Genomic DNA, 122466 nt, shown 5'->3' with positions numbered 1-122466 from the left:
CCAGCCTTTAGTGCTGGGGAGAGAGCTGTGCTGAAGCACCTCATTTTGGGTTTGGGAGTTCAGAAGCAGTCTGGTGCCTACGCCTTGGCTGAGAACTTGTACTGCCTTCACTTAAGGTTGTTTTGGGAAATGCCATCCCAGATTTCCAGGCCCAGAGCCCTCTGGATAAAGTTCCTCTCCTGCTCAGGGAGACCCAGCAGGTACTGTACCTCAAAGGCCATGCCTCCACGTCTCGCTGCAGAGACCAGAAAGCAGGGGCAAAGATGGGTGAACTTCAAAGTATTGTTCCTAGCCTGGAACCCTGCTGCAGCACCATCAGGCACTTCAGTAACCTCAAATCACGTACACAAACTTGTTTCCTAGACCTCCAGAGAGGAAGACACCTCTTTGGGGTGGAGGTGGGTGGGAAGTGCTCAGAGAAGAGGAACCCTCAGCCTGCGCTCATCTGCTGTGAGAAAGTCGACGAATGAGGAGAGACATCATCGGGAAACGTATCTTGAGCACGTAGATGACAACTGAAATAAAAAATGTGACAAGCTTTTCCAGTTGAACTTTGAAAGGCATGCGTGGCCCTGTGAAGAGAGAGGAGAGTGTCATATGGAAGGGTTTCCCTTTCCCTCAATAAAACAGGAAGACAGCCAGGTGGAAGGCAGCCCACAAAGGAGGAGGTGACAAATGACGACTGAAGGAAGGATGCACTGGATTAAAAGCACAAGTGTTGGTACCAGGTGTGTGCGTGGGGAGAGGTGTCACTGTGACTTTTCCAGGAAGATTCCTTGAATGACCCAGAAACCCCTCTGAGCACATCTTGAAAACCATCTTCACTCAGGCCATGAGAAACAAGGCTTTAGGCATACAAAACACATCGAGCATTTCACAGCTGGGGGAAAGTTATGAGCAATTGAATCATCCCTGCCCAAGAAATCCTGGGCTGGCAGGAGACTTATTTATTTGTTGATTTATTTATACTAGAATTCTTCTCTGCCTATTCCTTGTTTAGTTTTGTTTCTTAGCTTAGATCATCTGACACATTCATGAAGAAAGAGTATTTCCCCCCTCGCCCCAGACTCTCGCAGAAGAACAGCAGAACTTGGCGTTCACCGATGAATGTTGTATGTTCTGCGCTCCCTGGGGTTTCTTTACAATGGTGTCTTAAACTGGCAAAATAATCAGAAACACAGCAAGGAAGGGAGTACAGCGAAGGGAATTACAGTTTCTTTATGCAGGAGATGTGGGTGGCACTAAGTTTCTGGTTCCCAAGCAATCACGGCGAGGTAAAAACATGTGCAAAGGAGTGCCTCACTCAGCAGATAGTCCCCATGGGATCTCGGGAAGCCTTCATGAAGGGGACTTTTTGAAGGGTATCTGAGAGGAGTTGGTCCATGTTCCCTCACATGGGGAACAAGCAGCTGTGCATCCTGCTATGGGAGGGGGCTAAAGTACAGGAGGGAGCAAAGGGGGCGAGATGCCTCCTATCAGAGAGGAAGGCACGAGAAATCGAAGAATAGGCAGCAAATAGAGAAATGGAGGCTGCGTTTAGTGAGGCTCAGGCCAGGATCTTTCTGGATGAACACACCTAGCACTACAAGGCCACCCTGCCAGCCATCTCAGCATGAAGAAATACTGAATGGGCCGTGAAAACGGTGTCTTCTCTGGGCCCTAGGAAAGTCCTTACAGAGAAAGGGTCTGGCTTCCTGGCACTGGAGAGCATGAAGGAAACCCAGCGTTTACAAAACACTTTTCGTTCACCATTTTTCACAGCTTCGTGTCCATCCTCTGCAGGAGGTAACAGGCCTTGTACTCCAGTGGGCTTTGCCGACCCATCCCTGCCACTAGGCAGGTGGGCTCAATGCTTCCACCCAGCATTAAACCAAGATTATGTCCCCTTCTTTGTGGTTTCAATGAATGAGCAAGGGCGAGGGAATAAAGGAGCTGGTTCACGATCCTCCATTTTCTCCTCTGAGATGGGCAGGGTTCCTGCCCGTATGAATAGGAGGGGATGTGGTGATTAATTCCCTGGCCTTTAATCTCACACAGGTCCTACATACAGTTTTGGCACTGAAGGTGGGTGTTTGTAGCAAAGGTCCATTCCCATTGCAAAGGATACCACACACACATGGTTTTAGAGAGTTGTTCTCTCTGCATCCCTATAAGAAAGCAAAATTATTCCTGGTTTTCCCACTGGGGACCTGGATTCCAGTTATATGCGCTACACCATCAGTTCAAGTGGCTGGTCAGATCCTGCTGTCACGACCAGCCCATTCCATCTCCATTCTTGCCCCAGCCAGGCCCTGTGGAAGACAGTTTCTGAGAATCAAGAAATTCTGCCAGTCGCTAAGTTGTGCAGGAGCGGGACCTTGCACGGACAGCGTGGATCTACACAGCTGATATTCCAGGCTAGCAGATATTTGGACCTGTTCAGGACAAACACTCTTTTCCCTGTAGGGCAGCCTACGGACAGCAAGGACTGCTGCTGGCCGGGGCGTATCAGCCAAGGGTAGGTGAGTAACAGACACCACAAGTTAAGATGGCTGTTTGTTAGCAGAGCTGGGTGGGAGAGTCCAGGAGTGGAGCAGGGGTCAGAGTTGCAGGCTTCAGGGAGAGTGAATGTAGTGGATGCAATAAGGAGGGAAGCTGCAGATCAAGCCCAAAGTGTTTTAAGAAGGGAAGGCATCCCAGCGCCTGGTTTTTACTAGCATATTCGTATCTCGTATTCATGTTCTCTGAGATTCATCCAATTCACCAACCAATGAATATTACTAACATTTCCTGTTGCAGAAAATACTATTGATAAAGGAAAGAGAATGTCAAGAAAGTAATTTTTAATGGTTATTTATTTATATTGAATGGTACTAGAGCGTTATTAAATATTATGTGAATAGTACGATATTGCACTATTGTCTTGTCTCGCAGCATAAGTGCTTACTTTTTTTCCAGCAAAACACAGCAGACTCTGTAATCAAGAATGTATCAGTTTTAGTTGTTCTCATTTCAAGGGTACTCCCTTCAGTCTTCATCTAACTCAAATGCCACAAGAGGGAATTCAAGCAAAAACATTTCAGGTCCCTGAGACTGGTGCCTGCATTATGGAGATGAAGGGAAGAGACAGGAGACAGAAGGATATAGCCTGAACTCCATATTCTTATGGCATCTCTAGCAGCAAGCTGTCATTTTGGTGACGTGGTGACAGTCCCTACTGAGATTGCCCTCTAAAGGTGCTGACCGCAACTCAGAAGTGGGTGGGTAGTGGTCAAAATATAGGGCAGGCGGGCAGTTCTCCATCACAAGGGAGAGGGGGAAGGTGCCACAAACTGTGTGAGTGCAAAGGCAAGCTGCATTGCACGCTCATGCCTAAACAAGGCTGCTGCTGGCAGTAAGCAGGCTGCCTGATTTCTGGGTGACGCTATGGGGTCTGTTCTGCACGGTGCCATGGTATCCACTCCAGATCTGTTGGGCGAGCCAGCTCCTGCACACTGTCCTCCTCTCTGGGAAAAGCCAGGACAAGCTCTCCTGGCAGCGGCATGGTAAGACACAAAGGATCTCTTGCAGGAATATGGGTACACATCACATCCCAGGTCTCAGTAAAAATTGATCCAGGGTCATCTATGTATCCATTTTGCCTGTCTGCCCTGCGAAAAATCTCTCCCAAGTGGTTCTGGAGGCCATGAAACCTCTCAAGAGACATTTTTCAACTTCCTTCCTCCTGGAGGAGGGCCAGTTGCTCAGGTCAGGAAGCAATGGGAAGCAGGCGAGGGCGGTAGCTTGTGGCCCTCTGCAATACAGCCCCACTGTGTCTCCTGAGGCAAGGAGCAGCACCACCAGGGTAAGAAGCGCAGGCTAAGGCATTACAGGGCTTAGTCTTCCTAAGCAACTGCACGCTGTTTCAGTCCCAGCTTATGCCAGTCCCCGTGAGCTACAACCCACTGGGAAAAAATGCATAAACTCTCATTGGGGCACTAGATGTCAATCCAGTAGGATGAAGCAGGGAAACAACTCTATTCTCTTGGTTCTTCCTTCTCTCTCCAGACTGGAGGAGAATGGATGGGCATATTTGACAGGAGCCCACTGTTGGCTAATCCACAAGCCTGGGAGAAGCTAGTAGACCCAGGTCCTGTTTCTCATGCTCTCGCTGATTTACTCTGTGCTTTGGGCAAGGTACGTCACATCAGCTATCTGTAACTTTGGGGTTTTTTAAAAACAACAAGGGACCCACCTCCCAGAAACATGGAAGCACTTTTAAGGCTCTTTTGAGGAAGCATTGCTAAAAATTTAGCGTACTAGAGTACAAGCCAAATACATGCCTATGTAATAAAAAATCACATTCAGGGTGTTGCTTAAAGTGCAATGTGCAGTGTGCAAGTAAACAGCCTGTGAAAGGCTGAGAAAGAACTGCCGTGGCCAAAGGTACCTGAAATGTCAACCCTAGAAAACACGGTCATCCCCAAAAAAGAGGGACAGCTCTGCTTGGCAGTGGTGGCTGAAAGCCTCTACAATGCCCATACACGGATTAATGTTACCTTCCTCTTCCCTTGACGGAAACCCTGGGGACCAGGAGGGCAGTGGATAAGACACATGGACCAACACTGGCTGAGCACCCTGCTTGATATCACTGTTACACCAGCACATTGTTCCTCCCCTCTTTGGGCCCTGCATTTTCAAGGTCAAGCTTCCCCGCCACTCTGCTGCATTTTCAACAGGGATCTGGTGCAGGCCCCAGGAGACAAGACAGGGAGGAGAAGGGGAAAGAGAAAGAGCAAGCGAGAATGAATCTTATTAAACGGTGCAAGGTACTTCTCTCAGTCTCTCATCACGTTCAGGGCTGGCTGGAGGTGAAATTACACTTGGAGGGAGGGGAAGCCCCCCTTCCCCTGGGACAATCCAGAGGCTCTCGCACAAACTTAATTTCAAGCTCTGTTGAAGATGGTGTTTGTCTTTTTTTTTCTTTTTTGTATGTATTCAATCTAATTTCTCAGGCAGACGTGTGAAAATGAGAAAGGCAGACCCTTGACTGAAGACAGCCCGGTGCCTGCTTCTTACACAGCCAGTCTCACATTGTTTTCCTCCATCACTGCCCTCAATAAATCTGTGCACAGGGGTTGCTAAAATGCCCACCACCTCCCTTCCACGCTTCAGTGGAGGCAGTTAATTTTTTTTTTTTTGCATTTAAGCAATCCAATTCATTTTTTATTCAAAACACACCCCACTTTCCACGGCTCTGTTTAAAACAGGAGCACTGTGACCTTGAAAGGGCTCAGACCTGCTGGCACCATGAAGTTCTCATATGTACTCTGCTCTCCAGTCCATACTTCCTTGCTCTCTTGTGAGAAAAAGGCTTGTGGTGGTTTCTGGCCCACCTGTTTTGGTGACAATGGCTGAAGGGCAAGGAGAGGAACTGTATTTGGTTTCAGAAGGCTCCTGAGGGAGAATTTCCTGGAGATTCAGCTCAGAAACACGTGCTGTTCAGCTCCTCTGCAGACAGTTGATCTGCCTAGTCATATGTTCATTTTCCAGTCTTGAGACCGTATATACACACAAGTAAAAATACAGTTTCAGGTAGGCTGTTGCCTTTCCAGCTGACCTGCTGCTTGTGCCCAGGAACAGACACAAGGTGACGATTTTTACAATTAAACCCTGACTGCGGAAGTTAGCAGAGCCTCCAGGGCAGGGCAGTTCCAGGGGGTCTGGCTTCTCCCTGCCTCTGAGGCAGATGGAGGCAGACTGGCCTTGCCCAAGTTGTTCCTACATCTCAATTTCTTACTGTGACCCAAGGGAGGATCACAAGCAAAGCATAAAGCATAAAGCATAAAGCATAAAGCATAAAGCATAAAGCATAAAGCATAAAGCAGCACCAGGCTCTAAAACAATTGCTGTCTGCAAACCCAGGTCATATCACGAAAACCTTGGTTCCTCTGTTTCACAGAATCACAGAATCAGAGAATGGTCAGGGTTGGAAGGGACCTATGGAGATCATCTAGTCCAACTACCCTGCCAGAGAAGGTTCACCTACAGCAGATTGCACAGGATGGTGTCCAGGCGGGTTTTTAATGTCTCGAGAGTGGGAGACTCCACCACCTCTCTGGGCAGCCTGTTCCAGTGCTCTGCCACCCTCAATGTAAAGTAGTTCCTCCTCATATTTAGATGGAACTTCCTATGCTCAAGTTTGTGCCCATTACCTCTTGTGCTATCGCTGGGCACCACTGCAAAAAAGACTGTTCCCATCTACCTGGCACCTTCCCTTTAAGTATTCATAAGCAAGGATAAGATCCCCCCTCACCCTTCTTTTCTCTAAAGACCCAAGTTCCTCAGCCTTTCCTCATAAGAAAGATGCTCCAATCCCCTAATCATCTTTGTAACCCTGGTTCGTGGTTTCATGGTTGATGCAGAAATTAATTTTTTCCTGTCCATGGCATTGTATTCACTGGAGCTTTCAGCAGAACAGTGAGCATTGCTTTGTTTTATGGAGGGGAAGACAGAGTGGGTTTGCCATGGTCATGGAGGGAATGGCACAGGAAGAGTCTAAACAGTAGAGACTCACAGCAGTGTGCAAGAAAAATAATCTTTGCAGCAGCGTTGCATGGGTTTCAATAGAGCAAGACTTTGCTCTGGCAAAAGAAATGTTAAATGCAATTTTATTTTTAAAAGCAATTAATTTAAAAGTAAATGTTAACTGACAATATTTACACCCAGGCCTAAAGCGATCCACTTAAACTGAATTACAGGTTGTTCCGCACAGCAGAATGACTGTGGTCAAGTTTCCTATAGATGTGTCCCCTACATCTTAGGGCAGCACTGAAGCAAGGGAATGCCCGGCTCCCCGTGGAAACCCTACCGCCCTCTCCCCCCATCTTTTTCCCATGCCACCCCATGTGGATGGCAACCGGCAGCCCGTGCTTCCCCTGGTTCGGGGCCAGGTGTGCCGTGCCGGCGGCCGGGCCGGCACACGGGGGCTGAGGGACAGGCCAGTGGCTGCGCCTTGGAGCGGGACAGGAGGCTGAGCTGAGGGTGCTGGCCCCCTCTCGCTCGCACAAATTTCCTTTTCCTCAGTGCGAACCCTCCTCAGTGCCGACTCTTCTTTGACGCCGTGTAGGAAGTTAATGCCCGTAAGACTTCTTTTCCTCTGCCAAATGTAAGCAAAAGTGGGCAACGCAGGAGGAATCCGTTGCGACGGCGGGCCGGCAGACTGGACAGCACGAACTTGTAAACCCCATCGCATTAGGAAATCCGCCGCTAACCAGCCGGGTGTAAAAGCCAAAATTTTCACGGGCGGTCGAGGATCCCTCGCTGCGGAGGCTGCGCTGCTGTGGTCCCGTCAGGCATCGGCAGAGCGCGGTGTATTCATTCCAGTTTACCTCTCTCTGCCCAGTTCAGTAACCAATTCAGAGCCAGGACAGCAGCTGAGGGCTGACAGAGGAGCCGCCCCTACCCCTCTCCCCTCTGCCCCACAGCGCCCTTAACCGGGACGGCCAACGCGGCTGCTGCCCCTGACAAGCGGCGGGCGCTGAGGGAGGACGAGGACTACATCTCCCAGCATGCCGCGCGGCGGCAAACTACCCGCGGCTCTCGGCCCTGCCCCGCTTTGCATGCTGGGAGGTGTAGTCTCGCCCGTAGCACGGGGGTAGGAGTTGGGGGGGCGGCTGCGTGACGGTTGAGCGGAAACGGCCGCGCCGTCGCGCGCCTGTGGGGTGAGGGAGCGCTGCCGGGAGCCTCCGAGGGAGGGTTACAGGCGAACCCGCTCCCCGTTCCGCCGGCCGTGTGCCGCTCTGCTCCCGGGCCGTCCTCTCCCGAAGCCGCCCCGCCGCGCTTCCCGCCGTTGGCTCCGCCTCAGGCAGCCGGTCCCGCGGGGGCAGGCGTGAGGGTGTGTGAGGGCGGCCGCCGCCGCGCTGCCGGCTGCCGGGCGCGGGTGTGCCGGTGCCCCCTTCCCCGCCACGTTGGCTCGTCTGCTCCGGGTGGGTTTGAGCAGCTTTTTCTCTCCTTCAGTCCGGCTGATAGCGGGAAGGGGCGGATTGGCTCAGAGTGTCTCCGCGAAGCCGTGCTAGAAGAGCAGGCTGCCGCCTCAGAAAGTTTGAAGAGGAGGAGGAGGAGGAGGAGGAGGTGGTCGTGGTTGTCTCCCCTGCACAGCGATGTAGCCCTGAAGGTAGCACAACGGCTCGTGGAAGGCAGTTAGAACTCCTCACCCGTCTGATGCCAGAGCTCGGGCTAAAAGCTATGTCTCTCTCTCGTGTCGAAAACCCGTGTTTCCTACTGTTTCTGTTTGTCTTCCAAGCGGTGTTTATCCTGATACTCTACCGAGGTGGACCTTCAAATGTGTTTCGTGGGTTTTTAGACTCGCGTCCGATTCTGGATTACTCAAAAACTCATGATGTGTACACAAACCTCAGCTTGTTTACCCAAGCTCCTAATGAAGAAGCTGTGCCGTACTGCTCCGTGGAGTCACCAATATTTGGTAAGTATAAACCAGTAGTGTTTTAAATAGCTGCTTTGATACATGATAATGCTGAATGCTTTGAAAAATACACAACTTATATTTACAAACTCTTCCACTTTAAAAGTTGTGTAGTGATGTAATACTTGAACTAGCACAACTTTCTTGTGTCAATTAATTCACCTTTATTGGTTATACAAGGACAAGTATTTTACTGATCTAAAAACTTCCGAAATTAATGATTTGGCCAAATAGAGGTTGTAGAACAAGAGTAAAAACAGTGCATGGTGTTAATACCAAGTTAGTGATGCTTTTTTTTTTCTTGGCAGTCCTGTATAAAATGTGTCAACAGTTGTATTTTGGTAACTGCATAATTTTGACCTTCTGTGTTTCCAACTTAATTGTTTTATTTGAAAAAGCACAGCAGAAACATGCCTGCTCGTTGGTTGTCGCCACTACTGATGAGACTCCGCTGTCCTGAAAAGAGTCAAATGAGAAAGTTTTGGTCTCAAAAAAAAAAAAAAAAAAAAGAAAACCAAACAAAACTAGATGCAATTCTGTGCAGCTTGCCTGCAAACCATCAGATAAGCAAGAGTAGTGACATATATGGAGGAGGCAGACGGAGTAAAATTACAATAATCAACGCTCTTAGAGCTGTGAAATCTTAAGACGTCGTCTTCTGCCCATCCCTGAGAGTACTGAGAATAGAAGGGCTTGGCCTGCATGTGATACTTCAAAGCTAAAGTGAAAATTGAATGTTAGTTATAGACAGAAACAAACAGTAAAGTTGAATGGGACAAAAAAAAAAAAAACCCACGATGCAAAAACACATCTTCTGGGTAGTCTGTTGTCTGTGTCCACACCCCCAGCTGAGAAATGCATGCTACTCTGCAAGGTACTTGCCCTTTGTTTTCTATGTCACAGGCACATATGAATAGATACAGAAATACTTTCTAAATGTCTTGATTGGTTGGTATCATCTTCTCTCATGGGACTGTTCTCTATTGGAAGCATTATATCAGAGAGAACGATGCCTTTTAATATTAATTTCATAAACTCCATTAAATGAGATTTCAAATCAGTGCTTGAGGACTCCAGTCTTCAGTTCAGAGCTGGTAATAAGTCACTGTGTCCACTCCAAAGTGTGTTAAAGTAACTGGAGGAATGCCAAATGGCTTAAATGGTTTCTGCATCAGGGCTTTTATGAAGTGCAGCACTTTTTCCACTTAGAGTAGATAATTTCGATAACTGAATGTAAGATCAGCTTGCAGCTCATCTGTCTTTTTCTTACCTCCTGAATCTACAGCATCTTGGTTCTTCCAGGGCTGTGGAGTAAGAATTAAAGTTACTAAACATCTCTCCCTTGGAGGAACTAGGCTCTTGATGACTAATGTTATTTATTTAATGCTTAGTGGTGTCCATTGAACCTTTTGTGATGACAACTTGAAAAGCATTGTACTAGATATTCAGTGTCTTCATTAATATTGTGAATAAATTACTCGAGTTCCCTTAATGGTTGAAGTTTCTACACAAATAACCAGTTGCCTGTTTCTTCCTCCTTTGTTTTTGGAAAAAGCAAAGTGTTTATATGCTAGAGTTGTGCAAGTAGCATTTAAATTCAAAATCTGACTTTCTCACATTGCACGCAAGATGTGTTGTTTGTTTTGGGTCATCTTTTTTCTCTTACCAGGAAGAAGCTTGATGCTAGAAGACTCAGGTTTTTGGTTGGCTTGTTGGTGGTTTTGTTTTTGGTTTTTTTTGTTTGTTTTTTTTTTTTAAGAGGTACTTATTTCATGCATGGTATGTGCTGAACAAGTTGGTTTGGCCCTTGAGGACTTTAATAGTTGAAAGTTCTGTGTGGAACTGCTGTTTTAAATATGCTTGTGCTATGGAAATTTTTTTTCCAAGCCCTTCCTATAGTATTTACTCCCTTTCACTCCCATCTGTCATAACCTTTTCATGAGTGTGACCATCTGTTGTGGTAATGAGTAGCTCCTGCTGTGTTTCCTAATGGATGCTCTCCTACTAGAGTTTCTTCTCTTGGATTTAAAGAGAAGTAGAAAGGTGGTAATGCTGAGATTTATTTTCAGCTGCAGTTCAGGCAGCCTTGTATTCAATCATTAGAAACAGGTGCTTAAATTAAGGCTGTTGGTCTGCTTTTTTTTTTTTTTCTTTGATTCAAACAGTAGTAGAATTATACAAATATGACCCTATTGATGTAGTGAGTGGTACTGCACTTTCTCAGCGAGGTATTCATCCATGCTACTCTTCTTGTTTGTTTAGCTTGTGTAAGTTCTGCTTATTTTGGTTGAACTCAGTAATTATAGCTGCTAACTCCAAATATGGAGTTTAGAAGTCATATAGTTTCTTTCTTAAGATGGGATAGATCTGGTCAAAATCAATAGATCCCCCTGATAGTCAAATGTGTTGCCTAGAAAGTAAAGCAAGCAGGGAGTATGCTGTCACTGGCACCAGCTAACAATACAGAGAACTGTGAGTTTGAACTCTACACACTGAAGTTTCATGTTAATTAAAACACTCTCTGTGTGATGATACAGGCATCACATAGATACAGTTTAGGAACCAGGCTACGGAGAAATTGCTTGGACACTTCAGGGTCTTGATTTTGTACCTTGTCTGAATTGGGATCCTGTGCTTTCTAGCATGTCCAAGATAGGTTTTTTCCTCCTTTCCCAAAGCTGCACTTTAGCAGTTTTATTTTTCCCTATTTGGTCCAGTCTGCAACTGCACTGTTCATATCTGTGATTTAATTGGATTACAGTGCATTAGCCTTTTCTTAGTTGGGCAGGAAGGAGACCCAAGATCCAGAATTTAGCTTGTAGCCAAGGACTATAGGGCAGCCAGAGGTTGTGGGGATATAAGTCACAGATTAACTTTTTTTCTGTGTTTCCTTGGCATATGGTCAATTCAGTATCTCAGCTGAGTTGTATGAAGTACGAAGCTAGGCAGCTTGGGAGAACATGACATCTTGAAAAACCTGAAAAATGCAGGTATTACCCTCATGAATCACATGCTTGGGTACTGAAGGAGACAACAGGAGTGAAACTATTGCACATGGCATTACTCAAACCCTTATGTTCAAATCTAGATTTGATTTTTTTTTTTAATTTAAGGATTATTGCTGCAGAATCTTACTCTGCAATATAAAGAAAGAGCCCTGATTGTATTATAGAAAACAAACGCCTGCCTTTGTGGGAGAACAAAAGGGATTAATTCCCTTTCTTATATTTTTCTTGGGGCGATGATCTGTAGTTGAAACCCAATGTGAATATGACATTTCTTTAGCAAGCTCAATTGTTATCAAATCAGTGGTTAATGGTGCTTTAGTTAAAAGATCTGATAATCAGGAAGTTCATAAATCTAAAAAGCAGCATAAATTACAGGTTAAAAATAATGTTGAACTGAAATGTGGTGGTCTTAAAGGCAAAACAGGAAACAATCTGCATAGAAGTAGGTAATAACATAATAAAATCTTAACAATGAACATAACCTAGATTCATGGGCTCACAGCATGATTCTCTGATGAACTGGTCATCTGTTTCAGGTACAAAAGTACCGCAGTGTACTCCCGTTTCCTACTGAGGGTAATGCAGTGAAAATCAAATCCCCCCTGCATTTTAGATACTTAGGGAAGGACTGAAAAGTGATACTTAAAAGTCAGCTATTGCATGATCTTGCTAATAACCAAAATTCAGGTTTTCCTTTTAAAAACAAACAAAAACCAACCAACCAACAAAACCCACGAAATGGGATTCACAGTGGCTGGACCTTTTTGACAGTGTGAGGAATGGGATCAGTGGCTGTTCAGACCAACCTTCAGGAAATGCCGTTATGTGCGTTCCTTGAGGAGGAAAAGGAAACACTTGTCATGTATAGGTTTGCCCATCAGAAATGTGAGGTATACCAGCTCCCACATACCAGCAAAATGTTTCCCACTTCTGAATGACAAGCTTGAATCTTATGCCAAATTTAGTCCCTAAGCCTTGTTAGTGCTCAAATAAAACCCAAAAACCAATCCAGTGGAGGGATGTTGCTTCCTTCTGTGTCAGTTAAACAGGATGTGGGTGAACACAGGCTCTTTTTTTTTTTTTTTTTTTGTTAGAATTGTAGCAGACTTGAATTTAGGATGGGCTGGAAGAAGTACCTTCTGGACTCACTTGCATAAATACTTAATTAGACTTAAGACACACCTGTACCTTTCCCTGCTCAAATGAAAGCTACTAAACATCAAGCCTAAATATTTGCTCTTTCTGTCTCAGGCTTCATTATCAGAAGTTTTTTGAGAGAATAATTTACTTTAGTGGTTTAAGAGGGAGTCTGACTTATAAGATTCTGAAAACTTACTTCAAGACTGTACTGGTTTGAGGTAAAACAGAACCAATTTTCTGTTCAGTAATTTTACTTTGCAGCTAAGCCTCTTATAACTACTGAAATTAACAGCATATTGTGCAAAAATTGTTTGCTCTCAGAGTGAGAAGACCTATGTTTATCGTTGATGCCAAGGTATGGTATACAGAGACGCTCTTTCTTATTGCTATAACATGCAAAGGCCAGATAACTTCTGTTATACGCCCGTTGGAGGGTCAGAAGCGGAAAAGCATAGAGGTGTCCCACCTGTGGGGAGGAGCGGACAGGACAGGTGACCCAAAACTGACCAACAGGGTATTCCATCCCATCTACCTCATGCTCAGTATAAAAGCTGAGGGATCAAAGAGTCAGCCCTCTTTCTTCAGTGGCCAGCATCCAAGAAGGACTCTGTTCGTCTGCCTTTTATCCTGATCCGTGCATTCCGGAATCCAGATCCATAATCCAGTTCCCATCCGTCCCTGAGTCCAGTCTGGGACTTTCCCTGTGCCTGCCAGTGACATGATCATCATCCTGGAATCATGATCTAATTTTGTATATGTTTCATTATTTCCTTTTTATTATTTTATTTCTTTAAAGTAGTTTAGGGCCTTCTAAATTCATAAGTTGCTTTCTCTCTCTCCCCCCTCTCCTTGGAGGGAGAGGTAGGGGGGAGCATCTGTTGTTTTGCCTCAGAGGCCAGTCCAGCCCAAACCACAACAAAGACAGCCATAGGATTAACTATGAGCTTGGAAAAGAAAATTGTACTTAAATTATTCAAAAAAACAAAAACAACAACAAAAAAACCCAACCAAAACCCTAACAACTTGCCTCACGGAGTTCTGGTGCAAACAAATATTGTGTCTTTGGGTAGACTGGCCTGCAGAGAATTGTTAGTCCTAGTTAAAACTGTCATTTGAAATTGTCATCTTTTGATTGTGATTTAGGTGAAGGTTTCTTCCTAGTTCACTTAATAGATTTTAATCTTGTTCTGCATGTGTACTTTATTTTCTTAGAAATTGTCAGTGGTTGGAAACCATTAAGACACACTTATTTGTGTATAAAAATTACTCTTCTGCTAGTTCTGGAACCTTTTCTTGCTACCCAGGACAGGCATTTAAATAATTGTAGAATTGTGGGCACATCTGTGTGGTGTTGTTAACTGTTCTGTGGTAGGCCTGGTGTTTCAAGCAGTAAACATGTAGCTAATCTGATAGGTTTGAACAAAGGTTGAGAAATATCACTGATCTTACTTTTTTTTTTTCTTTTTTTTCTGTCTGTCCTTACAGTTGGTCCGTTAACCATCACCTTCAGGATGCTCCCTAGTGAAAGAATGATCATCAAAAAAAATCCTTTTGTTCGGTCTGGTGGCCACTACAGGCCACCTCACTGCTTGGCACGCTACAAATCAGCCATCCTTGTAGCATACAGGAACCAGGAGAAGTACCTTCACCATCTTCTCTACTACATTCATCCTTTCTTGCAGCGCCAGCAGCTCAGTTACAGTATCTACTTGATTCAACAGGTAAATATAAATCAGATGTGCCTGGTGCCCCTCTACTCTGCCCTGGTGAGACCGCATCTGGAATATTGTGTCCAGTTCTGGGCCCCTCAGTTCAAGAAGGACAGAGAGCTGCTGGAGAGAGTCCAGCGTAGGGCAACTAAGATGATTAAGGGAGTGGAGCATCTCCCTTATGAGGAAAGACTGAGGGAGCCTGGGTCTCTTTAGTTTGGAGAAGAGAAGACTGAGGGGTGATCTTATTAGCGTTTATAAATATATAAAGGGGGAATGTCATGAGGATGGAGCCAGGCTCTTCTCAGTAGCAACCGATGATAGGACAAGGGGTAATGGATTCAAGCTGGAACACAAGAGGTTCCACTTAAATTTGAGAAGAAACTTCTTCTCAGTGAGGGTGACAGAGCACTGGAACAGGCTACCCAGGGAGGTTGTGGAGTCTCCTTCTCTGGAGACGTTCAAAACTCGCCTGGACGCCTTCCTGTGCAACGTCATCTAGGTGTTCCTGCTCCGACAGGGGGATTGGACTAGATGATCTTTTGAGGTCCCTTCCAATCCCTAGCATACTGTGATACTGTGGTGGCATAGCTGAACTTCCCAGTTAAGGATTAGGTTCTGAACAAGAAATGTGAATCTTCTCATGTGGAAGTACCATTTTATGCATCAGTTTAGAGCAGGTCAGTTACGTGCTGTCCCATGTCCATGGCTGCTAATGATTGAAATGTCATACCACTTGTCAAGATCGTCATTCTACTACTGATCTGTTAAGCTTTTTTTTTTTTCTTCTAGAGGGATAAAGTAGTCATTAAGTGGTAACTCATCTTTTCAGCTGTTCAAGAGTTGAATGTAGTTTGTCTGTAGCTTGTCAGTGTGGCTACTGAGCAAAACTGTTGAGACTAAATGCTGAAGTGAAGTTGCATATTTTTAGTCTGTATCAAATAAAAACATCAGGCTTGACCCTGCTGTGGGGCAACCTATACAGGTCAAACAGCCATTTTTAACTGACCTTGACTGGTATTGCAAAAGATCAGTGGTGGGAGAGCAAGTTTTGGATTCATTAATTAAAACTGATAGTTGATTGGGAGGCAGAAGCAGCTTTTATGTTTGACCAAGATTTGTTTTCTCATTTCTAAGCTTTAATAAGCAGTAGTCAGGGCAAAAGTGTTGATGAGCAGATGTACACATGAGGATTGAGTTACTGGTCTCTTAAAAGTCAGCCTTCTTCATGTTTCAACGGTATATAGCCCCTGACGCAGCAAAGCTTCCAATTGCTGAGAATATTGCAAAGAGAATGGGTGAAATTTTCAGAGGCTGGGGCATGAAATTTGCAGCCAGATTGATTCATTCCAGTGTCATTCAACTGAATACGGCTTTTTTACTAACATAAATTTTAATTGAGTTATCCTCTTTGTTGTTTTGGTGAAGAAACGTAGGTTTTCTTTTCCAGGTGGGAAACGGTACATTTAACCGAGCAAAGCTGCTTAATGTTGGTGTCCGGGAAGCCCTGAAGGATGAAGACTGGGACTGCCTTCTCCTGCATGACGTGGACCTAGTACCTGAGAATGATTATAATCTCTATGTTTGTGATGAATACTATCCCAAGCATATGGCTAGTGCCATGGATAAGTTTCAGTACACGTAAGTGCCTCCATGGGCTTTGGATGTACTTATCCTAATTGGTTTACTTTCTGCATAGAAAGCATGAATGGGGACAGTGAAAGATACAACCTTTAAGAGGTTTTCTGTTTGTTAGTTTTGCACTAGTGACTTTCCCAGAAAAGGGTTTTCTTGACCCAAGCACACAATCTTGAAGAGTTCCTTGCCTGCAGTTCCCTGTTCCACTGTTAGCTCAGCTTAGCAAATGTCTGGCAGACTTCTGTTTGATTTTCCTTCCAGAATAAAAGTATAGGATGGGAATTACTGGATCGTGTGGAAGATTTGTGATAGCATACAGGTATTTTGAACTAACCCGAGATGTGAATTTCAAAACCAGCTTTACTTGGTCTGCTTGGGGGTGGGGAGGGAATGGAACATGATGGGAATTACACTGGTTTTGCTTTTTTGGGTTTCGGCATTGCCATGATAGTGTCTATAAGGTATGCGATTAATATGTGTGTGACTTGGATCATGTTGTTAGTTTGTGGAGGACTGGAATTATCCTTCAATATTGATGGTGTGTTGTTTTTTTCTTTCTCTTTTAGTCTGCCATATAAGTCTTTTTTTGGGGGTGTATCTGCTCTGACTCCAGAACATTACATGAAGATGAATGGGTTTCCAAATACATACTGGGGCAGCAGTGGTGAAAATGACGACATTGCCACAAGGTAGTAATGCACAGGACAGGTTTAAAATAGAACCAAGCTGGCTAGTGAAACATGTAGCGTTACCCTACAAAAGAAACTAAGATGTTGTTCCTTAACGTGCTTGCAGTATCGTTATAGTCCAAAATGCTGTTGGCATTGGGAATGGTTAATGTCAGAAAATGCTCAGAATCTATGAATGTAATCATTGTGTGATGGGAGGACAAAGCTTTCCTCAGACTTTGGAGGGCGGAATGTTACTTTACATCCTCGTGCCTTCAGTTGCTCTGGAGTGCATCCAAGGGGTTATAACCACCAGTAGTTGACAAGTGACTCCACTGACATGACCTGGCCCAAAGGGAAGGAAGGAATCTGCAAGCTTGACAAATAAGAAAACCAAAAAAGTACTTATTAATTCTCAGACAGTCGGGAATTTAAGTTATGTTGGGCATCTAGGTTGCTCCAAGTATTATCTAATCACCAATACTTGGAATTAAGGAACACAAGGAATTCCAAATTGCGTCTTCAGTGCTGGGTGATGGAGGAGCCTGTGTACTGCTGTGAGTCAGTGACAGCAAGGTCTGATGTTTTTTCTTGTACTTTAGTTGCCATGGCAGCCGCATGCTATAGAAGTGAATACAATGACTTTAGTTCCAGGTACTCTGCCTAATGCGAATTCTTCAAGTACAAAATCATGGCTGTAGCTTTTTTATTCAGCTTTGTCATTGCACTGTGCACCTTCATCATCCTGCACTGAGGCAAGCTCATGGGGAGTTTATAAAACTAAACTGACAATCAAGGCCTTGTATGGTTTTTTTTTTTGGTCTTGCACAGTGTGACAAGATACACAGTTTCGGTGGAATGTTCTGTTCAAGGACTGTAGGAGTTTTTACAAAGCAGTATTCTTCTGGGAATTGAAAGTCAGATTCTCTAATATAGAAATCCTCCTCTTTCTTTCAGAGAAAGCTAACTAGAAGGGTGTATGATTGTTTAGAGAGTCAGCATTTACTAAAGGAATGGAATGCCAGGAAAATAGATCTTTAAATCAAACACTACAATACTGGGTCTATTCAGCTGTTCTTAGTACAGCTTAGGCATCTAATGTGGTTTTCAGTACCAGTGGTAGAGTCATGCCAGTTATGCATGAGTGCACTTCCTTACAGAAGTCTCTTAAGACAAGTAGGTTACGTAGATCTCTTCAAGAAAGGGCTATTTTGGGAAGTAAATTATATGTTGTTTCTCTGAAAACTTATACTAATGATTAGCAATGTTCTGGCCTATAGGTACATGGAGGCCATGAACAGTGCCTGTTAATGATTTAGTCACATACTGAAGCCTCCACCTGCAGAAGTCATGAATGAACTGGCTGGTTTTGAATGGCCAGCTTGATGCGCCATTTGGATTTTAGGAGGTGCTCAAGCACTTCTTACTGTGTAGCAACAAAATTAACTAGTGTTTGAAATTGGACATTGAGATACCAAAAAAAATATAAGTCCTGTGTAAAGGGGATACTGCTTATTAAAGCAGAGTTAGTGAAAAACATGCTGGCTGCTACTTATAGTTGGCAGACTGCAGTACTCCATAATAGTCCTAATCAACACCAGGATCTAGCTTTTATTAGAGGAAAACACTACTCTAACCACTTATGTGTTAACATTATCAATTACAGGGAAGTCTATTGGGTTTTTCTTAACAATAAATGGATGTATTAACTTTTTCATATTATGGTTTTAGTTTAATCTTGCAATGCAAAAACTGTAACAGCAAAGCTAGTTTAGTGTTCTTGCTTTTTTCTTCTTTTCAATTGAATGTGCAATAAGCTTATGTTCAGAAAACAAGAAACCTTGTCTAAAACTCAGTCTGAAATAATGGTATGTCATACTGTCAATGAAGTGTTGTAATCATTTGATGGCTCTAGACTAACAAATATTTTCAGTTCTGTAACCTCTTTCAGCTTTATAATACTCCTGCTTCAGTGCAGCTTGCTGCTCTACCAAGTCTCAACGGAAGGCAATCAAATGTTGCAAACATGCCAGTTAGATAACCTCAATTGAGCTAACACCACTTCTTACATTCATAGGAATTTTCTCTGTGTAAGAGCTCCCCTATGATAATGGAGGTTTGCTAGCCCTATACAGGTGGTTTTTTATTGGTAAACTAACATAGATGCCATCAGCAATGCATTGCTTGAAAGTCACACAAAATGCTGGTTTTAGGAGCTCTGTTCTGGAATTCTAAGCCTTTTGTTCACTTTTTTTTTTCTTATCAAACTGTTCTGCAGCTGAGCAGCTCACATTTGTTTGTCTGGTGCACTGATCTTTTATGAAGCCAGTCCTCTAATCAGGCCATCTGAATGAATGGCACTTCTCAAAGAACAGAGGGAAGCTCAATCCGGATCCGAAACTCAGGACTGGCATCCTTTCAGAAACTGCAAGTTTGGGTGTTTGGTGTTTTGTTTAGGTGATGGACCTCTAGGCAGTAAAAGCTCTGCTCTTACAAGGAAGTGAAAATAATGCTCAACTGTCAGATTCATGGGAATTACTCTTGAATGCTCTGTATGCTGTTGTTCATTCCCTGCTTGCTATAATCCACTTTGTACCCTGTTGAAGCGCACTGCAGCTGGGAGCTTTTCCAGCCCGAGCCTGGTTAGAACCTGCTAGAGAAGATGATGTGGCACTGTGGTGTTAAACTTGCTCCCTTCAGCTTCTGCATTTTGCTTTGATGATCGCATTAACAATGAAAATCATCTCTGACTTTGAACTTCCCTATAGCTAAGCCTAGAAATGGTATTTTTATGCCTAAGCAAAGATTTTGTTTGTTGTTTTAAAGGATTCAGTTAGCAGGAATGAAAATAGTCCGGACATCACCTCACCTTGGACGCTACAAAGTGATGGACTACAATGAAGAGACAGAGACACAAGAGCCTTGGAGAAGGTAACTGTTCTAGAGTGGGGGCAGTTAGGAGGCTACTCTTTGCCTTGCGGCAGGTTAACTGTTACCATCATCTTCCTCAGAACAGGCAGTAAGTACACCTAGTGCCACTGCTTGTTTTTCTGCTTTAAAGTGGCTATTTAAAGAAGGCTTCCAGTTAGTTTTAACTGACTCATTTTGCTCCCGTTGCTGCATTTGAAGGGTTTCTCCTAGTTTCCTACTTTTTTTTCCTATTGTTAAAGACGTGCTAGTGAGGAAGCTAACACATATCAGACTTTAAGCATCAAAATTATTCAGGGAATAAAACTTTAAAAATATACTGCCTGTCTTGTAACCAGGGAGAGTTCAGTTTGAAGATGCACTTTGTTACAACTTCCCTATAATAAAAACTTGCTGTTCAGTCTGTGTGGATTTACAGTGTGCCATTAAAATAGTGGAAAGCAGCATTCATTGGGCAGAGAAGAACCTAATGAGGTTCAACAAAAGCAAATGCAAGGTCCTGCACCTGGGGAGGAAGAATGCTAGGCACCAGTATAGGTTAGGGGTGGACCTGCTGGGAAGTAGCTCGGAGGAGAAGGATCTGGGGGTTGTGGTAGACAGTAAATTATCCATGGCCCAGCAATGTGCCCTTGTTGCCAAAAAGGCCAATGGAATCCTGGGCTGCATAGGGAAGAGTGTGGCCAGTAGGTCAAGGGAGGTCATTCTCCCCCTCTACTCTGCACTGGTGAGGCCACAACTGGAATACTGTGTCCAGTTTTGGGCTCCCCAGTTCAAGAAGGACAGGGAACTGCTGGAACGAGTCCAGCGAAGAGCAACTAAGATGATTAAGGGATTGGAGTGTCTCCCTTATGAGGAAAGGCTGAGAGAGCTGAGACTCTTTAGCCTGGAGAAGAGAAGGCACCTTATTATCGCATACAAGTATCTAAAGGGTGGGTTGAAGGACAATCGAGCCAGGTTCTTTTCAATGGTTCCCAGTGACAGGATGAGGGGCAATGGGCACAAGTTAGAACACAGGAAGTTCCGTTCAAATACACAGAAACACTTCTTTACGGTGAGGGTGACAGAGCACTGGCACAGGCTGCCCAGGGAGGTTGTGGAGTCCCCTTCTCTGGAGATTTTCAAGACCCGCCTGGATGCAGTCCTGAGTAATGTGCTCTGGGCAATCCTGCTTTAGCAGGGGAGTTGGACTAGATGATCTCTAGAGGTCCCTTCCAACTCTGAAAATTCCGTGATTCTGTGATTCTAGTTTGAAGGTGTGAGGAAGGTGCTAGGGGAGACCTTAGCAAAGACCCAGTTTTATACAAAAGAGCTGGAGGAGGGTGTTGGGTGAAGTGTGGTGGAGGCTTCTCATACTGACAGTGCAGACTTCCCTCTATCCTCTCAAAACTCAGGTTTCCATAACAACCCTGTCTTAAAACCTGTCTACAGCTGCCTTTGTACACCACTGCTGCAAGCCTGTGTTGCACTCCCAGCTCTCTCTAAGCTGCTGCCAGTTTCTTGGTTCTTCGCAGACTGTAGTTGCCACCTCACTGATCTCCCTGTCTGATGAGGTTCTAGTCCAAATTGTCCTCCTTGTTTAGAATACTCAGTGCAGACTTACTCTAATCTGTTTCATTTCATAAAATGCCTTCTCTCTCTAGTCTATATTATGTGAAAAGAATTTTCTTGGAGCTTTTCTGCTAGCAGCTTCCATCTGCTAAGCCCTTGCCCCCTCTGGAAGGCTGTTTCTTCTGCAGCTTCAGCTGCGAACATCACCTTTGTTCTTCTAACTGCACATATTCTTCCTTCTTCAGGCCTGCTTCCCGACACAACACCAGGAAAACATGGAAGGATGATGGAATGAATTCATTAGAGTTCAAGCTCCTATCCAGGACAAAGCATCCTCTTTATACCAACATCACTGTGGACATTGGGTATGTTCCCCCCTTTTCTTAAAAGAATGAAAAGAAAAGCAGAGTTTAGGCTCAGCATGGCAGCATGCGTATGGGGGTTCAGCCTCTACCTCCTGTTATGGTGTGGAGTCTGCACCACCTGAGACTAACCCCTTTTGTCTTTTGTGCATTTCACTTTTCTTTGTATGAGATTTAGAAGAAAAGGCTTCAGGAATAGCGTATGATAGCTAATAAACAGGCTGCAGCTTACTGAAAAAATTGTCAAAGCACTGTAAAACCTAGTGACTGAGCCAGACCCCCTTCCCAGTCCTCAGGCCTTGGGGATCAAGGTTTCCTTGACAGTAAGCTGACGCAGGTTTTCTGGAACCTTTGTTCCATAGCTGGATAGCTCTGTCCTGCTTCATACTTAAGTGTTAATTGGGATGCAAGCCATTCTGTCAGATGGGCCTCTGAAGTGCTGTATTTTGAGAAAGTGTTGAAGCCAGTTGCAGTTCTGTAAATATCTCCTGTGAATTTTAGTAAAATAAATTGTTATGTGTTTGGGTTAAGATTTTCTAGAATACTTAATGAGTGTAATAAAAGAGAAAGTTGCCTTGAAACCAGACAAAACTAGCGCTTAAGTCCTTGTTTTTTTCTGGCCTGATCCATCAGTGTTTGAATGTTTTTATTGTAGCTGTAAGTAATTCAGGATGAATGGGACCTGAGGCTGTCACCTAGTCTAACCTCCTGCTCAGTGTAGGGAAATTAACCTAGTATTTCAGCTGTTGCGCAAACATTAATTATCTTTCAAGGTTGATCTCTCTTCAACATAAAATACTTCTGAGAAATTAAATACTAAGAGAAACATGTCAACAGTGGAGCTGTGATCCTGGCAGGAATGCACTTGTACATGCCTGACTGTGAGACTGACACAGTCTGCCCAAGACCTTCCCCTTTCTCTATAAAATCAGCCAGTAGCACTACCTGCCAGGTGCAATTATTTTGCAAGCACGACACAAAGGGTAATTTTGCTTGTTACTTATAGATACTAAAATTCCCTGTTCACTGAAAAGCTGCATCTATCCCACCAACACCTAAAAATGTATTTAAAGCTTCACCCTCCTCTACAGTTGGAATAATGTGTCAACCATTCTTCAATATTTAGTAATATTTTTTCCTAAAAGAAACTCTCCCAACCCTGGCTTCACATGTACCTGGAATGGGATGCATATCCAACAAGCAGGTGCCAAGGACAGTTAGGTATAATGCAGTAAGGAAAGGAAAGTGCTCTAATCAAGATTTCAGCAGAAATACTGCAGCATACTGGAACGGTTAGTTAACCACAGCCTTTCACCAGTCTTCTAAAACAAGAATCACAAATGGGCCTGGGTAGGTATACAGATAAGCACCCTGCTAATGCTTTGGGCCACACTGTTAAAAACTGGACACCAATTTCTTTCCGTCTGACATAGTTGGCCACTGCATTTCCTTCCAGCTATCTCCAGAATAACATACAACCTGCAGAACTGAGACTTTCATTTTGCCACAGGCTCCTTCAGCAGTCCCATGGCAGGATGAGCTGAGCTCATGAATGACAAGAGAAGACTTTGAATTCAATTGAGTGTATTTATTGACAGATTTTTAACATCTCCTCACCTATTACCATTATTGCCCTTCCCTCACACATAAGCAGTTTTTCATCAGGGTGGAGAAAAAATTAGCTTTTCTCAGCAAGTTGGTGGAAAATTCTTGTGCTTTTAATGAGAAAAGACTTTTGAAGTCATGGGAGTGTGGGCAGTATTAGGCTGCCTTTCCCCTACAACAAATAAGTTTAGGAATAGCTGCAAGAACAAAATTTTTTTCAGGAGATTTAGTTTAAGTCCTTCAACTGGACCAGCCCAAACAAGGACACTCTTGCAAACGCCCCAGCAGAAAGTGCATAGAAGAACACGAGGACCTGTCCCTCAGGTCAGTCCCTATCTCCAGTCCTCACAAAAGTAAATTCTCAACCAATCAATTAGGTGCTGTGAAGAAAAACTTTCTTCTGTGCTACTGAAGTACTCTTTCAAGCAGCGTGCTGGGAGTCATCTGCTGTAACAGCAACCACAAACACAATCTGTTGCCATTTCCTGTAACCTGTGGGGTGCTCACCCTTATGAGATCTTCGGCTGCATGCTGAAATCTACTGTGATGTTGATGTATAAAGGGTTATGTTCCACTGAAAGCAGTTTATATGAACAAGAGTTCAGCCCATCTGTTTTCCATGTTTTAGATACCTGACGTAGAAGCTTCATCCTGAGGACAAAGAGGAGAAAATCTTCATTGACATGCCTAGGAAAGGAGTTTTGAGTTCTCTCCCACTACTAGTAAATGTAGAGGCAGAGCTACAGCCGTTCTGTATCTACTGGGAATGTAAAGTCATACTTTTCCTGTCCTCAGCATGGACAGTCAGACATGGGGGGAAAAAAGTCCTTTGGTTTAATCTCTGAAATCATATGCTCAAATTATATCCATGTAACTATAACTTTGGAAGTTTTTAAGGAACATCACTCAGTTGATTCTAGGCAGATGTCGTGTACAGAACAGCAGCTGCCAGCTGTGAACAGTGGTGTCACAGGGGTGTCCCCCAGAACTTCTGGGTACCACAAAATGCCTATTTGGCCTAAAGCAAAGAACTTGGCCCCCAGGTGCCTGGCTTCTAGCCCCATACCAAGATGATGCAAGGTAGAAAACTGTTCTTGACTCACCGCTCCCTATTCTCCTCATTACCGTGGTCTCGTTTGTGGAAGATCATCGTGTACCTGGCTATATCAGCAGACGGCCTCACCACTCTCATCTTCTGCATCTCAACCCTGGAAGAAACAATAGTGCCATGAGCAAGATGCCACCTATAAACAGGCTCTTAAATAAAAGAAAAAACAACATTTGCAAATTTTATCTCTTGTAGATGCCATTGAAGCAACCACAGAGAAACTCATCTTACAAGTATCTAAAGGGTGGGTTGAAGGAGGATCGAGCCAGGTTCTTTTCAACGGTTCCCAGTGACAGGATGAGGGGCAATGGGCACAAGTTAGAACACAGGAAGTTCCGTTCAAATACACAGAAACACTTCTTTACAGTGAGGGTGACAGAGCACTGGAACAGGCTGCCCAGGGAGGTTGTGGAGTCCCCTTCCCTGGAGATTTTCAAGACCCGCCTGGATGCAGTCCTGAGTAATGTGCTCTGGGCAATCCTGCTTTAGCAGGGGAGTTGGACTAGATGATCTCTAGAGGTCCCTTCCAACTCTGAAACTCCGTGATTCCATGATCTCTTCCACAACCCATTTTCCAGAGAAATGGGGCTCAGAGTTGTGCTTCTGGAGAACAGGTCCAGTAGAGTGACAGGTACCTCCTTCTTTTTAACAGAGGCAGGTAGTTACTACAGTAGAGATCATATATGGCTGTAAGCACACATTACACAACAGAGTACATTTAAATTAGTATTGTCTGGTCTAGTTTGTACTGCCCTCTATTAAACCTAGGAGGTCTGTAGCAAGATTCCACACATTTTGCAAGAAGTTCATCTCAAGTCCTGCAATAAAGCCCCTATACTTGATAGTTCTCCACTTAAAAAAAAAAAAAAAAAGCTTGTTTTCTTTTTTAATAGTTGGCAGACAGCTGCAAATTTTTTATTTGACATGAAAAAAAATTTACTTCTGAGAACAGTGCCAGAAACACTGAGCCCCATGCATGGAGTTAAGCATCTGATGAGACACTTGGTTGGAGCTTTTGGCCTTAAGCACATCTGTGGAACACAACAATTTTGCTCTGTCAGCAGAAAGGGTTAACATCATTACAGTGGAGTTAAGGAATAGCTCAGGTCTTTGTTAGTCACATCAGCAGCTGAAAGAAACCAAGATTTGAAGAAACCAAGCCCCTGCAGCCTTCCAATGACTAGCAGAAAATTATCAAACAAGTGATCTGAAAATCTCTTTGTGATGCCCTTAGGAAGGGGCCCAACAGAGAGCATCACATTTAGCACAGAGAAAAAACAGTAGGACCTAGAGGCTCCAGCCCCAAGTCCTTGAAGATACTGAAGGAGATACTGCCATCTGCTGTCTTCGCAGAGGAAGGATGCAGGAATCTCCATACAACAACCCACTGAGAAAGCAAGCTTCCCATTACCTACCCGCTGCAAACTGTAACCAGCCCAGTCCAAGATCCACCCAAGAGGAAAGGCATGAGCCAAGCCCAGTTGCAGTGTGCACTCTGGGTCATACGATTTGGTTTCCACACCAAGACCGCAACAGCTGCACAGTTAGGAGCTGCCATGCACAAGCAAGCATCACTTTTGGTTCCAGCCACTTGCAAACATTGTGGAGACCCTCAGTAAATCCTGCTGATCTGCTGCCCACAGGCACATTTGAAAGAACGCCACTGTCACCTTTGTTTGCTCATTAACTGTGACACTTCTCAGCAAGCTGGGTAGTAAGATGGTACCAAGCCATCCCCTATAAAAGCCAGCTCCCAAGAGGTCAGAGAGAAGTTTGTGTGTCTAGCTAGGGGTAGAGAGGAGAGGGGGGGGAAAAAAAAATAATGTTGTGATTAAGAAGGGACAGAAATCCATGTCACCAGTAGAGCTTTTAGAGTTCTTGAGATACAGCTGACTGATCTGCTGAACTGACACAGAAAAACTTTTATTTGGAAGGTCCTAAATTTAACAAACTTGATTTCACTAATGTAATTATTATCACCAGGGGTATGAGTTTTATGTCCCCCAAATGTTGGTTTGCATATTTAAGCAATTGAAAAGGATAAACACTTGAGAATGACAGAGCACACCCAAGTTACAAATTGACAGGCTTGGCCAGCAGAGCTTGTGGGGTTTTTTTGTTGTTGGGTTTTTTTTCTTCCTTCACTAACAGCAATGCAGGATTAGAGGTTTCCTCCTAGGCAAAAGGCAAAAAGGATTAATAAAGAGTTTTGTTGATTTCTTTGCCCCGCTAAACCTCTCAAACTAACAAGTTTCTCCTACTTTGACAGGCACATCTGGAAAAAGTAGTTTTAACAAGAGCAAAGGGCATATGCATATACATGCAGTCTTTCTAAAATTCAAGTTACTTACTATCTTAACTATCATCAACACCAACCACATACAAACTAAGCCCTGCTTGGAGTAAATCGTGGTAGTCAATGCAAAAAGCCTGATCCCACCAAAACCAAAACACTACCATGCTCTTGCAAAGTACTGGAACTCAAAATATTTGTGTCTTTTTGTCAAATCACACTCCAGTCTTCAATCTTATTATTTTGGTTATAACCAATTTCCAATCAAGAATACAAATACTGTATGGCCCAGACAAAAAAAAAAACAAACAAAAAAAACCAAAACACGAAAACAAAACACCAAAACCAACCCAACGCCCCCCCCCCCTCCAAACAAACAAACAAACCAACCAACCACAACAAACCCCACATCCAACCAACAGTGCTGTCAGGAAGAAGACCAGGTCTCAGGCATGCCTAACCTTTTTAAAAAGAAAACCATTCACAGAACTGCATCTTACATTCCAAATCCCCACTGCAATACTCTTTTGAATTGAAGGCTCCTATAGTGTTCCACCTTTGGAGGCTAGCTGTGAAGTCACACTGATTTTTAATTTTTTTTTTAAATCAGTGTATGTCCCTCTCACACCCATTTCCTTCTAGCCTTTTATTTATTTATTACCTGATTCGAAGGTCATCATCTTCTCCACCCCAACCCCAATAGTTGTTAGAGAATCCATTCACTTTGGAAAACTGATCCTTTGTTAGAGCAGTTACACCTCCAAAATATCCTTTGTACCGTAACCTAGAAGTACATGAGAGGAGAGAATGAAGAATTCAAAGTCAAATTCTACGAGCAATGAAAATATCACCCTGAAACTCTGGATCTAGACCTGTCTTTTACAGAGTTAAGGGTGCACAAAGCCATGAAGAAGGTCTTGTTCTCTTACTCTTTTCACAAAAAGTTGGTGATTTGCTTTAGGCCACAACTCTCCAACTGAGAGAACGTAGCATTCTTCGATAGTTTCTCTTTACACAACTCCCCTTGCCAGCTGAAAATCACTTCACCTCAAGGACTCTGATGAGTAGAAAAGGAACAAAGCTACACACTAATATAGTGGAAGCTTTGCAATAATGACAGAAAGCCATCAACTATCTTGCAGCTGAATCTGAAAAATTTGAAATTAAATCAGATCACAGCAAAGGGGCATGTGCTACAGGATATTGCAGTACCAATTCCAAGGTACAGTTCACATTACTTAGTAACCTAATGTAATGGAGTTCAGCTCTGAAGGAGATTAATTTTTAACTTCTACCTTCCTTCTCCTGGAAACGGCATCTACTTTTTAAGTATTTACATACCATGTTTATTTTCCTCTACCATTTTGCTAATTGCATTTTATGATACTGTCCTCTTTCTTGGGCCTTAAGGTAAGCATTACAACACAGCCCCTACTACACTGCCACTGCCAACTTCAGAGGTGATGTGCACATGGCTGCTGACTGCATTTTGATTTATAGATGTATGTGAATCTAAACAGATGAACAAATTGCCAGGGCTAGACAGTATCCATTATGGCGATTTACATGCCAGACAAGCAAAGGTGCTTGGGACTTCAGTGTTGTCCTTGAGCCCAGCAGTTCTGCTAGTTTTCAGTCTATCTCACTCACTGTCCATTTACTAATCCATACTTCATCACTTTGTCAATGGGGATGTTATGGGAGACAGTGTTGAAAGCCTTCTTAAGTCAAGATAACCATTATCCACTAACTCCTCCCTCATCCACCAAGCTAGTCGAATCAGAGAAGGCTATCAATCAGGTTGGTCAGGCATGATTTGTGAAGAGATTTGCTTCATCACCTTCCCAGGGATTAAAAGGTGATGTTGACTAGCCTGTAGTTCCTCAAATCCTCCTTCTTGCTTGTCCTGAAGATAGAAGTGACATTTGTTTTCTTCCAGTCCTCAGGAACCACCCCCCCTAATCGTCACAACCTTTCCAGGATAACAGAATGACCTCACAATGACAGCAACCAGTTCCCTTAGCACTCATGGATACATCCCATCAGGTCACATGGTTTTACAGTGCATGTCCAGTTTGTTTGAGTATTCCTTAACTTGATCCTCCTCCATCAAGAGTAAGTCTTTGTATGTACAGACTTTTCCACTGGTATCAGAAGCCTGGGAATCCTGAAGCCAATTCTTGCCAGTAAGGACCAAGGTAGAGAAGGCATTGAGTATCCTGGCCTTTTTCTTGTCTTTTGTCACCAAGTCCCCTGCCACACAGCAGGTACACATTTTCTCTACTCTTCCCAGTAGCTGATGTACCTGTAGAAGCCCTTCACATTGCCTTTCATGTTGCTTGCAAGATTCAACTCCAGAGAGGCTTTGGTTTTCCTAGCACCATCCCTGCATGCTTAGACAGCATCTTGTGTGTCCTTGCAAGTCACCTGACTCTGCTTCCACCTCTTTCATGCTTCCTTTTTCTATTTCAAGTTTTCTCAGGAGCTCCTTGTTCATCCATGCAGGCCTCCATCCAACTTTGCTTGACTTCCTGCACATGGGAATGAACCATTCTTGAGCATGAAGGAGGCAATCCCTGAAGATCTATCAGCTCTCCTGAAGCCATCTTGTCTCCAGGGTGGAATCCCAAGTGATTCTTCCAAGCAGATTCCTGAACAGGAAGTCCAGGGTTGTGATCCTGCTATTTGCCTCACTCCCTCCTTGTTTCTGACCTTCACATCCCTGACCAGTTCTTCCTTGTTTTAAAGTATGAAGTTCAGCAGAACACCACCCTTCATCAGCTGTAATCACCTGTGTCATCACAGTTATCAATTCATTTCGGAAATCTCCTGGATTGTGTCCTGTTTTGTTGCCCTTACAGCGTGATTAAAGTCTTGCATGAGGACCAGGGCCTGTATACATGAGGCTTCTTCCAGTTTTCTGAAATAAACCTTCAACTGGCATTTGCTGGGATTGTGATATACTTCCCCAAAACATGATGTTATCTATATAACTGTAAAAAAAAAGGATTGTTCTAGGCAGATGCAGGCTCTCACATGCTCTACCTGTGTTTTTTTCTACCTCTGGAATTTTTACTCTTCCTTGCTCCCCCTCTTAATCTCCTCTCCTAGAGAAGACCAACCACAAGGTAGCAGAAGCCCTATCAAGTTTTAATTATGCATCACCACCTTGAGACTTCTGCTGTGGGTGCTCTAGAGAAATGCAGTGAACAAGTAGAATGCACAGCAAGGAGGTCCCATAAACAGCAACAGCAGGGAAGAGCCCTCCCCAGCCATGCTTTCAGGCTGGGCTGCCAGGCCCACATCTCCCTGTTCCAGCAGCCTGGTAGGGTTTGGGAACAGACTGCCCACCCACACATATATGCACCCCAGTGCTTGCTTGTTCCCATTTTCACTGAATAACTGGAAAGTGAGTATTATTCTGTATAAGGATTTGCACATCCCACCTCTTTCTCATATATTTAACAAAGGAAACCCAAAAGTGAAGCAGAGCTTTACTTCAAAGTACTCTGAGATCAAAAAAAAGCCTACTTCTAATTAATATTTAGAGTAAGATGACATAAGAGGTGATTCTTGAAAGAAACCACATTCAATGAAACCACTCTAGCCATTAAATTCACCAAGCTCAGGACCCTTTTGTTCTCTGAGGTAGCTTGAACCTGACTTTTCACTTTGGATTATTTATATCACACTATCACTTAGTGGACCCATCTAAAAATCAGAACAATCCTGTATTAAACACTGTACAGCCAAATACCTAAAGGACAACCCTATCCCTTGGCAAATTCTCACACTTGAGCTCTCAGTATCAGAAGTTACCTCTTCAGCAGCAAAAGCTAAGTGGGAAGTTTTATTAGCGCAATATCACAGGACCAGGAGATGCAAATGTATTTCTAGCTTTGACAGAAGGGCTCTGCACCACCTCTGCCACATTGCTTTCCCCTCAAAACACCCTCTACCCAGAATGATGACAATGATCATTTGTACAGGTCACGACGGAGATGACTTCAGAGATGTCTGTACTATTACCTTTTGTCAGAAGGCGCTCCAGAGAGGTGGAGTGTTACCACCAGAAATCTGGTGTCAGAAGGAAGGGTAGATACCAGTGTACAGCTCCCTCAGAAGAGGAACATTATCAGTAACGTGACATTTCCCAGTTGGTGTTCTTTCCATATTCCTGGTTTCCTACCTGTATCCAGTATTGTTCCTGCCAACTACAAGGTGCTTTGGTTGTCTGTCACACATGTAAATGTTAAAGTCATTTTCTGGCACCAGATCCACATCATGGAAAATGAAACAGTCCCAGTTTGCTTCTTTTAGGGCTTCTAGGTATCCTACATTCAGCAGTTTAGCTCGATTAAATTTGGTGCTGCCAGCCTGTGGAAGAGAATGGAAAAAAAAAACTCTGAAGAAGGTGTCAAACCTTTGAACCAGAACTGCTCTTGGGCAGTTGTTCTAATTGCATAGTTCACAACTGCATTCGTGCGTCACAGCCTTTACAGCAGTAACTACACAAAGAGCTACCCCATAACATTAGATACAACGTGAGAGTGGCCAATGATGCAAAGTGTTTCTTCAGTCTCTCCTTCTCATCAACAAACACAACCAGGGCCAGGAGAGCCTACAGTTACTGGGCACCAGAAGTACGCATGCTGCATGATTCAATTTTATTGCTATTGCTGCTCCTGTCCTGGAGTTCCCACCAGGCTACATAACAAAAGAGGTATCAGTAAACAGTTTAGAAACTGGCACTCCATACAACTGTCAGTAAAGCTTATGGAAGTTTAAAAAAAAAAAATAAATGAATAAACAAACATCTCAAACCAAATCAACAACAACAACAAAAAAGACCCCAAAACATTACACCTATACTAATTGGTGTCAAAGCATCTGCCACAGATGATTTATGCTTGTCCACTCAGTTTAGAGGATAGTAACGCTTAAAGAGTTCACTGTATTTCCTTAGGTCACACAGTAGGTGGCAGAGTGGGAAATAAAAAGCAGGTCCCTTCATTTTTAACTGCTGTCTATAACCTAATTATAATGCTGCACAGGGACTCCCCACAGCACAGAGCTTGACTTGACTTTTACTAGTCTTCGTTGTTTGCTTTTGCTTTAAGTTAGTGCATCTTTGCTTTTCAAAAGACAATTTTTCACCTTTGAGGTAAACTTGTATATACACACACCTGGCAGTTTTATAAGCTCACCACCACACTGTTCACTCTGGAACAACAGGTGTGCTTATCTTGCCATTTATTTTTTACTGGGCTGTACACACGTGCCAGTCTGTAGAAGGCTTTCTGCTCCTGAGGACAAGGTGAGTTGCCTCAAGCTTCCACCTGGGAGTCAGAGAGCCAGGCCCTGTGTTCCCAGAAACTGACAGGACAGTGATTTTCCAGAGCTAGGAACCTGATGTACCTGATGTAAAGAATAAAAAAGCAATTTTCAAGAGAAAGGGGTCATTTGCTAGAAGCTGCCTGGACTGAAAGAGGCTCCATGGAAGATGACAAAGAAGCTGGCCTCCCCAGACAGAAGGATAACTGTAGGGAAAAAGTAGTTGTATACAAAGCATGTTTTATCATTCTAAAAAGTTACACTCTGCTCTGAAGCAGCAATTTGTTGAAATGGCAACAGCCATCTCCACCTGCACAAAGAAGATTTATGGGACTTATGGCTCCATACCTGCAGTTAGGGAAACACAGCCGAGTGCCTGTTCTGAGAAATTAACAGAGGGATAATTAATGCTTCTATTCTCAGTCAGGGAATGAACTTTCCAAGAAAAATTAAGATACAGTTCACCCAAAAATCTATGATGTCAAATTTCTGAGTGTTTTGCTTTGTTTTTTAGTGTCCTGTATATGAAAATATCCATCAGAGAATCTTCTCTTGATGGTGAAAACATAGGTTATTGCGTGAACAGAACAACTCAGATGACTGGTAAAGAACATTCGGAGAACTTGACTTGTATTGGGTATCAAACCCAGCCTAATTCAGCAGCAGCATCTACCATCTACTGCAGTTCTGTCTCCCCATCAGTACAGTCAGGCACCACAGCCCACTTCCTACACAAAGGTTGCCCAATGACAGCTAAAATTGCTTTCCAAGAAGGGCAGTTTTCAGTGTTAGACCACGTCTGAACAAATAGCAAAGTTTACCCTCATCTTTTTTTGAGGAGAGAATTGTCCTCCTTTGTTTCTATGTAAGAAGAACACTGACAAGACAAATGTATGTTGGGAAAGAAATTATTCACCCTTTAGAGATTACAGACTGGCATGTTTTTCAGCACTGTGCTCAGGTATACACACATTTGTGTAGAGAAACGATTTTCAAGATGTTAAAGTAGCCCATAAAGAAGAGATGTGAAGTATGCCCTTCAACAGCTCACAGAGAAAAAAATATAAAAGCCCCATTTCTTAATCTTCCCCCAAAGTAAAGTCTGTGTATTTTAATAGTTAAATCCTGTTTTTAACTATTTCTTTCCTCAAGAGATACTTAACTAATGACATCACAAATGGAGAGTGAAAATGGATTTGCCATAAAAGAGTTTTGTTAGACCCACTTTCCTGTCTTTGGGTATGCCCATCTACATGGAAAGGCTAACAAAAAGTTTCCAGTCTTCCAAGTAAAAACGCAAATAGAGCAAGTCCAGACTTGACATTGCTGCTCATGTCAGACAGAGCTTTCATACTTCTATATTACTTTTTGCTAACATGACAACAGCCACTCTACACCTCACATATTTCAATAAATAAAAGAACGTATTCCCATTCTCCCAATGATTTATTGCTAACCACTGCTCACTAGCTGGAGTGAGCCATTTTCTGCATTAGTATGTACTGTAATTGTACATAAAAAACCCCTCAGTTTTTCCACTCTACGGGCCACATGATGACTCTAAACAATGAAAGAACAGTCTATTCCAACTGAAAGTATATATTCTGCCATGACTTTTGTTGTTGTTCTGCTATGCCACTGAGCAAAAGTGTAAGCTTTCACCTAGAAAGCACTGCTTCATACTGGTTAATTGACACTAGCCTCTTTAAACGGAAGGGAAGAGAAACTGTATTAATTTATCACCTTTTTCTCCTGCTATCTGGAAAATCCATTTACAGTCAAAGCAGAACACGTAAGTAAATGACAATAAAAGAAAGCAAACAATAAAAGATCAAGAAAAAGACAACATATTACAAAAGAGAAATCTATACTGCTTTTAGCTCATGTGGCCAGAACATAAGAACCTTTGATGAAAGACAACGTGGCACAAGTCTGTATGCTCAAATTGTAGCTACTGACTCAGCAGAGCTAGAAAGAATGCAAATAAAGAAATTAATAAATCTTTCAGGAACCAAATGCTCTGCCATGACTACTTCCCACAGCCCTTGCTGCGCAAGTAAAGCACCTACAAGCAGTGGCTGGCATGTTTAGTTTGAGACGTAAGTACAATCACAGGATACACACATGCTTACTAAGCATGACAGCCAGCAAGCAGATGAGAGCGCTAGATACAAACTGAGGCTGTTGATCCAAACAACTCCAAATGTAAAGGCAGAAAACACGTCAGCCTAGTTACATATGTGTATACTGCAAGAGAAGTGAGTTGCATTAGTAATGCAAAATAAGCTTACCTTGAATGCTAACTCAGAAATAGTAAGTTACTTAAGACTGAGAAATGGACACCAGTTAAAAACACTTTGTTAATACTTCCCAGCTTTGCCAACAGTAGCTGAGATTTTGTAGTGCTACCAGTAATGGCTGCATGCACCATTGCATCCCTCAACAAGTAGAAGTGTTTGAAGCAGGCTTGGAGGACTGATGTTAGACAGCAGAGGCAGCAGCATACCTATCCTCAGACTGCAGGGCACTGTTGTCATCCCCACCCAAGCACATCTCTGCACAATTGCCTCACCTGGTGAATAACGTAGATGCCATAGTCCAGCTGCTGCCTCTGTAGGAAAGGGTGGAGGTGCTCCAGGAGGTACAGCAGATGCTTCTCTCGATTGCGGTGTGGGATGAGGATGGCCACATGCTGCAATGCTGAGCACTCTGTAGGGTGATACCGGCCCTTGGCTACCTGAGGGTTCTCCTTTTGCACTTCTTCTAGTGTGAGAGATGCTTTGAAGGTGAGTTTGCTGGCACCTCCTGTAGGAGAAGCACAAGAAACTTTCCTGACATGTTTTGGGCTAGTCCAGTCACCAAATGAGGCACTCTGTAGCCAGCATAAGAAACCCAGGTTCGAGCCCCAATTGGTTTCCCTGCCTTTCCAAGAGAATAGTGCTACAAGGCCATTATGCAGGCAGTGGAACAAGAGGATATTGAGCATTTAGTTGCTTAAACTGATTATAGAGTAGTGAAAAAATAATCAAGAGAAGTTCCAACTGCAGGAAGATTGTCCAGAAACGGCTGCCAGGGCAAAGCAGAAGAGAGGGAAGTGGAAAGAGACATAGGCCTGGCTGTGAGAAGTCATCTCTACTTAAAGCATGAACAAAAGCATCACAGGCTTAAGGCTATAAATTTGTAAGATAAAACGTACCAAGGCTTTCTGTAGCCAGATGAAATTTTCATCACTTCTCTTGCACTGAGCTATCATTCCAGCCTCTCCGGACTTGGCAAACCCATGAAAGAGTACAATGCAGGCAACTGTGACAGCTACAGCCACAGTGCATTTACTTAAGCAAACAGGTCTTGGGAGTAGGGGTGAGAGTGTGCAGCTAGACAGCAGCTTTTTGGACTACATCGGAGGGGAGGGAAAGAATCCAGTTTCCCAAACGAATCCCTTATCAGGTTCACAAAAAGGAAGAGGAAGAAGAAAATGACATGGTACTGCACAGCAGAAGTCTGGTGCTGATAGCAATACTAAGACGCACACAAAAAAAGTAGACTACTAAAAATGGCCAAACCAAGGAAACAATTGCCTATTTGAACCTTCACCATAAGTCATGCTAACCCCAATGCAGCTGTGAAGTCCTTCAATTGTCAAGACAGAGACAAAAGTACATCTAATAATGAAAAGGCAAAAAATTGAGGAAAGGTGAAAAGACTTGTGGTTGAGATAAAGATAGTTTAACAAGAAAAGCAAAAGCTGCATGCACGAACAATGCAAAAAGAGAAATTAACTCATTACTTCCTATTGGCAGGCAGATGTCCAGCCATGTCCTGGGAAGCAGGGCTCCAGCATGTATAGCAGTTGTTGGGAAGACAAAGACTGTAACCATGAACACCCTCCCTTCTTTCTTTCCCTGAGCTTTTATTGCTGAGCATGATGAATGGTATTGTCATATGGTACGGAATATCCCTTTGGTCTTTTGCGGTCAGCTGTCCTGGCTGTGTCCACTCCCAACCCATTGCCCATCCCCAGCCTACCAGATTTTGGGGGCCAGGGGAGAGACAAAGTCTCAACAGGGTGCAAACTGTTCAGCAATAGCCAAATCACCTGAGCGTCACCAAAGCTGTTTCAGTCACAAATGCAAAGCATAGCACCATATGGACTGCTATCCCAGCCAGACCCAGCACAGGCACTCTGTGCCACAAGTCGCTTCCTCACTCAGAAACGCTTACCGCAACTGGTTGTGTTGTATGTTTCACAGAAAAAGTGTCTAGGAAGAAAAACAAGTCAGCAGTAACAAAGCAGATGTAACTTGTTAGAAGAAAGCACCATCACTTACGCAGGTACGGAGACAGAGCTGGGCAGTGAACCTGAAATGACTTCACCGTGGGAACTTTTGCAATTGATTCAATCTTCTCTTCCTGTTGACTGTCCTCCAGGCTAGTTACCTTTCTGAAATTCTCCACAATGCTCTTAGCTTTAGAAATTTGCTGTCTGGAGTCCACAAGGTAACTAAATGTGGCCCATAGCACCATCAAACACAAAGTTGCAAGCACCAAAACTTTGAACTTGTAGAAGAGGTGGAAGACATACAAGCTCAAGGCCATGGCTCTCCCTGATCCACAAATGGCTTCCTCTGGCCTGATGCCAAGACAGGCCACTGTGCATCCAGTGGGGATGAAACCAGTCCAAGAAGAATGTCACAGTAAGAAAGGAAAGTTGGAGGTAGGGAGGGCTGCCACACTTTCTGCAGTTTTGCAATTCATGGAGCCATGGTGCTGTTTGATCTTCAAATGTCAGAAAATACAACTTAACCTGGACAAAGAAAAAAGGAAGGAGAGAGTTAGTTTCTACCACCCTCCACTGCTGTATCTTCACAGACTTCATGGAAAAAAAACCCAAAAACAACTTATGACAAAACATGAAAGAAACAGCAAGAATGAACTACTGGTCAGAAACTAAGACACTGAACTTTGGCCTTAGCTCAGCCACAAACCAGCTGCATAATTTCAGACAAATCGCTTTCTTGCTTTGTTCTCCACTCCCGGTCTTTTTTTTTTTTTTTTAGATCAGAAAGTGCAACCACTACCCCATATTATGTCTGTGTACAGTGCCTGGCAATATACAGGCTTTACTACTTCTATTCCTACCAAAATTAACAACAGATGCAAGGCAGGAGATTCTGTTGGCTGTGAGTAAAGTCAGCTCCTCCCACCAAAATGAAAACCACATGAATCTCTCCAGAATTAAACTGTTTTTTTCTGAAAAAGAGTATTATTGATGCTACATTGCTCTGCACAACACTGTGAACCCTGCAATACTTAACAGGCATCAGAAATCATTCCTCCATATCTGCTGCCTGCCAGTATCATCTTGTGGGTTTTTGCCCAGTATTCCACTCTTGCATGCTGCTGCAGGAGGCAAATCTTCCTGCTTTTTAAGGGAAAGGTTCAGCTTTCAGTATTAGGTCTGTGAGGATTCAATCCTTTGTTCCGTTTCCTGCCCTCTTCAAAGAGCTCAATTTTCATACAGCCTTTCGCTGCCATCATACTATAGTTACCATGCTAATACTTCTGTCTGTTACTATCATCTCATAGCAGAGAAAGAATGAAATTTTAATAAAAGAGAGCTTTGATATAGAAAACACACAAGATTGCCACCTGTGAGAAGAACAGAAACTGAGGCTAAGTGAAGCAAAAGCAGTGATTAAAGACAATGCACACAAAACAGGCTGGATCAAAGAGAAGAAACACAAAAACATGGGATGTTATATTATGCCAGCTTTCAAAATATATATGAGACCCTAGAGAGAGCGCAGGCAGAAGTAATACCATTAACTCTACATTCACACTAGTTTAGCCTAGGTGTCTTCTGGAAAAGTTTGCTGATTGAACTACTCCATGTACTGCCTGAGCTTCTTGGGGTTCACTGGGAATGACCAGCTGCTGTCCCTCCCGGCAGGCACCACACAGAGTGGCTAACCTGCTCTCCCCATCCACATGCACCGCATAGGGCTGCTCTAAGGAAGCGACAGAAGAGTTTTCAGTGACCTTACCACTAACAGTGAATGATCTCCACACCCACTTCAACCACAAACAGAGAAGAGAGCAAAAGAAGAGAGGCTACAATGGAAAAGAGAATATTGCTTACAAGGAAAAGAGGGGAAAAAAGAAAAAAGGAAAAAAAAAAAGAGAGAAATGAGAGGGAGAAGTTCTCAAGAAAAAAAAAATCACACAAAACCAAAACCAAAACAAAACAAAGCTATGCAGGCATACCATGGATTTTGGGGGGGTTTTGCTGGGGTTCCCCCCCCCCCCCAGTCTTCAAGAAGACAAGGACAGAATCACTAAAACAAACAAGAAGGGAAGCCCGAGTTCCTCTTAGACCTCCCCTCCCAGTCTCCTGGCCCTCAGGACCACATTTTCCAATGAATTCTTTCTGTTCTTCGGTAAATTACACTGGAGACCACCTGGGTCTCTGCCTCATTGTTTTACAAGACACAGAAAAATTAGCTTACTGCTCCCATTTACATCCTTTCCTCTGATTTTCCACATGGGAAATCATCAGAATAGCCTATAAAGTATTGACAGCATGGGTCTCTACTACTTTCCAAAGGAAACCCGAGAATGAACAGAACTAGTTTTTCTTCTCTTGATACCCATTAGCTCTGTTTTCAGAACAGGAAAGAAAACACCAGCCACAGAGCAACACCTAACATCCAGCTGACCTACAAAATAAGGAGTTCTACACAGTTCAGCATGGCTATACCCATCTTAAAAAAAAAAAAATCGATACAATCAGGATATCTAAGCTACGTGCTGATAGCACACAGTACTCTTTCTACTGTCAGCTTGTAATAAACAACTGGAAAGCAACTTTAAGGGGCAGTCAGTAACACATCTCACAGATACAGTGAGCTCAACTACTTGCTTCTGAAGGTAATTCATTTTACAATGCTAAGAGGATTAAACCAGTATCCAGCTTCTGTGCTATTCAACAGAACAAATATAGACTTCAGACCCAAATGCAAACAAATCTCAAGCCTCAGTTATAAAAATCTGCACACGCACTTTGTATGCCTCCTTGGTGTATTTACTTACATACTGTGGTAAAACCATACTGTCATCATTTCTCTCTCCAATCAGCCACATTGACAACAGAAGAGCGAACTAGGAACTTTTTTTTCCTTCTGCATCATCAGAGTTGTTCAATGAATTCTTACTACTGGGAATGCAGGCAGATGAGGGCAAGGGAACTAAGATGTGAAAAAGCATCAGGAAAAGAGGGAAGAGGAAAATCTCAATTAAGGAGAGAGAGAAAAAGGGCAGGGGGGTTCACTTTCCAGCAAACAGGACACTCCAGTTTGCCCAGGAAAATAATCACTGTTTTACAGTTAGGAAAAATTAATCAAAATGTTTGAAGTGGGCTCAAGCAGAAAATGAATTAAACCCAGTTAAAAATCTCCCCATGTTTCTAGAGTCTCAAATCAATCAGTCTCCACAACAGGTGTGGAGGAAAAGCACCCTAACTAAAGAGGAAAATAAAAGTAAGTAGAAGGAAATTAAATGGGGAAACTACATGAATGGAAGGGAAGACAAAAATGCTGAGATTTTCAATCAATATATTTTGTTTCAGCAAAGAATTTTACTTCTCACATTTTGCTGAGTCTTACTAGCAGACATGCCACAATAATATGTTAGCAGCCATGGTGCCCTTAGAGGTGACAGCAGAAATACCATATTGATACACTTTGAGTTAAATAGTTCCAGCTTTTAGCTCAACTAATGAGCAGTAAACAGAGTAACATTTAGTTTTGACTATTGCCAGCTGAAATATCAGTGTGTGCCTTTCAGCCCAGCATTACTTCCTAGTTAGCTGTCATTAACTGTCATACCAGGGAAAGACAGAAGGACAGGACAGCAGGAAAGACATCAGGACAGAAGTGATCCTGAACCACAGCTTTGTTCAAATTCCAGCTCAGTTGGTTAGGACTCCGATTCACAACTGCAACAACTGAGGAAATAATGGTCCAAAAATGCTTTACCCTATTATCCCACTGTGTATCATCACTGAAACAACAGGGATTCAAAGAGAAGAGAAAGTGTCTGCTTCTACCCCCCTCCCTCACCCCCTCCACCCCCACCCCCCACCCCCCGCCAGTTTATACCCTGCAATAGTTGTACACAGGAAATTAGTGATAAGCTATATGAACGATCTGAGAACAGTAAACACTGTGGACCCCATGGGTAATATCAGCCTGTAATTGTTAAACCAAGATCTTATAATTTGCTTATCTAAACTCTACATGCAAGTTTCTATGGAATAATCTAAATTGCTGCCTTTCATAACCTCTGTTACTGTGCCCTGTTCAGCAGGTGAAGCACTTGCCCCGAAGGGGGTAATCTCTCCACAATAAACAAAAGGTATTGCTGCACAAAGAGAGTGCAGGAGGAGGGAAGTTCCTTCTCCACCACCCAACCCAAATGTGTTATAGATTAACCTGGGCTGCCAAGGACAACTTAAAGTTAAGATACTGAATTTAATATGCAGGGACTTACTATCAACAGGTTTTCCTAAAAATCAATTTATTAAATTCATAGCCTCCCACTTTATCAGAAGTAGACTGTACTTTTTAAAAAAAGTTAAGACAGTTGCTTACCTCTGATGTACGGACTGGTACAAATGGGCTGTCCCCCCAAGAAATTCTTTTTTTCCACAAATAAAAAATTAGAAATGAACTGTCTATGGAAAAAAACATAATGAAACATCAGGAAGCAATCAGCGTATTAGTCAGAAGAACAAAATTCTGAAATACTTTTTTTTGTTGTTAATATCAGGAAGAGCATGCAGGTGTAAAATTGCTAAGGTACAAGGATGTTAAATTATGAACACAAACTCTGAACTTACTGTACCAACCTTATTTCTATCCTCCTTCCCTCCTAGTCAGCTGGCTGAAATCTCACACATATCAATTTCTTTTGTCAGCTTTACAAGATTCCTTTATAAGCAGATCTTACTAAAAGTTCACAATACTTGCCTCTGACAAATGTTCAGACCATATTACTGTCAGTGTGAATTATTTCACGTAACTAAAACTACATCTTCACTGAGTTCTATGGCAGCAACAGAATGTTGCTCTTGCTTAAAATACTCTTGAGCACTTCAACACAGCACCATAAATATGCATGCTTGATCACAACAATTAGTCACTCAACTCATCACAACACACATGCAAAAGGGCATAATTCATGTTTCATAAACTTGCAGCTTGGTATTTTGATGTTTTCTATGGAGGATATAGTACATATTTCAAAATGTGGAAAGCATGGAGATATTTCAGGTATTTTAAATGGAAAGAAAATACCCGAATCAATTTACCCATCGATTTACCTTATGTTATTACTTTATAGTTTAAAAGGCATTAGGGTTTTTTTTCCCCCTGAGACACAAGAATGGCAAGTGCACAGAAAGGCACGTGATTCTACTAAGAAATTATAAAGAACTGTACCCTTATGAATGAAGGCGGCTGAGAAACACGGTGAAGAGCTGGCACTTTTATGACTCCCGCCAAAGATGGAGAACTCGTGAACTTATGAGGACAGTAACTGGAAATAAAAGAACAAGCAAGAGGTTAAGCCTTAACAAAAACTTACCTGTCAGAGAAACGAAAACTTAATCATTGAGCCTCTGGAGGATGCTGCTTTACTGTTTCACACTAAGGACTCTTCATTTGAAAAAGCAATCTTTCACCAGCAAGCTTACAATACCTGGGTTGCTAAGTCAGGCACCTAACCCAGAGTCAAAAATATCAGAGTTTGGGCCTCATTATAGAAATGGAAAAAAAAAGAAAAAAAAAAGAAGAAGAAAAAAAGAAAAAGTTAGGCCCAGGGCCTGCTATTAAAAAGCAATACTTGGAGAAGTAGTATAAAAGCCAGAGTTGTAACACATACATAAAATCATTATTAATGGAACAGCCTTAATAAAATACTAAGTAGAATAGTCATGCAGAATCTACTCCAACCTTAATAAAGCCCAACAGTAATTCTGCAATTCACATGAAACAATGGGGCAGATACTTTGCACTTCATAAATTCCAATTAGATAAAATTAAACCCTTACCAATTAAGTACAGGTTGAGGATATGCAAATCACAATCACAGGATGGTTGAGGTTGGAAGAGACCTCTAGAGGTCATCTGGTCCAACCCCCCTGCTCAAGCAGGGCCACCCAGAGCCAGTTGCCCTGGACCACGTCCAGACAGCTTCTAGTTATCTCCAAAGATGGAGACTCCATAGCCTCCCTGGTCAACATGTGCCAGGGCTCAGTGATCCTCATAGTAAAGTAAGTGTTTCCTGATGTTCAGATGAAACCTCCTGCGTTTCAGTTGTGCCTGTTGCTTCTGGTCCTGTCACTGGGGACCACTGAGAAGAGCCTGGCTCCATCCTCTTTGCACTCTCCCTTCAGGTATTTATACACATTGAGAAGTTCCTCCTGGAGCCTTCTCTTCTTCAGGGTGATCAGTCCCAGCTCTCTCAGCCTTTCCTCATAGGAAAGATGGTCCAGTTCCTTCATCATCTTCATGGCCCTTCATTGGGCTCTCTTCAGTAAGTCCATGCCTCTCTTGTACTGGGGAGACCAGAAATGGACATAGGACTGCAGATGTGGCCTAACCAGTGCTGAGTAGAAGGGAAGGATCACTACCCTTGACCTGCTGGCAATACTTTGCCTAACGTAGCCCAGGATAACACGTGCCTTCTTTGCTGCAAGGGCGCATTGCTCACTCAATCAGCTTGGTGCCACCAACCCTAGGTCCTTTTCTACCAAGCTGCTTTCCAGCTGGGTAGTCCCCAGCACGTAATGGTGCATGGGGTTGTTCCTCCCTCTGGATGGCAGCATGACCCTCTGGCCTATCTGTCACTCTTCACAATTTGGTGTAGTCTGCAAACTTGCTGAGGGCACAGTCTGCACCATCATCTAGATCATTAATGATGATGTTAAACAGATCTGGACTCAGTATTGACCCCTGGGGTACACCACTAGTTACTGGCCTCTGACTAGACTTCATGCCACTGATAACCACCCTGTTCAGCCAGTTTTCAATCCACTTCACTTATCCATCCCATAGGTCAAAAACTTCTCTATGAGGATCTTCCAGGAAACAGTATCAAAGGTGTTCCTGAAATCCAGGCAGACAATATCCACTGTTCTCTCCTCATCTACGAGGCCAGCCATTTCATTGTAGAAAGTTATCAGGTTCATTAAGCATGACTTGCTCTTGGTGAATCCACACTGACTACTCATAATTTTCTTGTCCTTCGTACGCCTGGAAATGATTAACTGCTCCATCACTTTCTGAGGTACTGAGGTGGGCTGACCAGCCTATAGTTCCCTGGGTTGTGCCCTTCCTGAAGACATTAGCGACATTTGCTTTCCTCCAGTCTTCAGGCACTTCTCCCAGTCACCATGATCGATCAAAGATTATTGAGAGTGGCCTTGTGATGACATCAGCCAGCTCCCTCAGCACTCATGGGTGCATCCTATCGTGGTCCATGGACCTATGCGTGTCCAGTTTGCTTAAGTATTCCCTGACCTCTTAAGTAATCCTCTTCCATCAAGGGTACATCTTCCTTGCTCCAGACCTTCCTTGTGGTCTCTGGGACCTGGGATTACTGAATCCCACTCTTGCTAGTAAATACTGAGGCAAAGATGACATTCAGTAGCTCAGCCTTTTCCATGTCCTGCGTAACCAAGTCCTCCATCCCATTGAACGACAGATGATTTTCCCTCATCTTCCTTTTGTTACCTATGTACTTATAGAAGCCCTTCTTGTCGTCTTTGATACCCCTAAATCATGGCTGACATACTGGTTGGAGGGTAAAAAAAGACCACCCAGACAGATATTAAAACACGTGCAAACAATAATTCAATACTAAACAAATCTTGCTATAAACAATAATCTGGATAATGCTGGAAATGTGGTTCTTCCTGCTTCTATACTTTGTAACTCAGGGTGACTATCCCTCAAATATAGGTGGGAAAACATCTGTGGTCCAAATAAGCTCTTCTCATAGCTCTCAAACCTGTCTCTAGCTAGATCTGACCTTCATCAAAGGTACCAAGAAACTTTCATAAAGTATAACTCTGCTTGTGAAATAAATTCTTGGTCAAGCATAACCAAACCTAGTTTAGAAAGTTACAGCTGACAACAAAGGCACAGCACTTCAGGCCACGAGGTTACAAACACCACAGCACCCATTCAAAAATCCATGAAAAAAAGTTAAACAGAAAAAAAACATAGTTATACAAATATGCCAGCAGCCAGAATTCCAAAATCAATGAAAAATGACAAAGGTCTATATGTAGACATATCTAGACAGACACTACAAACACACTTCTAAATATATCCATGATCATATTGAGACACATAAATACTGCATGATCTGCATTCCTCAGCATCGTATCTGTACTGATAACTGTCCCTGTGCTCTGATGCCTGTCTGCCAACTCATTTTTTGTAGCCTGCTATTTTTTTTGAAACATATACCAAACCCTACTTGCTTGCTGCAGGGTTCTTAGCACTGATCAGAAATGCAGTGCTGTACGACTCACCCCATGAACAGGGAGGTATCAGTTCTGATCCTTGAGCCTGTTGGCATGAGCATAAAGCCCTAACTTGCTCTCCATCCAGGCAGGCCAAAATAGTAAGCAAGGTTCCAGCATGGACAAGACTTCTTCCTAAGCAAACTAGAAAGATCAGAGCCATCCGTTTTCATTCAGGGTTTTCGCCAACAGAAATACACAGGCATTGGAGTCCAACAGGCTGTGCAAGCACAGAGCAAGTGACCAATATACATGCAAGCTGGTTCCCCGTGCAAGGGCTGCAGGGTCAATCTACCCATATGCAGTGGGCATTTGCCTAGCAGCCTGATTGAAGCCACTAGCATTACCAAGCTCAGAGATACCCAGCAATTCTGGACTAAAGGTAATTCTTTTTTATCTAGGCAAATTTCCTAGGTAGACAAAGACAGCATCACCAGGAAGACAGATTACTGAGAGCCGTTATCTAGATAATAGTGAAGGAAAGTAATCTTATAAACAAAATTTGTTATGCAATTAGAGTTGATAAAAACTCATTATTTTCCAAACACTTATTTTTCTGTGATACATTTTTAGATAAAAATTTTCATTATGGTAACTATGCTAAAGCCTAGAGTCACATGATTACTTATCAAAAAAGTTATGTTTAAAAGTACAAATAATCAGTAAGAACATGCTTTCTGCCTAAATTGTGGTTTTCGTGTGTTTGTATTTAAAATAATTCACCCTGTATGGAACACCTGCAGAACAGCTCCGGAGAGATACTTTCATTTGACCCATGGAAAGTTAATTTTCAGTTTACACAAATGAATGTTCTTACTCTACCTGTTTCACACTGCCCAGTAAGGAGAGGTTTCCTATCATGCAGGATTTTCCAGAAGCCCTTGCAATCTCCTCAAGCTCACTCACAAATTCACAGACAGCAGAACAGGTTCAGCAACAAAAAGGATACACTTAAATCTAACTTTAAAAACCCTCAGAAATTCAAGCAGGAAATGAAGCATGAAAGAGTTCCTTCAGACTGCATTTATCAGCTCTGTACTATGCAGACTATTATTTAGTATTTTATCTAGGACAAAGTGAAAAGCAGCAATAGGTTAGCTCTGAAACCATCATGAAGCAGTATGGCAATGTTCTTCATTAAACCCTCTAAGAAAGAATTAAATTCTTTACAACTGACAAGGTAGAAAGATCACTGTACAGCATCAGCTTTTCTATGCAAGAGAGTTCAAGTCCTTAAGTTTTATGAGAGTCTAAACCTGCTCCTTTCACAGACATTTCCTTCTTTTCAGCAGATTAGTTTTTTAGTAGGGCATTAAGCTAATAGTTTTCAACACCTCTTTTATACAACACTTTTATAATCCTATTACCTCTGCCTATTAAAAAAACACCAACTGCACTGAGAAATGGTGAAGTCATGGGCTATTTAAAAAAAAACAACCAAACAAAAAAAAAAAAAACAAACAAAAGAAACTAAATCCTCAGACAAACACCCTTTTCACCCCACTTTCCACTTCTCAGGATTTCAAGGCAAACGAAGCAAGCACATTAAACCAGTCTCTGCTGCTGCCACATCCCTCCTTCCTGTAGAGCAGTCACGCCAAGAAGCATGGAGAGCACTATGCAAGCAGCAAATACTTTTCATCCAGGAAACCCCACACCATAAAGAGACCTCTGTTACCTCTCACATGCAGCAGGAAAAAGTCAGCTCAAAACTCAGAGAATGATTAAAAAAAAAAAAAAAAGCTAGCACATCCCACGTTTCCCCAGCCCGAAGAGGCTCTCTAGTGCCGTCCCCTCCCTCGGCACATGTCCCAGCCCGGGATGGCAGACAGCCTCTCTCCCTTCCTCGGAGCACAGCAGAACCAGCACAGGGGCATTCAGGCACATCTTGACAGACCACTGTGCCAGACACAATACTGCATACAAATAATTACTACAACAAACTATCTGATTAGAAACAAAGGCTCAAGCCTTTGCTCCTAAAAGCAAACCACAATTTATATTTGAGCCTTTTTGGTATCTGCTCCATTTGGAGATTTTTAACATTAGAGATGCCATCATGTTACATAGATCATGCTGCCCACCCTCTTGTCCATACCTGTGGAGAAGTCCAGGCGCTCCCACTGCACTCCTCTGTTACCATCTGGACATATCTGCTGATGACAGCGCCACCACAGACAGAAGTGTGTACTTTATGCAAAGGTGTTCCAACCAGCCTGGCTTACTGACCAGCCTTTTCACAGAAGGTAACTTACGATTACAAGGTTGTCCCTCACTGCTGCTTTTTCCACCACTTTGCCCAGTAACATTCCTCTAGCAATCTCACAGAATCAGCAGGGGTGAAACAACGGAGGTGTCTCTGCCATCTTGCCCACCTGGAGCTCTCCCAGGCTACCAGGCCAGCAGCACCGTAGTATGAGCTGTGCTGGCTGAGCTCCCAGAGAGTTTTGCTGCCAACCTACCTAAGCCTCCTCCCTAGCTGATATATATATTAAGCTGACAAATACGCTTCCTTCAGTTGAGTTGCACCTACATTAGAGGAATTTATGAGTGCACCTACATCAGATAAGGGGTGGTATTTTCTCATGCTTCCAGTCAACATACAAATAATGACAAAACATATAGAAAGGCCTGAGTACACACAGGGTACACAGCTAAGATGGATTGTATTAGATGTAAGGAAAAAAAGGATAGGTACAGCCTCATGACAAGTGTTAATCTCCTGTAACTCAAACCTGTTTGAACTCTTTGTGCAATATGTACATTCCAAGCAGGTAGATATTTCAAAGCTTCCCCATTAAGCCTCCTCTATGCCACAAAGGTCTTATTTATTATCAGGACTGCACAAGAGTTTTGGGGGGAAAACTTCCTTGTTTCAGACACTTAGTCCTCTCTGCTTCCAGTCCACAAACTATACTCTCTCTGGACCAGCACCGGCTCTCATGCAAACATGGGGTTAGCTGGATCAGGAGGCAGGCAGTATTTCTAGACCTTGCATCTTCCCACTGAAGAATGTCAGAAGACCTGGTCCGACTATCAGCAGAAAAACGGTAGTTTAGCTTTCAGTCGAATAGGAACGGTTATTTTAGGAGGATGATAATATACATTTCCAGGCAATAACTGGTACATTTTACAAACTGCCTTGAACCAGACAATTTTAAAGAGCAAACGTATGAGTTAAAAAGAAACAGACCAAGGTGCATTTGTCAGGCCTGATTAGAATAAAAGCCACTGCCAGCTAAAACATTCCAGTTGTGTTGAGAATACGAACACATGTGCTGGGTCGACATACTTTTCTTGCTCTTTATTACTTGATAACTGCTTGATATTCAATGTAAAAGAACAAAAGTACTGGCAGGTCCAACTCCCTGAATTACAAACTAAAAAAGATAAATAATACACAAGACACCAGGAAATAATCTAGATATTTACTTTACATAATTTACTGTCTCCATGCGTGTGGGTATCACGGAAGAAGTGATTGCACCAGATGTAAATGAGGAAAGGCTTGGCAGGCAAATACAATAAATCCATTTCATACAAAAAGAACATCATAGCAGAAAAGCACTGAAAGAAGACTCTCCATACATCTTTTAACTCTGACATGCAGGACAGAGAACAAAATAGGAGCATCTCAGTATCTCACTTATCCCTAACAGGGACGCCATTGTTCTTCCACCCAACACAACCCAAAACAAGGAATGCTATTCCTCCGTTCCAACCTGCTTTGGTTTATGATCTAAGAGCCGAACAACTTGCTCCACGGGGAATGCATTGGACAAAAGAAGCAGTCCCTGAGCACCGGTATGCATGAAGTCCATTGTCCTTTGAATGTGTGTCATTAATTTCCTGGCTGCCAGACACCCACCCAGCCACTCTCTTAACTTCTCCCCTCCCCAACAGGACAGGGGGAGACAGTAAGATGAAAAAGCTTATGGGTCGAGATAAAGACAGGGAGATCGCTCATCAATTGCTGTCACAGGCAAGACAGACTCGACTCGTGGAAAATTAATTTACTGCCATTTAAAAAAAAAATAGGATGGTAAGAGACAAAAATTACAACACTTTCCCTCCACTCCCTTCTTCCCAGGCTCAACTTCACCCCTTCATTCCCACCTCCACTACTCCCCACCCTACAACAGGGCAGGGAGACTGGGAATGGGGGTCAGTCCATAACAGCTCCTCTCTGTCACTCCCTCCTCACATTTTTCCCCTGCTTCAGTGTGGGTCCTCCTATGCGGTACAGTCCTTCACAAAGTGCTCCAGCATGGGTCCCTTCCACAGGCCACAGTTCCTGCCAGAAAATCCACTCCTGCATGGGCTCCTCTCCACAGGCTGCAGTCCCCACCAGCATTCTCCAGCATGGGCTGGCAGCTTCCCTCAGGGCATGTCCATATGCTGCGGCATGGGGTCCTCCACCAGCTGCAGGGCGGGTATCTGCCTCCACAGGCTGCAGGATCGATATATGGATATCTGCTCCACACCAGGAGTGCCGCCTCCTCCCCTCCTCCTTCTCTGACCTTGGTGTTCACAGAACTGGGTTGGTGGGGTTTTTTTGGTTTTGGGGGTGGGGTGTCACTTTTTAGTTTTGGGTTTTTTTTTTCCCTCTCTCTCTCCTCACTCCTCTCACAGCTGCTGCACAGCATTTTGCACTTTCTTAAATACATTTTCCCCAAGGTACCACCAGCCCAGCTGGTGGGCTCAGCCTTGGCCAGCAGTGGGTCCTTTTTGGGGCTGGCTAGAACTGGCTCTGTTCAGCACATCTTGGTTTTAGCATTACTCTTGTTCCAGTGCTTTACATCTATCTCAAATATTAAATAGTGGATATACAGTTACTTTTAACATTTCCAGACAATTTGGTGAGCAAGCAGCAGACATTTTTATACAGTCACATTTCACTTATAAAACAGAGGCCCAACTCCTGGCAATTACTCAGCGCCTAAAACATCACATTAAGATTTCTGAGATTACCAAAGGAAAAGCTCACGCTTTCTCTACTAAGGAAGTACAGACCATTTGCTGCAAATGACACAACATCATTACCAAGCACAGGCCACCTGAGTGGGCGCTACTCCAATATTCCAGTACAGTTTTCACTTTCCTACAATATAATGAACTCTGATTTTTTTCACTAGGAATTGCAACCCACTGTCTCCAGGCCAAGGAACACACTTATGAATGGCCTCTCTTGTTACACAACTACAGCTGAGCCACTGACCTCACTGTAAAAGACACAGCACTGTCAGACTGGGGGCAGTCAAAAAGATGGAGCAAGGTATACAGCACACAGTACTGGCACACCGTGTTACTACCTAACTGCTTAGCAGGGAAATATCTTTAAAAAAAAAAAAAAAAACCCAAACAAAAAAACCACAGCACAGTTTTAAAACACCTTCCCCCCAAGGTCAGTGGAATATCCTGAAAAAGCACATGGTAAAACAGATTTCTGTAAACACAGGAATCTCATGTATAATGGAAAGCTAAAGTCATGATTCAACTCAGCAATACCCTATCTTTTTCTGGCAGCTGCTGCCTTGCTGCAGTGGCATCACTCAGTATGGATGCCAGATGTCAGAGACCTTGCCGCTTTCCAAAGATAAAAAAAAAAAAAATCCAACCCCCAAAGCAACCACTTAACACATTTCTGACCAAATTCCTCACTAACCTCACTCCTGCACAAAAGATAACATCTGAGAAAAACACTATATTAAAACAGTGCACATTCTAATTTCAGCTTTAAGTACCCACAATACATTTTATTAAACCAAATTGTGAACCACAGATAGCTAAAGCAATACAGCAGAGAAGTTGAAGTAAGAAGTATAGACCTGTGGCTACATTTATAATTTTCAGTTTACAAGTATCTATGAACAACAATGTAAAAAAATGAAAAGTAATGAAGTTGTGCATATATTACGAATGCATAACTAAGAACAGAATCCCACTATTTGTTTTTTATGGAGGTACTTCAGCATGAGAACTGCACCAAGGACATTCTAGTTGAAGCTTCCTTAGACACAAACAGATTTAACTTTTTTTTTATTTTTGTAGTCTCAGTAAGGATTACAAATTGTCAGTGCCTACTGCAAAGACAGCTATCAAGAAACTGTGTAGATGGCACGATTTTGTTAAGCTATTAAGCATACAGAACCTTTTCCATGTCACTACACAATTTAGATCTATGTAGCTTTTCAACCATTCTGCAGATGGATTTTTATGCAGGAGAAAAATTTCAAACGTGCAATTTAAGAGCTCACATCCTTTGGAAGTGTTATGGCTTAGAACAGCATTTGACAGAACTCAAAACTGTTCCAACAATTCTAGTTCAACCCAGCAACAAGCCATTTTAATCAAATGCTTGCAGAAGTAATTCTAAAAACATACCCCCCAAGAGTAAGGATACTATTAAACCTTTTGGACAAGCAGCTCAGTAAAATTTCAGGCAATGGGAGACAGCGTATCATGCTTCCTCCCACTCAGCTACTAATCTCTTTCCCCATCTCACTGGATCTTGCTGAGGAATCTGATGAACTAAAAGTGAGATGTGATGTGGACGACTCCTCCTCTCCTACTCCCTCGGGGTTAAAGAACTTCTGTCTCTCTACAACCCTCCTCTCCCAAGCAGCAGTGGGGCTCTAGCTCTTTCTAGGAACAAGACAGAAGGTTGAGGGGGATTACACTTAGCTCAGAAGCAGAGTAGGGGAAAGCACCTCCTTTCTGACCCTTCACTTCTTACTTCTGTGCAGGCATTACTCCTTCCTATCTCACCGATGAATAAAATTAACTGTAAGAGTTCTGAAGTCAACTACAGGCCTGAAGACTGAGGAGGACACATTTTCATCAAATGAGGGCTCCCATGAACCTGTGCAAGCCTCCTCTCAAACCCTCTGATCATCATTCTGGCTCCTCCATAATAACACCTAGAGCAAGGAGTGAGGAAGTTTATGTCTCATCAGTGAGAAAATTTCAGTGAACGGCATCACTTACCTGTGCTCTGGTTTCTCTATGTGTGAAATGGAGAAGATACTACCAAGTACTGAATTTACTTTACCACAAAACCGTTCAAAAGCTTTAGTTAAAATGAAAACACTGGTGCACTACGTGTGTCCTCCTGACTTATGATCTCTGAGCCCAACACAGTAAGTACTTCCACCTGGTATATAGTTTTTAGGTACATAACTGTTCCCAATTATATCCGTAACGCTACACTGCAATGAAATTACGTACCGGCAGACTTATTTGCAGGACCACATCCCCAAGTCCTGCCTTTGACGTTCATGACAGATCACTGCAGAGGGACTCCCTGCATACACAGGGGGACTGCCTAGAAGCAGAAGGCGAGCCCAAGTTTTCTCCACGTACCAGATGCTCAAAGTACGAGGCGCAATCAAACAAACCCCCTTCGCTCTTTCGCTAAGGTTTTAAAACCGAAACACCGTCCGGAAACCAGTCCCCCCCACCACCACCACCACTCACTTCCACATTTTTACCCCTCCCGCCACCAGTTCACCCAAACCCAACACCCCGCTCCCTCCCGTACTCCCCACTCCCGCCGCCGCAGCCCCCCTCTGGCTGGCTGCCCGCCCGGCGGCGGCGGCGTTCGGGCCCAGGCCCGCCCTCCCGGCAGGCTCCGCCGCGCTCCCCCGCTCCTTAACCGAAACCCGTACCTACGAGGTCCGCGCCTAAGGGCGCCCAGGCGCCGCACGCCTCTCCCGCCCCGGGGCCACAGAGGACGGACGGACGGACGGACGGACGAACCGCCAGCTCGCTGCCGCTGCCGCGCGCCGCCGACCAACCGCCGCCGCCGCGCGCAGGCGCCCTGCCGGGAGCGCGCGCACGCGCCCCCTCCCCTCCTCTCCTCTTCTCTCCCCTCCCCTCCCTGCCCGGCGCCGCGTGCCGGAGGCGGGGAGGAGAGGGGAGGGGAGGGGCGGGGCGCGCGCGCCCTCAACGGTGGCCGAAGGCGGGGGGAACCTCGCCGCTGCCTCGACGGCTCGGAGGGGGGGGGCGGAATGGGAGCTCTGTCGTTCCTTCCTGCCCGCCGCCCCCAGCCCCCGCCGCTAACCAGCGAGCGCGGGGATAGAGGGGCTGCCTCCCGCTTCAGAGACCCCCGCCGGAGGGACAGAGCGACCCCGCCCGTGGTAGTCATTCGCGTCGTGTGGCCTCCTCCTCCTCCTCCCCCCCCGCCCCCCGGGCCGTGGCAGCTCCTCAGCGGGTCTCGGAATAGCGGGGCCGTGCGGGCCCAGCGGACTTTATCCGCTTGTTTGCTTTGGGATTTCAGAGCAAACTCGGGAGGCATAACTCTTATCAGCACAGGTGAGATGGTTGCCGGCGGCTCGGCGCGGCCGGGGCCCTTCGTGGCGCGGTGCCAGGGCTCGGCCAGGGCTCTCGCCGCTGGCGGGAATGCAGAAGGGCCTGGGTGTTTTCCAGGCTGCCGGGGGGGAGGGGGGCTTGAGGGCGGTGAGCATCGCAGCGTCCGCCTTGCTGGTACTTGGTCAGCAGCTGAGAGTTTCTCTTCCCTTCAAAATGTATGGGGTACGCCCCTTGTGTACAGCGGCGTTAGATGGGGCTTGGCAGGTGTTCTTAGAACCTCAGGAATCAGAACTTTAAATGCCGGCTTCCAAAACCTAATGGCTCAGGAAAGAGAAAGGTGTTCCCCTTCCTTAATCTTTAGTCAAATCACAAAAGGGCTTTCTGTGTCGCGCCCTAACGGAGTGCAAACAAAACCCCTTCAAGTATTCACGCCCACATGCGGGTCGCTGAAAGTGTTTAGCTGTTGCTATCAAGTTTTCTTAATATTTGAAAAAAGACTCAAACGTATTTTTGCCTGCAGGACAAATTAGATCACCATTTGGATTAACCAAAATTCATATTGCCATAATACAACATTTGTTGTTTCTCCGTGCAAAACTTCCCAGCGTAACTGCCCCTACCCACAAAAAAGGAACAGTTATTTTAAGTTATTTGGTCAAAATATCAAAGCCATTTTACTGACAATGGCAAGAAAAGCAAAAGAGGAGCAGTAGGGATGACCGCAGAGCTGCCCTGCTGAGTCCGCTTGGCTCTAGGGTAAGCCTGCGTACGTGCCTGTCAGGAGCTGGAATATTCCACCCAGACCTCATAAAGTTGCACCAAAGAGGAATCTGCTGCCAAACACTAAAAAAGCCCTTCAAGAAAAGGGCAAAATTCCTTTATTTTGTGGTGAGAAATTACTTCTGTTAAAAGAACCAGAAAAGAGAAAACTTCTGTTTCAAAGTGTAAAGAATTAAATAAAGCAAAACGTTGCAAATGTTTTTACAAGAAAAAAATAACCTCCACTGAAGCTGTCAGGAATTGGATTTGGGAATTGGATCTGAGGGAGAATGAAGGATGGTCTTAAATTCCTTCCATTTGTAAATAGTGAAGGATGTTGATAATCCAAAATTAAAAGATATATGAGTAGTTGTCCAGTAAAAACTGTATGAGTGACCCCTTTTCTAATAGTATCAGTCACACCTATTGATAGTTTTAGTTGGGTTTTATAATGTTATGTGATTGTTAGATCCAGATGCTACTTGCTGATTGTAATCAAATCTGCACTGGTCTCAAAGATAGTAAGTTTCTGTTAGTGCTGTGAGAGTCCGAGCTGTAGATACAGAAGACTCTCCACTGAGAGAGTGACAGAGAGCATTTAGTCATCGTTTGACGCAGACAAGAGTGTACTGACATTATCTGGCTGGTCAGTCCACATGCATGTATCTTAAGTCCCAATGCATACAGCAGATCGCATTCTCACTCATCCTACAGGCCAACAAAGAGAGGTAACTAGTGAGACATGAAGCTTTTATGGTGGTGGTCTCCCAGGACAGAGAAGGGACGAGAGGTGTGTGTAAAGATGCGAGAAGCGAGTCGGGATATGCAGAGGATCCGCAAGTGGTGTGTGAACTTGGAGGTATCAGGAATACCATGTTACAGGGGTGTAAAGGGTGTGCGGGAAACTTGGGCTATTTTGGTGAAGGCATCGTGGGAGATGTGGGAAACAAATGTGCTGAGAACAGCAATTAACTCCGTTTATGGCCCATGGAACACTGTGTTAAACTTATACAAGCACTTCTGTGGTTACACTTTTATAAAAGTCCCTATGCATGTTTTCCTCCACAAGCGTTCTTATCTGGCAAATTTAACATTTGTCAAACTTTATTTAATCAGGTTTCTTTTATCTCAACTAAATGTTTTACTTGTTCCAAAAAATAAAACTCTCTTGTGGATCTCATGGGAATGGAGTCTGTGTTGAGTCCTGAGTCCAAGGTCTCCTTCAGTGATCTATCTTTAATCTTTTATTAAACAAAACCTTACATTTTCCTCTGCCTCAGAAATTCAGGTTGTCCTAGGTGGGATCTTTAGCCGTTGATTTTAATTTCATTTGTAGAATAGGACAAGAACTGAACTTAAGCTGTCCAGAATATCAGCCATGCATCATTGGGCCCCACGCCACATGCAAATGTAGTAAAAGCTGTTTTTTTCCCAAATGTCTCAGTGACTCCAGGTTTTCAAATTTTAAAATGATATTTTTGAAATCTTTGAAAAAGATAAAAGGTCATTAGTTGTGTAAATAATACCATCCAATAAATAATAATCTGTAAACTTAGCAGGTATTTCAGTGGAATGATACATCTCCAGTTTGGAGAAGGACATACAGTATATGGAATGCTGAGTAACATTATTATGTTGAGGTGATGAATGGACAACTTTTTTCCTGTCTGGGAAGAGGAAATTATATCAGACAGAAAAACCTGATACCTCATCAGTTTCCTTAGCAGAGCATAAACGGTTTCCCTCAGAAATCGAATCTATTCCAGCAGCTGCTTAGTGCTACTAAAATATTACCAATGAAGCAATCCTGGATGTAGTTTATCTCAATACAGCATTGTGGAAATAGCGGAATTTCTGAGCAAACAGAATCAGAACATGGGTCATTTACGTCTGTTTCTGTTAGTGTTGCTATTTGCTGAGCAGGAGTAGATTTTAAAGCCCTGCGGGTTAGCTTCCTGTTCATGTAGACACCAGTGACCTGAAGTAAAATTGTTGCATAACACGACTTGTAGAAAATGTACAGAAGCACTGTTTTCTTGGACGCAGATACAAAGTCCACATCAGACGCTCTTCCCTGCAGCAAGTGTAAAAGCAGCCTTTCTTTTCATCTCTGTTCTTCAGTCTCACAATTTAAACACAGGCCTTTTACCTGAAAACCCCTTTGGATGAAAGCTGTTTGCCTGATGCAGTGTGGCCTCGAGAGGTGAACAACAGCAGTGACCCTTTCTTGCCTGCAGATGTGATACAGAGGAACCATTGGAAGGGAGATTTGACTTCACAGGCAGTGGTTTGCACACAAAATCCAACCTTTCCTTGTGTGCACACAAGAGGAGGTTCCTCCTTGAGTGTTTTAGACATCAGTGACTCACGATCTCTGTGACACTAGTGTTTGCTGTGTGTTCAGATAGTTGTGTTAAATCCAGAATTCTGTGATCCTGTTTTTACTGTGTCTTATTCAGCTGCGCCCTATAAACCTTGGAGCCCAATTGCAGCACACACTAAGTAAACATTGTGGCACAAAGTAACTTTCATGGAAATATTCCCTGGAGGTCATGACTTAATGGGCACAGTTGCACAAGTCAGCGAAGCAGAGCTCACTTCAACGTGGGTCGGGTGCCAATAAAAGTGTGGTGTCAGTAGCAAGGAGTTTAGAGTGGGCTTCAAAAGTCATCCCAGCGACTGGTGGATGTTCAAGCAATTGGTTCATGCTGAATTTCATGTCACTACAGCTACACTGTTAGCGGTACCCAACCTCGTCTGGACACGGGTACACAAGACGGAAGTTACATCTTTGCTTTGTCAAGGTAAAGCTTTGACCCTCTGAGTTAAGTAACAGCTGTAGCCTGGGGTAAATTTACTGTTGAGGGTCACAGCCATTTACGTCCCACAGACTGTGAGGGCAATAGCCCTGGAGTAAAAGGATAGAGGGGATGTTTGATAAAATGAAAAACAGAAGGAGTTAAATCGTTAAGACTAGAAAGGGATTTGAGACAGGAGGGAGAGTGAGTGACAAAGAAAGAGGGTTTAGGTCTTCTAAGGGACGGTGGAAAACAGACCGAGCATGGCAGAAGTGAGAAGCAGATGAAAAGGGCATTAACCTGAAACACCAGAAAGGAAACAAGAGTTGGAAGAAAACAGGAACAGAGGTAAAAATAGTCAAAACCAAGTGTGCTGCTGGCTGAGAGTGTAAGAAGTTTTGCACTGTCAGTGTTTGCTGCTGTACGGGCCTGTGGGGAAAGTGGTGGTACAGCAGCTCAGTGTGAGTGCTTTATCAAAGTCCCTGTAGCAGTTCCGCATTTAATCAGAGATGAAGGGTCTTTCTGAACATGGGCCTCTGTACTTCCCTGGCCTTCTCACTGATATAATCCAGTGTTTCACAGGATAAAGTCCCGTGCAAGGATCAGATAAAACACTAGGGGGATTTCACAAAATGTAATAAGGATGGTCTCATCTTTCACATTCTGCCAGAGCTGCTCCTTGTCCTCAGTATGAGTTTCCTTAGCTCAGTCTGGATTACAGTTTCCTCGCAAATATGAGGAGAGCAAGGGTCCAAATGTTCACATATTTCTCTGATGAATTCAGTGATAAAAATACAACACACCATGGATTTGCCACAAGAACCCTGGCAGATAAATGCAAGGTATTTCTGAAATAGCATTGCCAAGGATAGGTGGGATTGAATTGTCGCTCTGCAATTGTCCCAGGCTCATACTCTATCTGTGTGAGAATGAGAAAGGAAAAGATGAAGCACCCAAGTCTCCATACTATTTCACTGAATTCTGTATGCATAACCATTAATAAGTACTATGCTAGGGAGGAGGGGGTGTGAACCTTAAAATAACCAGTCAAAGTTGTTGTCAGGTCATTAGCCTAACTTTTACAAATAACCCAAAGTTACTTCTTCAAGTCAAAATGCATAGCAGCTCTAAGATTCTTCTGCATGTACCCAGACTTAAACTGGTGTTCAGATCTGTGGCTGAGAAGGAATTTCCCCCATGTGGAATTCACACAGACCTCTGCCTCCTACCTTACTCTGCCCTGTTGCACAACTCCATCAGCTGAGATCTCCTGGGCATGTTTTACACCAAGAGCAGCTTTCTCTTGGAGTAGGGCCTCGGGCCTTGGAGACACCTGGACTAAGCTGAAGAACAATTTATTTTTTGAAAGATTTCACATTTTAGGTTTTGTTTTTGTTTTGTTTTGTTTTTTTCTCCAGCTGATCTGGAACAATAGAACACTTTGGCAGATTTCCTCATACAGGGTATGTGTTACAGAGGTGCAGACACAGGGACTATGGCCACAGTCTGCTGGTGCAGCTGGGATGTCACTGGTCATTTCTGTGGTTACAGGGAGAAGGATGAGCAAAGCTGAGGTGCGAGGGCAGTGAGGCAGGCATACGCCAGAGCGTGGCAGCTGTGGTCCACTTCCTAGACATGAAGATCGTCTGAAGATGCTGCTGAGGCTGGAGGAAGGAAGGTGAATGCATGAGGGATGGACCCTGATCTGCCAGCAGGGAACGAGGAGGGACAATTCCACATCAGGAAGAAGCCCAACCAGCGCGATAAGCCAATGAGCCTTTATCGGAGCCCCTTCCAGACCATCGTTTTAAAAGTAAAACAGAACAGAGGGGAGGGTTGGTCAGGCCAGCTCTATGCCGTTTATCATAAACTTGCCCGGCCTGAGCTGCCAGGTTCTCAGGAGAAAACTTTCAAGCGGTGCCTCCCCATCCAGAATTGTCTATTGCTCACACGCAAGATTATTTCTTTTCTTCCAATATTTCCTCTCGCTCCCCGGGAGAGTTTTCTTCTCGTGGTCGTGAAAGCTACTCAATTCCAAGGGACACCAGTACAGCTCCCCAGCTTTGGGCTGGCGCCCGCAGGCTACCCCAGCAGTCACCTCCACGAAGCCTTTGGCGGGGTTTGGTGTCAGCCACCCGCTAACCTTTGGTGCTGTGCTGCCGCACGGTGGCAGCTGCAGAGAGAGCCCGATGTCCCTTCCCGCTGCACCCGTCTTCACTGGGTCTTTCAGGGCCTGAGGCTGCCCCGGGCGAGTCCCTGCTGACCTGCTCCTCGGGTGGCCCAGCTCCTCTACAGCGAGGGGGCAAGAGACGGAGCGTCTGCCCTGGAGGCTCCTGCCCGGGCCTACCTAGCGTGCCGGGGATGTGCGGGTTTAAAAAAAAAAAAAAAAAAAAGAAAAGAAAAAAATTAAAAAAACCCCAAAACTAGCAAAAAAATGACAAGCTAGCGGCAGCACGGAGGTTGACACCGCCGGCCCTGCTGCCGCCACCAAGATGGCGGCGCGGCCCGGCCGCTCCGCCCCCGCGGCGCCCTGCCCTCCCTGGGCCGGCCGCGGCCGGCGGCCGCCGCGGTGGCTGCTGTTGCTGCCGCCGCCGCCGCCGCCGCCTGTCGCCGGGTGATGAGAGCATCAGCCCTCACTGCCACGTCTCCCGGGCAGCTGTGGCGGCGGCGGCGCGGGCAGCCGGCGGTGTGTAGGGCCGCGCCGGGGCGCCGAGACCGGACCCGCCCGCCTGCCGCCTCCTCCTCCTCTTCCTTTCCTTTCCCTTCCCCGCAGGGCGGCCGCCCGCCCCTGCCCCTACCCCTGCCCCTGCCCCGCCGCGGGGCGCCGGTGGGCAGCGGCGAGGTGGGTCTGCCCGGCGGGAGGAGGGGCGCTCCGCGGAGCACCCGCCACCGCTGCAGCCTCGTCCCCCGCCGGCGGTCCGCGGGGGGCTGCGGGGGTCGGGGCTGGCCGCCGGGCCGCTGCCGTCGGAAGGAGACCCCGCTGCCGGCTGATGTCCGAGCCGCGCCGCCGCCCGCGCTTGGATGTGTGAGTACCGGCCCCCGGCCGCTCCCTCGGGGCTGCTCCGCTGCGGGAAAGCCCGAGCGACCGAAGAGGGGTGGCGGGAGCCGCCGGGCCGGGCGGGATCCCTGCCCCGGCGGTGAGGGACCGGGCGGCCGAGCTGCCTCCCGCCGGAGCCCCCGTGCGTGCGGGGCCGCCTCCCGCCACTGAAACTAAGTGTCTGTCTGTCTGTCTGTCTGTGTGCGGTGCGGAGGCTTTTGCTGGCGTTGTGTCGTCCTGCTGGTAAGTTAGGGCACCTGGTCCCGGGGCTTCTGGCTTTAGACATGTCCTGGCGTGTCTGGGTCAAAGCAGGAGGTCCGAGCACGTTGCTGAGATTGGGGCGCTCTGCGGCAGGAGGGCGGAGGGTTGAAGGCGAGGAGGTTGGCCTGGGGTCACCGGTGGGTTTGCTTTGGGCTTTTAAAACACTGTCCCTACTCGGTCAGTCCTGCAAAGGTGGTAGGAGAGGGCACCGTCCTGTGGAAGATGGAGAGCCGAGGCTCTCTAGGTTGAGGTAAATCTAACCTGCCATAAGGTACCATTTCCAGAATGGATGTGGGTGCACGTCTCCGTGGCTGTTCTTTTTTGTACTACTAAAAAAACCAGTGTGTCAGGCATCCTTCGTTGTGTAGGATAGCAGTTAGGCCGATGGTTTTCCTTGTTGCGTGAGGTAGCTCCTTCACTACTCCAGCATCATCTTGATGTGTGAACATGAAGCCGAAACAGAGGCAGCTTTGTTTGCAATGTACGATCGCTCTCGTGCATGCTTTTTCATCGTGAGTAACAGGCCCCTTGCATCGCTGGCATCTGTTGCAACTGCAAGTAAAGGAATGAAATGCCTGTATTCCAAAGCGGCGAGTTGTAAAGTTTTTGGAGACGAGGCATTCCTTCTGTAACCAAATCAGGTCTGTTAACTCGCTGTGATCAGAAGAAATTTTCTGGGAGAGGGATACGGTAGGATGGGGATGGGACTGGAATGTCTCAGCTTCAGGATGTCAAGAGCAGAGCAGGACCCCAGCCCTTTAACCCCTACTCTGCTCCTTTGCTCGCCTCCTCGCACTCCTGTTGCTGGAGTGCCTTTGTTTCTGGTGCTCGTTTCTCCTTCCAGCCGCTCCTCTGGAGCGACGGCTCTTTCAGCTGAAGCACTTGGTATCGTGATCGGATGATGGTCTGCAGGTAAAACCTGGGCCCGCTGGAGCCAGGTAACGTTGACCTCTCTGGGAATTGTACTGAAACTTCACCCACTCTTTGTCCCATATCTAACTGGAGGTTCTTCAGGTGTAGATGCAGCTGCTCCTTGTTTCTGTTCTTGAGCATCTTTGACCGGGGTTTTGCAGTGCAAAGCAGCACATAGGGTGGGAATGCTGTCCAGGTCTGGGTATCCACGCTACTGCTGATAGAGCTGTCTATATTGCCTCAACCTGAGCATTCAAAATCATTGATAATTTAGAAAAGGCAGGCCTTTTGTTTTTATTTTTCGCTTTTATTTTTTACAGTCAGAAGGACACTAAAATGGGGATAAAACATTTTGCTTCCTACTTTTGCAGAGTATGTTTCTAAGCTGCTTGTAAGACGATAAATTGTTTTAAAAACTTCTTGCAACGTACAGGTTAGCACCTTGCTGAATTACTGTTTTTACAGAGACACTAATGGCATCCTGTGGTAGCTAAGGAAATAAAGCTATTCTCATCTTAGTGGCCTGCCTATATTAGCAATATTTGTGCTAATGTAACATTGCCAATATAGTTATACTGTTATATGTTACTCAAAAGCAGACAGGCCTAATCACTTTTTTGTCTATGCTTTCTTCAGACACTGCTTTTTGGTCTAAAATTTTAGAGAGAGAATTGAATTATGTATTTACTATTTGAGGGGAAAAAACCTACACCTTTCTGCTGTTTTTGGAATTGAGCAGCAGCAAACACAAATCTTTCTCTGAAAGCATCTGTATTGCAAATTGACTTGCGCATCTCAAGTCTGGGTATCATAAAACTAACGTGTTTTTTTTCTTCTGCAGGCATCAAATCTGGATGTTTGACAATACAGCGAGAGTGTGTATGCTAGAAATTTTTGTTCAGGTGGCTTCCAGTTTCCATGAGTGTTCAGTTCAGAAGCCAATCAGGCCACTCAGCACGACTCTGTAGAGTTATAGCTCCTAAAGATGCATATCGTGCAAAACAACAAGATAGTACTGATTCTGAGACCATCACACTCCCCAGTCTCAGTGCTTTCTCTATACCTCTGTATCATGAAGTCCTGGAAAAACGTTTTCTTCTGGCAGTTACAAGCATGTGGTTCAGTTTTAGTTTATGGATGTGAAATTCTTGCGTTGGAGGGGTTGGATTCGTACACAGGATTTAAAGGAGATATTTTGTCCATACCAAGATGTATGTGGTTTTTAGCACTGGTGAAAATCAGTTAGAGATTTGGCTGAATTTGTTTAATATTAGAACGTTTGGTCTTAAAATTATTACTGATTTCCAACCATTCTTTTGTTTGTCCATTGTGAAATTTTACGTCCTGGCATGTTTAGGGACTGAGAAATACAGAAGAGGGTTCAGTTTAGCTTGCAGAATCTACTCAAATGCTTGGGATCTTTAGACTTTAGTATTACTTGACCTGTCTTACTTCACTGTGCTGTGTGATATTCTGTTATACATATTTTCCTTTTTGAGGCCCAATTTTTGTTCTCCTTGCAACTGGAGAACTGATACAGTTTGATGACAGTACTGCAGTGCTAGCTCATGCCCGAGAAACTGTAAAGAAGATATGAAATTATGACAGTCAACCTTCCTCTTCTTTCGGTGATCCCTCCCCTCTGCCATCCTCTTGATCTGCTCTCTGGCTGCGGAGTTTGGCCTGTCACGCTAATGGGTGCTGCCATGAAGTTAGCTCTCTCCTCTTCTTTGTTCACCTAATGGCAGCAGGTCTCTTGTGCTGATGGAAACTTTTATTCCATTTATTTCTAACTGTGCCACAATTAGATAAGCGGCACAGCTTTTAGCAGGTGGATTTTTAAAATCAGAGGTAAATCTCTAGTAGCTGTGTGACTTGGGCAAATCACTCATGAGCGATCGCAAACTCGCCTGAAAGATTTCCTGCCATTCTTCACGGGGTGTAGTCATTGGAAAGTCATTTCCAACCTTTTTTTTTTGACTTTTTGGGCTGAACGTGTTGCAAGCGGAAAACGAGACTTCTGGTGGGAAGTGAGTATTATGCAAGCTAGTCAGAAAAGCCATGCTAGCTAACGTGGTGCCGCAGCATCCATGTATGCTGGCAGGTTTGAAATGGTTGATTTAAAGCAAAATTGTCGGTAGCCATCTGTGGTCCAAAACTTACAAAGGAGCGTGTATGCAGATTCAGGCAGCTAAATTAGCCTTGGTGTAATCAGTTATACCAGAAATTAATGTATCCTATTGCATTTTCCCGATCTGCTAGAGTAGTGGCTCTGTAAATGGGTGTTAGAAGTTCTGAGCGCTGCCTACCAGAGTAATGGAAGTTGGAGACCCTTTGTGGGGAACTTGTATATTACCTGTACCTGTTATTTAAGAGGCAAGTAGAGGGGACTTGATGTATTCTCTTATGTTTATATATATATTAATGCAAATTTATGATTTATGCAAGTTACAATTTATTTAGAATTCGCTGTAATAATTTTGCTTTTGCACGGTGTCAGGGATATGCAAATTGTTGTCGCACTGATACTTTCCGATATGAATCCCAGTGTGATGACTTGGGGTAAGGCTCAAGGAAGTGTTTCTTCTTCGTGTTCTACTCCATGCCTTCAAACTCAGCTACAGATGGCAGATGCCTGCCTTATTTTTAGCTATGTGAGGACAAAATAGAAAAATCCTAGTGACTCCCTGTGATTTGTCATCATGGCTGATCTCCGTTAAATTAAACATAGGGATTGGCAGAGGAGCAAAAACAGTAGGAAAGCTGCTTCTGTTTGTTTTTAAAAAAGCTTGTCTAAAGCACTAAAATAATACTGTAAAAAATATTCACTGCTACGTACAGAGACCCCTGGGAGGAGAAATACTTGCCAAACAGTTTATCCTGCTTGGGATAAGGATATTGAGGTCTAAATCGGTAAAACAACTTCCCTAGAAGTCAGTTGGAGAGGAGAGATTAAAAAGCAAAAGAGTTCCTGGCTTGCAGTCCTGTACTCAGGCCGTTAGACCATGTGTATGTGTTCAGGGTTGGGAGGAGAATGCATATGTTGGTGACTTGCTTGGCTGAAAATTGGAAGATGGACTCTTAAAGCAAGAGCATCTTTTCTTCTTCTCCCCCACCCCTCCCACCCCCCCCCTCGTTAATGATCTGTTTTGTTGTGCATTTGCCCTGATAAGTTGGAAAAGAAAATCTCAGTGGCTATAGCCAAAATTCCCCTCCTTTCCCAGTCACTGTGTGTGGCACAGTGTAACAGAGGGTGATCAGTGGCTGTGTTTTAGCAGTGCCATGCCTGTGCTCAGTGTTTACTGAAGAGCTTTGGTGCAAGATGTACTTAGGAGTGCATGTTGATAAATTGTATTAAAGGCCAGCTTTGATAGCTTTGCCCATGTTGTGTCTGCTAATACATTCTCCTTGTGGTTTAGCATTACTTCCCAACCAGTGTCCCCTTCTAAACTGAACTCTTGTTTCTATCAGTAACAGGCAGGTGGAGATGGAGCTTAAAACTTTTGTGTTGTTACATACTCAAATCCCGTTTTGGATCTGAAGCTGAAAGTCTCCCAAGCTTTCAGATGACAGTGCAGGTTGTCTATGAGAACCGTACATCTAGCTCAGTGATTCCCACCAGCTCTGTAGTTTGAGCCTCTCGCTCTGGATGAGGCTGGACTTGCTGTCTGTCCCTTTCCCCACACGATTTAAAAGCATGGGAACCGTAGGACCAAAATAGACCATAACCCAACTGGTCAGGCCTGCATTTCCCTCTGCTGCTGGAAAAGCTCAACTTTGCAATTCTGTCTTGTTCTCACACCAGAACAAGCCAATCCTTTCTTTATTCCCAGATCCAGAATTTGGCTGCGAGTGTCGCTCTTTGCATCAGAAGAAGCCAAAGAAAATGTTATTGTCATGCTAACTGTGCGATACTGTTGTCTTGGTGAGGAGTGTGTTATCAGCCACTTGTAGCTGCTGAGCCCTGAGGATCTTGTGCTGTGCGTTTGGCTTTTTTTTTTTTTTCACGTTTTTTGGAACATAATTTCACTTGTCTTCATTCATAAAGATTATTATAGTCATTCATTAAAGTCTTACTGAGCTGTTTGCTTTGACCTCCTGCAGCAGTTAGTTGCACAAGGTAATTATATGGTTATGAGGTATTATTGTATTACTCCAGGAATCACGGCTTTGTTTTTGTACTCGCCAGGGGTTCATTAAGAGCGCTTAGAGTGTGTATCTTTCCTCCAATTCACAAAGACTTGAACTCATCTGTATTCTGAAGAGGACCGTATCGCCTGCATACCTCTGGAAATCTCTTCCTCACACCCCCTGAAGTAAGGTCTTTGAGGGGATTTTTAAGGAATGTGTAGGATTTGGGTTGGAAATCCCTCTCCATTTTTTAAAAATTGTTTTTGCAATCTCTTGGATAATTTTCTTGGTCTGGAGTATTAAGAACTTCAATCTATGTCCCACCTGTAAAAAGGACGTCTGCAAAATGAGCTGAACTGAGCTTTACTGCACTTTAACCTGGAGAGGCTTTTCCTGGAAGGCTTTTCTTTCCTGCTCCCATTTTCGTTGGTGGGTATTTGAAGTACCGTGGCAGCTACAAACGGCAAGCGCTGCCTTCGCCTTGTCTTTAGCTAGAACTCGTATTTTCTCCACTTACCCGTCTGCTTAGCTGTAGCCTGCCTTGCTGAAGATGCCTGAAATGAGTCATATAGTATATATGCCGTTTGTGAATTCTTGCCTTTTTCTTGCTACTTTGACCCTTTGGTTTTGGCACGTGGGTAGAGGACTGATAGATAGAGCCTCTTCAGCCAGAGTTGTGCCGTATCAGAAAAGCCTACGCTGACTTGGTCTTTCTGGGTTGGTTTTGTTATTACAGAGGAGGTTCTTGGTTCTTAGTCACTGAGCAAAAATCAGTCTTGCTGGTGCATCACCTGGTGGTGGTGATTCACCGCCCAGCTCTCATCCTTTTTACCCGACCCTGGGGTTGTGCTTCAGGGGAGGGTCTCTGACTCTCTCCGTACTGAATCTCAATCCGTCGCTCCGTACAGCGTGAGGACTTGGAAGATGTGCTGACTTAGGAGACCTCCCTTCTAACCGGTTTTGCCTCCCAGCCCAGGGCTGGGGCTGAGCTCTGGGCCAGGTGGTGGGTGTGTGCCTTCGGAGCCAGCCTGAGTTGAAAGGTTGTGTTGACTTAGCGCTGGGGGAGCTCTGCGCAAGCCAAATATTTAGCTTTCCATCTGATAACCTGTTGGTTGTTTCCACCCTCGCAACAACCAAATGCTTTTTCATTCCCAAACCAAGTTAGGGCTTCCACAGAAGTTTTTTGTAGCTCCTCGGCTTTCAGTGTGGCAGATGTGAGGGCGCTGACAAGGTGGTCTCGTGACAGAGGCACGGGTGCAGCCATCACCCTTCCTAGGCTCTCTTCTCAATATTTTTTTTTTTAAATTTCTTTTGTTTTGGCATTGCGTTGGGTGAATCAGGTACCAGCTTGGTGTCTCAATTTTTCCATCTGTCAAAATGTTTTTGTTTAAATAAATAAATAAAAGGCTGACATAAAAGGAAGTAAAATAAGCCATAGTAACTAGGACTCACAGCGGTTGAAAAGAAAACTTGACTATAAGGTGAATTCGCTGATAATTTGCAAAGACATGAGGATTGCTGGGCAAATGCAAGTTTGGGATTAGGTTGACCAGCTACAGTGACTTGAAGTGAGGACATTAGTAACCAAGAGACCTTTTTACATTGCTTGTATCAATTTCAGAGAATGATGGGGGAGGGAGGGAGGAAGAGGAAAAAGAGCTGTTTGTCTGCCAGCTGAAAGTCAAGACTGTTACAGTATACATTGAATCCCAAAGGTTAGAGAATCCTACACTATTTTACTCCTCCCATCCTTCCAGAAACGGTTTCACCAGGGGCTAGTAACTGTCCTTTGCAGCCTTCCAAACAAGGTTTTATAAATAAGCCACTGTCTGGGACACAGTGAGTTGTTGTCACCTGTGGGGTGACAACAGAAGCTGTGCAGCGGCAGCCCTGGGGCCAGAGCCTTTCACTCAGGCCAGGGATAACTGTCCAGGTCTTAAATGGTCCCTTGCCTTTATGGTCTGGGAGCTCGTGCCTTGGAGCTTATCCAGACGGTCCAATTCCAGGATATGTGTTCCTTTTTGAAGGAAAATGGCCTAGAAGCCAGTGCTCCTGACAGCAGGGGGACAGGTGGCTGCTGCAGTGAGGGAAAGAGTTGGCAGATACCTGGATGCAGGAGAGCTGTGGAGGTGGGTGGTGATGCTTGCCGTGGCACCACTGCTTCCACGCTCCTTGGCTTGTACTTTCCCTGCACCGTTCCCAGTTCCTTTATCCTTTTGTGCCTCACTTGATGCTAGCTATGGTTCAGGGTATTACCGCTGGCACCCGGAGGGGCTTGAAATGTCGATGGTGTTTTGTCAGTGCTGGTAGTTCCTTGTGCTTTGTGTCGGCTCTCTGCAGCCGTGTGGCAGGGGTGGCCTGCTGCGCCTCCCTGCGAGGGAGCACTGCACGGGTGGCAGGTGTGTTTCCATGCCTGCGTAGCCATAAAGGACAGGCACCCCAAATAGAAAGCCTTCTGTGTTGCTGAGGAGGAGGAGGTGGCGGCAGGCAGAGCTCCCTCACTAACGGCTGCAGAGGCAGCAATGTTGCTTCACCCCAAGATGTTATGTGCTTACTCGGCAGGAGGAAAGCTGCTTTGATCAAGCTGGAGAGTTGCAACAAGAGACCTGTGGTCTTCTCAGGCCACGTTGCTGCAAGTGAGGATGGCCACATTTCCCTTTCTGCTCTTGAGAGTATCTGGTTGTAGGACGTGTGGAGCCAAGGAGAGCCTCTTGAATGTTTTCCAGGCTCTGAGAGTTCTCATGCCTTGGTGCAGTGAGCTTCCCGAGAGGATTGGAGGCTCAGAGTTTTCTCCAATTAAAAAATGTTAACATCATCAAAATAACTGGCTGAGCATTGTAGCGTTTCCAGCAAAGAGATGGGGAACCAGGCAGACTTTCATTCTGATGAGTCACTGACTCTCCTGATTTGCCTCTTGTAGGAGCTGTTTGGGCAGCTGCTGATGCAGGAACATGCTTCTGAGTGGTGGTCCCTGGGGAGCAGGACAGGGCTTAATGCTGCTTCACCTCTGAACTGGTGGATAGTTCTTCTGCCTAGCTCTTCATCAGTAAAGCCTTGCTTACAGCTGTGGCTCTTGCCTGCCTTGATCCTGCCTCATCAGGATAGCTGGGGAGCTGATGGGGAGGGGGGGTGTTGGTGCAGAGAAGCAAAATGCTCAACTGCTTTCTGTAGTCCGAAAAGCATGAATTGGAAATCGGAGGGTGTGACGCCTTACGTTCCTGGATCTTCTTATAACCATGTCACAGCTGCAGGTTTTGTCTCTGTCCCAAAGAAAGACCGTGGTCCCTCTGTAGGACCCAAGACCTGTCCATACCCATGTCCTTCCCTGTGCGCAGACAGGACCACTGTACACTGTTCTGTAACTGATCTCCAGGTCCTCCTTCTGGGTTTTTATGATGCCCACATCTGCCTGAGAGAGGACATCTTAGAAGCTAGGCAGTTTCTGTTCTGGGGATGTTGAGGATGAAGGGGCTACAACTATGTGACTTATTTTTGAGGGTAATTATCAGTGAACTGGGAAGAACAATGTGGAATCACGTTAATGGACTTAAGAGTCTTGTCAGGAAAAGCTTTTATCTTCCATTACTCACTTTTTGTGCCTGAGACTCTATACAAAATAAGATCACTGGTGGAGTGGGGACTGCGCAGAGAAGGGAGCCTGGTAGACTCCCAGCTCTCTCTGCGGGCTCTTTATTAATACTTACTATGATTTGGATGCACACAGGAATCTTATCTGTTGGAGTAAGGGTCATGGACACTTTTTTTTCCTTGTTAGCATATTTTTTTCACAGTAGAATCGTGCCTTTGTTTATTAATTGAAGACTATAAAAAGGCTTTTTCCCATGTCTCTCTCCTCAAAAAGGAGGGCTGTTGATTGGTTCAAGGCCAAAAAAAGCAGACTTAGAGTCAAATCTCACTGCTTTGTTTAACTTTATCTAGGGAGCTTCAGTTATGTGTGGCTAGTTTTACAAAACAAAAGCAAACAAAAAAGGAATGGTTATTAGGCAGATTTTGCTCTAACAGACACCTACCTAATTTGATCAGACTCCAGTGAAGTAAAGCTATTTAAAGCGGGGCTTGAGGAACTGACCAGTCTGTATGTTCATGGATCACTGTGAAAGAGCTTATTCAAGTGCATTTAAAGTATGGTGTACTGATGTTAAGGAGGGCTCCTTTCCACAGGCATTTCTTTCTTACTGGTAGAAACCTCCATTTTACTGATTTGCAAAACCAGAGGGTGGAAGTGCGATTACTTAGTGTCCAAGTGTCTATATTGGTGAGCATGTGAAGCATACTAATGGGATAATACTAATGAGAGCTGTTAAATTATTTACATGAATTACTGAATGTGGCGTAAAATATCTTCCACTGTTAATACCACTAATTAGACCACCAACGTATTGCATTCATAAATAATCTGTAGGTTGAATCAGACCATTTGTTTTAGCTTCCACAGTCCCTGTAATAGTTTAATTTGGCTTAAAATGGCTTTCAAAGTTGCTCGGTTTAGGGGTTTTTCTCTTTTTTTTTTTTTTTTTTTTCTTCACCTTAGCTGCTCATGTAAAGTGTCCAGATGCCCTAAGTGAATTCTTCATTGTTTGTTGCTGTCCCTGCTCATCTTGTGCATGTAGGAGAATTGTCTTCTGTTTATATTTAATTTCTGAAATACAAATATTCCCAAATAAAACTCTAGAACATCCTAGAGAAGATTCTCTGAAAGCTTTAGAGTCCTAACTAGAAAGGTAAGGAAGGCTTCAGTTCTCTGTTCTGTTGTCATTGGAATTATATGAGAGTTTTGAAGTCTGCCAATGCCAAAACGCATCCTTTTCCTCCAAATCCAAATTGTCCAATGTTTGCTCTCTTTTCATGCAATTTCACAACTCTTTTTTTTTTTTTTTTTTTTTTTTTTTCCTCTGGGATCTTTGGTTTACCTTTTTTTGGGTTTGTTTTTGCAGGTGACCTTGTTTTTGCAAGTGACATACCTTCAAGGGTGTGTCTTTTGAAACATCTTATTTGATTTTTGTTGAAATTTTGAGAGTTGATCGTTGGAGTAGAGATGAAGCATGGGAAATTTTAATACAAATGACAATTCTTTGAGGGAGTTTTTTAGAATAGTTCTCCTGCATGCTGTATTCATGGTGACAGTGGTGTGACTCATTGAGCAAACTTCCTGGCATTTCTGCCAGCTGTGATTTCTCAGGATTTTAAAGGAGGTGATAACTGAATTATAAATAGACAATAGGTTCCATCTGTAAATTTCAAAGCTAGATCCAGAGTTTTCCAGAAGGTGGGAGTGCATTTTTGGACTCTGGATTGGTTCTGGCTATGATATTTTGCCAAAAGGGCAGACAATTAGTCTAGACATGCAAACACACCAGTGTCCTTGTAGTGAAATGCTTACTTAGTGTCTTGATTCTTTACAACACACTGGAATGACTTGGAATGACTTCCAGATTTGCACTCCAGTTCAGCCCATCACTCTTATGTCTGCTAGCCATCAGAAACTTACTTGACTGCCCAAATCCTTGCAGTGTCATGTGGGAGACCAGTGAAATAAAAATAAAGAAATATTTACAGGCTTACTTTAAAATTATTTTTAATGACTTTTGGGATATGTGATTGCCTAGCCATGCATTTGAAGGATGTGTATATGTGTGTGTTTTGCTGCACTACTCTGCTAGCTAGAACCACTTTTAAATGGATGTCCTACCATCATGTCAGTCAGGCTTTCTTAGCACAGAAGAGAGCTGAACCATACAATTAAATTCACAGAGACCAATTAAGGCTGGCTGTTCTGAGCTCTGGCGGGGGTGGGGGAGGTGGTCCAGCCTCAGACCCCATCAAGTGATGTACTGGGTGGTTAAAAAGACTTGTGAAGCTCTAGTAGCTCCTTGCACCAGAACAGGGAGAGGGCTTTTCCCAGGCTTGCTTTTGAAACCAGCCACGCAGTTGTGTGGTCTCCAGCACTGGAGATGTTCGGTGGCTTGTTCCAGCCAACAGGAAGTGCTTGTAGTCGCTGATGGCTAATTTAAGCAGCTGCTTTTTAAAGACACAGCATCAGTGGTGCCTGTTCTGTGTATGCAAGCGGATGCTGATCTGGTGCTGTTGAAATGGCACAGTGTTTTAGGATGGTGACGGGTGTCTCACAGGGCTCTGCATGTATGAGAGTGTCTTCCTTTTGCATGAACTCAGCTGGCTGGGGTGCGAACTAGGTGACCAGCAGTTTGCAGCTTAAGTGATGTTTCTACCTCCTTTGCAGACCTGGGAAGGCTTCGGGATCGTTGTCTGGGTCTCAGGGCACAGCCTGCCAGAGGCACTGGAAGTGGATTGGTTCCTGGTCATGCCCGGTGGAAGGAGGGGACCCAGCCGGCAGCAGCTAAGCCGTACAGCTTTGCCTTCTCTCCAGACATTGGTTGGCGGGAGCTGCGGAAACGGTACCGGTTTGAGAAACAGGTGAGGAAAAAGGTAGGGTTGTTGAGAACACCGGTGGCTAGGGTAGCACTAAAAGCTAGGAGCCTTGATCCACTCTGAACTCTGTGCAGGAGTGTGGCTTCGTGGTTAAAGCAAGGAACTGGGAGATGGGAACCTCAAGCCCTCTACTGTGCCATTAGGAGATGGCCCATCCAAGAGGGAACGTGCCCTGCGTGACAAATCTCTTCCAGCTCGTCTTCTCAGCTCTGCTGTGGCACACGCTTCCCTGTGCGTCCCCTCTCTTGACTTCATGCATTAAAATCAGCCTTGTGGGGAGGATTGTGGAAGTGGTTTCTGCCACCCATCACCACTCACCGTGGTCGCAATGGCCAGGGGTGGAAATCCCACAGTACTCAGTCTTTCTTTGTTTCCTTTCTTTCCTTTTGTGTGTAGATTATGAGTCCTCGTCTCTCTCACTTGCCTGCGATACCACAGGGAGTTAGTGTGACATATCAGAGCTCAGCTGTGAGCCCCCCTCCTATGTGATAGAAAGGCAGGGCAGGAGGATGCCTGTATTCTGTTCTAGCCCTGCTGGCTGCAGATGAAACTAATTCTTACAGTTGGCAAAGCTCATCTCCATTTTCTGGGGAAGTTGGGGGCTGAAAAAGGAACACACAGTGACATTTAGATCTCCACATTTGGCCCAGAGACTTAAAAGGGCCCAGTGTTACTTCCTTCCATGCTGAAGTTATCAGACTAGAGAAACTATCTGCTGCATGTTGAGGCCCTGAGCTGCTTGGTATAGATTCATCCTTACAGAGTAGAGATCCAGGCCATTTAGCTTTGGCCTTTAAAGACTTCTCTGGCTGGGACAGATGGATGGATGGCAGTCTTGGATTCTTAAAGAACAAGTGACTGCATGAAGACCGTGCAGTCAGCGCCTCAAGGTCCTGGGGGAGCATCGCTTATCCTGGTTTCAGTCAGACGCAGCATAGTTTATGTCTGAACTTCCTCTGTCAGTTTAGTCTGCCAGAGCTTTTAGTTGTCCGAGCCTCCTCTGAAGGCTAGGAAAGAGGGAAATGTGAGAACAGTTGAGAGGTCAGCCTCTTGGAAGCAGCTGCTCATCCGTTCCATTTTAGTTACCCTCTTTTCAAGAGAGGAGCTGTCAGCAGAAAGATGATGGGCACTGCAATACTGGAGAAGGAGGCTAGGTGCTACTGTAATGTCCTAGGGATGGGTGGAAGGAGCTAACATTAAGCACTTGGTCTGGCAGAGAGTCCAAAATGATTTTTGCTTGAAGTTGTTTCCTCACTCTGTACCTCTGTTACTCCATCTACACGTTAACTGAAATATTGTTGGGCATGTCATAGCACCTCTGGCAGACCAATCTGTTGTCTAGAGAAAATGCTGGATAAGGGTTTTGTCTGAGCTAAGAAGAAGATGAAGCTCACCACCAGTCTTGCGCCAGAAGTATGAATGCAAGACTTCTGCCATCTCTCCTCTAGCAATGCTCGGTGCCAAATTCATGACCCCAAGCACTGCCTGTCATGGGAAGTGGTAGAGATGATGTAGAATGTTTATCAAGTGAGTGATATATGTTTGCTTCAGGAATGGTAGTGCCATCAGCCTCTCTGCGCCTCCGATCACAGCGCTGATTACTCCAGAGCCTGTACGTCACTGCCGGATCCCTGAACTACCATTGGATGGAAGCCTTCTCTTTGAATTCCTGTTCTTCATCTACCTACTGGTAGCCCTCTTCATTCAGTACATCAACATCTACAAGACTGTCTGGTGGTACCCATACAATCACCCTGCTTCCTGCACCTCACTGGTGAGTTCCCCAGCAAATGCCATCACTCGTCCTTTTTCATTACACAGCTTCTTTTCATGCTTCTTCAGTCCAGGAGTCACCAAACATTTGACATTAAGTGGGTGAAGGGGAGTTCACATGCACCCCCATCAGTCAGGGCCATGTCATCCCCCATTTTACAGGGGAGAAAATACATGGAAGGTGAAAGGGAGGTGTCAGCAGGACTCCTTCAGTGGAAATTTCTTGCAGATACTTGCGTGGACTAGCTAGCCCCCAGGGTTTGGAGTGGAGCTGAGACTCCGGGAGTCTGCTCTCTCCTGCTGTGGGTGCCCCTTCCCAGTGGAAACAACAGACCCTGAGAGAAGGGAGATGATGCAAGTTTTCATTAGGATCTCACAGCAGGTCAGCAGCGGAGGTGTTGGAGAGGGGCTCAGATCCTCAGCTTATGTGGACCTCCCAGTCTCCTCAGTTTCAGTCTTCTTCCTGTCCCAGTAAGCTGCACAACCTGGCAGTGACCTGTACCTGAGTCAGCAAACCTTATCTGAATGAAGCTAGCCACCGAAGTGCTCCTTCAGTTTATGTTGTCTCCTTGGTGCTTGGAAGAGTGAGGTGGTGCCTTAGTTAACTATACCAACAGGTGGTGCTGGTGTTCCGATTATCCAGCTATTAGTTTCAAGTTCACCTGTGTGATGCTGGACACGGCTTGCTTTGAAGAAAAAGCAATTCTCTTTTGGGCTCCCTATCCGAAGGGAGTTAATGGTCATTTGTTTGTTCCCATCATAAGTCAAGCATTCTTTTTTTACCCAAAATGTCCTTAAGTCCCAAACAGCAGTATTCAGAGTCTTCTAACTGTTCTAGCCAGAACACATTTGACAGCTTTGCTAAAAAATCGTAAGGAGTCCAAGAGCTGTGTCTAAATTGATGCAGCCAGAGCCAACATTAAACTTCTGATACAGATCTATGGCCCATGAAGATGACATTTCTCAGATCAACTTGATTATCAGGGAGCACTGTTCACTACAGACCATTTCTGAGACGAAGAGCTAAAGTGAGCTGGTGTGCTCATTCTGTACTCCATTTCAGTTGCCCTTGCCCTGGTTGCTCAGTGGCTTTTCCTGGGAGAACTTTCAAGCTGTTCTCCATAGTAGGATCCTGGTCCTAGATGTCCCTTTGACCCCCAAAATGCCTGCCTGAAGTATGAGTTTGTTCTGTTTTCAGTGGAAATCTCTCCATGGGAAGGAACCTCCATGTGGGGAAGATCTTGCTTCTGGAGATGTTCCTGTGTTAATGATGTTTATCCCTTTTCCCTCATCCCTAATAGAGAGATTTAGGGAATGCTTACACGAGCTCCTAGTGTACTCACAGCAGCCAGCTTTCCAGTCCCACCCCAGCTGGGTGGTTTCAGAGTCCCTTCCCCTGGTGAAGACTCTTTCTCTTTCCTCCTTCAGAATTTTCACCTCATTGACTACCACCTGGCGGCATTCATCACAGTGATGCTGGCGCGGAGGCTGGTGTGGGCCCTCATCTCTGAGGTAATGTCCCCACTGTTCCCTCACCTGTCTGTAGTACTGATTGCAGAGCGTGACTACCCATGGTCTAAGAAAATTCTGTGAGTTTGATGGCTGGAGGGTTTCTTCCCCCAGAACAAGTCTGGGTGTGAAGGACTAAGATTTTGGGGATGCCCTTCTGCCTTGGAGCTTTTCTCCTTGAGCACGTTCATTGTCCTGCAGTACTGGGCAGCTCTGTTGTCTTTGCAGCTATAAGGAGATGAAATGGTCCCTCTTGCTTCTTTATCCCTGCAGGTGCAATACTGTACCTCACTATCTCATGCCAGCAAAGTGGCTGAGAGAATTGGAAGAAGGATGAATAGTGATGTTAGCCAAGACTGGAAGAATGAACAGGAGATTAGAAGGGAAAGGTCAGAAGGAGGACGTCCGAGTACACTAAAATGAAATAGGAATAGCTGGCAGAACTGCTTTTCCAGTCCTGGTTACTCAGTAACTCTGAGGGTCTGGTCGTGTCAGTTCAGATTTTGAGACCCTCTCTGTGTGAGCAGAACCAGGCCGAATACATGTTTGAGAAAGGTCATTTTGAGGAAAATGGAAGTTCTTTCCACTGAAATCATTAATACAACTCCAGACTAAGCAACTAAGCAATAAGGTTAAAAATAAATAAGTAAAATAAAAGAACTCTTATGTCCTGTTGAATAGGTGAACAGAGAAGATGGGATCTCAGAAGTTCTCTTTTCATCTCTGATTCCTGCCATTTTCATTTATGTTCCCATCCTCCGTAAAACCTCCCATAGAGTGAAATTTCTGCATTGAAACCTTCCATGCAAGTTCTTGCGCATCCCATCTATTGGCTCTAATCCCTAAGAATCTTTTCATAGTTCAATTTGCCTTCTCCCATTTGGAGATAGGAACAAGCTTTTTTGCTGTCCTTTTGAAGGTGGTGCCTCCTCACTAAACTGCAGCCTGTACAACCAGTAGGAATGACAATCTAGTGGGAGTCTAGTTTTGAGATTACCAAGGTGCACCATCTTTTCTTCCCTCGGCTGAAAACTGTGACAGTTCTACAGGAAAATTAATGCTGAGACCTGATCCTTCTAAAGGAAAGAGCAAGAGGAAATGTGTTTCAGGCTGTCCTGGACTATCTTCAGAGCACTAAGGAACTTTAGCAGAAATATTTTCTACTTTGTAGCTCTGATTTATTTATTTATTTTTTTTTAAGTGCCCTATTTCAGTAATGCCTACAACTTGTGCTTATTTGAATCTTTTGGATTCTACCAAACGTGAATAAAATCAAAGCAGTTCACATTTGTAAGAGGGAGTCAATCTCCTACTTCTGGGAGGAAGAGGACAGCCATCCCTCTTACAGTGCCTCCTGGCACCCTTCTCCCTGCTCCTCTTCTAGACGCACCCCACCTTTGCTCCTGCTCTAGCACAAGTGTTACAGGGTGGTTGACTGTTTCTTCTCCGTTTGCAGGCCTCTCAGGTGGGTGCGACATCAGTGATTCACTACATGGTGCGCCTGGTGCTGCTCACCCTCTGTGGATGGGTGCTCTGCTGGACTTTGGTCAACCTCTTCCGTAGCCATTCTGTTCTCAACCTTCTCTTCCTGGGCTACCCGTGAGTGACACCACCTTGTACCTTCAGGGTAGGGGGACCATAGCCACTTGGGGGTGGCATGAGCCACCATGGGAAGCAGAGCTGTTGGCTGTAATCTGCCTCCTCAACTTATGGGTAAAGGGGAAGTAGGAATGGCTGGGGGATGATGCAAGGAGGTGGTGCTGAGCTGATGATGCAAATTGCCTCAGTATGCTGTTTGCACGAGGGGCCTTTACTGCGACTGGAGACTGAACCATTTGGATTACTGGTTCCACAAATGGGATTTAAAGAAGCCTCTCTGCACAGTTGTTGAAGCTACAGCCTCTAGCCTTTCGTGGAGAAGAATTGGCCACTAGCTTCTGGAGCGAGGGTTCCTATGTGGTGTCCTTCTCATAAGGGCCAACAGCTTTTGGGAAGGTGGCTTCTGCTTCACGTTGAGATAGCCATCATTTCAGCCCTCTTTTTCTTTCTTTCCCTGCAGGTTTGGTGTCTACGTTCCTCTGTGCTGCTTCCACCAGGACAGCAGAGCACAGCCTCTACCTGCAGACTGTGGTTACTTGGTACAGGACCAGATGGTGGATGATGGGTCTTCAGCTGTCAGCAGCCTGGTCAAACCCAAAGATTTCCTCTCGCTTCTGTGGGAATCCCTGAGAGAACAGTTCAATAATCCTACATCTATCCCCACCCACAGCTGCCCCCTCTCCCCAGATCTCATCCGCAATGAGGTGGAGTGCCTAAAAGCAGATTTCAACCGCAGGATCAAGGAAGTTCTCTTCAACTCTCTCTTCAGTGCCTACTATGTGGCATTCCTGCCACTATGTTTTGTGAAGGTAGCTATTATCTGGCTCCCTCTGTGCCCCTGCCCGCCGTCTCCTTCTGAATGTTGTGTGAATTGCTGCCAGGCCAGATTCCTGGTTAATTCCCCTTTTCTCTGTCTCCCCTTTGGCAGCCCGGATAGCGGAGCATGGCTGCATCCGGAGTGCACTAGTACTGCTCCTGGTTGGCGGATAGGTATTGCCATAAATGTGATGCACCTCTAGTCCCATCACCCCACTTACTAACTCCCCTTCTCCCACCCCCTGTCCTAGGCAGATGGATAGCTGTGTTCTTCCTAGAAAAGGGAACCTGTTGTTACCTGTCTCAGATCCAACGTCCTGGGTTTCAAATGCTTGGATCAGAGGCTTTGGTGTTCAGCCTGTTGGAAAACAGAGCCAACTAGGATGCTTGGCAAGCTAAATCCAAGAACCTCTTGTCAGTGTGGGGGTTGTATTTTTTAAGCTGTCTTTTTTCTAACTTGAACAAGCTCCAGTTGGTGTAGTGAAATGGGCAGGGCTTCACAATCCATGTAGCAGTTTTGGTGCAATTGGTGCTCCTGGGGCAGTTCTGTGGCCAGCAAAACCCCTTGTTATTTGCTGCTGGAGAAGGAGATGCACCAGCTGCAGCATCATCCCCCTACCCCTTCTCCTTCAGGTCAAGGAGAAGGGAATCTTGAGTGTCTCCTAAGCTGTAACCCTCTGAAATCACTGGTCGAAAAGCGCATGCCTGTAACGTGTGGTGTGGGTTCGCTGGATACACATGCAGTATGTCCCTTGTCATTCCCTCCTCTGCTTTGTGACAGCGGTGCCAAGTTCTTGCCTGGTCTCTTTGCAGAGCACCCAGTACTACGACATGCGCTGGTCCTGTGAGCATCTCATCATGGTGTGGATCAATGCCTTTGTCATGCTCACCACTCAACTGCTGCCTCCCAAGTACTGTGACCTGCTCCACAGATCAGCTGCCCACCTTGGCAAGTGGCAGAAACTAGAACACGGTTCCTACAGCAATGCTCCACAGCATATGTGAGTGTGGGGATGAGGAGGGGTTGGCATGCCCAGCAAGGGGCTGAGAAGACATTCTAGTAGATGAGCAAGTATCGGTAACGTTTATTTACCGAGGAAGCTTCCCCAATTCACCATAGCGCCAGGGGTCACAGGTGCAGCTCTGCTGGTTTTTCTGTTCCCTAGAAATAGAAACATCTGCTCTAGAGAGCTGTGAGCTCCTGTGGTCACCGCTGGTTCCTTCCCAGAAACAAATGCTGAGGTCTTCTCAGCTGCTGGAGTAGCTTATGCAGGGGAAAGGGGCGGCCCCCTCCAATGCAGGGAGCTAGGCTGTTGCACTGTGAGCCATTTGTTCACATTACTCAGTTGGAGTCCATCTGGTGGGCTTGTGATCACCTCTCTGTGCTCTTCCAGTGGGAGCTAGGATATGTCCTTGTGGCAGAGGCTTTGGTGTTTTTCAAGATGCAGTCCATTCCTGTGAACCAGTGTTCAGGGAGTTGGGAGCACATATGCTCATGCTCTGGAATTCTTTCCCCACAGCTGGTCAGAAAACACAATATGGCCACAAGGAGTTCTGGTGCGACGTAGCCGATGCCTGTATAAAGCAGTTGGGCCTTACAACGTAGCAGTGCCTTCAGATGTGTCCCATGCCCGCTTTTATGCAAGTATTTCTTCTCTTACTTGACACGTTATGGTTGTGGGAGGGAGGAGAGGCTCAAACCTAGCAGCAGCAGAGCAGATTGTGCAGAACAGGGTTCAGTGCTGTGCAACAGCCTGTTGCTGCTAAATAAAATACCTGTTCTCAGCAGAGGGGCTTTCCCGTTGCAGTACTACAGTGATGTCTGGGCAAGAAGGAAGTCACGGCTGCCTTGTCAGTGCTTTTCCATCATGGTGACACAGCTCTCCCATCAGGCAGTGGCATATTCTTAAGAGGGTTCTAGTTAACATCTTCCAGGGAAACAGGGAAGTATGTCAGCTGGACAATAGGTTATCTCACTCGTCCTCCCCTTCTCGAGTAAAGTGATGTTTCTCCACACTTTGTTTTTCATGCTGCTTTCCCTAAGTAGCAGCTAACGGTGGCTGAAGTACAAATATTTTGCAAGCCCAGCACAGTAGTTGCTAGCTCAGTGGTACCCAACAGCATTGTGCACATTCCCCCTCCTCACTTTAACACTGCAACAAATTATAGAAATCTGTCCTTTTTAACTGTTTCCCTGCAGTTCCTTTTTCACCGTCCATTACGGCTGCTCAACCTGCTGATCCTCATCGAAGGCAGTGTGGTCTGCTACCAGCTCTACTCACTGCTGCGCTCAGAGAAGTGGAACCACACCCTCTCCATGGCCCTGATCCTTTTCTGCAATTATTATGTCTTATTTAAGCTCCTCCGGGACCGGATAGTATTAGGCAGGGCATACTCCTACCCACTTAACAACTATGGACTGAAGGCACACTAGGCCGGCCAAACGTGTACCCCTTCTCTTTCCCTTCCCACAGGGCAGGGAGGGAACCTCAGAAAAAAATATTTTCGTACAGTTCTATTTTTTTCTTGCGGCGTTTATAAATATTTAAAATATTTTATATTTTGTATACTATTGTTTTTGTGGGGTGGGAAGGGAACCAGTGGCAATTAAATGTCGCTTTATAAACAAGGTGTTATTTTATATATATAAAAAAAAATCAGTGTGTATATACCGTATATCTATACCCATACATATATCTATGTGAAGCAACAGGATTGTGTGTGTGGTCACTGTGTCTGCTTTGCTCACACAACTGCCTTGCTATTGCGCATACTGTGGGGCTAGAACTGCTGTAGAACTTGGATAAGCTAACAGCCAGAGGAAGAAAGGAAACACAGGGGCTTTTCACCAGTATGGGTAAAGTTTATCTTAGTAACCTCAGTACCAGGAAAGTCTTGCATTGGAAATGTGCACCGATGTGATACCAGTACAGGAGGAGGCAGGATGTGGAAAGACAAAGTTATTGTCAGTCAGTAAAAGTTCTTGGTTCCTTCTTCTTCCCACTGTTAGCAGGATGTAAGTATTATTTTTAAAAAATAACAAACTCTTTAGCTCCTATCTCTTCTAGCAACTTGAGGTCCCTCACTCTGCCCAGAGAATGAACTAAATATTGAAATTATCATTTTAGGATAGTGTATCCTTTAGGAAGGGGTTTGAAATAAATAGGTTCATCTAGCAGGATAGTAATTGAAAATTTTAAACATCCATCTCTAATCCCTTGAGTAATATCAGTAAATTAGGGAATATGCAGCCATTTCCTTCACACAGTAATGTTCCTGGAAGAAATTTAGTTTTGTCAAACACTTGTCTACTCTCTTATTGCTACACAATGCATTTCAGCAATGTTTCAATCTAAAGTACATTGATAGTGTTTAATAACTTACCATTAATAATAGAGGAAGTACTTTGCTTTTAAACAGTTCTTCATAAAGCTGAACTATGCTAGAATCTTGTGAAAAAATAGTTGTGGCAGTATCACATAGAGGAATTGAAGACAGTATCAACCATGTAATTAATTTAACCGTGGATGCTGATGACAGCTGATGGTAGGAGTTGATGCTATAGCTCAGGTAATTAAGGAGGAGAGGGTAATGCAGTGTTCTTCCATTCGGATGCTATCTGACTGTACTAATGGCTAAAGTTAAGTGCTGGCTCTGTTTAACGAGTGGATACGTATGGGGAAAAAAACAACCACCAAACCACACTGAGTTTGTGAGAAACTGCAACTACTTTCTGTTCCTTCTTTCCTTGCAAGCTAAGTAAGAATATAGCAATCATCTTCTCTGCTCCTGCCTGGAGGACAGCTTCTCCAGCAGCCTGACCGTGACCCCAGGATACCTGATGAAGTAGGCAACAGGAGATGCCTCTGAGCATTAACCCCAGGCGACTCCAAAATGAACACAAATGCTTAGCTTTGGTTAGTGCTAGGCCTTATCTTTCACATGGCCCTAGTGCTGCTGCCAGGACACAGGTAATTGGGAGTTTACAGTCTGGGGCCTTTCAATGAAACACGGTACTGTGGCTTAGAGCCATGCTATGCTTTATGTAGTATAGCCTCATCTTTAATCCATCTCTTAATTCTACCTTGATTACTTCAGGAAGTACATTTGCAATAAGAGAGGGTTGGCTTCTTATCAAACTCTTTGCTGCAGATGGCTTTGTGCAACAGCTTTCTTGCACCCAGCTTTGATTCTGGCAGCAGCTCAGTAGCATTTCCTACTTCCAGTACCACACAAATGTCACCTGTTTGTAATAGCTGGCTCAGGACTCCTTAAGCAGTATTTCACAGTAGTTTCTTCCATGTGGAGACCTAAATGGTAGTAAGCTTATACTTAAGCAGCCAGTGGGAGAAAAGAGACTCTCCAACGCTTAGCTTGAGAAATAGTGATATGTAACAGAAAGCGTGAACTGGAGCTTTGGGTCACAGATTTGATGAGGGTTCATGCTCCGCTTTTTCCTCCCCTTGCACGTAAGGCTGATGGTAGAGTAGGACCATTCATGCAGTGAGCACACCCATACTTTGTGCAACAGTTAGACTGACCCTACACTGTTTGCAGCATAAGGGACAGAAGCATAGTGACACTTCCATAGCTATAGGCTTTCTGTTTTGCTCTGAGGGACTAAGGGGGAAGAACACATGCTACCTAATTGCAGGTGTGTTAAGATCCTCCTCATTCCAAGGGAGCTAGGCATTATTTCTTAAGGGAAGCTGCCTTTCCCCCTCAAAACAGTACCATTATTGTATCCTGGAGCAGGAAGAGTTCTGTGAGAAAGTTTAAGGTCTGGGGATTGTACCTTTCCATGCACAGTAGTATGAACTGTCCGCATGCAGTTCTGTGGATGCAACTCTCTTCCATCTTTACACAGGACCCCTACACGGAAAGAAGTTACAGAAGATAGTTGCAGCTTCCCCTGTTGGCAAAAACACAGCAAGGAGCTAGCTAGCACAGTTGGTCTCCCCAGTATAAACTGGACCATCCAATAACAAAGATGGAGCAGAAATTATGTCTTCTCAGCATCAGCGTTCCTCCCCATTCCTTAAATGAGCCTGCTACTAAGCCTTATTCAGATGAACATTGAAAACAAGTCCACTCTAATACTTGGTCAGGTCAGACTAGGGAAAAAAAAAGACTTAGTCCCCATCTTGGTCACTCCATCATGCAAGTATGTCATAATAAATGGATGGTTTTTTGGTCTGGGAACGAAACTGCTCCAACTTCAGGCCAATCCTCAGAAGAACAGCTTCATCCCACCATTTTGCCATGACCTGGGAGAAGAAGAGAGGCAGAGAGAGAAAGGAGGAGGGAAAAAAAAAAAAAAAAAAAGAGTAGCATCATCACATACAGATGCTTTTGAAAGCCCTGAAAAACGTAATTAATTTTTCTCCCCCTCAATAGCACCAAAAGGACACATGCTTCTCCCTTTTACTCTGGTAAGTATGGCATCACTGCATTTGGGATAAAGGCAGCTGTGTGACTTAATTACAAGACATGGACCTTTCATTTACATTAGACCCATTTCAAGAGGGAGAAGAGCAAGAAAGGACTTAAAGACATTACAGAACTGAGAAATAAGGAAGAGAGAGAAAAGAGTAGTGATAAATAGTAGGTACTGATGCAAGTAGACAGGGAGACAGAGAAATCCATCTCCCAGGTACCTGAAAAGTCCCTCTGCCATTCAGGAGTGAGTTACTCTGAGGCAAATCTCTACAACCACAAGTTAAAACTCTGTTACCTGTAACTGCCGACTCCTTGAGTATGCTGTGTGGAACAGTAGGAACCTGGTTATAGCGGTTCAGGACAAAGCCAGTTGGGCATTTCGTGACCCCGCGTTCACAAAGAGACAATGCTCACCTGGAAGCTGATAGGAAGCCCAGCAGCAGAATACCCAATGGGGACCACAAGGCCTGGAATCCCAGTGAAGTTACCAAGCTGCATGAACCTGCAGAAAAAGCTGTCATCAGCATTCCTGCCTCAGGACAGCAGCAAAGCCATCTTTTTTTGGGAGAGCTAGCTAGGATTGATCTCTCCTGCTTTACAGCCTGAGCAATTTCAGTTAGTGCAGCTAATCTTACTCTTCTTACCTCATAGACCGGACTGTCAGGGACAAATCGCTGCTCCCAGACAAGAGGTCAGATTCATAGATTCTTGGAGCAGTGCAAGCAACACCTGTGGAGGAATCACAGAATGATTTGAGATTGAAAGGGACCTCAGGAGGTCATCTTGTCTAACCTTGTCTCAAGGATGGTCAGCTAGAGCAGGTTGCCCAGAACTATGTCTGACATCTTTCACATATCCCCAGGGATGGAGATTCCACAGACTCTTCGGGCAACTTGATCCAGTGCTTAAAGAGCAAAGGAAGAGTCAGTGAGCAATCTTCAAGGAACAGCTCAGTTCATTAAAGCCCCATGTTTGATATACATTGGAGATGCAAGCTCACACCCCTGGAATGCTATCAAGTCACTGGGATTTATGAATTAAGCAGTTAGTTTCTATTTAGAGCAAGAACATTTGCATACGTAAGTAGATGTCCAGTCCCTCCCGTGTAAATGTGCTGGCTCTGCAGCTCCCGTTTCAAGTATCATGGAGTTTCTTACTGCCATGGATATGGACATTAACTGTATAAATAAACAGCAAACCTAGAAATACATAGCAGTCTTTCTAACCAGGCTGCATTATCTTTTAAAAGCTTGAGGCACAGTGAAGTCTTCGCACAAAAGTTACACTCTTAAAATTGGGGAGGGAAAATTAATGGAGCAACTGTTCTTAAAATGCACCACACAGTTGTCAGGGACCAGCTCTTTAGCCAAGGTTGCCAATACCTGGTGTAAGGATACAGTTCACAGTGGTGAAGATCTCTTGCAAAAATCTCATGGTCCGAGTTCTCTGTCGATTTGCCTGCAAGCAGAGAGACTACTGTCTGACCAGGCCCTCCTGGTTCTGAGGCTCACGTTTGATGATGACAAACTCTGCCCATCACAGTCTATGCCTTTGCAAAAGAAGACATTTCCTGCAGTTTGGAATCAACATGCAGGACACCAATATATGTCCTCTGTTGTGCCCCACCATTCAGCCTTCTTTCACATCAGAGGCGGTACAGCTGAGTAGTATCTTTCCACCTTTAAGGGGAGGTTAAGAAAATCCTCCACCCCACCTTTAGAATTTCACTGGGTGCCTCCCTTCAGCCTTCACCACAGTATGTTCCTTCCTTACCGTAATATAATCCAGAGCTGTGAACTGGGAAGCCAAGGCCAGGTTAGCCCGAGTGTCCAAATTCTGAAAGAGAAAACATTGATCATGGCTCTGCTTGCAAGAAACTGTATGTGACAGCCCAGGAGTTCCCTTTCAGGTCTGCTCTCCTGTATCAATAGTCATCCAACAGATGGTTTGTCATAGAAAAGGCAGGAGAGCCTCGGGTTTCTCACTGACACGACACTTGTTCTGTATCAGCCAGGATGACTACTGCCACTGATCCAAGCTACTGCTACTTACCATTTCCTGGAAATGTTTATTGAAGTCAGGCTGCAGGAAGTCCCTCATCTCACTGAGAATGCAGATTGCATGTGCTACTCGCACTTCCTCCATCTCTGGAAGAGACACTTCAACCACGCTGGCTCCCAGACTCTGCAGGTGCTCCACAGCTGAGTACAGAAAAGGTAAAGCACAGACAGCATCCTTGAGTTTACCAGACTTCATAAAAGGGCTGTGAATCTCCACCCCCTCAAGAAGTTAGAGACCCCATAGGCCATTAAGAGGCAAGCATCTTCAGTGCATCGTGTGGCATGCAGACTGCTGCAGCTGCTTCTCATAGATAAAAGCCTTCAGCCTAACTAGGTAGATCTCAATACTCCAGCAGGGCAGGGGTAGGGGCTTGCAGACAGGTTCCTAACTTACCTGCTCCATTTCAGGCAAGTTAATCTCCTCCCTCTAGCCCCCCCCCCCCCCCGGTTAACCTAAAAAGTAAGGGTGGACTGTCGATGCTTCCTAGAGCACTTGACATGACCAGTATTTATCAGCATGAAGTGATTATTTAGCATCATGAGATTCCCATTCAAAGCCTCTTCTGAACCATAATGGTAGAGGAAGATGGCAGATACTCAAGAGACCAGGTCAACAGTACAGGTTCACTAAATCCTGATGCACTTTAGCAAGGCTGAACACCAAGACTTCGGGAAAAATAAATCTTTTGCAGTCTAGAAAGAATCCTGTTCTTTCTTTGACCCCAACTTCTTCATAAATACCCAAGCTTCCCTATTTCACTGGCTTATGGTGCCTCTCTCCTAAGAAAACTCTACACATGCAGAAGCATGTCTATGGAAATAAGGAGGCTGAATTAAATCCAGGCAAACAAAGCCTCGATACTGTGAAATATATCAGCTCCAATGTATAGGAGGCCAACTACTATACCAGGCATTGTAGTCTTTCTCTCCCACCCTGACGAGTACTCACCAGGGTGAATTTTGCTTAGTGCAAAATCTGACAAAGCCACCCTAAAGGCACCACTTGGCTGATTTCACGGAAATACCAGACGACTGGATACATCACAAAGACATAGCCCTGTTTTTCCTACTGAACATTATGTTGTGAAACAAGTCCCTCCCTTAGGTCTTTCACCATTAAAGCTTGCAGACTAAGTATTACTGAGCACAGATCTGCCTTTATGCAGACAGAGGCTTAGCACACTGGACTGCATTCTTCCATTGTAACCTGACAAGCCTACAACTGCTGAGCTTTGTAACCCTCAGCAGTCAGGAGGGCTTCCCTAGTACAAAGCTACTGCTGTTTGTCCAGCCAGACCTCTTTAAGCATCTGCCGTTAAGGACTTCAGACGAGATCTTTTTAATGCATACAAGAGGAGCACCAAGTGATACCATGACATCAGGCAGAATAAGAGACTTTTCCTCTTTACCTTTCTCACAGACGGACAGGACTTCAGCATCACATGCCTAGAGAAAAAGAGGAAATAACTAAGTAGACTTTAGTCACTGCCCTCATCTTCTTGGTGAGCACACTCACCAGGACTTCGGTCCTTATGGAGCTTTCCTTGTTCCTGTACTTAACAGTAGCGAAACACAGCCTTCCAGGACTGTCTTAGGCCACCTGCTCCAAGAAAACAGCTTGCAGGTTGTCTTTTCCAGAGGAGAGGATATTCCTCTGCACTGGAGCAGAGCCAGAAAGAGTCCTTGTTTTCCTCCAGGAAAGAAATCCTGAGCACATTTGTGGGGCTGCATTACAATTGACAAGCAGTACTAGCTTGCAAGCCCAGTTTCTACATTGGAATGATAAAATACCACTCAGCAGCTACAGCATTGTCACCAAATGGATACACTAATTTTCCTCATTTGATTTTAAACTAAATGCCTTTTGTAATCACTTCAGAAGCATTGCTTCCAATAGAAACAGCAGTATGAGGAAGCATACTGCCATCAACTGTACCGTCATTAACTTTCCTCATGCCTCCAACAGACTTTTACTCAAAAGGCTGCCTTAGGAAAAAACCTATCCCTGTTGATGTTTTCACCCAGGGTATATTCTCTTCCAATTATAGGACTAAATATGAGAACTTCTAATGATGACAGGCAAGAGAACAGTGAATGCGCTGAACTCCTTCAAAACCTCGTTTTGCAAAGCAGCAGAAAGAAAGAGAGAGCAGGCACCTTAAAAAACGTCCAGTCCACTCCCAGTTTTAAGCCTTTCAGGTCAGGAGTGCACATATCAGACAGGGTTGCTTTTGGCTGTTTTAGTCCTGCAGGGAACAAACAAGAGTTCCTCATTTTATCTAGGATGCCTCTGGGGAGACAGAGCACCTGGGCTCAGGGAGAGAGAGGGCTCACCTACCATATGGATAGAGTGGATCTGGCTCAGCAAGAATACTGTAAACAATGGCTGCATCTGCCACTGAGGTACAGATAGGGCCTATAAGAAGAGAGATCAGTTATAAAAATGTGACAAAGGGTAATTTGTACCTTCCTCCCAAGGTCTTTTGTAGGCACAGATTGCCTCCCCTGTGAGAACACCCCACACCAAGGTCCCCGAAATGGAGCACAAGTCCTCTTACCTACGCTGACTGTGGAGTAAGAGAGCGGCAAGCTGCCATGAGAACTGATGCGCCCGAATGTACCTAGAGAAAGAGAAATGGGCAGTTAGCTAGATACCAGCAGTTGCTAGTAAGATCTGACCTACATGGCTCTGATGCACCCAGTCAGTAAGTTACGCACCCCTGCCAGTCACTTTTATGCCTGCCATTTCAGAGCCCAGTCACTCATCTTCCAATACCCTGTTCTGCTGACCGCAATCCGACCTGTCTCATCGGTGAAACAGATGCATTCAACAAATAGTGAAACTGTTTTCCCCCATAAAAAATTATTTAGTTGAGGGGAAATATGCGCAGGGACATTTTTAAATATATGCATTTAAATATGCAGAAGCAGCACCTATGGCAGGAAGGATGGAGAGGCAGGAGCAGGATTATCAATAGCAGGAGATACCACCCCCTGGGAGATCTCACCCACTTCACCAGTGAGACTTCATGCCTAACACCAGTTGTCTTCTGTGAGTACTCACATTGCCTTTCCGACCAGTTACATTTTTGTCATCATCATCACTATCTTCCTCAGATGAATCAAGTTTAATCAAGTCGATCACATGTAAAGGATGGAAAACCAGAGTAATGGCTGAGTATCTGGTCTGATATGAAGCAGCCAAGATTGTTCAGAATGAACCATTCCAAAAAGCCAGCATCTCTTTCAAGTGACAATCCTGCTTCTCTACCTTCCATGCTGCAGATACTGTTCTGTGCACTTCTTATGTACTCTGCACGTTCCTCTTGATTACATTAATTCTTACTGCAAAAACTATATTGCTACTTCCTGTAACACTGAGATAAAAGGGAACGGCTACATCCTGGTTTCATATAACCCTATTACCAGGTTCAACTTACTAGATACAAATCTGAGCAGCATCAGCCTCTCCATATAATTGGGGAGATGGCAAACAATTGTGAGTGGAGATGCTTTTCACTAGCTCACCACAGATACCCAACTATGTCAGGAACACCTCCCAGCAGAGAAGGAAGATGGAAGAGGAACGAGTGGGTAGAAAGAAAAGCAGCAGGCATGTTTTGTTTAGCATTTGACTCAAATAAGTTAGGGTTTTTTGAACATCTGTTCAACAGCCAGTACTGAGAATGCTTCCACTCTGCCAGTCCAACCCATGTGACTCTCAGGGTGTTATACTCCAGAGTTTCTCTGGTCAAGTTTTGCTTGACAGGAATTAATGGACTGTGCCTGACTGGTTTGTGGCATTCTATCTGATACACCAAACAAGACACACACCCCCTCCATGATTAAAGGGCCCTACCTTTCAGCCCGACCACACCACAGAACGAAGCAGGAATCCTCACAGAGCCACCTCCATCTGTGCCAATAGCCACTGGGCAGAGCCCTACAAAAATAAAACAAACCACACGTTGGCTTGTGATCAGAGACGTCACATTGCCCTGTCCATTCTACCAGCAGCTGCAGCAAAGACAGCACACAGAGCTCTCTGTTCAGCTAGGAGTTCCCTCCAGCTTCTAAACCCACTCATAAACACTAAATGCCTGAGGTACTTTGGCTCAGGAGCTTCCTCCCACCACCCCGAACTCCATTTAGGACCACCTACCTGCTGCTACAGCTGCTGCTGACCCACTGGAGCTCCCACCTGTGAAGTGGTTAGGCTTGTAGGGATTCCTAGGGATCTTGTGGTACCTGAGGCAGACAAATAGTGTTGAATCTTTTCCTAAGAAAGGACTGCGTGCATTACAGGGCAGGAAAAGATCCAGAAACATAGCTGAGGGATTCTGATCTCTTAGTAAAGAGATACATTTCATCCCAGATAGTGCTATGTCCCTAGAAAACAAGATGCAAAAAAGACTTCTGCCTCAGAGTCCAATCTTTTGTTACCACAAGCAGCCTATTCAAAAGAAACAGATGCAAAGCAGGAGAAAGGATGCTGCTCCAGCTCTTCTGTCTGCAACAGCACTGTGCCATTACTGCATGCCACATGGAAGGGTGTTGGAACTAGATGATCTTTAAGGTCCCTTCCAATGTAAACCATTCATGATTCCATGATTATGCAGTTCCAAAAGGTGGAGCAGTTGATGATCAGCAATTCTTACAGACAAGCAAGTCAGAATCCCCAGCTCTCGCCTTTATCCCAGAGCAGCAGCTCCCAAAGTCTCCAGTCTGATCACCGTCCCCAGACACCTGAGAGCTGCCAGGTGGCTGGGTATCCAGCCAACCTCACACAGTGAGGAAATGCCCTGGCATGTCGTTCCAGCTGAGGGGGAGCCCCAGTTCCATCCAGCTACACATGCATGAAGCGTGGCTCTGCACATGGCTTATCAAGGCTGTGAGGACCACTGCTCTAGAATAGCAGTTCTCAGCATGGCTATAGCTGGACAATTCACAACAGTAAAGCAAATTCCAGTGTACCTGTTTAAGTTAGGAAACAAAAGCACTACGTTCTCTTGAGATGACTGTGCCCTTTCTCACTGTTCTGGGCCTTTAGCCATTACTGTGACTGAGCATTAGATTACTATTTATTTGTTTTCTGACACTGCTTTTGTCTACCACTCATCCTGTAAACATTCACACCTCCAGGCCTCTAAGACCTGGCAAACAGAGTTCCTTACTCAACAGGCACCACTTGGATCCTCTCCTTCCTTTGGTTTCAGGAGTCTTCAGGCTTCCACAGCTACTCTGACCCTCAAATCTACAATGCTGGGTTTTCACGCCCCCGGGTTTTTTCCTGCACAGGGTGCTTCTGTCAGTTTTATTCTCACATGCTTGCCCTATTTTCGTACCCTTCCCTGTCAGTCCTGGACAGACTTTTAGGTCTTTCTAGACCCAGGGGAAGGGAGGGGAAAGAGATTTTTACCTATTAGGGTTGCATCCAGTTGTTCCAGTCCCTAGTTCATGCATGTTTGAGACCCCAATAATGATAGCCCCAGCCTCTCGCAGCTTCTTGGCCACAGTAGCATCTTCTGTTTCAGGCTCTGTCCCAAGATACACTGTTCCCACTCGGTGATGGTAAGGTACCTTAGGCAAGAAGACATGTTATTATTCATCCCAAAATGATGGCAAGGTAAGAAGGCACACGTGCATGTTTCACATGCACACTTCAACTCCTCAACAGATCCCAGACATCAGGACCCACAGAGGTAAGTAAGGGCTAGGAAACTTCACTCTTCAACTTGTTCTTTGCTGGTTTCTCTTAGGAGGGACACTTAATCCTTCAATATTTTGTCCTTCTCTGATGCAGAGGAGTCCTTTTAATACCATGATACAGAAAACCAGAAACATGCAGATGGTCAAAAAGTCTGTCTCCCTGCAGCAATGTAATCACTATGCCCAGAGGCTGCAGAACAGTCACCTTGTCCCCACAGCACACAGGAGCTCTGTTTTCCATTTTTCTATGGACAGAGCAGCAGCGTTTCAGATCTGCAGTGCTTTGAAGCACGGCACCGAGATTAGATGGATGCCAAAATACCAGATGGACTCATTTTCAGGGTATGCTATGTACTCTTCACTTTGATGCAGCAATGGAAGAATCTGTACATAAACAGGACTCCCACCCTATGGGTAAGTCTCTGCAGAGTCTATGACAGCTTGATGGCACTGCCAGGAGTATTTAACGGTAACTGTTGTTAGGCCACAGGCAAAACTCCTTGTAAGTAGGAATTTTCAAAGTAATTTGCATATTTCTGACACAAGTATGTCCTTTAAGGTGAGAGGGATGATTTGCCAGTGGAGCAGTCAGTGCCTGAGAAATACAGACAGTTACAGATGCTTTAACCCATTCCCATTTCATCATAAGAAAGACTGTTTCCCACCCCCACCCTCTAATCCCCATGGATTAAAGAGATTAATACAAGATATGTAACATGTCTGCTGTACCCAAGATCTGCCTTCACCTGGCAAAACTTGTTAATCCTACTCATTACAAACCCACATACTACCCTTTATCACAAACATTCTCAGGCCTCTGCTGAGGAGTTGGCCTTAAAACATTGTCACAGTGAGTTGTCTGGGTTGACCACCTGCAGCATGAACTGACAGCCAGACAAGGAAACTCACCACTTTGAACTCTTCTTTCAGACACACTGGGATGCCATCCAGATAAGACAGAGTACATTTATTCCTGTAACGAACAGTGGAGGCCTCAGCCATCTGCACAGAGGAAAAAAAGTATATGTCATATATATTTAGTCGAGCTGAAGGTCACTACCAGTATCAGAACACATACCAAAAACGGTTTTCTCAGGCTTCTACTAAGCCAAACTGTAAAAGTTTCTTTCTTCTTCCACCATATGCTGATGGCAAACTACTGCTTGGAAGCATCTATGCTAACGAATGCCACATAAGCACAGAAGTCCTGTTTTAAACACAGTCATCCAGCAGGAAACAGACTGCTTCAATGCTACCTCTCTTTGCAGGAAGGAAAGCAAGCTTGTTTGTAGTCCTCTACACAAGGAGGGAGGAAAAATGTACATATTTTTCTATGCAATATATCAGCAAAAGAGCCTCTGCCCCTTCTAATGGATGCTACTGCTCTTGAGGTGGCGGAGGCCCCTTTCCTACCAGAGGCAGACATTACCAGCATTATTTGCTCCTGGTCCCATTGCACTATCGCTCTGAGTGGGGGCGTGGATTTGTCGCAGTCCTCCAGCGTGGCGATGATGTTCTTTGCTACCTGAGATGGCGTCAGCTTCCCACTCCTACAGGACAGGAGAAGTTGGGACCTTGTTATGAGACTCCCACACCACACCCACACACAGGGTTTGTCTCTCATGTAGCAAGATGGCAGCTGTCACAGCTGTAAGCAAGAACTAGGTAAGAATCTGTGTGTGGTGATGATTTTAACATAGTTGACACCATCAGGATAGAAAATTCCCTTCCTTAAGGTGAGAATTTGCCTACACCCTTAGTTGGGTTGCATACCCCCAACCCTTTAAGTAGGGTCAGGAGCTAGGAGACTCACCCAGATATCCCTGAACCACCAGATAAACAGGGAAAGACAGCTGACAGCTTTACAGACAGTCCTCAAGCTCCTGAAATCTTGAAGCTATGGAATTCCCAGTATCATAAGCTAAGACCAAGAGGCCAGCTCCCTTTACACAGGTCTCCCGTTACAGCGAAGGGGCTCACATCACAGCATTGCTGTCATAACCCACCTTTAACAAACAGGCCTTCCTCCCTCCTGGCAAAAGGCTATGTTACACCACAAACATGTCTACCTCTGGCTGACACAAAAGCCTCACCTATAACATCAGACTGCGGTGTCAGCCGTTTGCTCCAAGGCTGCAGCCTACTGGCAGAGGTGGCCCTCGAGGAACAAGTGCCAGGAGTGCAAGAGGATTTATCTGAGCACTCCACATCCGGCACATGTCCCAGAGTGAGTTACTCTCACCAGGCAACCAGGAGTTACCGAGCAGTCAACAGCTCGCAGAACCCAGTCAGGCATGTGCTTCCAGCTCCTCCCCAGCTGGACACATTTACTGGGTGAAAGCAGTCAAACTGCTCACAGGAGCACAAGCAGCTGGGGAACCAAGGGAATCTTCAGAGACCTACAGTATGGGCAACTCGCATCATCCAGATGAACCTTCCTCTCCTTCTCACTCGTGTTTGGGCAAACAAGGTATGTAGAAATCTCTCCCAGAGAAGACTGACAATAAGACAAGGAAAACGGTATTTAAATATCCTTGTGGGGCTTGTAAAAGTTGTGTCAGCTCTCCCAGTTGGCTTTCCTTCCTTATTCTATTAGGGACAAAGGATTGCAAAGGGCAATGCTAAACAAAAGTGCCTCAAGGACAATCCTAACTAAGAGATGCCTGAGAGCTTGTGGAACAATAACAGCCCACGGCAGGGGAACATGCAAGACAGGTTGTTTCCAGAACATAATTTCACCTACCGGTAGCAGTCCAGGTAGTCTTTGATCCCTTTGAAGCTAAACCCATTGCTAGCAGAATCAGACCTGCAAAGAAAGGATTAAAGGGGCAACTGTGAACCACCAAAGCCACCTCTGTTTAGACCTGTAGACTGCAGCATCACGGTCCAACGCAGGTTGGGCATCACTCACTCACAGTAAACCTGGTGGTCACCGTTTGGACCACTAGCCTATGTATTTCAGCTCACACTCTGTCAGACTCCTTGCACACATGCAAGACGCCAGCTACACTCAGGGTGCCACAGAAATAAGGGCACATAATAACATGTCCTGCTGACACGTTCTAGTTGCTTAGTAATTTTACTGCAACACAGCAGTCACTAAACTGTTCAAAATTTATTCCAGGTTTACATTTGCTACTCACCACTGGAGCATTACAGAATAGCTAGACCATATTGGTAAACCTACTCCCAGGATCTGTCCTAAGTTAGATCCGGACAGCCAGCAGCACATACAGTGTGTGGTGCGAGAGGGGGAAGATACGTTATGTAGCACACACTAGGATTCACATCAGCAAACTGCTTAAAAACTAAGTCACTGGCTCTAGTACATAAGAAATAGAGCATTCCTCATCACAACAGGGTGAGCATAACATCATCTGAAAAGCTAGCTACAATTACTACTCCTGTGATGTCTCCACATCATCACCCAAACCAGAAGCAATATCCTGGAACAGGACAGCATACGGCACGTGCTATGCAGGGAAGAGGTAAGGTTCCAGTAACTGTAATACTCAATATATCACTGGCAGAGCTGGGGACACAAGAACCAGAAGACTGCACTGATCAATGCCTGCAGGAAATACATTCCTCCCTCTAAAGTGAAGGAGCCAAAAGCTTTTCCTTGCTCTATCTTAAGAACTCAAGCAGGGAGAAAGCTTAGTCCTGTTAAAAGCCAAGATACCACAGAGAACCCACTCTGTGAGATGCTGATGTAGTGCAGCTCATAGCCATTTTCATTAACTACTGGATAGGCCCACAACTAAGAACCAAAAGCAGATGGGGACAGCATTCATAGCAGCCCAGCTGCTCCCACCTCAGTATCAGACCTCAATGAGACACGTGAACCTGAGAAACATTTCGCCTGAATCCAGTGCAATTTAATCGAGCACAGGCTGCAATGAAGAAGCTGAACAGGCCTTTATCCAAGCAACCTAACTAACAAAGCCTAATTACTCCTAGATCATTTTCTTTATAACCTGCATTCCGTCTCTCCTCCAAGCAACGCCTGCGTTCTCTTTGAGATTCCTTGCAGGCAAGAAACAGCACACCTGCAAACTCATTTAAAGGGATGTGTGTGCCGACTAGCAAACCACTAAGTGTATCTGCTCTATTACTGCAACCAGAGTGCTGGCAAGGGCTGAATTTGGTCTCTCCCTAATAAGCAGACTCCCTGAAGCTTGCAGAAACTTCACATTGCTTGTAACTACTGCTGATATGTAAATTACAAAAGGAAAGATGACTGACAGCACTATTTGTTTTGTAAAGTGGCTGGGTGTGGAAAAAGATTTTAATCCAAGTTACTGACAACGACAGCTTCCCACTAATACATAACAGTGCCAACACATGTGTTCTTCCACTCCACTCTTACATCATGTACTGACCTGCCATCTATCAGCTGCTCGATAATATCTGAAGTGCTTTTAGCTTCAGACTTGTCTCCCGTAGCCTCCGCAGCAACCTCTGGGATAAACGTGGGATCTTCATGAATGTCAAGCGACCGCATGAGCGAGAAATTGTTTAGCCTGAAAGAGAGAAAGTCACTGCTAGAGTTTGCAAGCTCTACCATGACGAATTTTTCACTGTTCAGAGGGAACCTTACCCAAGAACATTTTGTCTTAGCAGTCTGCTCTCACAGCAGGGAGTTGCAACAGTTACAAAATAATCTCTCACACCTTTCCTAAAGGCAGCATCAAATCTATTCTGCTTGCTTAACAAAGCCTCCTACCTCTTGACATAAGGCCAACCAGCCTCCGTAAACCCAAGCTGGGAATAAAATGGTGAAAGTTTTCGATTCGATGTAATTAGACATATCACCTACAGACCAACAAAGACAGGAATGGAGAGGAAAAGAAAAGGAGGAGGTAGCACAAGCCATACATTCAAGCATTAATCCTGTTAAAACAAGCACCTCTTCAGACTTTTCCATGACATGCCTCAACATAGTTTGTTTGCAACCAAACACAACAGGGACTGCAGGACTTGGAACATGTACAGCAAGCAAATCAAGACCCTGTCATAGATGCCAAGGAATGATCTGCTGTCTAACAGCAGTGACATTTGTCTGGGTTTGATTCACTCAAAAAAGCCCATTCCTCAAGTAAAAATTCAAGGGTACCAATTGTGTTCAATACATTTCTCAGTGCCCTGCACTGATGACCCATCAAATGATGGGCAAACTATGTCAGCCAAGTTTGAGCCCAAGGTTCCTGACACCTCTTACCTGAGTGGCTCTTAGTGCAATGTACACTTGAGAGCAGTTTCTAGATAAAAACTTAAGTGAGAGAGAAGGAGAAAAGGCTGACCTAAAACAGTGAATATCTTTAAAAAGAACATACTAAAACCTCTGAACTTCATGTCTGGCCTCGTTTCCCCACTATTACTATTCTTTCACCACTACTGGTTATTAACATAGCAGATTCACACATCCTTCACACAGCTCTGAAAAAAAAAAAGACTGCTCTTTAGTAAAAGAACAGAAAGGCAATGAGACAAGCTGGCTAATTTGGCTTCTATGCACCTGCCCCAGTGTGAAAAAGGGTTAATTTCTTCTGACAGACACCAACTCAAACCAGAGTAGTTAAAAAAAATAAGCTAGTAAACAACATCCATGACATAATCTTGCTCACTCTCCAATGAAGTTATGCCTCTTCCATCTTAGAAAAGGTCATTTCAGACAACCTAAGTGGTGTGCAATGCAAGCATCTTTAAAAAAAAACCAACACAAACAAACCCAAACAAACTTGGAAGGGGGAGAAAACTCCCCACTCTTACCTTATGAGGATTGGCAGTAAGAAGATCTGTCCAAAAGCCTAGAATAAAGTAAGCAGAAACATTGGTTTACAGTAACTTTGACCTGAACACCTTCCTCACTAAACAAGGAATGCTGAATGTCCTCACAATTGCTGTAGTCTCAGAGCACCCTAGAGAGCATGCAATGCTACGTAGTAAAAAAATAGCACAAATCCTTCTATTTCAGGCCACAAAACTGGCCCGAAATGCTTTCCCTCCTCCTCTCATATTTATGTAATTATAAAGAGTGTATTCTTTGGCTCTCCTGCCTTTGTCCTTCCCTGACTCTGTCCAAAAAGCCTGCAGCTGCAGGCTGCAACACTGTTTAGAGGCATCTATATAGCTCCCATCCCTTCCTTTCTTCATGTTCCACAGATTATGCAAACATTGAATACGGTAGAAGCTTATTACTCTGTTTCTCTCCCTGTTAGGATCTTTCCTGTTGCTCAACCAGCTCCTGCAGTAAACAGAGTCAACTTGGAAAAGCATGAGAAATTTAGAGATTCCATGGTAGGCGGCAGCTGAAAACACCCTTTGAATACCTTGTTTCCCAGTGTAGAAATACCAGCGGTCCCCAAAAGACCAGCCTTGTTCTAGCCAGTCTTAATAGCTCAACAATGGACTTCAAAAACCTGTTAAGGGATGTCCAAATACAGTACAAGTCTGAAGCAAGGCTCACACTCCTAGATCCATGAAGCGATGTTGCCTCACACATTACGTAAGAATTATAGTCTCTTTTATTCCTAATCTACACTGAATCTAAACCAGCACAATTCCGTAAGAGATTGAGCATCTTGCATCACCCCTCCACAGGGGATGTCAGGAAAGGAGACAAGCCCAGGGCCACGCACTAGAAGCGGCCACAAAGCAAGGGATAAAAAAGGTATTCTGGTTGTTACATCCTGGAAGAGAGCCACTTGTAAGGTAGTGTCACGAATAAAGGCACAGCCCACTACTAGCTTTCACTCCAGGCCCCACCAGCCGCCAAGCTCTGTAGCAGGTCACACTGCTGAAACGAGACTTTCGCGGCTAACCTTGACACTGTCTCAAAAGGCAAAGCCAAGCAGCAGCAGCAACAAAATCCACCTGCTTTCGGGTGGACGATGCTGCAAGGTGCTCACTGCCAAAAGGACACAGGCTTTTCCCCCCCAGCACCCTGCCATACAGCGGTCATGCCTCCTCCACACCAGCCTCGGTGGGAATCAACCCAGAGGCTCAAAGGCACTGCAAAGCCCACCCAAGAAAGAGCTCGGGGGGGGGGAGGGGGGACAGCTGCCTTCAATGCCAAAACCCACCCGAGGAAGAGCTCTGGGGGAACATCAGCCCTCTGAGCGGGGTTGTCAGGGAAGGCACTGAAGGCAGAAGGACCCCAAACCCCTTGACATCCAAGGAAAGCTGGTGGCGGCTGTATTCCGAGTCTGACGTCGGCTTCGGGCTCTCCACGCCCGAGGACACTCAGGACACCCTCACCCAGAGGACATCCCTCTCTTCCCCCACGGCATCCCACCCGGGGTGGGACAGGGTGAACCCCAAACCACGCAGAGACCCACAACCTCCCGACAATTTCCCTATAAAAGCGGGTGTTACCTTCCCACCGAGACACCCCCCACCACCACCACCACCTCCCCGCCTCGCAACCCCCCGGGCAGTCCTGGCCGGTTTCCCCCAACAACCTCGGGTTTTACTGCCTTGTTTACACGCCAAGCACCGGCGCCGGGCCCGGCCGGCGACCCGACCCCTCGCCCCGACTCACCGTGTTGGCCACATGGACGAAGAGGCGCAGCCCAGAGCCGGACAGCCGCGGTGCCCACTGCGGAGAGGAGACGACAGGTGAGCGCCGGGCCCCGTTCCTTCTCTCCCTCCCTCCCTCCTTCCCGCCCTCCGCCCGCTCCCTCCTTCCCCGGCGCTCACGGGGTCCCGCGGTGTGCTGCGGCCCCGCGCCTCGGCCCGGCCCGGCTCCCGGCGGCGCAGCACGGCCCCCGCGCTGCCGGTGTGCCGCCGCACGCAGCACAGGTAGGCGGCGGCGACCGGCAGCAGCGAGAGGAAGAGCAGCAGCAACGGCGACGCCATGACCGTCCTTCCACCGAGTCTGGCGGCGGCAGCAGCAAGCCCTCCCCGCTGACCGAGGCGGTGCTGGAGCTTCGCCCCGCCTGCAGGCCGGCCCTGCCCGCCCACTGAGGGAGCCCGCGCCCCGCCCGCAGCTGAGAGAGAGAGAGAACGGCGGGAGCTGTGCCGGTGCCTGACGAGCCGGGCCTTGCTCACCCCGCCGCCCGCCATGTCCCGCTTCTTTCAGGCGCTTCGCCGCGCCGCTGGTAGCCGGGCGGGGGGTCCCGGCGTGGAGGAGGCGGACGTTTACCGGTGGGGTCTGACAGGTCAGCGGGCCGCCGCCGCCGGTAGCCGGCCAGGCCCCCGGGGCTGCCCGGGGGGAAAGGGTGGGGAGGGAGCGGGAACGCGCGTCGGTTTCTGCGAGGGAGGAGGAGCCCTGCGGCTCTGTGTTAACAACCTGCAGGCCTCAAATGAGGTAAAGGTGTAAATAAAGGTGGCTCCCGGGCCGTGTAAAAGCGGGCCGCGGCCGAGAGAACGGTGGTGTTGCTGCTGCTGTGATGGCCGCTCCGTACAAGCCGTGCCCGGCGGCCTCGGCCGCGCTCGCCGGGGCTTTGCAGAGGGGGCGGCGGGTGGTTGGGCCGGGGCCAGGCCGGGGCTCCCTGGGCCCAGCTTTTCACAGAATGGTCAGGGTTGGAACGGACCTATGGAGATCATCTAGTCCAGCCCCCGGTTGCCAGTCTGGTGCCTCAGCGCAGCCTCAGGCAGCGCTGTGCTCGGGGAGCCCGTCAACAGGGCAATGTTCATGGGCCTCGAAGTGGGTTGATGCAGAGGGGGAATGCTTTAAAGCGCTTTTCGCTGCCTGAAAGGTAGATATTAAAGCCCTTATTTCAGTCCCAGTGCTATTTGGGGTTACTTCACCTGCTCGGGGTGCACGTTTCCCCAGGGAGGGGAGGGTGGCAGTGGTGCGACGGTATTAACGGTACACAGCACTCGAGTCCAGGTACAAGGAAAAGGTCTTGAGAACTCCTGCTTGGCTTGTTTTGTGTTTGTTTTGACATACCACGCTCTGCAATGAGGGTAGTGATGGTGGTAGTAGCTACAGTGACCTACTCTTGAGGCCTGCCCTAGCTTAAGCGTAGGAAAGCTGGAAAGCATAGAATCATAGAATTGCTGAAGTTGGAAGGGACCTTTAAGATCATCAAGTCCAACCATTAACCTACCCTGACAAAAACCACTTCTAAACCACGTCCCTAAGTACCACATCTACCCTTTTTTTTAAACACCTCCAGGGATGGCAAATCCGCCACCTCCCTGGGCAGCCTATTCCAATGTTTAATAACCCTTTCAGTGAAAAAATGTTTCCTAATATTTAATCTAAACCTCCCCTGACATAACTTGAACCCATTTCCTCTCGTCCTGTCACTTGTAACCAGGGAGAAGAGGTCAGCTCCCACTTCTCTACAACCTCCTTTCAGGTAGTTGTAGAGGGTGATAAGGTCTCCCCTCAGCCTCCTCTTCTCCAGGCTAAACAATCCCAGTTCCCTCAGTCCTTCCTCATAAGATTTGTCCTCCAGACCCCTCACCAGCTTTGTAGCCCTTCTCTGGACACGCTCCAGCACCTCAATGTCCTTCTTGTAGTGAAGGGCCCAAAACTGAATGCAGTACTCGAGGTGGGGCCTCACCAGTGCCGAGTACAGGGGGATGATCACTTCTGTAGTCCTGCTCACCACACCATTCCTGATACAGGCTAGGATGCTGTTGGCCTTCTTGGCCACCTGGGCACACTGCTGGCTCATATTCAGCCAGCGGTCCACCAGCACCCCCAGGTCCTTTTCTGCCGGGCAGCTTTCGAGCCACTCCGCCCCAATCCTGTAGTGCTGCATGGGGTTGTTGTGACTCAAGTGCAGGACCCGGCACTTGGCCTTGTTGAACCTCATACCATTGGCCTCAGCCCATAGGTCCAGTCTGTCCAGATCACTCTGCAGAGCCATCCTACCCTCAAGCAGATCAACACGCCCGCCTAGTTTAGTGTCATCTGCAAACTTACTGAGGGTGCATTCGATCCCCTCATCCAGGTCATTGCATCTTGGTGAGAAATGATTATTATGCAATAGTAGAGTGTTACAGACTTTTCCGGTAGCATAAAGTGTGTCCCTGGATGTATTACATATTTTAAAAAGCAGTTGGAGCTGAAATCAAGCTGTCTTTTAGGAATGCAAAGTAGTGGCTTAATTATCAGATTTGGTTCCTCGTACAGGCCTTTGTAATGACTTGGGGCATTTTTGTGCATGCAATTTCCTGAGTATGGTTTCATTTAATGGATATGCTGTAACACCCATGTCTCTGCTCTTCAGCAAGGTAAACCAGCATCTGCTGAAAACTGGGGTGCTTTTCTTGTAAGGCAGTTGTTTGGGAAGGCCTGGTTGTGCATGATCTGTTTCTGGTGGCTTCAAGGTGTAACTGTGTATGGAGTGTATTGGATGACTATGTAAATGTAACAAATTGCTTTTATTCCCAGGCATTAAGCTTCGTCCCTATCAAATAGAAGGTGTAAACTGGCTGGTGCAATGCTACGAAGTCCAGCATGGCTGTATCCTGGGCGATGAGATGGGTCTTGGGAAGACTTGTCAGGTGCATTTTCTTCTTCTTCTGAAAAATGATCTTTGCCTAATTTAGCCCAAGGTTTCTGCAGAATTAAAAGAAAATCACCCTAATAATTGGTCAGTTAAGCAGCCCCATCCTGAAGTCCGTACTCAAAAGAGAGAGCTCATTGTTTCTTTCATTCCTTAATCACTTAAAACTCCTGGTAGGTGCCTAGTGACACTCCAAAAAGGTTTCGGGGTTTTGTAAAAAGATGAGTGGTCATTTTACAGACATCTGAATGTGTAATTCATAGTGCTTAGAGTTGAAGGGACAATACACAGGACAAAGAGGAGGATGTTGTTTTGATGCACCTGCAGCAAGATGATTTGGGCTTTGTCAACACATGGATTAAAATTTACAGGTGTAAATTTTTCACTGTTGCTTTTTTTCTTTTTTCTTTTTTTAGTAAGTTTTTAAATGGGTTTCCATTTTGTTGGAAGATGAATGTTTGTGCTTTGGTTCAGCTGGTAGTATTCAATGGCTTTTAAATAAGAAAGTGGTAGTTTTAGAAAGTGATGTATGATAGATCTTCTTTTTTGTGAGTGTGGGGAAAGGTCTTCAGAAAGGGGCTCCAGATATTGAGGTCCTGTTTTGAGATCTAAGCTTTTTTGTCATTGATGGTGGATCTCACTTGACATTCTCTTAGGTCTGCTTTGTGTTAGAGAACCTATGGGAACCAGCTAAAAAGCTCAAGAAGGAGACAGTTTATGTAGGTTCAGGCTATTGGGTTTAACCCTTTTCTTATTATAAAAAAATATTTTTCTTGCCTTCTAGACTATTTCTCTACTTCTTTATTTGACAACAAAAATAACGAACAAAGAGAAAATTCTGATACTTTGTCCTTTGTCCGTTCTGAGCAACTGGAAGGAGGAACTGGAGAGGTAAGTTTCAACAGTTGTCTGGCTCATATTCTTGCATGGCAAGTTACAAAGATTCTCTTCAAATGGGCTCAGTCCAACAGTTTTCTTCCTTTCAAAATTAAGAAAAGTAAAAAGGGAAGCTACCTAAACACCAAATCAATGCAAACATGGCTTGCGGTTAATGTGTCGTCTTTACAATGCTGTGGTATACATGAATTCATCCAATTTCCCGTATTGTCTGACTTTCAGCCCATGTGCCCCCACTAGCTCCTTGTTTTTTACCCCCCATGCTCAGCCTCTCTTAGGCAAAATCTGCTGAAGACACCCAGGATTCTGTATGATGAAAGGTAAGACCCAATTTGAATAGTATCTTTCTTGGCTTGCTCACATATGCATGCAAAATTACATTACATCTGTGCATGCAACCCGTCTTCACTGGCGTGCAATGTCTGTGCTGATGGCACGTGTGCTGTCCCCCGAATTTATACATCTTTGAGTTGGAGCCCAAAGACTCCTTTAAAAAGGAAAGGCAAAAAGTTGAAGATGAGAACAGAAGTCTGTCTATGTGACTATGAGGCGATGCTGTCTTCCAGCATCTGAAGTCATCCAGGTTGAATTCAAAAGCTGAGATCCAGACACATCTCACAGAAGGGCAGGGTGTTTGGATAGGAAGTTCTCATTGTCTGTGCAGTAGCTGTGTTTGATAATGGGGTCCAGGGTGATAAACACACAAAAGACTCAGCTTGGCTCACTGTTTTTGCTTTGTCTTTCTCTTGACAACAGGTTTGCTCCAGGTCTTTCCTTTGTGACATACACAGGCAGCAAGGAGGAACGACCCAAGCTGCAGCAGAACCTGAAAGAGCAATCTCACTTCCATGCACTCTTGACAACATATGAGGTACATGATGTCTTTGTCACTTGAAAGGAGTTTTTTTCTTGCCTTTTTCATTCCTCTGTACCACCCAGCTCATGCCTTGTCCTCCGTACTCATCTCTGACCTTCCTCAGTGATTTTCTACTCTGTCATCAATTTCACAAACTGATCTAAGTTGCTGTAGTTTTTATATCCATAAGATAATCTAGTTTAACCCCAGATTTACTGTATAGCTGTTATCACACCCTGAGTAAAGAAGAGAGACACGTGTCCATCCTTAACTAATGGTAAATGGTATCTCCCTTGTCTCTGTATGGTGCCTTACAGACATTTAACATTTAATATAAGTGTATATGTGTGATGTTTATTAAGATTCTATTAATTCGGCAATGCAAGAACACTTAAAGTTTGCTTTTTTTGTGCCCTCTTCAGCATGTCGTCTTCAGCATGCCCTCCTCAGACAAAACTCTCATTCCGAGACTGCAAAATGGTGAGGTTCCTGTTACAATTGATAGGACTTTGGGCTGAATCTGTTCAGAGCTCTTCTGAGAAGGTCCTGTCCTGTTGTAAATGGAACCAACCACACTAGGGTTGCTTCCTTGGTCACTGCTTTGGATTTCGCATGATCTGATGCTTAGTTAGTGCTTTTTAAGGATTTTTTGAGTGGCCTGATTTTTTTTCCTCTGAATCTAAAGTTGGGCAAACAAAGTCTACACTTTAGAATACTATCAGGTCATTGTAATAGCTTAGATTAATCCACTGAAGCATACGTTTGGTTAGAGTGAAAAAGATTTCGATGCTGAAGGTGCATGGTGTTTCTTACTGAGTGAGAAAGATACGAAAAACTTTACAGAGGTGAAGAGCATTTATGGCGTGTGTAAATTTCCATTAATTCTCTGAGGTTCTACTGCTGGTGTTTTGCTAGACAAGAGTTAAAATGTAGGATCACAACAGCTTGTTGTTACAATAGCTGTCGTGCTACGTTCCTCAGGTAATAGGTGGCTTCATTCCACTCTCCTCCATTCCCCTATAGTTTGCAAGTAGACAAAAAGATGTTCTGTTTCTTAACTGGTGTATTAACTTAAGTCATAAATCATGGTTAATTTATTTTCATTGCAGATTTGTCTGAAAGATGCAGCATTTCTAAAATTGTGAGTCTGGTTTTAATTTTTTTCAAATTTAATTCTGCATGTCTGTCAGCGATTGTGTGTTTGTATGTGTGTGTGAGATCCCATGCTTATTTCACAAGAGCCAAGGATGTTCTTTGCTTGTGATTAGAGCTTTGTCTTTACCAGTTTTCAATGAAGAATCTTTAATGTCAGCTAAGATGTAAGGGAACTTTCCCCAAGGACAGTTTTCAAGCCAGTTAACTCAAAATAATATCATACATAGTGGCTCATAGCAGTACAATAAATATCAGTCGAGAAGACTGATACTTAGAACAGAGGAGATCTTCAAGAGCTTCAGATTATAAAGGTATTAGATGCAAAATTTGCTGAAATTCACCTGCATTGTACTATTGTAATCACATGCTAATACCATATCCTGAAGTTCATTGCCTCTTGCCATCAGTCAGAACTGTGGAGGGCTTCTGGAGCGTTATGCTTTCTAGCAAGACTGATTATACAGCTGAAATTCAGCCCGTAGGAAGTATTGTCATGGTCATGCAGGATTTTACAGAAGCCTGTGGCACAATTTTGGATCTCCCAGAGCTAGTCAAGCCTGCTATGGGCACCCTATTGTCTTTCAGCAAAGCACCTGTCCTTGGCCATTCCTGGAAATAGCAAGTTGTGCTTAATGAACACATCATCGTAGAAGCCAGACCTAATTAAAGGTAGCCATGGCCATACTGTCCTTACAGTTCCATATCATATACTGCACTGCTGCATATGATTCTGCTTGTTTTGCAGTTTAGCTCTGGAACGTAGTACCTAAGGAGAGCAAGTAACTAGCCCTAGTATCACAGAAATGTTAACTCTAGTGCAGCTCCTACTTCTAAGGCTAGCACATAAAGTCAAAGCCGTGTCACTCAAGTTTCAGGATTTTTGCCCTCTGGTCTTCCTTCTGAAAAAAAGTGGTTGCTAATCATTTGCACCTTGTCCTGTGTAGGAGCACTTGGAGCTCTTTGTGAAGGTGGGTCAAAGTTATCATGTGTCCCACCACCACTGCTCCTTACAAGCAGTGTAACAGCACAAATGAGTTGAGCAAGAGCCCTGCTCTAATGTAATGCATGAGAGATTAGACTCAGCTCTGCACATGAGCATATGCAGTGCTTCACACTGCAGTGTCCCCTCTGCAATTCAGTTGCTGAGCCTGTAGAATAAGAATGACATTTGACTGTCCCAGCAATGGAGAACCACTCTTAAATAGCAAAGAGGGGAATGAAGGCAAACCGAAAGGCTGTGGGGAGAACATAGATTGCTGTGGTTCCAGCTCTTGTATTCCACTGGGAGGAGAAGCATGTGGGTAAGAAAAGCTGCTTTCCCTTCCCTGCCTACCTATCGGCCAGACTTGACTGTGCGGAAATCGCTCTGTGATGTGAGAGTTGAAACCCTAGTGATAAGCAGGCACAAACAGTGAGGGCTGAAAAGATCTGAAGTTTGTATTAAGCCTAGCGGATCTATTAGATAACCACTGATTCTGCAGACTACTTGAGGAGGCACTGCATATAGCTGTATGAACCTAGAATAAGTTGAAGCTCCTGTCTTGGGTGATTTGCTAAAGACTTGTAATCACTCTGCCATCACTGCCTCCTGATAGCTGTTGCGTTTTTGCACAGGTGCTACGGCCTAGTTTCGTGTGTCTTTCCAAATTGTAGACCTCCTTGAATGTTTGACTAACTTGTGCTTACGTCATTTTCCCCATAGTAATGGGGGTGAAGAGAGAAGCAACAAATTCAAGTCAATTTACTTAGTTTTGATTTCAGAAAAAGTCATCCAGGCTATAGCTAAGAAGCTGTGTTGGCTCTTGAAAAACAATACTTGTGAATTCCTCCCACCCCACTTGTGATGTTTGCTTGTTGTTCATGGGGTGGGACCATTTCAAGTTTAGCCAAGCAGAGCCATCACTATTTCAGTCTTTTTGTACTTACAAGAATGAATTGTCAGCCCCTAACTGAATATGCTGTTTTGTGTTTGTTCAGCTTTAACTGGGCTGCCTTGGTTGTAGATGAAGCTCACAGACTGAAAAATCAAAGTTCTCTGCTGTACAGGACACTTTCTGAGGTAAAATAACTAATCTATCTTCCAATGTCCAATGAGTTTTTCCTCTTCAATATAGCATACAGATTCTCTGTTTATTCCTCTGAGTATTTATTAAGCTCTGGGCCATAACCAGTTTCCATCAGAGCTGGAGAACAGATTCCCATATTTAGTGGCAGACGAGTAAAGACCTATCATGTTGGCTTTGCATGGAGGTGGGCAGTATTTGGCACTTATCTCTCATTCTGACTCATTTTTGGGATTCATACGTTGGAGCAATTTGAGAGACTTTAAAATGTAAAGCAGCCAAACATAGCGCTGAACCACAGCTATGCTACTGAAGTAGAAGTCATCTGGCTGACCTAAGACAATATAAAGTGAAAAGAGGCTATCTCCAGCTCTGGGAGAGTGAACTTGCCTAGTTCATGGGACCTGAAGTCATGAACTATGAACTGCCATTGTCCCATTTAATGGAGCCACCCTTGTTTACTGAAATTAATAGATTTGTTCCAGCTTCCAAAGCAGCCTGCCAGAATACAATGAATGCCTGAGTGAAGGCTGCACTTCTTGTCATGGCAATGAAACATGGGCATTAGGTCTGGGATGGCATCAGCAACAGTGAACTACAGTACCTTGTAAAGTAATTTTTTTTATTAAATTCCTGAAAGTCTCATATCTTGTGAACGTATTGTCTATGATGTCTGTATTTCAGGAGCTTTGGTTGTAGTCACAAAGAAATAGGCATGATTCACCTTAGCTCTCCTCTTAAAGTATTTTCTATTACCAAACTTGAGAGGAACTTGTATTTTTTGAAAGGTAACCATATTCCCCAAGTTTCTTGACAGGGATTACTGTAAGCAACATGGACCATATAATGTTGCTGTGTTTGTCAGAGTTAGCCAGCAAATAGAAATGGAATATAATCTTTTGCAGTTTCATTTCACTGTGCTTTTCTGACAGCATTTCCCAGTCATCTCTCATTACCTAACACTGCATCTGCAGTATTGGACCATAGAGTGCATGGATCGGAGAATTTTAATGGTGTTGGTTTTGCACTTTGTTCTTATTTTGCTTACACTGGCTTTCCTTGCATTGGTGCCATCCTAGTCAGTTTGGTGGAGCTGTTTGACTGTCACACCATACCTTACGTTGGATGGCTTTGGCAGACATTTGCAGTTCTGTGCCACCTGTCATCTTTAAGTTAAGCTTAAGAGTGGGGTGGGTGGAGTTGTATATTAAGTAACTTTTAATTCCAGGTATTTTCGTCTAATAATTTTGTTTTGTTGCTGGTTCCTTTAGTTCTCAGTAGGCTTCAGCCTGCTGCTCACAGGCACTCCAATCCAGAACAGCCTTCAGGAATTGTACTCCTTACTCAGCCTTGTTGAACCTGACATCTTTCCTAGGGAACAAGTGAAAGAGTTTGTTGAATATTACCAAGTGATTGAAAAGGAGAGTGAGCCAGGTCAGTAATAAGCAATATTGTGCTTCAATCTGAACCAGCTGTTGTTATCTTGACTAGGAAACAGGCATGTTGTGTCCTCTTTATTTGCTTTCTTTTAATGCTTACTAGCTTTAAAACAAGGCCTCTAAAAGTAATGATTACTTACCTTAATTTAGCTCTTATGTATTTCAGGTATGCAGCTATGTTTTGGTTTCTCTGTTTATAAAATTGAGCTTGAATCATTTCACTAATAGATGTAAGGTTCCTTATACATTTATTTTGAAGGTATAGTTATGAAGGTACTGTATAAATTCCTTACATTTAAAGCAGTAATCTCCTCTTTTTTTCCCTGCCTCTGCATAGCTGAAGAATTGCACAATCTTCTGCAACCATTTTTGCTTCGAAGAGTCAAATCTGAGGTGGCTGCAGAGCTGCCAAAGAAGGTGGAAGTGGTTCTGTACCATGGAATGTCAGCTCTGCAGAGGAAGTACTACAAGGCCATTTTGATGAAAGATCTAGGTAACTGAAGGTTTTGAATCCTATGAGTTAATTTTAAAAAACAAAATTAATTCCTTTTGTAAGTCTGGCTGTGTTGTAGTGAAGCAGAAGATACTTTGGCCTGCAGGATATGCATAGAATAAACATGCCAAATCCAGTGCTTTGGGCTGCTTGATTTGTGGTTTTAGCTTGTGATAAAATGAGAGACATGGATCTAGAGCTGAGCTGTTGCAGAGCTAGGGAGCGTCAGCTTCAGGATTCTGCTTTGGGCCAGCCTGTAATTAAAAATACTTATCACAAAGTAAGCCTGCTCCTATCCCATGTTTTTATGTTCAGACAAAAGGGTGGTACAAGTAATTTTGGATATGTGGATCTACAGATTTTCCAGTAGAAGCACAGAAGTCATAAAGCAAATTTAAACCTACTGGATATAGATATGAGTTGCTTAGGGAACCACAGGGCCACATAGACAATGCAGCCACAGACTCTTACCTTAATGGCTCGCTTCTTGTCACTTCATGTATGAAGTGAATATAGGAAGTTCCATCTTAGCATGAGGAGGATCTTCTTTACTTTGAGGGTGGCAGAGCACTGGAACAGGCTGCCTAGAGAGGTTGTGGATTCTCCCAGTCTGGAGACATTCAAAACCTGCCTGGATACCGTCCTGGGCAACCTGCTGCAGGTGACCCTGCTCTGGCAGGGGGGTTGGACTAGATGATCTCCAGAGGTCCCTTCCAACCCTGACCGTTCTGTGATTCTGTGTAATGATAACAAAACATCCTGAGGTATGAGAGAGGTATTTGCTTCTCTCTGAATTGCTCCTCTTCCATCTGTACATAGCACATCATATGGCTTGCCACTGCTTATGAGTTGTAGAGAAAGTAAAACTGAGGGGATGCAGACCCTTTGTTCTTCTTGTGCTAGCACTTTGCATGAACATCACCAGGCAATGTGAACCTTCCTCTAAAGTCAGCATATGTGCATATATTTTCTTTTCTTCTCAGAAAAATGCAACCCTTCCAAACTTCTTGGTTGCCCAAGAGATCTCAACTGTGCTATATTACTTTTTTTTTTGTTGGAAAATTCAAATGAACTGCACCAAATTCCATTCACTATCTTTGAATATTTCTAGATCTGTAATTCAGTCTTAGAAAAATGAGAGTGACCCTTTCCAGGGAGTCCAGAAAGTTTCAGGGAGTTTGATAAAGCAGACTAGTTTTCTTCAGGGTCTTATTTCTAAAGGCTGGTCCAAAAAATGTGGAGGAAATTTTGTTTGGTCCATAAGAACAGATGTATTAGTCTTGAGGTGGAAATTCAAATGCAGATGTAATATGCAGAGAGAGATACTCCACTGCTGAAGCACTGCAGATCAGTGCTCAGTACCCAGACATTCCCAGTCACGCCCATTGATGGAGCATGGGCTTTCCTGCTTAGTCCCTTTTCTGTGCTCTTTGTTCCAGATGCATTTGAAAGTGAAACAGGAAGGAAGGTTACACTTCAGAATGTCTTAATTCAGCTTCGGAAGTGTGTTGCCCACCCATACCTTTTCAATGGTAAGAAAGCGCTGTTCTCTCTTGAAATAGAAAAAAAAAGTAAGTTTCTTGATTTGCACAGTGGTTTTCTATTATTGCTTGGCAGTGTAATGCTTAGAAGAAGCAAGTAATAAACAATGTTGTACTTGAATCATTAGCAGCTGTGAGTTTGTGACCCGTTCCAACACATGACAGTTCATCAATAATGAGGAATAAAGTAGGAGACTCTGTGAAGTCTGAGTTTCTTACTGCAGCTCTCCACTTGTGCATCTTCTCTCATCTAAACAATGAAATCACAATGCTTTTTGAACCACTGAGGGTGTTCTTTAGAGACAGAGAAGGACCATCACTTCTCAAGCAAGCATCATGGGTGTCTGCTTGGCAACAGTTGGCTTGCAGACACACTGCCACATAGTTGTTACTTGCCTAGTTTTAGGTCTGCTTCTGAAACTCCTTTCTGTTCCAGGTGTTGAGCCCGAACCCTTTGAGATTGGGGACCATATTGTTGAAGCCAGTGGCAAGCTGTGTTTGTTGGATAAACTCCTTTCATTCTTGTATGCTGGGTATGTTATGTCGGGGTGAGGAAGACAGAGTGGGCTTTACGCAGGGAGAAGAGGTAAACAGGGAAGGCAAACTACCTTATTTAGCCATAGATTGAGCAGATATTCATCACAACGCAAGCACTGCCCTATTTATTGCATGTTACTGACTACCTCAAAGAAGTCATTTCAGTATAAGGAGCTGCATTAGAGATAGTAGGTTTTTGTAGCTTCCCTTTAAACATTTCTCAAAACACTTCACTAACTCTCTTGCACGCGCTCATATTTGCCATATTTGGGAACCTGTGAGAATAGCCATCTGACATGGTATTCAGCATGTATGGTTTGACCATGGGTTTCCTGAGAATGGCCTCCAATGCATCAGTTGAGTTCCTTTGTGCTACCATGCCTGTGTTAGCCCAGGAGGCAGAATGCGTAGCAAATGTGAAAAAGAAATTTGACTGGACCAAGTCCCAAGAATAAGCTGAAACTTCAGCTTTGGGAATGGCATTCAGAACTCCTTGTGTTGAGCTTTGGTGACTTCAGAACCTGGAAACCAGGAGCCTTGGGTACTTCCCTCCAGCTCTCAGATGGAAGGCAAATCAAACTACAGTTTGTATTCTTGTGCAGTCTTTGAAACAGTGCCTCCTGCATGACACAAGTTCTACCTCCTCTCTTAATTGGGTTGTGATTTCTCTTTGACTACGTCCAAAGGACAGAGCTTCAGCAGACCTTGGGAAGTTTGGATGTGGTTGTGGAGGACTTGGTCCTTCTGCTGTATAACATCTTGTGAGTGGGTGCCTCTCCCTTGAATGTCTTTGCCGCAGGACCAGCCCTGTGCAAATTCTGGACTTGAAAATGCCTGTGTTCTGCTCTACAGTGAAGTCTGATTTTAAACAGAGCACTGAGGCCTATAGCTGCGAGGGAGGAGAGATGATTTCTCACTTATATGTGATTGTACACAATGTTTGATCTTTGAGGGTCATTTGCTGGAGGAGAAAATGCTCTACTGCCACAGAGATGCAGCTATTACATTTTCACAGCATTTAAGATGCTTTGTAGTGTGTGATTTCAGAGCAGTCTGGCATGGCAGGTCATGTGGTGACAAAGACCTCATGATGCTAAGTTGAAGGTGAGGATCCTTTTGGACAGGCTCCTTTGGATCCTCACCAGGCCGCATCCAGCCAGCAGCAGAGCTGTGCCAGAGCCTTATTATGTCTCTGACTCCAGACTCTAGACATGGTGACTGAAGATGGCAGATAAGGCTGACTGCTTGCATCTGGATGTGGGGCTGAAAATGTGGTGAGGGAATGGGCCATGACTCTGAGGCTTAGTGTACAGAGGCAATGAGGCCTTGCTATGTAGCAGTGACTGGTTAAGCTATTGTAACCCCTCTACCACTCTGTGAAATGCTGTCACAGTATGTTAAGGGTCATGGTGTCTCACATTCTTCTTCCAGTGGCCACCGTGTCTTGCTTTTTTCTCAGATGACTCAACTCCTTGATATCCTGCAAGACTACATGGACTATAGAGGTATGTTCTGCACTCTTTGGCAGCAGAGGGCTTATCCTAATGATCTCTGCCGTATACTGTTCTGAGTTTGGTTGATCTGCCTGGGATGGAGAAGGGACTGTGTTGTGGATTTATTGTTTCTTAGTAGATAGAAACCATATTGTTGCAGTGGCGCTGTGAATTGGAGGTTCTTGAGTTCAGCTCTTTGCTGTGCTACCACCTGAGTGAAATGAGCTGGCTCTTCGATGTTGTTCTTCAAAGTAATTTCAGCTTTGGTTCGCCAATAAAATGGAGCTAAGGGATGGCAGGGTAGCAATGTTTCATATATAGCTGTATTCAATTATGTACCTGAGTCCTGAAGTAATTGCACAGAAGGCAGTAGGCTTGCTCTAGATCGAGTTTGTCCAACACAAAATGCAAATTGGGCCACATTCATACCAGGAAATTAATTTTTGATTAAAACAGTTGTTGGCCACGGGGCCCCAACATGTCTGTGAGGTCAGGTTGGATCAGACCATTTTTGGCAATGTTACCAAAGGGTTCTTGGGACATTTTCTTTTGTTTCAATCCACGTGGCTCCGTGCCTACTTAGGATTTCCCATGAAAGACGCTTTTGTTTGGTGTTTATGGTTTTGGACAACTAATAATGCAGGATAAAGCCAAATGTAGGGCCATATCCCATACTGCTTGCTCACAGGAAAGCACACATTCGAGGCCGTGGGAGTTTGCATAAGGAGGATCCAATGGTTGTTGGCCTGTTTTGTGGGGCCAACAGCCAGCACAGCATAGACTGAAATGGGACTGTATGGTAATGTTCTTTTACTTTGGCTCTGAATTTTCCTGTTGTGTTTCCAAGCAGTAAATTAAATGCTGAGTCTCTGCTTTACTCAGCTAAATTACCCTTTGCTGACAGTCAATCTGGGAGTCAGGGTCACTACTTCACTTTATATGAGGTTCAGCTAGGAAAGAATGAAAGAGTTGAAGGCAATAAAATGAGAATCAAGGCAGGAGGATTTGGCATAAAAAGATTTGGGACAGCAGTGAGAGAACAGAGAATGAAGTAACAGAGTAAGAGCATAGACGGAATTTCAGAAACATATGTGTTGCTTGTTTGAAAAGGCTATAGCTACGAGCGGCTCGACGGTTCTGTTAGGGGTGAAGAGAGACACCTTGCCATTAAGAACTTTGGTCAACAGCCCATCTTCATCTTCCTGCTGAGCACCAGAGCAGGTAAGTAAGGAAAGGAAAGACAAACAACCCATCTTGTCTCTGCACTCTTCTTTTGCTCTCTGGCAAGATTTCAGGGAGCTCTGAATCCTGCAGAGCCTGTTCATGTGGGGGATTTTTGAGGGAGACAAGTCATATCCTGAACTTGGGTCTCTCAGCTAGGACATCTGGTTTCTGTGCTTTCCTTTCGGCAGCTGATGCCAAGATACTTTTCATATTGCAGCCACTTGAGTTACTTTTTTTATTCCAAGTCCCATAATGCCTGTCCCTGTGCCAGGTTGAGCTTAAGGAATCTCATTAGCATCTTACTTCTGCAAGCACCAGACTTTAGGAGGGAACAGGCTTCCTTTAAATAAGCTGGTGGAATTGCTTCTTGAGTTTGCTGAACATGGACATGCTCTGTAGCTGGCAAACAGACTCAAATGAGAGCCTTTTACTGTCCTGAGACTGCAAAGAACACTATGGGACTGCCACCTGTGTTTCTTCCCCTCTTAGCTCCTCAGGCAGATCTGCATTTTCTACATAGTTTCAAACCTCCCTGTCTTTCTATTCAAGCAAGCGCAGAGGCAGGCTTGTCTCCAGAGCAGGGATCCACACTGCTTGATCTCGAGCATCACGTTTGAATTAAGTTTTTCTTTGGGCTTCTGGTCAGACTTTCCTGGATAAGCCTGGCTCCAATGGTGCTGCAGTGGATTGAGGGGAGTATGTGGAGAGACTGAAGAGAAGTGCCTAATGCTAGATGGTAGGAATAAGTATGTCTCTCACCACAGTGCCTGAACTCTCCCTGCCCATGTCAGCCAGACTTAAAGTTGTTTTTTACTGCACATTTCTATGTCTGACCAAAGCATCTTGTATTCAGCTGGGAATGGGTGTGCTAACAGTATTTCCATCACTGTTATGGACAGAGATTTTCAGGTGCATGACGGTCTCCACTTGCAGGAACGTTCTGATTACTGTAAAGAGGTGCTTAGCACGAGCTGAAAGAAGTGTAAGGCAGCAGGCTCCCCCCTCTTTAACTACAGTATGTAGTCACAGTAGTAAGTGTTAAAAAAATATAATTAACTGTATATATATATTTTTTTTTTGTTCCATGAGAGCCCAGACTCTAACCTCAAAAACTTTTAAGTCATATAAACACTTAGGATCTGGTTATTGTATAGTTGGGCCTGGTGTTTTCCACTGTTTCAGCAGTGTTGCTTCTGTGTTGCAGCCAAGTCGTGACTTGGGCAGTCCATTGTAGCCTCAGTGAAGCCAGTCCTTGCTGGGTTAATCTGCCTGCCAGCAGAAGAATGCCTGTGTTCATCAGCTTTGAGGACCAGTTCCCTTTACATTGGTTCACTTGCATCCTATCTTTTTTGACTCCATTGCACAGTACAGCTTGGGTTTGGGCTGCTGCAGGAAGCTGGAAATGGAAGGCTTACACATCTTTTTAGATCCTCATGAGACTTAGATTTGGGGTTGAGGGAGGGATTTAATTAGATACAGTTGATTGGGTCTGACAGAACCTTGCATAGGTTAAATTCTCCAGCTTCTCCTTTATTTTCAGCTGGTGACATGTTTTGTAACCTTCTTTGTTTGTAGGTGGAGTTGGCATGAACCTGACAGCAGCAGATACAGTTATTTTTACCGATAGTGATTTTAACCCACAAAATGACTTGCAAGCAATAGCAAGAGCTCACCGGATTGGGCAGAACAAGTGAGAAATGTTGCTACTTCTGGTTTGGTTGCTGGCTCTCTTGGTCTCTCACTATTTCTTTCCCTATCCATAGGCAACGGAGGGTTAAAACACAATAGACTGAAGATCAGAGAAGGAGAGCACAGAGGATTTTATGTCTTTGTTTTTCTGTTGGAACCTAGTGCAGTCTTGTCCTTGTCATGTATCTAGAGTGGAAGCTTTGTTGATCTGGAGGAGGAGAGGGAATCTGGAGGTTTGCCTGCACTTTTGCAGTGAGCATTTTTTCTTGTGTCAAGAAGCAGTTGTATCAGCATTACATTTCTGCTGATTATTATTGTTGATTTTGTTCTTGCTTTTTTTCCCTGCCAAGGGAGTGGGTGAGGGGGTAGTGCTCCATGCAAGGAAACAGCTTTAGTGCACCTCAAAAGAAGAAAATAATAACAATTTTCTTAAACTTTTCAAGGCCTGTAAAAATTATCCGCTTGATTGGGCGAGATACAATTGAAGAAATAGTCTACCGAAGAGCTGCTTCTAAGCTCCGGCTGACAAATGCCATTGTAGAAGGGGGTCACTTTGCTCTGGGAGCGCCCAAGCCTCAGGGAGCAGCAGAGTTACAGGTAAAATAGAGCTATATCCTCAATTTGACTCCAGTAATGTCTTTAGAAATGTCCCAGAATGTTTCTGTATTTATGTCCGATACGAACCTAGCCAAACACATGTTTTGGGGAGATGTGCATTGACACGACAGCTTTTGCATGTCTTAGGAACCAAAGTGACGGTCCAGGTCCAGACAAGATTTGATGTTTGAAGATAGTTTTTACAATTTTGAAGTGCATCCATTGTTGAAAAAGGGTGTGTTTTCTTGGAGAAGAGGGGAAGGCAGAACCTCTCCTTGTTTTACTTGTTTATTTTTAATTATAACAGGTCTAAAGTGGAAGCTGACTCATTGTTTCTAGAACTTATCTGTCTCTGGTGCTTTCCTCCCACAAACAGAACTGATAAGTACTTAGTCAGCTTTTGGCTTCTAGTCTGAAACTCGGTCAACCTTCTGTTGACCTCTTGGCAAATATAGTGTCTCAGGAATCATGGCACAATTTATAATTCTGACCTGAAAGTTGAGGATTGTGCTGAGAACTTGGGTTGAAAACCTCAAGCAAAGTGACATTTAGGGGAATATACCCCCTACAGGCAGCTAAACCTGAGAGAGGTTTGGAATTAGTGTATCCTTTCCCCCGCCACCTCCCCTCCCTGCCCCGCCAGCATCTATCTCAGCAATTATAGTTTCCATGGGAGAAGTAGAATTGAGCCCATAGGAAATTCCATGCTGATATTTTTCTCCCCATGGATTTTTGTGGTATTTAAGCTTTTGTTTTAAAAGAGTTGGGGGCAAAAACAACCCCGGTCTTTCTGGCTATGAAGAAAGCTGCTTAAATGCAGTTAGTACAATGCTGTTTTGTCATTTAGCCCTGGAGAAAAATGACTGTTCAAGTCTGGATGAATTATGTTTGAGGGAGATATGTTGTAGGGGCCTGTCCCATCAGGTGTTGGGATAACTAAGTGCTTAAGTATTTTGACAGGTAACATCAAGGCTTAGATTTCTCCACTTGTACATCCTTTGCATTTAAGCCTGAGAAGCTCAAGTCACTGGGATTGGCATGGCATTAGGAAATATTAATACTGAACTTCCCTTTCTCTTTGTTAAAGCTGAGTGAAATCTTGAAATTTGGCTTGGATAAATTGCTCTCCTGTGAGGGGAGTACAATACAGGATGTGGAGCTAGAAAACATCCTTGGAGAGACAAAAGGAGGGAAGTGGGTAATGGATGTTGTGCTGCCACACAAAGAAGACAGTGAAGAGGAAGATAAAGAGAGTAAGTTAAGAATCTAAATACCTATGCAATGCATGAACTTGGGTGCTTTTAGAGAAGGCTTCCCAGGCAGGGGTGGCATTTTTCAGGCAACAAGAAGAAAAGTGGGCTTGTAATTGAGTGAGTGGCTTGGATTTTGTTTGTGGCCTATCCACAAACTTTATTTCTGACCCTTTATTGGTCTTTTTCTTCTTTTTGTGTCCTTATTTGCCTATTTGTAAGATAATAGTAACAATACTTGCCCAGTTCAGTGGCTGGGGGGCTGAATTCCTTCACGTCCTTTGAATATTTTGTGACTTCAGATGAAATTCATGAGAAAAGGGGAAATATTCGAGTTGCAGATGCTGTTTTTCCCACAGAGAACCATTAAGATAGATCTACAATTTTAGAGGTATAACAGTAACTTAAGGAAATGCTACATAGAAGGTCTTTTGTGTTTATCTCCAAACAAAATATTATTGGCCATGAAAATTACAAGTTAAAATGACTTTAAAAAATTCCAAAATGTGAGATAAGAAATGCGGAGTCATGGAGTCTCAGCAACTAGAACAAATCTACTCTGTGTTCAGTACTCTGTCAAACCAGGACACAGTCCAAATGTCATACAATTGTGGTTAGTTTTTCATAGCCCCATACTATATGAGAATAAATTCTAAGGATACTTTCCCTCTTCTAGTGTCATGGTGAGAAAGACTGAATTTCTGGTTTGAGTACACAGCAGCACTTAAATAACAGATCAGTGACTGAAGCAGAAATATGGCCCTGCAGGTTAGGTATTGTCTGTCCTGCAGCAGTTGCCAGCAACAAGTAATTATTTGCTGAGAGTTAGCAGAGAGTGGTATTTTCTGTTGGTAACTTAAAGAGGAGCAGTGGTACCACACTGTGTAATAGTTATTGGGAAAATAGCTCACCTAATGAGCAGTAACTCTGGGCTGCCAGAGTTCTGTGCTTTTATTTAGTTTGGGAGCTCAACAGCAAAAGTTTGCTGTCCCTTTACAATAGTTGCCTGTAACTAGGTAGCAAAGCTAAATGGATTTGCTACTGGCAGAGATGGAATGACCAAAGAGAACAGTAATGTAAACACAACTTAAAATAGTTAATTGACTGAAATAGGAAGAAAGGTACTGTGCCAGTATAAATGACTTAAAGAAAAGCTTTTGCCTAAGGAAGCAAATCTTGATTCCCTTGTTTCCACATGATGCTAACACTGGTCATACAAAAAAATGATGAGAGCTAACATCTTTTTCTGCTGAGGGTAGAAACTTTGTCACAGAGAAGCTGAATTTCTTTTGATCTCACTCTACGGTTTAGGTGTTAGTGGCTTTCAGTTCCATTTTACGCTTTTTAATTATTTTTTTAAAGATCACATGTATGTGTATGAAGGCAAAGATTATTCAAAAGAACCCAGCAGAGAAGACAAAAGAGCGTTTGATCAGCTTTTGGATCTTCAGAAAGCCTTGACTGAAGAGAACAGTAAGGAAGGGAGAGCTCTCCGGAACAAAGCAAATGTAAGACAAAAGACATGACAAGGCATATAATGCTATTTCATTTACTTATGGAAAATGAGACTGACAGTTTTCTCTCTGTACCTAAAGCTTGCAGAAGGCCTGTTAGAAGATTTGGATGTCAATGTAGTAAAGTTGGCTCTTGAATCTGAGGGCTTTATGATTCAGCAATTCTGAAAACAGATCAGAGATATGATATGCAGAACACTCATGTAAACTTAGGTCACAAAACCACATACTATGTGGCAATTGGGATCTGATGGTTAAGACCTGTGGACAAGTAGACAAATTGGAAAGGAGTGTAGGTTAAGGTGGGCACCAGACATAGCTTTTAGATCAGCAGTTTTTTTCCATTGTACTTCTTTCTTTCTCCAGGCGCTTCTCACAGGCCTCCGGGAACAGTCAACCAGGAGGAAGCACTTGTTGAGCGCAGAGGAGCTGGAGTCTAGGAGGAAGAAGCGCCAAGAAGCAGCAGCAAAGAGAGCAAGGCTCATGGAGGAAAAAAAGAAGGCAAAAGCAGAGGCAGAACACAAAAAAAAGTATGGTTTATATTGCATCTACTACTTGTAAGCTGATGTCTGTTATACTATACTCAAGAAATGTGTGTCTGATTGACGAAAACAAGTTGTGCTCTGTATACACTCTGGCAGGTGGGGCTGGGGATGAAGGAAGGAGAAGGTGACAAAGTGGCAGCAGGCCACCCTCATGAGAGAGTTAACCTCATACATCAGGATATTTCTCTGCATGTGCTTAAACTGCTTAGTGTAGGGATGTGAAGGTGGGAAAATGGCTCAAGGCCCTAGCAAGAGTTCTTTACCCCTGAATACACTGCCTGACTTCACATCTAATTTAATTCATAGAGACTGGCCTGAATAAGAACCCCATATCTGAATGCACAGTGAGCTTTTGGGAGAAGCTTTCTCAAATGTCACAGTTGGCCCCTTTGTATTGGTCTGACATCTGTGACTCTCTGGCATGTGTCTTAACTTTCTCCTCCTTGTTTACTAGATGTTTTTCCTTTTCACCACTCTAAGTAGCTCCTTGCCCTTTGTCATACGCTCACTTTTTCCATGCCTGCAATTGGCTTATCACACTGGCATGTGGTTCTTAATATCACAGATAACAACTGTGGTAAACTTTGTGCCGGTCTAAAATAGGGAAGAAATCATTGTTTCACTGCAATGATCTAAAACCAGGTGTGTCCCCACCACCTTTGATTTTCATTGAACATCATCATCTTTGTTTCAGGATGGCCTGGTGGGAGGCAAATCATTACACATCTACCTGCCTTCCTTCAGAGGCAAGTGACTCTGAGGAAGAGTTTGAGGAGGATGAGGCTGGTCTGAATGTGGATTTAGATTATGAAGATGCAGACCTGAACTGTATCAAATACGTCATGGGAGATGTCACCCACCCCAAAGCAGAAGAGGAAGATGCCATCATTGTCCACTGCCTAGGTGGGACTTATAACAACAGGAACGTTCTTAGGCGAGGTGGACAAGGGGGGGCTGAATTGTCCCTAGTAGCTTGATAGTTTCTAGTTCCCATCCAGACTGAAATAATTTGGATTTGAGTCTGACTTAATCTTGAGTGGTGCAGAGGCAATACAGCCTCTACTCCGCCGTGTATAACCCACACAAGTACTAGTAAGGTGTATATGGGTCTTTTCATGCCTTCTCTGGATTTATGGGTGAGCCTCTTGAAAGGTGCCAGTGTGGGTTGAAGTTTTATATCTGTGGCCAAGTGAGCACAGTTCCTCCTGAGAGCAGTGCCTTTTGTTCATCCCATGGAGGCTGTAGGGATTGAACTGAGATATTGAAAATCCCTTATACAGTCAGCAGAGAGACACAGGCACCTTCCAGAGGCTGAAGTCAGAGTTTCTCTATCTCAGTGCTCGTCTCTCAGCACTGACGGTACAGAGACTCTAGGCTAGTCTCCTAATTTAAGGACCTCTGTTAAGACACTAAAGCTGAGGGAGAGGAATTCCATTACAGAGTTCCTCCTGAATCAGTATTGGAGCTGCTCTTTGACCAGCGCTATAGCAGAACATTATAGTCTGCTTTGGTTTATGTTAAACTCAGCACAAAACCTCATGTTTAAAGTGGAAATGCCAAATAAAAGTGAAAGCCCGCAAATAGCAAACATCTAGTTGTAGGAAGCCCAAGGCACCAATCTGGGGACATACTAGGTGCATGCTGTATGCACCTATATGCATATCTGTGAGGATACTGACAGGTTTACATGCTTGATGCCATGGTTAGTACTTGTGTGACCATCCTCAGTGGACACTAAGAAGCAATTCTTCCTGCAGAGTTTTACAGGGAACTGTGACAAATCTGTTTTTCTCAAGGGCTGAGGTTTATCCTGTAGAATGGTCCCTTGAGTACTGGTTGGCTTCAATTCGTGTGTGGTTCCCATGTTTTTGATAATTGTTCATTGCATTTGTACAGAGTAGGTCCCTTTCATGCAGGGGTGGTCTTCAACCTCACTTTCTAAAAGGAGTCTAACTTGTCGTTTTATTCTAGATGACTCCGGCCGCTGGGGAAGGGGTGGTTTATTTACAGCTCTGGAGGCTCGTTCTGATCAGCCAAGGAAAATATATGAGATGGCAGGAAAGATGAAAGGTAAGAGATTAAAACATGACCTTAGGCCAAGATACTTGAAAGAGCTTAAATCCCACTGATGTTGCGGGAGTGAGGTGCCTAAACCACGACACTGGATACCTTGATACTCATGTTTTTTCCTCTTCCTCTAGATACGTGCATCCCTAGCTCTGAAAGTAGTAATATAGCAGATGCTTTGACTTGACTTGTTTGGAGTGTGAGAACTCTGCACAGGGGTTGGTGATTCTGATCCGTGCTGCAAATTATAAAAAAAGAAAAAAAAATCAAACTTGTTGGTTATTCTCAGGGTGTTTTTCACTATATGACAAAGCTCTGCATCTTCTGTCAAAGTGCTTTTAAGAAGAATGAAAGTCACCTCAGGCAGTACTCAGTTGAGCCTTTGTTTACCTCCAAGCACTAATTTTCTTCTGAGCATGTATTAGCAGTTTTGAGCTACCTGCAGCTGGTGAGGAATGCATGTCTTGCTGTAAGGTGGATCTGTTGTTTTTTTCTAATCTCCTAGGAGATGCTTTCTTCTTGTTCCAGTGTCTCTCTTTCCATTTGTGGTCTTTAACTGGGATATGTGTGTGTATCTGTGTGTCTCGGTGGGTGGGGGCTAAAGTCTGTCTTGCTTCCCTGGGCAAAGGGACTGACTCTGCTGAAACCATCATGAGGAGATAAAGAAAGCCAAGGAGAATAATACAGAATATGACAATGAAATCACTGCTGCATTGACTCACTGTTGACTCTCCAGGACTGATTTTTTTTGTTGTTGTTCTGTTCTTGTTTTCTGGACAGACCTGGAGTTAGGAGGAACCCTGTTGTTCCCCATTGATGATAAAAAATCCCGGAAAAAAGGACAAGACTTGGTGAGAATGAGAAGCTCCTTTTTGTGTTGCTCTGTACACATGTTTTTGAAGCTGTGTGAAATGAACATTATGTCTTTTTCCCAATAGTAATGGCACTGAATACTGAACATGGCTAAGCTGCAGTTAAACATTAGAGAAAAGGAGATCTTTTTCTCATTTATTAAAGCTAATAGTCAGTAATGCAGTTTTCCAGCATCTGTCACCGTGTCTCTTTGTGCTGTATATAGACTCCATTTCATGTTTTTGTGTGTTTTCTCCTTAGTTGGCCTTGATTGTAGCTCAGCACCGAGATCGCTCCAACAACTTGTCTGGCATTAAGCTGTCTGCTTTGGAAAAAGGCCTGAAGAAGATCTATTTAGCAGCCAAGAAAAGGAATGGTAAGTGTTTGTGCAGAAGAACAGTGAACCTTTACATGTGTGATTGCACCTAAAGATGATGACCAATTTCCACCTCTCCTGTCAGTCTTTTATCTGAAGGGAAGTGAGAGTGAGATCTCCATGGCAGATATGTTGTGTTCCAAAACATTTTTTCTGTTGTTGTTGGGTAGCTTGAAGTCGTTATCTAGATTGCTTTCTCTATGTGTATCGTGTCCTAAAGCATGTGCACTCTCTGTTCCGTGCTTCTCAGCGACAGTGCATCTTCCACGTATCGGATATGCAACAAAAGGTTTCAACTGGTATGGTACCGAACGGCTCATCCGAAAATATTTGGCAACACGGGGTATCCCCACTCTTATGTATCCTTTTGGAGTATGTCTTATTTTGTTCACAATCTAATATTGAAATGATCCCCTAAATATCTTGGTGACTACAAAGCAAGGAAGCAAGGCAAGGCACAGATACCACAGTCCAACTTGGTTTGTCTGAGTTTGCTGTCTTCCAGGTACTCATTCCACAGTGAGGACTTACCATTTTAGGTGATAATGACAGATTAGTGTGATTCAGTGTGCCTGTCAGAATTTGTTAGAACTAGGTGCTAGTCGTCTGTTGACAACCATCAACTTACCTGTATATGCCACGTCTGTGGGTGAGATGACTGGAATTTCAGAATAACGGAAGTGACTCAGAAAGTAGCCAAAGTGAGAATGTGAAAAAAGCATTACAATGTTCCATGCAAGTGATAACCTGCTTCCTTGCCTGAACACGGTGGAGTTGGTGTGTGTTAGGACAGGCTCTCATAACAAAACAGCTCACTGCTTTCACCTTCCAGGAAAGGAAAAAGAGGTTTACAAGGAGACAAGGAGGCTCTGTTCTATCACTTCTCTAGGAAGATGTGCATTTGCTATACTGCCACTGCCAGCAATTCTGTGAAACCAAAAACCTGAAACAGACGATAGTATTCAGAGCATTCTGCCTCCTTCCTTGGTGAATCTCTTAGTGGACATGTTGTCTGGCATTCCTTGACATCTGACAGCATTTCCTTGACACTTCTTATTAGATACTACTTCCCTAGGAATAAAAGCTCCTCTTCTGCTTCACAACCGTAAGCCATGTAGATGCGGTAATTTCACTGAGAAACACACACAAAAAGCCAAGGATCTTTTCAGTCTGTATGCATCCCCGTCAGAAACAGGGCTTATGCAGCCATTATTCACTCCTGTATCTCTCTGCCTTTATTGGTCAGAACGTTTACATATTGTCGGTGGCTCTGGAGAGGAATGAGATTGCTTCAGAGTTCAAAGAGTCTTTGGATAAGGATGTTGGCTCAATCCCAGATCTGTTTTGGAGATGGAAAATTAAACTTTCACTGGTGGTCGGTTGTTATCCCTTACATTAAGTTATTGCTAGTGCTTGGAATACAGTATTTTTTGGCCATATTTTTTCCTCCTCTTC

The 122466-nt window shown here is 44.6% G+C and overlaps 5 protein-coding genes across 5 annotated transcripts; 3 read left to right on the top strand and 2 right to left on the bottom strand.

Moving 5' to 3' along the window:
- The first annotated feature begins 8041 nt into the window (after positions 1–8041).
- Positions 8042–21716, top strand: LOC309672475 (beta-1,4-galactosyltransferase 3-like). The gene is made up of 6 exons (XM_082484004.1): positions 8042–8443; positions 14077–14312; positions 15751–15941; positions 16505–16627; positions 19433–19537; positions 21328–21716. Exons 1-6 carry the CDS (start codon positions 8182–8184, stop codon positions 21467–21469), a joined length of 1059 nt encoding a protein of 352 aa, XP_082340130.1. The 5' UTR covers positions 8042–8181; the 3' UTR covers positions 21470–21716.
- Positions 21717–23036: 1320 nt separating this feature from the next.
- On the bottom strand, positions 23037–36484 carry B4GALT4 (beta-1,4-galactosyltransferase 4). Its single transcript, XM_082483993.1, has 6 exons — positions 36113–36484; positions 34357–34589; positions 30640–30827; positions 27112–27234; positions 24153–24257; positions 23037–23700 (listed from the first exon to the last, which is right to left on the bottom strand). Exons 1-6 carry the CDS (start codon positions 36378–36380, stop codon positions 23559–23561), a joined length of 1059 nt encoding a protein of 352 aa, XP_082340119.1. The 5' UTR covers positions 36381–36484; the 3' UTR covers positions 23037–23558.
- A 22732-nt stretch (positions 36485–59216) lies between these two features.
- On the top strand, positions 59217–79932 carry TMEM39A (transmembrane protein 39A). The gene is made up of 9 exons (XM_082489114.1): positions 59217–59265; positions 70841–71034; positions 72601–72823; positions 74251–74334; positions 75788–75930; positions 76391–76739; positions 77560–77747; positions 78267–78387; positions 78947–79932. Exons 2-9 carry the CDS (start codon positions 70922–70924, stop codon positions 79178–79180), a joined length of 1455 nt encoding a protein of 484 aa, XP_082345240.1. The 5' UTR covers positions 59217–59265; positions 70841–70921; the 3' UTR covers positions 79181–79932.
- A 1878-nt stretch (positions 79933–81810) lies between these two features.
- On the bottom strand, positions 81811–97814 carry LOC309674240 (uncharacterized protein; the record flags this gene model as incomplete). Its single annotated transcript, XM_082486232.1, has 20 exons — positions 81811–82013; positions 82600–82687; positions 82830–82914; positions 83568–83643; positions 83959–84021; positions 84238–84386; positions 85655–85691; positions 86403–86491; positions 86584–86661; positions 86804–86866; positions 88105–88188; positions 88408–88493; positions 89665–89825; positions 90864–90956; positions 91384–91504; positions 92698–92760; positions 94337–94477; positions 95727–95764; positions 97498–97554; positions 97656–97814. 20 exons carry the CDS (start codon positions 97812–97814, stop codon positions 81903–81905), a joined length of 1842 nt encoding a protein of 613 aa, XP_082342358.1. The 3' UTR covers positions 81811–81902.
- Positions 97815–97973: 159 nt separating this feature from the next.
- On the top strand, positions 97974–122164 carry CHD1L (chromodomain helicase DNA binding protein 1 like). The gene is made up of 23 exons (XM_082485716.1): positions 97974–98116; positions 100309–100421; positions 101208–101314; positions 102077–102191; positions 103286–103317; positions 105309–105390; positions 106666–106828; positions 107171–107326; positions 108766–108858; positions 109304–109400; positions 110836–110909; positions 112008–112118; positions 113697–113811; positions 114254–114407; positions 115495–115660; positions 117020–117165; positions 117538–117701; positions 118411–118619; positions 119688–119786; positions 120564–120634; positions 120897–121011; positions 121262–121370; positions 122072–122164. The coding sequence occupies exons 1-23, from the start codon at positions 98020–98022 to the stop codon at positions 122118–122120; spliced, it is 2637 nt and encodes an 878-aa protein (XP_082341842.1). The 5' UTR covers positions 97974–98019; the 3' UTR covers positions 122121–122164.
- Positions 122165–122466: the final 302 nt, after the last annotated feature.

This window comes from Vanellus vanellus (genome assembly GCF_965231255.1).
Source record: "Vanellus vanellus genome assembly, chromosome: 1".
In the NCBI taxonomy this organism is placed as follows: domain Eukaryota; kingdom Metazoa; phylum Chordata; class Aves; order Charadriiformes; family Charadriidae; genus Vanellus; species Vanellus vanellus.
The sequence above is the reverse complement of the archived record's forward strand: the minus strand, read 5'-3'. Positions and strand labels throughout refer to the sequence as shown.

Excerpts from the sequence above, each read along its gene's own strand:
- LOC309672475 (XM_082484004.1), top strand. The coding sequence starts at position 8,182 with ATGCCAGAGCTCGGGCTAAAAGCTATGTCTCTCTCTCGTGTCGAAAAC. Across the intron at positions 16,628-19,432 it reads AATGACGACATTGCCACAAG|GATTCAGTTAGCAGGAATGA; the intron begins GTAGTAATGCAC and ends GTTGTTTTAAAG. Across the intron at positions 19,538-21,327 it reads ACACAAGAGCCTTGGAGAAG|GCCTGCTTCCCGACACAACA; the intron begins GTAACTGTTCTA and ends TTCCTTCTTCAG.
- B4GALT4 (XM_082483993.1), bottom strand. The coding sequence starts at position 36,380 with ATGGCCTTGAGCTTGTATGTCTTCCACCTCTTCTACAAGTTCAAAGTT. Across the intron at positions 34,590-36,112 it reads AGCTCTGTCTCCGTACCTGC|GAGGTGCCAGCAAACTCACC; the intron begins GTAAGTGATGGT and ends CTTCTCCTACAG. Across the intron at positions 24,258-27,111 it reads GATGATGACCTTCGAATCAG|GGTTGAGATGCAGAAGATGA; the intron begins GTAATAAATAAA and ends TGTTTCTTCCAG.
- TMEM39A (XM_082489114.1), top strand. The coding sequence starts at position 70,922 with ATGCCCGGTGGAAGGAGGGGACCCAGCCGGCAGCAGCTAAGCCGTACA. Across the intron at positions 72,824-74,250 it reads CTGCTTCCTGCACCTCACTG|AATTTTCACCTCATTGACTA; the intron begins GTGAGTTCCCCA and ends TTCCTCCTTCAG. Across the intron at positions 76,740-77,559 it reads TGCCACTATGTTTTGTGAAG|AGCACCCAGTACTACGACAT; the intron begins GTAGCTATTATC and ends GTCTCTTTGCAG.
- CHD1L (XM_082485716.1), top strand. The coding sequence starts at position 98,020 with ATGTCCCGCTTCTTTCAGGCGCTTCGCCGCGCCGCTGGTAGCCGGGCG. Across the intron at positions 108,859-109,303 it reads CCACCCATACCTTTTCAATG|GTGTTGAGCCCGAACCCTTT; the intron begins GTAAGAAAGCGC and ends TTTCTGTTCCAG. Across the intron at positions 117,702-118,410 it reads GAGGCAGAACACAAAAAAAA|GATGGCCTGGTGGGAGGCAA; the intron begins GTATGGTTTATA and ends TCTTTGTTTCAG.